A 144,179-nucleotide genomic window follows, 5' to 3' on the forward strand; every position below is an offset into this window, starting at 1 on the left:
ATAAATAAATAAAACAACTCAATGAGCAATGGCTTATCCAAAAAAATTGGTTGAAAAGAAAATACAAATAGCTATTCAACAGATAAAAAAATTCTCAAATTCAAAAACATGTAAAAACAAAGCTGCACTGAGATAGCATTTCATTTATTTCATGTATTTTCTCAGACCATTAGGGTATGGCAACCCAGGGTCTCAGCCTCAAGTAGTTGAGAGAGTGAAAACCTATAAAATTTTCATAAAAGACAATTCTTAAAACTGCTTCTACTCAATACTTAAAATGACAATACTCAAGGTTACAAATGATATTTTATCCAGCATTTTACTTGATGACATTATATTGCATATATCCATTGAAATAATATGTATGAAAGCAAAAATTAGAAGTCATGAATTAGAAACAGAAGGATAAAGCACTAGCTTTGAGAGAGCCCAGGGATAATGCCCAGGCCCTGATTCAAACCCTAGTATGCACACATCATCACCATTTTCATCATCATCAAATAGTAATTTTCTGTGACAAAGCAATGAAATCAACTCATTTACTAATCCAACAAACAATCTCCAAGTAACTATTGTAGGATCTTTTTTTTGTATTGTAAAATATGTCATTATTGCATGTTTCTCTGAAAAGGAGATAATTTTCAAATTATACCATAACATATGATTTATGCCATTTTATCCTCTATCAAATAATAGTCAAATAAAAACCTAGAGAAATAAGATGTTTCCGATCATTTGATGACACTGACTCTTCAGAGTTTTGACTTCTGTTTCCTTTACTCACCTGGCTCCAGGTACATTTCCTCTTACGTGTCTTCTTTTCTTAGGTCCAGTAAGGCATTTGAGTTGGTCATTTGACAAAACACACAATTGAAATTGTACTCTTTCTTTAAATAACATATATTTCCTTCATTAGCACCAATTTTATGCTTGGATTGGAGCAGTGTTATGTTTTATTTCAAAACAAATTGTGCTGTAATGCTTCTGAAAAGAGGTTAAGTAGCAGTTAAACTTCAATGTGCTTGGTAGACCCACATAATTCAATTAGGAGTTGGTAAATCATGGATCACAATGCTTGCTCTCACATCAAGCAATGACCACTGTGTCAAACCTTCTATTATTTTGACTTTTTAAATAATTTCCTAAAGGCCATTTTACCTGACTCCAAACTTGCTTAGTGCTAAAACTACTATTTAAGAAAGTACTTGTCCAAATTATTAACAGATACAAGCTCTTGCTGCCTTGCAGCCACTGATAACAAGAGAACAAAAGAGAGCTTATTTAAAAAATCAATCACAAGAAACCTGGGGACTGAAATGATCACAAGACCATTGTGTGATCTCTAGAGAGCTACCTGGGAAGGCTCCAAGCTCACATTCTTAACTGTTAAGGCTCCAGAGAAGTAGGGAAAAAAGGCTAAGGTAGAGTTGTAACTTGCTATGATTTGGTATAGAAGCCATACTTCTTAGTAAATCAAAAGATTTTGTAGCTCCAGGTAGTTAGGGAAATCTTTAGCCAATTATTACCTGATCACGAAGGTAATAAGCCAGATATGGGTTGACCAAGCCTGTATACAACTTCAAATTTTTTTGCAAATAGAAGATGCTCCAAAATATGAAAAAGTTTTTTGAGTATCAGCTCTCAAAAGTATTTCGGATTTTGGATAATATAAGATATGATATAGTAGAATGCTCAATTATTCTATGAAAATATTCTCAAATCTGGAAAACTCCAAAATTTGTGATATTATTAGTCTCGTGCAGATTAGATAAGAAATATTCAACCTCTACTTCATTTGTTATATGTAATATAACATATCTGGGCCAAGAAATGTTGAAAAATTTAAAATAACTATAAGAGCCAAAAAAAAAAAAAAAAAAAAAAGAAAACCAAAAACAAAACTCTGGGTGGAAAGGAACTCATTTTTAGTAAAATACTCCAAGTGTCCAATTTTCAACAAGAATAAGTTACAAAGAATGCCAAAAAAAGAGAGTCTAATCTAGGAACTCAAGATATTGTGTTTTCTAGACAAAAGTAAGTCCATTATTTTAGCTATATTCAAAGAGCAATGAAAACAATGTAAAAAAGATAAAGGAGATAAATGACTTGCACAATAGAGACTATAACAACAAACACAAGTTATTAAAAAGAACTAATTAGGAACATTTTATTAAAACTAAAGTGAAAACATTCAGAGGAGCTAAATGCAGATTTGAGAAAGCAAAGGACCAAATCAGAAAACTTGGTGATTGAAATTATTGAGTCTGAAAAACAGGTCAGCATAATGTATACCAACCTTAGGATGCAGAAGAACAGAGAGAGATGGCCAGAAAGATTATATGTAAAGAAACAATATCCCCAGACATGCTACGTTTGGTTTTAAAATATTGGTCTATACATCTGTAGAGCGGAATGAATTCTAAGAACAATAAATTCATAGAAAACTATCCCTACGCAGCTCATAATCTCACTCCCTATTACCAAGAAGCAGAAAGACACTCAGGACCCAGAGGGAAGTGTCTATCACCTAGCTTCACCTCTGAGAGATCAACAGGTATTTCTCATTAGAACCCATAGAAGAAGTAGATGGGTATATTCAAAACGCTGTAAGCAAAAACAAACAATGTTCAGTTCTCTACCTGACAAAACTATCCTTCAAAAAGAAGTGTTAGGGAAAGGGGAAATATTAAATCCCAAATTTAGGTTATTATTTATGCTTTTGTATGTGAGGTTTGTTTATATAGATGCAAATTGAAGCACCCAACAGAAGGAGGAGGAAAATGGAAGTCCTCCTTGTGTAATCTTCAGTGCTAAGAATTAAATTGCAAGTGTTGCAAGTGGCTCTTTCTGTTGCTATGGGCAAGTTACTTGAATGACTTCAACAGATTCTTGAAGTGAACAGAAATTGCTTCCCACTCAGTTATAATTTTACCATGCAGAAGCTAGAAATTGGGAATAAACAATGAGAAAAGGTCATTCAAGTTCACATTTAATGCTCCGTGTGGGATGGAAGTGATGACTAGGGAGGAAAATATGACCTAGAGCTAGATCTTGTTTTATAATCTGACAAAAAAATTCCCACAGCTCTAACTTCAATTTCAGAGAAGTAAATGGGGGAAAATGTATCTCATGACAGAACAAACATGGTGGCTAAACTTGTGCTAAAGTTTCAGCCTACAGAAAAATGTAAATCATCTCCACTAAATGAAAAGCATAGAATATGAATTTCTCACTATTGGATTACTACCATGGCATCATGAGTCATGAAATTACTATATCATGGAGATAGATGTTGAAGAAATGAAAGACATAGAAAATAGTTTCCCCAAAAGAAATTTTGTGAAATGCATAGCTTTATTTATTGACAAAAATAAATTGAGGTGAAAATGTTAAGCCATCAAGCCTGTGCTATAATCTTGAGTCTTTCTAATTCATTTCAACCCATCCAAGACTATATATAATATATATAGGATATATATATATATATATATATATATCCTGCTTCCAATTTCCTGTTGTCAGTTTGACAACAAAAAAGGAAAGCTAAAAAAGAAAAGACTGTTTTTGAGAAGTTTGTAATTTCAGTGAAGTTCAGTTTTATGTTGTAATTTTTGAATACCTCTCCATATTCAGCTTAGATTCCATGGTTGATCTTTTAGTGTATATATATCTATATATAGATATGTATATCTATATATATTACATTATATGCATTATTTAATCCATCATTTGCTGGTTTCTCTTTTCCTATATATTTCTTCTAGGAAAAATGTGCTTCTATAGTATGTACTGGTTAAGTTTATGTGCCATCTTCATATGTACAGTGGAGCATTATTTCTAAAGAAATCTTCCAGAAGTAGGTAGCATTTGCACTGGTGAACTAAGAAAATGCACAGCCTTCCTCAATCCATGGAAGGCCCAGATGGAGGAGAAAAGGGTGAATTCTGTCTCTTTTTCTTTCTTCATTGAGACTTTCATCTTCTACCTTCAAATATTGGAGCTCCTGGTTAAAAAGGCTTTGGTCTCTTAGAAATTATACCAACATGCCCAATCTCCATGCCAGTTCTCAGGGCACTGCATTCTGAATTCCCTTATCTGTCCTGCTCTTCAGCTTGGAAATAACATGACAGATCATGAGACTTCTATGCACCTATAATCACATGAGAAATTGCCTATGAAAAATCTATACATCATCTAAGCATCTATTTATCTATCTGCCTATCATATGCCTATCGGTCATCTACCTATCATCTATCTATTCTACTGTTTCCCTTTCTTGGAAGAATCTTGAATAATATGCATAGTGAACACAATCATACTGTGTCATTAACTCCATTGGATATTTTTATGTCTTATCCATTTGTCCTTATATCTTTTGTTCTCAAGTGGTGCTACTTAATATATTATCATTTTTATTCTGTTGCTAGATATTTGGGTTATTTCCATTTGCCATGAATAAAAGCACTGTGAACATTTTTTGTGCACAAATCTTTGTGTGAACATGTGATCATTTCTCTTAGGTGAGTAAATATGAAAGACTGTGGATGTAAGTGGCTGAATCTTAGGAAAGTAAGCTGTGGGTTTAACTTTATAATCAACTACTGGTTTTCCAGGGTGATTTTCCATCACCAGGGACTAGAGGCTGTAATTGTTTGGTGTCTACTCCAATCTTTGGATGTGTATTGCTTAGTGTTCACTTCACAAGTCATTAAACAATCTAGTGTCATAAACTAACACTGACCTCAGCCAGCTCATTACAGCCAGATGGTCTAACTGTCTAATTTAAATATCTAATCGTTGTTTGTTGTTCACTGGGGTATTAAGTTGAGCAGGACTTGGCTCTCTGAATTTCAGAATCTAAAAGGATTTATCCTTTTAGCTACATTGCAAAATCAGCAAGAAAAGGCAAAGGCCAAGTCACTTTTCCTTTTCACATCTTTCCTTGGGTCCTGCTTGCTAATGTCTCAGTAGACAAAGAGAATCATCTGGCCAAGGACATACTTAGTGATGTTGAGAAGCGACATTTTGATAGGGATAGAAAGTATTAGAGGCCTTTGTAAAATATTGTTGTTAAAGAAAAATTGTTTATGTTATTCTCATATGAAACACATAATTGCTCTCAGTCCAGAATGACACCTTCCAAATGTTCATGTCAATAATAGCATCAAACACAAGTTTGAGGACCTAGCTAGAACAGATATAGTAGCCAGTAACAACAACAGTCAAGGATTAGGAAGCAGAGCCTCCAGGAATGTCATTAGAATAATTAGATCTTAAAGAAAAATGGAAGTAGATTTATTATGTGGAAACATTGTTGGAAGATAGAAAAAGACTCACTAATAACCAACTGCAAAGGAATGAGGCAAATGGACCAGTTAAAACTTCCAGGGAATTCAGAGAATGCAAGCTCTTGCAGACACTGCCATGAGGCCTAAGGAGGAAGTTCATGGAGAGGTCTGTGGAAGTCTTTGCTTCTATGCAGCTTCCCTAGCACCTATTGGTCAGCAGGGCTGCCATCTCAAGAGAACATATGGCAGCACGGGAATAGGCTGCAGCCCAGATGTCTCACTGGCACTTAACCTTACACCACATAAGACAATGGTCCATTCCAACATAACCGCCACTGCTTCATTTACAAGCTTTTGATCTTGCACAAGTTCCTCTTCTGGCCAAATCTACACAAGAAGGGTAAATTCCAGTAAATGTCGGTTTCAGTTGTAACCAGGGTCTCATAAAAAAAGAACAACAGCCCAGCACTGGCATAGCAGTGCTAGTCTGTTTCCAGTTTCAGCATTGCAGCGGTTCTGTATCTCACTGACTTCTATACCGGCCCACAGGCTGTTTACTGGCCATTTGTCTTTGTCATTTTGTGGGTACCCACGTTTTGTACCACATTTCATTACACAGATACCTTCCTATTATCAAATACTGGGAAGCCCTCATATATTCTTTGTTTTTTTTCTGTGTACATGGTCCTGAGGAATCGAATCCAGGCCTTAGTGCATGCTAGGCAAGCACTCTACCACTAAGCCACATTCCCAGCCCCCTCATATATTCTTTATACAGATATTTTATTGTAAAAGTATAGAAAAGATTCCAGGTGATGTTTGTTTTGTCCTTTTTATAAAAGATTGTTTCCAAAGAAAGAAAGTTAAAAAAGACTGTTTTTGAGAAGTTTGTAGTTTCAGCGAAGTTCAGTTTTCATGGGGTAATCTGTGAACATCTCTGTTCTATTTTCTCCCAGGAGATTTTTAGATAGAACTTTTAGGTCTACAATACATCTTGACTTAATAGTTTTTGTGTATTAAATGAGATACAAATCATTACCCATTTCATAAGTATTTGGTTATTCTGGTACATATATTGAACAACATACTTAATCTTCTCATATACATTAATTTCATTTGTGATTTTAAAATAAATTTGCCACAGTTTATTGTCTGGACTTAATGTTTTGATTAATTAACCTATTTTCTTATTCTATATTAATATTTATTATAGTTTCATAGTCACTTTAAAGACATTAAATTACCTTTTCAAATGACACAATGATTTGCTCATTAAAATGTTTAAAACAAAATCCAATTTGTCGGTATTGCTATACAAATCTTACTATCTAAGAGTCGATTTCTACCCGAACAAGTTTTAATTTTTTTTGAAATTCGCTGAATTCAATAAATTTGGTGATAATTGACATCTTCATAATTTTAAATCTTCTCTACGAACAAAATATAATCTTCTGGCTGAAGTATTCCTTAATTTTTGCATTCAAAGAGCTTTTGTATTAAATTTATAACAAAGGTTTATATTTTTTGCTTTGTTGCATTAGTATTATAAACACTGCTGTTTTGGGTTACCAATTTCCATCATAATCTCTTCTCTCTGCTGTGTGTTCTCCACACAGAGGCACCGAGGTCCACCTGCACCCTCTCACCTCAGAAACTCCATTTGCAGGTGGGACGCTCACTGTCTTATACTTTTCGGATGTCTCTCTGGATCTCACCATCATCAGAAAACTCACTTCTGTGACCTGGGTATAAAAGAGTACATCATCCCTGGTTTCCACATTTCCTTTCTTTCCCTTTTCCCCATTCTGACGTGTAACTACGTATTTTATTTACTGTGTGTTTATTATCTGTCTCACTGGACTAGAATGTTAAGTTCATGAATTCTGGGCCTCTCTCTGCTGTATACTCTTCCTATAGATCTCATTCCCTCCACTTGGACCTTGAACAATGCAGCTGACCAACACAGACCTGTGCTAAGGGAAGGAAGAATGGGTCTCTTCATTTAAGATCTTTACTACTGCACACTGGTGGCTCATGCCTGTAATCCTAGCTACTCAGGAAGCTGGGATCTGAGGATTTCAGTTCAACACCAGCCTAACCAGGAAAGTAGGTGAAACTCTTATGTCCAGTTAATTACCAAATAGCTGGGAATAGAGCTGTGGTTCAAGTGGTAGAGGACTAGCCTTGAGCAAAAAAAGCTCAGGGACAGTACCTAGACCCTGAGTTCAAGCCCCAGTACCAGCATGAAAAGTAAAAATAATAAATAAATAAATAAAATAAGACCTTTACCATCCAATATTCTTCTTCCTCTGACTGTTTTTTGAATTTATTCTTTAATGAGGCATTTTTATTTTAAATGAATTATTTCTAAATTTATGTGCACTTTTACATTATGTTTTCCTTAAAAGACAAACTCGGTCAGATTGCTGAAAATGTATACTGATACAACTATGTAAAATGTCCAAATGGATTTATTATGACTAAATTTCTAATAGCATTGGTCTCTAAGTGACCATCATGACATTGGAGTTCAGAGGATAAGAAGGTCTCAGTCCACCTTCTTAGCTCTTAGATGGGAATGGGTGAGAGGAATCAAAGATCCCTTGCTACCTTTGCACTGATATTCCCAGGCTTCTGTCCTTTCTCACATTTGCCATTTTAGTTCTGCAGTCTTTTGTGCAATACTTTTTCTTGCAATACCTTTTTGCTGAGTCCTACCTAAGACCTTCCTCTATACTGCACTGGCACCCTGGAAGTGCTGGTATCTGTGAATGCTAACAAAACTTATTTAGTCTACATGGTGTCTTTATATTTGTTTTGTTTGCCAGTCCTGGGGCTTGGACTCAGGGCCTGAGCACTGTCCCTGGCTTCTTTTTGCTCAAGGCTAGCACTCTGCCACTTGAGCCACAGAGCCACTTCTGGCCATTTTCTATATATGTGGTGCTGAGGAATCGAACCCAGGGCTTCATGTACACAAGCCAAGCTCTCTTGCCAGTAGGCCATATTCCCAGCCCCTACATGGTGTCTTTGTAAGTGAGCAAACTAGAACTGAGTGAGAAGAAACTACTTGGTCAAGGCCACAGTCCAAGACTCCAGTTCCCTGTTTCTGTTCATCTCCACTATGGTATATTAACATACATCATGTAGAAGACTATGAAATGACATACTTAAGAGCTACCTAGTTAAGTAGAGAAGTCAAACACTTATCATCGACATATGAAATAATTGCATATGTTTGAGATGGATTTATGCATTAAAATGTTGTCAGTGTCTGTACTTGGAATTTGAATTAAAAATTGTTTACTTGTCTTTACATTTTTGTATTTCTAGAATGAACATTTTCATAATTAAATAATATTCTAAACTTTTCTCCTGCATCACAGTTCGTATTAACATTGCATATTTAAACACAGGAATGAATATTTGTGAATATCAAATTTTCTTGTGTAAGTAGTATGTGTACGATATGATATATATACATATATGTGTGTGTGTGTATAGGAAACTGAATAAGCTTCATAAATGTAAAGGATTGCAGCAATTAAGTGAAAAGAGTCTAATTTCTGACTAAATTAACAAGGTAAATAAAGTAAAGTTTCTTTAGGGGAAATAGTATACTTTATGACAATCATGAAGCTTGATTTTTCTTTTGAATTGCCATGTTTTAAAATTAAGCTTCAAATTAAACTTTATCTTCCCCAAGGCTATTAGAATTCTTTGAAATCTTCATAGATCATCATAACACAGTCACTTCGATTTTTAGTGTTCCCCAATTTCTTTTAGAAATTTCATATAGATCACGTAATGTTGCATCACAGGAGAATAATTATACCCCTTTGGTTTTCGCTTTGTTTTTCTCAGCATATGTATCTCAATGAATCATCAGATGAGAAAGTTAAAGCCATGTATTTAGATGAGGACAATGAGGTTTGATGACAATAGAGCTTACTTAACATCCCACTCATCAAGGAGGTTAGGAGCTGGGTGGAAGCCTGAATCGGAAGGCTGAGCTACTCACTTTATTGCTGCCTCTATCAAATATCTTAAATTAATTTTGTGGCACTTCACGCACGGATGAGAAGATGGGGAGGTGTGTCCTAGTGCTCTTTCTGCTGCTCTCACCCCACTGCCCAGACCTCTTACAGTGTCATCTTCCAGCATTACAACTTCCTTCTGCAGCGAGCTGCCCGGGGCAGCCTCCTGGTCCAGATTTGGGTCCTGTGCTGGAAAACATCTCCCATCCACATATAAAAGTGTTCAGCATCCTCTTGGGTGTTTTTCCTCTGGCTACCCAGAAGCATTCATTCACCATGTTGTAAATCCCAGCTCTGAATGGTCCTGTGTGTTCCAGGAGATTCCGAGCTCTTCAGAGATCGGAACCAAACCTTGCTCGTGCAAGAAACGTGCAGTGCAAAAATTAAATCTCTACATAAACACAATTAAGTAAATGTCAGAAAAGGGAAAAAATCATTAGTATTCATAGTCAATGATGCCATCACAAAACATAGTAAACTTCTATGTTATAGCTAATGAAACATGTAGCAAATAAGCTGGAAAATAAATACCATTAGAAGGGAAATAAATAAACTTGAAATTGATCCCCGAAAAAACAAAGATGAAAAACTTAATAGATAAGAACAAGGAAACAATATTATAAACATGTGTGTGTGTGTGAGTGTGTGTGTGTGTGTGTGTGTGTGTGTGTGTGCAACAGCTCTGGAGTTGTTATTTTTCCTTTATAATTACTTTTGCCTGGAGCTTTTTATATGACTGAGAATTTATACTTTTTGGTGAATTCTCTTCTACTAATATCCTGCCCTAATTTAGGTGAAAGTATATGATCAATTTTAAGATTTTTAAAAAATTTGGTCTAAATTCATGTGATAATGATGTCTGCGGGGACAGTGTTTTTAATGTTTCTTGGTTTTAGGAATTATTGAATTTCTTGGATCTATGAATTAAAACTTGTACAAAATTTGGGGAAAAATCAGTTATCTTGCTGTGCAATTTTTTTCTAGATTTAACACCTACCCTCTACCTCTACCCTCCACCCTGTCCCTGACTATTTAGGGTCACTAACTGTTCATTCATTTGGCAATCTGAAGTTATGCCACTCTGTTCATTTTTCAATGATGCTTTTTTCCTGCTCTATATTAATCTCAAATTTATTAATTTGTTTTCTTACAATATCTAACCTTCCATCAATTCTACTGATATTTTCCAAAATACACCTTGTGTTTTTCATTTTTAAGTGCTCCTAAAATAAACTTGGCATATTTAGACTTTCTTCTAGGTCCTCAAACATCCAGAATTTAAGTTATGATAGGTATTTTAATGTCCAGTCTGCTAATTCTACCATCTGTAGTTTTTTCAGAATCATTTGAATTGGTTCTTTATTTTATGTTTTCTTTTTTTTTTTTTTGGAGGGGTTATTTTCCATTTTCTTTTCCTAGGTACTTGTGTGTAGATAACAGTTATTGCAATTTTTACTATGTTGAATGCTGGATGTTCTTGTATGCCTATACATACTTTTAATTTTTTTTTCAATGATGCTGTTGTTGGAAAATAATCATGTCAGTTTCTCCTTCTAAGGTCTGTTTGATGTGACTATACATTTTTTTGTTTATTCCTCAATTCCTCCATTTTTAAAGAATTTCCATTTAGAACCTCATTTCAAAGACAGTTAAACATAGTTACAGTTTACCCAAGAATGCAGGGTAGTGCTTTTGTATCTATGGATCCAAACAGTCCCCTGTAAATGTAGAGAATGAGCATTATAGAAAACATTTCAATCTAAACTGTGGTTATGAAACTATTTTTCAGTGATGCACTCATACTTTGATCTCTCTCCCTGCTTAAAGGAATGAGGATAGCAATGGGGTAGAGGAGCTTGCTCCATGATTCTAGGTTATATTCTAACTCTAGTATGCTTTGGTCTTTGAAAACATTTCTTTGCCTTGTCTTTGTAAAATGGACTGATTTAAACACTTGGGGTATTTGAAAGGATGAAGAGGCTAACACAGGAAAGGAGCTTGGAAGTGTAGAAGACATATAGCAAACCAGTGCAGAGCAATTGTGAGTTCCAACCATTAGGGATGTAGGGGCTTCTAAAATTTGAGCTGAATTCAGTGAGAGAGTAGAACACTTCCTACTTTGAGTGGCACTTTGAAGTATAGTCAAAAAGATCAAGGGAATAAGTAATGATGAAAAAACAAAACAGAATTTGGTAGAATTTTGAAGACCAAATGAAACTCTGTGCTAAATAGAGAGAAGGACAATAATTTTTAAGGAAATAAGATGCATTAAAGATGATAGTTCAAAATAACCATCTCAGCCTCATGCAGAACATTTAGAATTCACTTTCTCACTTGACTGGTTAAATCCCCAGATGCCCAGTCGTGCAACTGATCTGTGAAGAAGTTGCCGAGCAGTGCCATCCATGTAATTTCCTCTGGAGATAGAAGTGAGCGCCTGAAACTGCGTGGAATTAAAGCTTTAAGACAGAAAGGCTGCCTCCTGCCAGGGTTCCAGCCATTTAGGACGGGCAAAGTTAGGGGGGGAGGAGGTTACCAGAGCCCATTTCTCCATTTTGGTGGATCACTAGCAGAGAGACTCCTGTTTGTTTCGTTTCTGTTAACATGGAGAAGTGAGGGTTCTAACCACTTCCCCATTAATGGAAACTATGGCTATTCTAAGTCAAATAGCTCCTCTCCAAATATGAGTGTAGACTGGGGAGAGGCTCAGGAGCTCTAATTAACAAGAGGACCCTGTTTCTCAGTCTTTGTAAGCTGTTATAAAGTAAGAAAGTTCGGGATTCCCTAACAGAGGCCCAAGACAGTCATCTGGAAGGTGAGTACAAGAACAGTTAGCCTGCGGTATTGGGAAATAGGGGCTGTGGGGGGGCGATCTTTCTCAGCCACCTACCACCTGCTCCATGCTTTCTTGGCATCGCAGCTTCCAAAGCCCTAATTGTCACTCAGAGTGCTTATAATGTGTCAAGTACCTTTGCTATATTCTTCTTTTTTTCCACAAGTTAAGAAAATGGAAGTTTGATAACTCCTTCATAATTCCAAGGAACAAGAACGGGTATTGAAATGTAGTCTGTCTCTAAAGAGCGAAACCTCCCTTTCCAAGCCTGGCATGTATTTGGCAGTCAATAAATCATAGCGGTTATTATTATGCTAAAGGGACATTGACCACGATAAGAAGTATATGAGTTTTAGACAGAAGGCAGTTTGCATTAAGGGTATTTAATTGTCATCCTAAGATTTTGTAGCTAGAATTAATGGAGAAACATACTTGCTTCTTATGACTACAACTTCATCAGTGCTTTAACTCCAGAAAGCAGAGAAATTCCATGTGTGCATGCTGCATTCTTAACCAAATAGAGAGGACTCTGTTAGCAGTTAGTGAGCAAGCTACTTGTCAAAACCTTTCTATAGTTAACTGAACTTGATTCTGATTTTGATCTTCTTACATCCACCTAGTGTAATAGATATTTAGGAGTCAGGTTCTGAGTGGAATGGTGGCTTGTGTGACTTAAGTCAGTACTCCTGACTTTAATGCCTAAAGTCCAGATTCAATCAGTATGAAGTCCTGAAACTTTTGACAACACACTTTGCGTCTCTTAGCACCAGGGTCATTTGCTCATAAAATATGATTGGTATGTGGTTACTTTGACTTGGAAGGCTTTTCTTCTCTTAGTCTTGACATTTTGTAGGCAATAACAATTGCTTTAGAAATAACTCCTGCCCAGGATGAAATTCCTTCACCTATCACTTAAAAACCATGCTATTTCTATATCAAGAAACTGTATATACACTTATGGCTATATATTTTGATCTCTGAGGACATTTGCTGTCTTTTCATTTAGTCACCTATTTTCATTCAAAAAAGTTCTCCTTGATTCCCAGTCTTTGAATTGAAGTAGAGTGGGGGTTCGCTACAATGAAACAGGGTCCCCCCCCCACCAAGGGAGAGGATTCCTGGTTCCCCCAACAGTCCACCACACAGTCTCCAGCTACAAGATGACAAAAAGACAGATTTATTGGGGAAGTAAAAAGTGAATAAAAAGTGAACCGACCGGCCTTGGTCGCAGCCCAGATTCGGGAGCCGAAACTGCCGACCACGTGTGCAGGGTCAGGGCCCAGACTCGGGAGCTGGAACCGCGTGTCCGAGTGGCCTTCCAGCCTGGTTATAAGGCAAACATCACAGTCAAACTTGCCACACGCAGGTGGCCAATAGAGTTACAGTCTGTCTCATAGTATCTATTTGAACCAACCTATCATTCTAGTTAGAATTGGTGCATAGATTTGGCGGGGCTCACATGATGCAGGTGGATACGCCTACTCATAGGAGGGCACGGGTTTAACCTTGAACGTTCCTTGAACTTTCCATGCTTCAGGTGGTCAAGCAATTTACACAATCTTATCACAGCGAAGGGGAACTTCCCTGGAGAGGGTGGGGAAGATCTTAGGGAAGATGGAGTTGGCTTCTGCTCTAATCTGAGCTGGAGTCAACCTGAAGTTCCTCCACAGCTAATGATGGCACTGGCCAGATCTGACCTCCCTATTACAGAATAAGCAAAGCAGAGCCCTCTAGATGTCTTCATGGTTTTCAGCTACACTGTACAGATACTTATGAGGCACTTCCTCAATCACTGAATCAACACTATTGACTGAATGTATTTGTTTTGCAGATAAAATTCAGTGGAGTTGCTTTCTGCTGGTCATCCACATCACCCCCAATAGAAACCAGACTTGATAGGCTAACAAAGGATAGGCTATGCTGAGTGGAGACGGCTGGGATTTCATGAGTTGGAGAAGTTGAAAGTTTCGTTTTGTAGAAAACTACTCCTCAACTACTCAGGAGAACTCAGAGTATAAACTCAGTCCCAATGGCAGAGAGGATTAATTTAATTCTAGCTCTGTGGGAGAGAACGCCTACAGGTGCTAAACCACAAGGCTTTGTCAGGCCATAAAAGAAATGCAAATCAAAACAGCATTGAGATTCCACCTCACCCTATTAAGAATTTCCATTATCAAGAACACTAATAACAACAGATGCTGGCAGGGTAGTGGCCAAAAGGGAGCCCTATTGTTGATGGGAGTGTTAGCTTGTTCAAGCACTCTGGAAAGCAGTGTGGAGGTCCTGAAAAGGCTAAACACAGAGCTCCCCTATGACCCAGCAACCCGGCTTTTGGGCATTTATCCAAAGGATTACAAGCAGGATAACACTAAAGCTACCAGCACAACTATGTTCATCATTGCACCATTTACTATCAGTAAAACGTGGAACCAACCCAGATGCCCCTCAGTAGATGAATAGATTGAGGAAATGTGGTACATAGACACAATGGAATTCTATGCCTCTATCAAAAAAAAAAAAAAAAAAAAAAAGACACTGCCCCATTCATAGGAAATGGAAAGACTTGTAAAAAAATCATACTAAATGAAGTGAGCCAGACCCAAAGAAACCTAGGCCCTATGGTTTCCCTCATTGGTAATTATTAGTACATGTCAAGGATAGTCTTAGCAGAAGATCACAATAGCTCAATAGCTATGGACATATGATCACATAAGATGATGCTAAGCGAAATGAACTCTAAGTTATGGCAATAAGTGGTTTATTGTTGCTATTATTTTTAATGTACCATGTGAAGTTATGCCTTTTTCTTTTGTCTTTCTTCCCCATGGTTTTATGGTACCCTGGCTATTATATATAGGTTTATCAGAACTAGGGAAGGGAAGGGGAACATCACAGTGGAGAGACAAAGGGTAAAAGGAGAACCAATGCAACAGCAATACCTACAAGACAATACACTGTAAACCAACTGTACAACTGGGGAGGGGGTAAGGGGGGAGAAAAATGAGGGGGGGAGCTAACAAGTTTGATAAGAAATGTACTCGCTGCCCTACATATGAAACTGTACATCATTTTGATGATAAATAAATTAACACAAAAAAAGGGAAACAAATATGGTTAAGGTTCAAAAAGGGCAAAACCAGGCAGAACTGCCCGTGGATCCTCCTGCCCTTCCCGCCCTGGGTTCGGGTCCTGCGCGCGTCCCCTTGGTTGGGGGCCGGGGGTAGGGGGTCTGGTACCCAGCGGGGGATCCGCGGGACGCAGGCCCGTTGCCATGGGAACGCCCCCGACGTTCCGGAAGCGGGCGCCATCTCCTGGCAACCACAGACGCGGTGTCTGCGGAGCCGCTCGGCGCTCGGAGCTCAGTCCCTCCTGGGCAGGCCGAGGCCATGGCTTCCAAACAGGCCAAAAAGAAGGAGGTGCATCGGATCAACTCGGCGCACGGGTCCGACAAATCCAAAGAGTAAGGCGGGTTCCTCCCCTGGCCTCCGCCAGCCACGCCCCGGGGAGCTGACGCCCTTCCGCGCGGGTCCCGCCGGCCTTCCCCAGCCCTGCCAGGCCCGGGCCTCCCGGAGCCCCTCCTCCCGGCCCTCCTCCCTCCTCTCCGGCCCCGCCGGCCTCCTTCTTCCCTTCTTCCCCTGAGAGGGGCAGGGCCTCCTACTCCACCATCCCGCTCCCCCTAGACTCCCTGCCACTCAGACTCAGGCAGAGCACTGTGTGTGTGTGTGTGTGTGTGTGTGTGTGTGTGTGTGTAAAAGAGGGAGAGGAGAGAGAAAGCAGGAGAGAGAGAAGGAGGAAGAGGGGGAGCTGAGAGAAAGAGAGAGGAGAGAGAGGCAAGGGGGAGAGAGAGGACAGAGGGAGAGACAGAGGGAAAGGGAGAGGAGAGAAAGAAGGAGAGAGCAGAGAAACCCCATGAGAGACCCGGAGTGTAAGGCATCTTCAAGCTGGTATGCCTTGGAAGGTTATGAATTGTGAACTGTGATAGCTTCCATCAAAGGAGTGGCTATCTGGAGCTGGGCTTCTTATCCCCTACTCTCTCCCTAGTCAACAGCTTTCAGTGATATTCCCTATGCAGTGTTTGTACATAGACGGGATCAATTTGTAAAATTTTTCATTGTCAAGGTGACATAGGAAGGGGTTACAGTTACATAGTAAGATTCTTTCAAACTTGTTACCTCGGATCCCTCATTTTTCTCCCACCTTCTCCTCTTCCCAAGCCCCCCACCCCCAGTTGTTCATACAGTGAGTTTACAACATATTGCGGTCTGCCTTTTTACCCTTTGCCTCACCATTTTGATGTTCCCCTTCCCTTCCCTAATTCAGACAAACATATATACCAAAATCAAATACGGTGACAATAGGGGCTAAACCATAGGAAAGATAAACGAAAGAAAAAAGAAATAATTTCGCATATTATGTTAAAAATAACAACAATGATAAACCACTTGTTTCCATGTCTTGGAGTTCATATCACTTAGCATCATCTTATGTGTTCTTGTGTGCAAAGCTATTGAGCTATTGTGATCATCGGTTAGGACTCTCCTAGACATATACTAATAATGAACAAAGAGGGAAACCATGGAACCTATGTTTCTTTGTGTCTGGCTCACCGTACTTAGTATGATTTTTGTCCCCAAGTCTTTTCATTTCCTTATGAATAGGGCAGTGTACACATAGAGCTCCTCTATGACCCAGCAACCCCACTTTTGGCCATTTACTCAAAGGATCACAAGCAAGGCCACACTAAAGCTACCCGTACAACTATGTTCATTGCAGCATTATTTACCATAGCTAAAATATGGAACCAACCCAGATGCCCCTCAGTAGATGAAAGGATAGATTTTAATACTATACACACAGCCATTTTCTTTCCTACTTCCCCTCTCCCTCATTCCTCCCCAAATAGTCTCAAATTTATATCCATGTTTTCTCTTTCTCACTCTCCCCCCACATATGTGTTTATCTTGTTATCTTTAGGTCTTGATTCTATGTATGAGAGAAAAGATGACCCTTGTCCACCCATTTTTCAACCCTACACATTTTCCTGCAGACTCTGTATATACATATATGTGGGTGTAACACACATATGTGTGTATGTGTCTGCGTATATCCACACGCATATTTTCTTGGTCCATCTAGACTGCAGGCATCTGTACTGCTTCTATAGCTTAACTGCAGTGACTATGAAGAAATTTCCAACATCCCTGGCAAGAAAGGCAATGCAAAGCAAAATGAAATAGAGATTGTCCAGTTAACATGGCCATCGTCAAGAGCACAAACAACTGATGCTTTCATGGATGTGACGAAAAGGAACCCATATTCTGTTAATGGGCTGTAAATGAGTACAAACACTATGGAAAGCAGTATGGAGATTTCTCAAAAGAACTAAAATTACACCTGGGATCCAGCAACACCACTTGAGGGCATGTATCCAAGGGAATATAATTCAGGATACTATTTCCTATGTTTCTGTGACTTCCACACTGTCCTCAGCTACATCCAGATCTAGTCTTCCTTTCCAGGAAGCTTACACTTTCTTGATTGGAAGCAATGCCCACCAGTCCCCAAACCACCTGTAAGCTTCTTTACTTTCACCTTTGCACTGTAGTTGTTATGCTATTTGTTCTTACTAATTTCAAATTATTTCAGACTAGAAATAGTCTTATTAAATTGCTCCATTCGTTCCAGTACAAATGTACTGGAAGAAAAGAAGAAGTTTTACAACCCATTGCCATTTAAATAATTATTCTAAAAATGACTTCAGGTCAACATAACTACTTGGTTTTAATGAGTTTCAATTTAGAAAACATCTTTTAGTTTGCACATTTTCCTACATATTTCATCATCTGAAAAGTATAACTTAAGATACTCCTGACCCAAATTAAGCCCATTGTGTCATTCTATTCAGAATCAGAGTCTAGGAGTGTTTTAGCCCACACTCCTGATTGCACAAGGCAGAAATAAACTGCCTCCCCCAGGAATAAAATCATGTCCTTTGACTGCACGGCAGGCTTTAAGGAAACAAAATTCTAAGCCCTCTTTTTATTGAACCTTTCCTGTTCTACAGTTTGCTTCTCTCATAAAATAATCTAATGAAAGCAGGCATATAAATATGTTGCATTCTGTGTAAGCCATATTCAGCTGCTTTAGTTTTTATTGCTTATAAGATTTCAGTGGCTTTTGATACCAGCTGAAGTTTTGCCTGATTTTTTTAATCTCATGATATTTTTAATCATTTTTGCAAAGTATGTGGTTTTTGTGTTCCAAAAAGTTATTTTATTGATAAAAAAGATTATAAAACAAATGTTTGCTAACATGGGCTGATTTTTTTAAATGCATATAAAGAGAATTTTGACCTTTAATTTTGCAGGGTATTTAGCAACATAGGTCAGACAAGTTCTATCATACAGAATGAGCTGTGGCAATCAAATATGTAATAGAATGAAGGTTTGAATGATTTATGAATCTAAAACAGATAATACTCCTGTCACAAAGCAGTGTTTGGAATTTCATCTTATTCTTTTAAAATTCTCATATTTCTTTCCCTTTCCTTCTCTTCCCCTCAGTAATCTCTGGCTCTTCCCTTCCTGTTTCCTCTTCTTCCTCCTCTTTCTTTCTTAAATTGGCTTGTTGATATGAAGTTAACATATAATAACTTGCATGATTTGAAGCATGCACTTGACTAAATTTTTAAATATTACCTTTAAGTAGTTGTACAAAGGATTTGACATTCAACAAACCAGTTTATGAATACAGTGCATCTTGATCAGTGTCATCCCTTTCAACATTCTCACCCACCCTCCCAGCCCTCTCCTTCCCTCACTTTTCTTAATTTGTAGGGTATGTATTGAATTTTGTTTTGCCATTTAGGAAAGCACTTTCTGTATACCATGCATCTTGATCTGTGTCACCTCCTTCAACATTTTCACCCACCTTCAACACACCTCCAACCCAAGGGGAGAGCAGGGAGGAAATGAAGAGGGGAAGGGGAGAGAATGCAGTCAAGAATTCATTGCATATGTCACAAACTTAAAGTTTTAATGTGCCACTATACACAGGAGAGCAAAATCATATCAGAATAATGGACTATTGGAACCGTTTCCTTCTGCCCTTGGCAATTCCTTCTTCTTATCCTTCTCTCACCCCGGTGCCCAATCTTCTGTCTTCTGATCCTTTTTAGCCTGAGTTTTATGCTGATGGATATAAAATTTCTTTCACTCACAATCATTTGATGTTCAGACTCCACTGTATAGATATGACACAACATGTGTAGCTATGTAACTTCTGATGGGCACTAAGGATGTTCAAAGATTTGGCTCTTGTAAGAAAATATGCTGTGTATCTTCTGTACAAGTTTTGTATACATTTATATGTTCACTTTTCTTGGATTAAAAAATTAGGACTAGAATGACTGAATCTTACACCTGAGATATGCTTAGAGTTTTTTTGTTTGTTTGTTTGTTTTTTTGTTTTTCTTTTGCCAATCCTGGGGCTTGAGCTCAGGGCCTGAGCACTGTCCATGACTTTTTTTTTGCTCAAGGCCAGTGCTCTACCACTTCAGCCACAGTGCCACTTCTGGCTCTTCCTATATACGTGGTGCTGAGGAAGCGAACCCAGGGCTTCATATATGCGAAGCAAGCAATCTACCACTAGGCCATATTCCCCGCCCCGGAGATATGCTTTATTTTTAAAGAAACTGGTGGACTATTTTCCAGAATTTTGTATTTTATCTTCCCATATGCAGTGTATGTATGAAAGTTCCAGCTGTTCTACCTTCTTGCCAATTTAATATAGTTTTTTTTCTAGCTATTGTAGTAATGTCTCACTGATTTATTTTGCATTTTTCTAGTGGATGATGAAGTTGAGCATCTATGTGGTTTTGTTTAAAATTTTTATTTACATTGTGATTAATATTAGTTTTCTATTACTGCACTACAAATTTCGGTGACTTAAGGCATCATTCACGTATAATTTTACTACTTCATGGCCCAGAATATCTAGTGGTTTCATCTAGGTTCTCCCTTAAGGCTTCAGAAACCATGCCAAGTCCAGAATGTTCTGTTTTGCTGTAGATCAAAGTTTACAGTTCTTCTTCTGTTGTCAGAGGTCCTTGGCAGATGCAGACCTCAAACAAGCAGATTGCAATGTTTCTCTCATGTCCTCCTCCATCTTCAAGCAAGCACTGGAATGTTGAGTCCTCATGCTTAAGATCTCTTTCTCTCCTCTCCCTGCCTCTTCTGTCAGCCTATGAAAGCTTTCATCTTTTAGGTGTTGATGAGATTCAATCAGCGCTACCACATTTCTGTATTCTAAGCTTAACAATCCCATATGCCAACAAAATTAATGGATGAAAAGTCACATTCATGACTGTCAAGATGAGGGTGGGCCATCTCCAAAGGGTCTTTATAACCTCTGCACATAACACAATCCATGGTTTATTTTATTAAGCATCTGGTCAAATTCCTTGCCAACCACATCTCCAGATGACATTTTTTAAATAATAAATTTCCACATTTCTATTGTATTCATCTTTGAACTCTTTTGTAACACTTGTGATTTGAATGTATTTGCATATATTTATAGATGACAGAACTGTGAATAAATGATTTTCATTGTGGCAGGTATGAATTTCCTAAAACTTAACATTTATTTCCCAGTATTACCAGTTCCTAAACCTTCTTTTATGACTTCTATGCCTCAACAATAATAATCACTTCTTTGTCCTTCTAGAAGATCAAACTTGGGGCTGAGAATATGGCTCAGTGGTAGAGTGCTCGCTTTTACATGCATGGAGCCCTGGCTTCGATTCCTCAGCACCACATAAACAGAAAAAGGTGGAAGTGGCGCTGTGGCTCAAGTGGTAGAGCTCTAGCTCTGAGCAAAAAGGAAGCCAGGGACAGTGCTCAGACCCTGAGTCCGAGCCCCCAGAACTGGCCAAAAATTGAAGATCAAACTTATATTTGTAATGTCTAACAGCTTTTAGTACTTTCAAATGCAAGAGTTTTTCGTTAAGTATATCAAATATGATACAGGGTTTTTCATTAAGTGTATCAAACATGATGTAGAATTTTTATCCATTTTCAATTTCTTGCATTAGTAAGTAGAAATCAATATGTGAAATTTGTTCATAGAATTACCTCAGTGGTCATTTCAATCCTCAATATGCTTACACATGGATGACATCATATTGACAAATGTATTTAATCTGCGCTCCTTAAAAAGATAATTCAATTTAGGTCCTGTATTTTATCCAGAGATTTTAATTAAAAGCATCCCACCCTCATACTTTCTACCATCTCCCTTTTTTTGGCAGAAATGCACCATCTGGTTCTGCTGAACAAAAGAAGGGGAAATTCCCAATCTGGCCAGAGTGGAGTGAAGCTGACATCAATGCTGAAAAGTGGGACTCGGGCAAAGTTGGCAAAGAAAAGGACAAAACTGTCAAGAGTCCAGTATTTGTAAGTAGACCTGGATGAGCTTTCATATTGGTCTCTATCCCCTAATGGAAAGAGTGTATTCATTCTTCTCATGGATCTATATATTCTGTTTTTAATTATTGACAAGGAGCATTTCAAAGTAAAAGTACTTGTTTGTTTAATATTTGGCCATATGGTTGTGTGGGCAGTTTCTAGCTTTAGGCTACTATTAATAATAATTTTGCTCACAGCACTCCTGTAGATTGCAGATTTTTAAATGAACATTGAATTTGTTTTTAGCTGGCTCAAATGCCCAGGAACATAATTCATTCATTCTTTTTCTGAACGCCTATATCGGTCAACTAATGAGGCCCACAGAAAGCATGATAGTTGAACATGAATTTTCAAGTCCTAACAATCTAGGCAGTTAGAGATATAGAGAAGGTAAGAATTCTCAGAACTCAGAAGGTACTGGGGAAGGAAAACCCTTAAAGGAAGAGTTACTGGAATTAAGAATAAAATGTTGGTGGGATATCAGTTTGGAAAAACAAAACAACCACATTTCACCTCATGAGCACAGGGACAGTGAGCAACTTCAGGGTTCTCAGGGTCAGCCTGCGTTTTCCCCAAGGCTCAGCAGGTGCCAGAAGCACCCAGGAAAGAGGTTGAAGGGACTCTTGTGGTTGATTTGAGAGTCCCAGACAACATCTTCCATCTCTCCAGACCCAAAATATTGACACAGTGCCTGCCTCCTCCAGTGTCTTATATTTAGCTTCATCTCTGGTCTTCACACCTTAATAAATGTTCTTGAATGATTGGGAGGAGATGACTGTGAAGCTCACCTTGTTTTGATACTTTTTAAGGTCAATAACTGTACTAGAGTTCTACAAGATGTTAGTTACCATTGGAGAAACTGGGTAAAGAGAACACAAGCACTCATTGTATTATTTCATACAACTGCGTATGAACTTATAGCATAATTTCTCAAAAAAAAGCCCAACCCAAAATCACTTCTAAAAATTAATAGCTGGACCCTGTGGTTCAAACCTATAATCCTAGCTACTCAGGAAGTTGAGATCTGAGGATTGTGGTTCAATGCTAGCCCAGGGAAAAAAATCCATGAAACTCTCATCACCAGCTCACCAGCAAAAAAGCCTGAAGTGGAACTGTGGCTCAAGTGGTAGAGCACCAGGGTTGAATGAAGAAGCTCAGTGACAGCTCTCAGGCCCTGAGCTTAAGCCCCAGGACTGGCACACATTAAAAAGAAAAAAAAGTAAATGAAAGATTAAAGGTCCAAGTAGTAAACATTCCTGTTTATAATTGCAGTAATTGAAGATTAGGTCAACGTTTTTCATTCTTCTCCACTCACATAAAAATAAAATGTTATCTGTGGAAAATATGACCATAACTTGTCCATCTAAAAGCATTTTCCCACTGTACCTTATTTGTGTTCTAAAACAGCTTGTGTCTGGAACGCTACCCCTACAATCAACATCTGGCTCAGTTAGCTAGGTCAAGTGATCACAGCATGGTTCAACCGGTGTTCTGTCCAGACACTCCCTGGGAGTCTAGGGACATCTGCACATCTGCACACATTGCCCTATAGATGCTTACTGATTATTCAAGTCTGTGCACTGTCTTTTTATTACGATTCTATCGCTTTTACTTTCACAAAACTATATGAGTAACAAAAAGCCCTCAATTTATTTTTCTGTAGCATTTTTTTGAAGACCCTGAAGGAAAGATTGAATTGCCACCATCACTGAAACCGTATACTTGGAAACGCCCGCAGGATTTTATAATTAGTCGGGTAAGACATATTTTTACTTTTAAATAAAATATTAGCTATAAAAATAGATCTTTGTGATAAAAATATTACCATTTTGAAACTTTTAAAAACATTGTTATGTGGATTGAGTTTCTTATCTTGGCCTGGGCTCAGGCTGCAATTTTCCTACCTATGTCTCCCATCTAGCTGAGATTACAGACAAGTCCTACCATGCTTAATATATTTGGTAATATATTGTCTCCTCAGACTGGTCTCAAACTATGAGCCTCTGTATCTCCTCCTTATGATTAGCTGACCTGGCTATCACACTAGTTATTATAATTTTTCTTGTGATATGCAGCAAGATAAAGCCATATGGATTTTTAAATTCTTTGCATTTATATCAGAAGTCAGTGCTTTTCAGTTAATAACTTCAGTTAATAATTTCACTTTCTAGTTTCAAAGAGGTTATTGAAATTTTGTCTGCCGCTTTGGTGTTTCTAATTCTCTCCAAAATACTAAGTTACAACCTCAAACACTGGGCACTGGTTTCTTTCATTCTCACTGACAGCTTTTTCCCTTTCTGCTTCTTAGCGTGAACTAACCTGGAAAGGAGATCTATTTTTTTTTTCTGTAGTTCTTATTAGAATAAAGTTTGCAATCTGAGAGTTTCACAATTAGAATCCTCTAAGAAATCCATTGAAGCCTTTTCTAAGGATGCTATTTCTCTACTCCCTTGTCAACCAGCCTGAGCCACACCAAACAGCATGCTCCAGGAAACCCTCATTCACATGTTGCACAACTCCACATCCTAGTCTGTGTGTTACGTTCACTCATCTCTTTGTTCCTGTTACAGTAATCACCAACACCATTTTCCCTCATTGATGCTCCTGTTTTCATTTACTAACTAGAAAACCAGTAGGCTAAACTATTTATTACTAGTCCACTAGTTGTAAGAGAGCTGGCTGTTATGTCCAGTCATAGATTCTATTAAATTTGTTTCCACACAAAATTTTAGTTTTCCTCATAATTGATATTCATGTAGAAAAATACAATTTGTACGTGATAGTAGGTAAAATTGAAGGTACCCAATTCAAATGGATTTACTAAAATGGAAAAAAAGAAAGATTCCTCTCAATCCATGAGAATATTTTAAGTGCCTTTTTATAAGACATTTTAAATAAAATAAATATACATGAACTAGACTTGTAAATAAATTTTAGGATTAGATCACATTAAAATGAAGAAACTAAGTTCTGCATTATAAATATAATTACTTAATGCTAATCTGCTATTAGTAGCGTGCTTATTGTACGTGATAATGATTTATGTTTCATATAAGTAAAAAGATGAATTTCACAAAGTGGGAGTGGTAAGATTTAAGTAGAAAAGTTTTGTGAACCACTTTCCATTTTAATAGAATTTAGTTCGAAGAAATATATTTGTACTAGAGATAACTCTGTTCATTGTTATTAATGAATCTTCCCCTTAGCTGACCACAGTGCTGCCTTTGCTACTATGTCTCTACCTGCTCTGAATGGCTTCCTTCATGAGCCAACCCAGAACAGGAACCAGGTCAGAACTGGCAGTCTGACTAAGTAAGAAAGTTCTAGATCCACAAGGAAATGCTCATTAAATTATGTCCAAAAAGCAAACTCCCTATAAAACAATAATGACCACCTTAGATGAGATTTGCTCTATTATAGCTTTTATTTGTCGCTGTCTGCAATCTTGAACTGCTAAATCTATTTCACCAGTCACTAAATAATCACAATCTACATGTCAATAAAGAATACAGTCTGACCCAAAACAAACCAGAGAATGCATTATACAAAAGACAAAATAAAATAGCATGATTTAAGTCAGAATGAAGCTGAGTTTTCAGAATCTTAAAGCCCTGGCTTTAAGATATCAGGGTCAACAAGAGCTGTGATCAGAGTGAATGAACAGGCCGCTTATCCTTAAACTCAGGCAATTAGTGCCCCAGGCCCTTCAGCATGGATTATATTACACACTGTGCCATATCCACCAGCTGTAAGGTTTAAGGAATAGGGATGCTAAAAGGCGATTGTAGAGACTTCTGCCTTAATATTTATTTTCAATATATTGTAAAGCCATTTCTCTGCTGGTGACTGCTAAGTCTAATACTTGGAGTTTTAGCTTTGTAGTTCTGGGTACTGGTTAATTTTACTAAGCATTGGTACTTGCTGGAAAGAATAGATAGGCAGATTATGAGCATTGCATCATAGTGAGTCAACCTGAATTAGCTCTGTTTATAATTGATGACCGGAAGAGTCAACCCATGCCTTCAAAAGAGTTTAGGTAAATCTTTCTCAAATATATAAATGATGGTTTTATTGACATTTTTTGTCTTGTATCAGGTCTTGAACTTTTAGCCCTAGGTTCTTGATTGGCTTTCTTGTTCATGATTGCCACTCTACCACTTGTGCCATGTCTGCAGTCTGATTTAGTTGGTTGCTTGGAGATGGAATCTCAAAAGACTTTTCTTCTCCAACTGACTTTAAACTGACATGGTTCAGATTTTAGATACCTGGTGTGTAGATAGGACCGCAAGCCCTAGCCACCAGCAACCTGGCTTCTTTTAGTAACCTAATTTTAGGGTATTAGTTGTACAAGTGGTTGAGGGTATTTGGTCAAATTATCTTCCATAAAAGTGAATTCTGTAATAAAACTGCGTGCATGCTAATTTGATATGTTAATCATATAAGTTTTGATATGAATTAGAGCTCACTTTTTCAATTTTACAAATCACATTTCTCTATTGTTTTAAAGTTATTATTTTATTATTGTACTGATTAAATAATGACCATGACATTTATATTAAAATGGGTCAGGATTTAAAGTTGGACAAGCTTTTAAAATCTGCCATGATTAATATGTTTCATCCATGATAGAGGTATTTTTTCATCTATCAAATGTTAGCAAGGCTGCAGGTTTAACTGAATGATTAAGTTGTAAATCTCTCTCTCTCTCTCTCTCTCTCTCTCATACTAGTCTTGGGGCTTAAACTCAGGGTGTGGGCACTGTTCTTCAGCTTTTTTGCTCAAGGCTAGTGCTCAACTACTTGAGCCACAGCTCCACTTCTGGCTTTTTGGTGGTGGTTAATCAGAGGTAAGAGTCTCATGAACTTTCTTGCCTAGGCTGGTTTTAAACTGTGATCCTCAGATCTCAATCTGCTGAGTATTTAGGATTACAGGCATGAGTCACTAACACTCAACCAAATTGTAAATCTCTTTATACTCTATTCTCTGTGTTTGTGTGCCTGCGGAACTTATGTAATATAGGCTTATAATTTTATGTTACAATACTCTTTTATTCAGAATTCTATAATGAAGATCTAAGATGAGAGAACAGCATGCTTGTTTTTCTTTAATTGATTGCTTTTGATTATAAGAAATGATGTCAAATTTGGCTTACATTATGTTGTTTCCTTCATTGTTTCATATAAAGTGAACCTATATCCGTATCATTTATTTCAGACTCCAGTAGTTGTGAAAAATGAAATCACATTTGACATGTTTTCAGTCAATGAGCATTTAATCTGCAGTGAGGTAGGTAGAGATGTAGGGAATGTGTTCCTATTACACAGTCTACCCACCTCCAAACATCCGATTTCACTTCTCCCTTGCTCCTGTCTATGTTTTGGTATATGCTCCAACTTTGTAGGAGCATAGTTGAAAACTAAAAATTATACATATTTAAAGTATATGATTTAAGGATTTGCTGTTCGAATACAATGAGGTATATTTACCAAAATCAAGACAATTAACATCTCACATTTTGTTTGGTTTGTGGAATGAGAACACTCAGGAAACTGTATGAATTTATTTATAGAAGCCTTCAGTATTGGACTGAGAATATAGTTCAATGATAGAATAAGTGCCTAACATGTGTTAGGCCATGGGTTTGAATCCCCAGCAATGCCCCCCAAATCAAGAGTACTTTCAGAAGCATCTAATCTCAGTCTCTCTCCTCTTCTCTCCCTCACTCTTTCTTCCTCTTCCTCTTCCTCTTCTTCCTCTTCCTCCCCCTCTTCCTCCTCCTTTTACTTCCTCTCTCTGTCTCTTTGTGTCTCTCTGTCTCTCTCTCAGTTCTAACCCCCATACCTACCCATACCAAGATAAAGAGCTTAGTAAATGTCAGATGGAGGCCAATGTTACCAGGCACTTAAGTTTGTGTTATTACTGTATTTATTTTTAAAAATCATAGGATTTTGTTCTCTAGGTTAGAAATAGGGACTATAAGAGCTGGGATGTTGGTTAAGAGATTGAGTGCTTGTCTAGCAAGTGATAGGTCATAAGTTCCAACCCCAGTACTGATGAGAAGGGAGGTCAGGAGGAAGGGAAGGGAGGGAAGAAAGAAAGGGAGGAATGCGGAAGGAAAGAAAGAAGAAAAGGAGGGAGGTTGGGAAGAAGGAAGGAGGGAAAGGTACATATTTAATTTACTACTGGAGTTATTTTTTATGGTATTTCCCTCTAACTTGCACAATTTAATTTAAAAGGAACAAATTAATGATTGCATAAATTATTTCTTCAGCTGATGCGGTGGATAATCAGTGAAATCTATGCAGTGTGGAAGATATTCAATGGTGGGATTCTGAGCAGTTATTTCAAAGGAAACACGGGAGAGCCTCCTTTTCTCCCCTGGAAGCCCTGGGAACACATCTACTCACTGTGCAAGGCTGTCAAGGGCCATATGCCCTTGTTCAACAGCTATGGCAAGTATGTTGTGAAACTTTACTGGATGGTAAGTACAATTCATTGCATATTGAAATTCGAGACTTCCATGTTGAGGTATATGTGATGAACAAGAATACATTGTATAGGTCTCTAGGACCTATACAGAGTGAGACCAAAGGAGAACAGGTGCCATAGCTATGTGCATCTGACCCTATAAAATAATATTTCTTGAATTGAACTCCAGGAAATGGAAACTAGAGGTCTTTTTTTTTTCTCTTTGTTTCTGTTTTCATTTCCTTTTGTCTTGTTTGTTCATTTATCTGTTTGGGGGAGGACAAGGGTGGCACAGAAATGGTGGGACAAAGAGTAAACAAATGGAGCAGTGATACTAGAAACTGTGTTGAAAATGAACTATACAACTTGTGGGTGGGGACTGGGGGGACACCTGGGAGAGAGCGAGGGAAGGGATGATGTTCTTCAGAAGAAATGTCCTCTTTACCTGACTTAAGTAACTGAAACCCATCTGTAGTCACCTTTACAATGACAATAAATAAATAAAAGAATACAAGGCCAGAAAAATGTATTGCATTTGCTTTGGAAATCTCAGTCTGTCCAATTGTTCTGCCCACCTCTAGGTGACTTGGCCCTCTTCATGTGGCATGTGGCAGTCCGAGACTCATCTCAAGTTCAGCAGCTCCCTCTTGGTCCTCATTGGCCTCTGGGGGATGCTATTTATCTGGGGAACATGGAGATACAGCCAGTTCCTTATGCAATAGACAGATGATTGCCTGTTTTCCAACCTGACAGAAATTTAATCCATTTTATCTAGGGAGAGAAACTTAATTCCCCTCTAATTCCCCTGTCAAGCCTCAGTCAAACCCTGTGTGCACATTATCCTTAGTAAAGAATTAGAATAAATTTGTTCTGACAAGATAAACTATGTTTATCTTTTCTTTTCTTGTCCTTTTGTACACACAGACAATTTAAGGTTTGATTTTTTTCTAGCTCTAGATCAATACTGTGCATGTCTATCGGTGCCATACATGTCTACCATTTGCTCATTCTGCAAGTACTTCAGAAACACACTTATAAAAAATAAGCTTTGCACCTCCTGCTGTTGGATTGTGTCACCCAATGCATGCACACTTTATTCATTTCTTCATGTCTGCCATACCTCAAGTCTTCTCTGCACTAATTATGTCCTTCAGTTTCTCCTTGCTTCTAATCTTCTCCTTTTGGAGATTAATTTTCTCCCAGACTTTCCTGCAAAGTATTTCTTTTTAATCACTCCTTTGAGACAAACTAGTGTCTTAGAGTCTCTCTGCTTGACACTTAAAAATCATACCAGCATCTCATTTTGCATACAGATATTCCTGTTAGTGCTAGTTTAGGTTCTAAGCAGGTTGGACAAGTTTTTTTGACATCAGCTAAATAAATGGTTGAGTAGTATTAGGTAGAGGGTCATGAAATTAACATAGGTTTTCGTTTTTCTTTCACCTGACAAGAGTGTGGTTCAGAGATGTGTAGCATCTTGTCAAATACTGGACTTGCCAATATCAGTTCTCCTTTAGCTCCTATTGAGCTGTGGCTCTGGACATGAAATACGGGTTCTTGTCACCTGCCTTTCACAACTGTTGTGTTTTCTGTCCACACTAGGACCAGTAATTTCACTCTACTGCTGTATATATTTATATGAAAAAGGTATTAGCTTTCAGTCTTCATTGACTCATGCACTTTTTTTTCTCCTTTTTGCTGGGATGAAGGTTTGGATATTAGGCATCCAGTCTACTAGGCTTTCTTCATCACAGCTGGTACATTACCCTGTGAGCTACACCTCCAGTCGAGCTTTTTATTGGTTAAAATTGGAAATGAAGTTGAGGACTTTTCTACCAGAGCTGGCTTTAAACTTGAAATCCTCCAGATCTCAGCCTCTCGAGTAGCTAGGATTACAAATGTGAGTCACCGGTGTCTCACACAGTTTAATAACAATATTTCTCTAGAATTCAAAGGTTCTTACACTGTGGGGTACAGAGAACCCCCCAGTACCAAGAGCATCTGTGATGAGTTGTGAAACTTCTACCTCCTATGCATAGCCCAGGCCTCTGGAGTCATCTCTGTGGGCAGAGAGTTGTGAAATAAACTCTCAGTGACATTTTTGCTCGTTGAATTTGAGGGAAAGTGTTTTCAAGATATAGACTGTGACAGATTGCTTTCCTATCATTCAGTTACTTCTTCCAAAGGGAAACACTATAGTTTTTTGTAATTATTTATTTATTTTTTGCTATATATGCATTCAGTAAAGCAACTTTAAAGGGCCATTTTTTTTTCGTTAGGATTCCACAGATGAAATTCCAATGCATAATTGTATACAAATTGTTAGTTTTGACACATGCATATTCAAATTACTTTGACATTTGTGTGTATACATCATTTATATTTGATGTAATTTGATGTAAATCTGCCTTTTTTTTGCTTTTGGGCCCTTTCTAATTATTACATTTATATTATTTATTCATGTTCCTATCTTCTGGCCAGATTCTGGAATGTTCTTCAGTATTCCACTTGACTAAGTTCAGTGTTGTTTTGAGCATACCTCTTCATGTATTTTTTTTTCTTAGTGGTTATCCTGGAAATTGAAAATATACATTCACAGTTGTAACAGTATTCCACCAATAACATTTTAGTACTTTGGTTCCAAAGCTTTACCACTAATTAGGAGCCTTTACATATCCTTTTTTGGTAATTTTATTAAATACGCTATCTCTCTAAGCTGCCTGTCGTTTATCTTCTATATATCATCTATATATTCAGACCCTCATCATAAATTTTACTTTTTGATTCAAATATAATTTTTCAATTTCAAGGGGTAAACAATGTTATATTTAATCATGTTTACTCTTTCTTTGGCTTTTTAATGGTGTCTGATGTTTTGATTCCTTTATTCTATTTTCTTCTTCTTGAAGAATTCCTCTTCACTCTTTTGGAATCAACCCTCTTCTAATATATGGCTTTACATTTCCTTTATCTGGTTATATTTTCACTTCATCCTTATTCCTAAAGGATGCTTTCCTAGTTGCAGAAACATAGATTGACAGGACTTTCCTTTCAGCCTGAGAAAAATGGTATGACACTTCTGCCTTTCACGGTTTCTGAAGCCTACACCTATTTTTCTGCAGATAATGTCTTTTCTTGCTTCTCCCTTTCAACATTTTATCTTTGTCTTGACTTTTGTGAAGTTCAAATTTGACATGTCTGGCTGTGCCTTTGTTTAGGCTTATCCTATTTAGAATAACAGAATGGGAAAACTGCATTCTCTGGAGCCCTTGTAAAGATTCAAATTCCTGTTCTAAGGACTCTTACCTCCCATATTATTACCTCTGAGTCCCTTCCCCAATGTTAGCATATTGATTGTGCAAAAGTTTCAACATAGACATTTTTGAGGGCAAACTAATGGTCTGTAGAATTTACGTGTGAATATGTAGATATATCAACTATTAAATTTCTTTATAATCTTTAAGGAAGCAATCAACTAATATATAATATCAATGAGTCAAAAAATTCCCAAGAAAATGTTTCTAAGTCTGATAAAAATTGTCTTAGAAATATCCATAACACTAATGGGACATTCCCCAAAATTCTCTCATTTAAAATGTACAGTTCAGTAGTTGAAGCATTCTTAATTGAGTGACCTTATCTTTGATCATCTGAAAATAGGTGATGCTTACTGAACTGATTTAGCTTAACTTCTTATGGTTATTAAAAGCCATCTTCATGGTAATCATGCTGGCCCCTTCAGAAAATTGTTTTGAAAATCAAATTATAGGAAAGTAACTCCTATTGCTATTTTTTACTGTGGTAAAATATACAAAATGTGGTGCTTAGCATTTTAATAATTGAAGAGTGCAATTTAGTGCGGTTAATTATTTTTTACATTGTGCATCCAACTCCACTACCCATTTCTAGAATTCTTCATCATCCTGTAACTAAATAATAACTCTACTCAGTAAATAATAACTTCTCTGGGCCCCAGCTAATCTCTTTTTATCTCTCAAGTCTGTCTTCTCGCAGTGCTTTAAATAAGTGAACACAATGTTTGTCTCCTTGTACCTAGTTCATTTCATGGTGGATTATTTTGGATGTTTTCTTTGAAATTTGAAAGAGGTGGTAGGTCTGTGCCTTTATCCCTGCCTCACCCTATGCCCTGTATTAAAGAAGAGAGGAATAGACATAGAACCACCAAATGAGGCAACATGGAGTTCAGGATCACTGGGGTCACGGAAGGGAAATCTCCCTTTTTACACTTCTGCTCCTATCGTCCTGGGTAAAATATGATGCTTCTTGTAGCTTCAGTTCAGATGTCATTTTCTTGAGATGACTCCTCCTTAGCAAGACTGTCAGACTTTCCTTTCATCCCAAGAGTACCTTAGCCATATTTTATGTGACTTGCATGCTACCTTCCCCCAGCAAATTGTGCATAATTAGTGGCAATAGGCCATCCTTACACATGCCTTGATATCATTGCTGAAGATACTTTTTTAGCAAAGAAATTCATTTGTAGTAGAACTTGTAGGTAAAACTAAAGTAAAAAATACATATTTACTTGAATTCACAATCAATGTTATCATTTCTTTCATCTTGTATTTTTAAAATAATAGGCTAAATTTTACAAATTCTTGTTACTTCTTTTTTTTAATGAACCTTTAATTAGGAACAAGCATATAAGATGGAAATTAGATATGAAGGTCAGTGAGCATGTATCAGGATAAGCAATAATTATTCAGATTATACTTGAAGAATTTATATTGTGGAAACATGAAATAAATGAATAATAGTCAAGCTTATTTGTGGCTTTTTGATGTTTTAGTTCTCCTGTTTCAAATATTTATGAGCTCTTAAGACCTGGAGAAATAAGAAAGGAATTGATACAGATGTAGCTGTACTATAAAGAGAACACAAACTAATAGTAAATAAACTAAAATACACTAGGACATTAATTCTGAAAAACAGTATCTCAGACTTCAAAGATGCTACCATAAATGTATAAAAACAGTAAACAGTGACATCCATGGTGCACAAGTTTGATGTTTAATAAGAAAACTCTCAATTATTGATATTACATTCTTTATTTTTCCTATTTTTTAGGGTTGCTGGAGAAAGATAACAATTGATGACTTCTTCCCTTTTGATGAAGATAATAATCTATTGCTTCCAGCTACAACCTGTGAATTTGAACTTTGGCCAATGTTGTTGTCTAAGGCAATCATTAAGCTGGCAAATGTGGAGTATGTCCAAACTTTATTTGCATAAAAAAGACAGAAATCAGCAAGTGTATGCCCATTTTGAGTAGCTTAATGTTTTGCTAGATGAAAGTTTTAGCAAGGGTCAATTTTAAAACAATAAAGAGAGACCGAATGAGAGATAGAAACAGAGACAGTGAGAGAGCAAGACTGAGAACAAGACATAGGCAGAGAGAGAAAGAGAAACATTTCCAGCTCCCCATGCAGGAAATGGGAATTAAAGACTCGTTTTAAAAATGAATGAAAAATAAACTTTGTAGTATTGTAAATTACAACTAATATGTCAAAGCACCCAATTTTAAGTAACTAGTAGACAAAAATTCCTGAGGAAATAATATTCAACATCACTCTATACCTACTCTTAGACTGTAAATAGAAAGTAGATTGTGGAAAATATGTTTCTGTTTAGAAGCAAAATAAATAGTTTGGTATAGGAAAATATTCATTTGCCTAAATCCTGCACGGTATACTAGAATTGAATTGAAGTTTTAGATTTGGCATTTACAGCAATAACTTGCAAAACTTAACAACTTGAACTTTTTACATGAATGTCAGTGAGCTCTCCACACTTTTCGTAACATAGGTCACTTTGACAGGTTAATAATTAATACTAGACATTTGCTTCAATATGCTTGCAAAATATGCTCTGTGTCCTACATTCCTGTGTGTGGAAAAGCCATGATTTATTCCATTCTGGCCCTAGCAATGCAATTTACAGTGCAGAGAAAAGTTAGATGCTTGGATTGGAAATACACAACTTTATATTATCAGTCAGTGGAAGAATCCTTTGCAGGTCTGGACTGTATACCCTCAGCAGTGTGTCATAGCAATGCCATACTCTGTATTGAACAGAACACACCACATACTTTAACAAACCCATCCTGTCAGCCATGTGCTCCTGCTGAGAAAATACAACAATGCCAGTTAGAAGCTGGGCAGGGTCACTTTGTGTTGGTCTTCTTTTGGCTCTGCTTCCTTTTTGTCTCCCAAAGCTACAAGATAAAAACAATGACGTCCAGTCCCATTCTTTACATCTGTCTCATCTCCCTCAGTGTCTATTGAGCATTCCGTTAACCCAGCTGTCAGTCTTTAATGATTTTTGTAAGAATTGAGGCCAGATCATTTTCAGTTGCTGAATACTATCAAGATTCACACTGATGGCACTTATCTTAGTTTTGTTAAAAAAAAATACATGATAAGAATTTTTAAGGGCTGGGGATATAGCCTAGTGGCAAGAGTGCCTGCCTCAGATACACGAGGCCCTAGGTTCGATTCCCCAGCACCACATATACAGAAAACGGCCAGAAGCGGTGCTGTGGCTCAAGTGGCAGAGTGCTAGCCTTGAGCGGGAAGAAGCCAGGGACAGTGCTCAGGCCCTGAGTCCAAGGCCCAGTACTGGCCAAAAAAAAAAAAAAAAAGAATTTTTAAAAATGTAATTACTGTTTCTATTTTTCAGGCCTAACCTGAAGTTCTGAAGATCAGTGCTGTATTAAATACATGCAGTATTTAAATATATGGCTTGCATAGAGCAGCACTGTATCTTTCTTTCTATCTCAGTAGACATTAATAGGAACATGAGTAATGGAGCTATTTGTTTTTTTAAAGATAAACAAATTAGGCTTGGAAATAAAATACCAAGCAACATGCAATATATTTTGTAAGACTGCCAGTGAAAACCTCCTTATATGATTGAATTTAAATTTTTCCCTGTCATCTCAGATTTTATAATCTAGAATGACTCTCTTCATGAGGTTCAGCATTCTGCATTTAAAAAGTCAAACACATTGTTGTTCGTTAAATATCAGTGTGAAATAATGCCACGAAAGAAACAGTAATTTCCATAGGATTTTCAATGTCACTACACAAATGAGGTCACTCAAAGGAGTGTGGACCAGACTGAAGTATATCAACAAATATATGTTACCTTTGACACACGTAGTCATGTGGAATTTCACAGCCCATAACAAAACAATACAAACTGATAAATAAGGAATGTGTGATGGAGATGGTATGAGTTCTAAACCAGTACCATCAGCACTCCCACCAATGAAGAACATTGTTCTTATTCCTGGAGGACAGCTGGCACTCCCAGGTAGAAGGGCATTTCTACATATAAATGTAATCAGACGAAGCATCTCAAGAAAAACAGAAACAAAATAACTGAGTGCTGTGGTATTTGGTCCATCACAACCCGTGGCTTTCTGTCATGCAGGCAAGTCTGCGTTTGTACAGGATGTGTCAGGTGTTTCTGCTTTCTCTGCAATTATCTAAGACTTTCACTAAGAATTTCTGATGCTCTTGTTGACCAATCATGTATAAGACTGGTTAAACATACAGGCTCATGAGCATCTCAAGATAACTACTGAAATTGAAATGAATGAATTGAAATTGAATGGCTCTACCTGTACACAGAACATGATTATACATACATAAATAACATGACCATATATTGAATATATAAAATGAGTTGCATGTTGCATATTTTATATGAGTATGATTACGTATATGGAATTTTAAACCTTGGAAAAGTAACGTTTCTATGCATGTTTTGTAAATACATTTGAAATTTTATCATTGGACCAACTGAGATGTTTTCACAAAACAAATCATCTGGCTGTTGAGAAAATATTTTCTTGCATCACAATGTATAACCAGTATGGGACCCAATATTGATTGTTATGCTGCTATTGAGTTGTGATTCCTAATGCTGTGTATTGCTCTGCATTTCCAAGTTTTGGTGGTTTTAGCATCATATGTTTTTCTTTTTAGCATCCACATAGCACAGAGGAGAGAACTGGGAGAGTTCACAGTTATTCATGCACTCACAGGCTGGCTACCGGAAGTCATTACTCTCCAGTAGGTTTGAAGATGAAGTTGTTTATAAATACTTTTTCTTTCTTTTGAAGATTTTCTTAAGATATTCTTAGTCTTGGAAAATTGCAAGAAAGGTCATGTTTTGCAAAATGTTGGAGAATAGTATTTTATAGTATTGTATTGCAGGGCTTGTGAGTGCTCAAGACATTATATGATGTAATTGTGTGGTGGTACTGAATGTGTGTTCTTTCTAGTATAGCACTTGGTATATTATAGAGAAAAAAGGTAACAATAATATAGATTTCAGATTCACAAACATGGTTGAATCCTGACACCATTATCTATTAGTTATACGATCACATAAACTTATAATCCTTTAAAACTCAGTTCATACTTGCAGGAGTTGTGGCTCAGAAGTAGAGCACTTGCCTTGGTTTGATCCCAAGGCAGGAAGAAAAATCTTTTTATGAAAAGGTTATAATACCTCTGTTGCAGAGCTGCTATGGGATTAAATGCAGCCATACAGCAAATAGTAAATGCACTTTCGCCAAGTCCGAGGGATCTGGTGGTCAGTGGAGAGCAGTTTAAGCACTCAAGCAAGTCTCAGGTCTACAAGGCAATGATTGTTCACAAACCATGAGTTCAGCTCACTTTCCTCAAAGCAAATCTGAATGGATGAATGAATGAACTGATGGTCTTCATACACTATCATCAGCACCACATCTCCCAATTTCCTCTCACACTCCCGTCCTTCCTTCTCCCCCACACCAGTGAAGCAGCTTTCTGCAAAGTCAGCAAAGCCCTTCGCATTGTTAGCATGCATGTCTTTTTTCTCACTTATTCATTCTTCATTCTAGTATTTGATCTTAATAAACTCATCTCACAAAATGTGATTCACTTGGAACAACAGCAATGCTCTTTTGGTTTTAAGCCTTCTTACACCCTGCCCTTTTCCAGGCTTCCTTCTAGTCACTAGATGTATGTAACAGGACTTCTGGCCCATGACTTCAAATAACAAGCTCTTTGCCAGTGACTTTCAAGTTACATCTACAAACCTGATATCATACCTAATCGACGCATGTGTTCATGACATGACCCCTATTTATCAAACTCTGGGTTATATCAACACACAACTGCCTAAGTTACATATGTATTCAGATACCCCCCCCCCAAAAAAAATCACTAAGCACCAATGGCTCACATCTATAATCTTAGCTACTCAGGGGGCTGAGATCTGAGAATCAAGGTTTGAAGCCATCCTGGGTAGAAGAGTCTTTGAAACTCTTATGTCCAATTAACTACCAAAGGGCTGAAAATGGAGCTGTGGCTCAAATGGTAGAATGCTAGTCTTGAGAAAAAAAGCTCAGGGACAGCATCCAGGGCCTGTGTTCAAGTCCTCAAACCAACACACACACACACATACACACACACACGTGCGTGCACACACATGTATTCTGAGCTCACAATATCCAAGAAGGAAGGAACTGTTGATATTGTTTCCCAGTCTTGTACCCTAAGCATGCCACATCTCCATTGAGCTACCAACCAGCATTTTGTAACTACTCGTTTATGTAACAATTGAAATGAGTCTTATAAATAGCAAGCTGATTTTTCTGTCAACAACTTCTTGATGTGAAGTGAAAACATGTCTTGTGGAAATTAATGCTGGTGTCTTTTCTCTTAAGCCCAGGATATGTGGACAAAGTCTGGGAGCTCTTAAAAGAAGTGTTGCCTGAATTTAGGCTGTCAGATGACAGCAGCTCTGAAAGCAAAACAGTAGTGATAGACACCAAATTAAAAGAACCTGTGAAAGAGGTAAAGAATGGCAAAGAGTTGAAGGAAATAAAGGAAGCAAAGGACTTGAAGGAATTTAGAACTGAATCTTCCTTAACAGTACTGAAACTTCCTGAGAAAGGTGAAAGAACTCCTAAAGGTAAGATGTGTTCCAGCAAAATGTCAGATACATACAGATTGCATATTAATAGCTTCACAGTCCTAGTAGAAGCTAATGGTGTGTGTGTGTGTGTGTGTGTGTGTGTGTGTGTGTGTGTGTGTGGTGTTGGCACTTCAACCTGGGCTTTGCAGATGCTGGGCAAGTGCTCTATCACTGAGCCACAGCCCTAACCTTAAAGGTAATGTCTTTCTATAGTCACTATCATTTCTTTAGTGTTGTGAAAACTGCCAGGCCATTTATATCTTTCCTAACAAGGTCATTAGAATGTAGAATTTTTTTTTACTATATGTAACTATTGTTCTATATCACACTGTTCTTTCTTACCTTGATGCTAAATAAATCCAATGTTAATATAGGAAAAGACATGGTAATCTACATTTCTGTCAAAGACTTTTTTTTCTCATATTTATATGTGAACTGGGATGGACCAAAACAATGAAGGCAAAATTTTACTGTTTTTTTTTTGTATATGTGAAATGAGTACAGGTCTGATTATGATTTTTTGATACTTGATCCTAAGCTAGAAGGTCAAAACTGAAAAAAAAATAATTGCAACTTAGTTTACAAAGTACAAACTTATTTCTCTTCCCCAAATTACAAGTAATTTTTGTACCTGCTGAAATATTTCATATAGTTATGTGAATTATAATTAAATCTGTCTTCTACATACCTAGGTGTTATCTAAAATGATCTTTCACATATTTCTGTTTTGTAAAATATTTATGTTGTGTCAGAATTATTCTTCATTATGATTATGTCTAACTTTTGAGGCAGAAGTAGGAAAGTCTCAAACCTGGGCTACAGTAGTGAAACCAGAAATCCAAGAATGAGGCTAGGTGTAGTGGCACATGCCTTTAATATCAGCATTGTTGGATGGTGAGGCAAAAGGCTGGAGTCTGATATCGTTCTGGGCTATGGAGCGAAAGTATTGTGTTGAAGCAAGGAGCAGGGATTGGAGGAACTAGGGATGTAGCTTTACGTACCTGGAGTGAGCAAACCACTACAAAACAACAAAGAAAATGTTAACTGAAAATTGACAGGAATTTTTACTTTAGATTTTCCTCAACTGTATATCATGATCAAATATGTGAATAATATCTGCCTACAACATCCCCCTCTTGAAATGATCTAGGATGCATTAGTTTACCAAAATAATAAAAAAGGAAAAGCAAATAAGTCAGATTAGATAAACTCTGTCCAGGATAGTCCAACTTAATTTGCTTCTAGAAGCTTTTGCTCATGTCTCACAAATTAATATCCAGCCATTCAGCCATCTATTAATTCATTCAAATATTCTACTTCCTAATCAGAATACCATCCATTTTCAAGGAATTGGAATTAGTTGTGTAAATAGAAGTAGATGTGGAATTCAACTCCTGAAGGTTACAGTCTAGTCCCTAAACTCTAGTGACAGACTAACATTAGTGATGATGAAAGTAACTAACATACATCCACCTCAAAGCAAACAGGAGCTTTGCAGGAAAATACAGGACCTTAATAGTTCATACCAGGGACGGTTTCTCCTGAGTTTTCAAGGGAAAATTCCCTAGGGAACCTTAGCGGTGATGGAAGGTGAGATTATATTGCTCGTAAGAGGAGGGGGACCGTGAAGGGAAGAGCATGGCAGGCAAAGGAAACAACATGGCAAGAACAAGCGACTTGTAAAAGGGGGCAAAAGGGAGCCAAGAAGAAAGTGATTGATCTGTTTTCTAAGAAAGATTGGCACGATATGAAAGCACCAGCTAGGTTCCATATGAGAAATACTGGGAAAATACTACTTGTAAAGCCTCAAGGAATCAGAATTGCCTCTGATGGCCTGAAAGTTTGGATGTTTGAAGTGAGCCTCTGGGATCTGCAAAGTGATGGAGCTGCATTTAGAAAATTCAAGCTCATTACTGAGGATGTCTAGGGCAAGAACTGCCTGACCCACCTCCATGATAGGGATCTCACCTGACAAAAAATGTGATCTGTGGTCAAAAAGTGGCAGACCATGATGGGAACTCATGTTGATGCCAACACTATAGGTGTTCATTTGCTTCATCTGTTCTGCATTGGTTTTACTGAAAAACAACACAAACAGATATGCAGTACCTCCTATACAGTGTCAACAGGCCTGCCAAATATGGAAGAAGATGATGGAAATTATGACTGAAGAAGTGCCAACAAATGACATGACAGAACTAGTTAATAAATTGATGCCAGACAGCACTGGGAAAGACAGAGAAAGGGCTTGCAGGTAGATTTATCCACTTTATGATGTCTTCACTAGAAAAGTAAACATGCTGAAGACACCCAAGTTTGAATTGGGAAAACTCATAGTGCTACATGGTGAAGCTGGTAGTTCTGGAAAAGCTACTGGGGATGAGAAAGGTGCTTAAGTCAAATGAGCTGAGAGATATAAACCACCAGTTCAAAATTTATTTAATATTGAGATTGATAGTGACAAACAAAAGGACTATTTGTGAAAAACAAAACAACAGAATCATGATTTGACTTGCTTTATCAAAAGCGGACACTGTCATCATCATGAGAGATTTGGGGGTGGATGAGGGGATGGGAGATTTTGAGTGGATTTAAAAACTGAGTTTAGTGGCTGCCATGTAGACTCACATGAGAAGATAAAAGCTTGGGAGTGGAAACAAGATAGTACAAGAGATAGATAGATAGATAGATAGATAGATAGATAGATAGATAGATAGATAGATAGATCAAGGTAGTGGAAACAAGAGGTACAGGTGTAGATGATTGATTGAAAAGATACTGCAAAAACAAAAAGGTAGACCGTGTTGAACATAATTAGTAGCTATATGAGTTACAAAGCTAGGTATATGATAGTACTAAGAGATCATAAAATGATTTCACACATACGGAACTTGAAGTCCTCTTAAGACAGTCAAGAGAATATTTTTGTATCACGAATCTGAGCTGGTGCTATCCATTTGTGAAGCATTGAGTTGTCTCTGCTATAGAAACCATGAGTGGTGCTTCCCGAGGAGACAGCATGAATGAGAGCAGTGGAGAGGCTGAGACAGCCTAAGAGCAGTGGAACATCTGAGCTTGGTCCAAATGATCAGCAAGCCCAAACATCGTCAAAGAAGGAAAGCACAAATGAGATGATAGCCTTGAAATCAAAGGAAACGTGTTTCAAGTATCAGAGAGATTGTGTCTAGTATTGTATAGAGATGAACTATGATGAGAAATTGAATTACTCCATCAGAGTTTTTGCCATTGGACTCTGGGGACAGATAGGACTAGAAGACATTCAAGAGAGTTCATTTACTGGCAAACTTCTAAGGAGTTTGGCCTTCAAGTACTGAAGAACCACAATGTGGATGCACCGAGACTAATATCTGTTTTATGTGGAGGAACTTAAGAGTTGTAACTGGTGATTGCGAAGATCCACCTTAGATAAAAGCAGTAATGTATATTTTTTGAAAAGGCAAGAAGAGTGGGGCTCACATCTCCAGTGGAGGTATAGGTCCAACCTAGAGGAAGCAGCAGTTCCTCCGTGCTTGGGTAGGTACAGGTCATGGGAGGATGGGAAGGAAGAGTACAGATGTAGATGGGTCAACCAACAGCTTTGATGCCGAAGCTGAGGATTTCTGATAAAAGTCTTCTATTGTCTGTGGGTAGGCGGGCTAAGTGTAAGGCAAAGGTGGAAGATGAAGCCTCATGGAAACAAAATCCATATAGTTAGGCCTATAGATTGTCCTCCTCTGGGAAGCTGGTGCTCCTGGAGATGATCCAGGTGACTCAGCCACTGAGTTGACTTAGAGTGGGGTTTTGCCAAGTGGATAGAAATAGATGACAGAGGAATACCATTGCCCTGAGCTCAGAAACCTGTATTTGGTACTTCGTAAGAAATTTTTAAATTTCTGAATTAAACAGACTTTTAAAAAATTTATAATTTTGTGAGGTATTTATAAATGCTAATTTTCAATGGGAGTTTGAAAACTGGTGAAGTCCAATTTAAAAATTATATATAAAAATCACATGCCACTACCTAAAATTAGTTACTTTGAATTCAATATTTATACAAACAACCCTCAAAGACAATTTTGTTATGTAATTTGTATACATAGGTTTCCCAGTTAAATGTTTCTATATTTGAAGTTATAGTTATTTTTATATCTGGGGTGTTCAATTTACTGTATACATAAGACATAAAACTTAGTTACTTTGTATAAAAAGTTACACTATAAATAGCATCATTGTTTTTATGTATACAATTTTTAAAAATGAAAAATATGAACAATGATAATTGTATATTTATAAGATAATGCAGACAATTTAAATTTTTGTTTAAAATTGGGACAGATTACAAATTAAATGGCTGGGGGCATTTTTTAATATTAGAGGAGGACATGTTTTATAAAATATATGCGTGCTCGGCCATTCAAATAGTGGAAAGAGTCCTAGATTTCATACATGGCCATATTGGCCAGTGAAGATTGATTTTTAGATGTTGGTCAGATGTTTTGGATCCAAAAAACTGTTTCTTCAGATATGAAAACTCCCCAAACAAATGATCTCCATGGACTCTACAATTAGGACTCAGCTTTTAGTATCTACTTTGCTATTCTTTGGGTTCAATTTTAAAATGAAAAAATTAGCCTGACACTATAATTTTGTATCAATAAGATATACTCAAGGAAATAAACATAAATATATATAATGATTTAGATTGTAATAATATAATATACAATGAGTAATGCCTCATATCTTTCAGAGTTCATGTCACTTTTCAATTTTTTCAAATTTCAAATCTTTTCTGTAAACTTATTGTGATTTATCTAATTAGAAGAGATTGTATTTTAGTAAAATAGTGGATACAGTTGTACATTTAAATAATAATATTGTTTTGGCCTCGTTCCCCCAAACCCCCAAACACAATGACTAAATAGGAATCATCGTTTGAGGTTTACTAGTTGAAAGATTCACCATGTTTTTTTAATATGTTAGAAAAATCAGATGCAAAAGACCTTGGGAAGAAGAAGAGTAAAGATGGAGAAAAGGAGAAGGAGAAGTTCAAATTCTCACTTCATGGTTCAAGACCCTCATCAGAAGTGCAATACTCTGTGCAGTCTCTATCAGATTGTAAGCTCTCCGTCTCTCAGAATCATCATTATCTTAGTTCTTCCCTAGAATATCGGAACGTGTTGGAATGTAGAAATATATTTTCCCTTCTGAAGTATCTAAGTAAGCTGTCATGGTTTCCCATGAATGTTGGACCCTCACATATCTAATGGGGGAGGGGGGAGCAGGTCCTATGTAGGAAACAGAATCAAGCTGTGAATCCTATGGCACAACAGTCAAAGGTAAAATATGGACACATGGAAGAGGCTTCCGATGTTCAGTTTCAGGCACTTCCTTCTTGAATGTATCAACTAAGTAGGAGAACACATAGTTAATTATGTAAATATTCTCAGTTAAACATAAAGTATACATTAAGCTCCTTCATCATAGTGGCTTTATACCTTTTGTTGAAAAGTAATGAAACTAGAGCTGTAGAAGCAGTTGCTTGTTTATATCATGCTGTTGACAACTACCCTTTTCAAGTGTGATAGAGAATATACACACTGGTTAGTGTATATTTAATTCTACATTAGAATTTGTTGTATTGTACTGATGCCCTAAGCAGCATTTTCTGATAGTGGCAACATCACATTACTAACATTACTGATGACCTCTCAACTTTGTGAAAATGGCTGAACCTTCCTCTGAATTACTTCCTCTGAAGTAGATCTTGGATGGTATTGTTAAAATTAATTTCTTTCAGTCATCTACTTTGATTTCACTTGTACCTAAAGGTCATAAATTCAAACTCTTACAGAAAAGAAAAAAGCCTGGTAGCATTACCCACCTGTAATTCCAGTTACTTGACAATCAGAAACACAAGTATCTTGAGCTTGTGGTCAGCCAGAGAATGTGTAGCAAGACCTTGTCTCAAAAACAAAATACAAGCAAAAAGGACTGGGATTCAAGGGGGAGACTGGTTAGCTTATCAAATGGAATTCTCAATCACAGTATTATATATTTATAGACATGATTTATATTTGATTTGAATATATATTATTTGTTATAATTTACACGGAGAAATCATGGAATATTTAATAAAATGCCTCCATTACATTAATTTTCTGAACATAAGATATTTTTCCAGGTGTCATTAAATACAGTAATATGCTTAGTTTTAAAATGCTATAAAGAAAGTTTAAAAGTAGCAGAAATCCTGTAGCTATCTGAGCATTTTTATACATATATGCATTTAGTTGTCTATAATATAGCTTAATATCCAGCTTATTAAGATTAATAGCTTAATAGATATTTAAGGGATTTTTAAAAATGTTATTATTTTCAACTAAATGTGTTCATGGGGTAACTTACAAATGGCTCAAACAGCATGTATATTTCTTTTTCTCTTTTGGTTGGTCATGGGGCTTGAACTCTGGGCCTGGGCACTGTCCCTGAGCTCTTCAGCTCAAGGCTAGCACTTTACCACTTTGAGCCACAGTGACACTTCCAGTTTTCTGGTGGTTAACTGGAGATAAGAGCCTCATGGACTTTTCTGCCTGGACTGGCTTTTTGAACTGTGATCCTCAGATTTCAGCCTCCTGAGTAGTTAGGATTGTAAGCGTGAGACACCAGCACCTATCTGGATATTTCTTTATCAGTAACATAAAAGTTAAAGCTAGTATTTTTGACCACCAGGAACTGTGTTCTAATTAGTGTTTGAGTCTCCATCTCATGTTCTTTCCATCTGACACACTCTTAGCAAGGTGAATTCTAAATCTCTGAGCCAGCAGAAGGGGAAAAAGAAGGACTGCAAGTATAAGATTTCTTAAAAGGCAAAAAGAAGCTGTGTTTTGTCTGACTTCTGCTCACATTGCATTGATTATAATTGGCATCCATGCTTCACTTCATTGTAACCAAAGTGGAGAAATATGATCTGGCTGAATGTTTAAGAGGCAAAGGAAACCATTTCCTAGACAATGGTCAGCCTCTGCTACATATCACTTTCCTGAACACTGGATTTCTATATTGCTTGTTTCCACACAGGTAAGGTATTTACCACTCACTAACAATCCCAATCCAATTATTACCTAATAATTCCATCTAGTCCCAAACTCAGAATCCCAAGTCACATGCATGTGCACACACTCACCCACGTGTATCCTCCTCATGGAATGTGGAAGTGGAACAGAGTAACTACAGTATAAGCTCCCATTCCTCAGGAAAAAGACCAGCACATGCGTTGTACACCCCGAGGCCTGTAGGTAGAGATGCACAGTACACATCCACGCCCATATGAACCGCATTCCAGATAAGGGTCTGTAAGAGACCGCTGAAGAGAGACACAATACTTGCAATGTAAACTCCTGTTCATTAAAGGAAAACTAGACAATGCACTATACATGACCACATCCATAGGTGAGATGCCTGTACACATCCACACACATTGAAATGCATTCCAGATGATAAACTGTTGAAGAGCAGCATAATAACTGCAATAGATGCTCCCATTTCTCAAAGGGAAGAATAGGAACTGTACTCACAGATCTTTGGCAATTACAAGTCTCTGCTGGGAGGCGGCTCTGCAAACCTTTGTCTGGCGCAGTGGGAAGCTCTTCAGTACTGGATGTGATTTTGCACAAATCCCCAAAGAAATGTGAATTAGACTATGAAAGCCAGAGTTCCTGCTCTCAGGGCTCAAGCTGTTCCCTGCTATGTTTTATCTCCCCTCAGTATCAACATTTAATCTTGTTGAAAACTATTCTCTAAACAAATTTGAAATACAGCTTTAAAAGAAATTTGGGCACAAATTGTGAGTTACAAACCTACTTACTACAAGTAAATATGACTCAGACCCTTCTGGTGTTTGAGAAAAACAGGTTATCTGAAATAGTCCAGATTTGAGTTCTGTTGTAAACATATTGACAACAAGATAACAGAATTTGTTTAAGAAAGTCATATCATTCAGTAATGTGGTAGGTAACATTTTAAATTTTTGTTTCAGAGAAGTGAAAAATCAGTGAGACTATATATATGACTTGGTGGCCTGAACAAGTTGGATCTTTTCTTACTCTGAGAGAGCCTATTATCTAGTCATAATTTCTTCTTCCCTAAGAACATAGTCCTGCGTTTTCCCAGTCTATACTTGTCTAGCTTCTGGAACATGGCCTGCAGTAATGCACACCGCCTCTTGGTGGTCCATGAAATGTTCCTTTGATCAATTTCCTTACTAGCTCTGTGCTGTTGGAGATAAGGCATCCAAGATGGCAGAGCCACAGGTGGGAAGAGAAGGAAGGGTGATTGGTACTTAAAGAAATCAACCTATGGCTCACTGCTGTCCCCTTCATACTTTATATGAGCAAAAATAACCATTATCGTGTATAAAATGATCATATGAATTTTAGATTATTGTAGCAGCTAGAATTAAGGATATGTGAACCAAATGTTGAGTCAAATACAATACTAGTTATATACTGGAGATAGTGTGGTATTTATTCTGTAGAGGGCAATGAAGAAATAGATATTTCAAGCCCAAGGAAACATAGATCTACCTTATACCTGAGCAAGCCTTAGTAACCTAAACCGCCTTGGAAGGCAGCCTGAATGTTCGCCATAAGTGTTAGAATAGCTACTAGTGATACAGTTTATATTATCTACTCTTAACAAAGCATTTTAAATAAAAGATGAACTAAGGCAATCATTGCTTGTTTTTCTAAAATTCATGAAAAATGAGAGAAATTTTGGACATAAGAAACAGAATTGAAAATACTACTTTCTGAAAAAAATAAATTGTAATAAGAATTGAAAAGGCCTTTAATCAAACGTTAAGTTCTTAAAGGACTTGACCTGGTCTTATGACAGACATTGTTGAGAACTTGTCCTCTTTGCTGTGGATAGTATCGCCAGAGGCAAAGAGGGAAATTACTCTTCGGACTTAACTAGGCTAGACTAGCATGTGGACTGGTTATAGACCAATAGTTTAGACTCAGGAAATAGTGATCCTGGACAACTTACCAGCACATTCCGGTAGGAAGTTAACTGACAAGCAGTTTGGATGTTGCTACAGAGAACAAGAGATGACCAAACAGAATTTAGAGAAAGATCAGGCATCATTTTGTTCTTTTTATACTTCACACCTTAGCACTTGTTACCCATACACCTTGAACCCATTTCTTAACTTATCTGTAACTCAGTTTGCTGAAAAATGCTGCCACTGCTAATTTATTTCATAGCTTATAAGTGAGAAACAATTCATTCAAAATACTTGATTACTGTTGAACAGAGAATAAACATTCTATAAAAGTTAGCCATTGTAAGAAATTGACTTAATATCACAATCTACTCCCTGTGAGTCAGTGTTTCAAGCTGGAATTGCTACTCCTTATGACAGCATTTTTAAAAAAAGGAGCCAATGATAAAAAGTAATGTTTAAATAATCTTACATATCTTATAGCAGAGTTTCTGAAATATTCTTATAGGAAAAAAATCTCTATCACATTTCATTAATTATTAGACTTGAGTATATACATTAGGTCAATGAAGGGCTACTTTAACATATGGAATGATAAAGAGATTCCATGGTTTGTTTCATGTTCCTAAGTGACATAGAGCTGATGGATTCAAATATTTCCCCTTAAGACATTTTGAAATCATTTTACTTCACTTCTATTAAAAGCCAGAAAGCAATATAGCGTTACATTTTACAGAATCAGATAGGATATTTACAGAGAGACAATGGAGCAAATAAGAATTACCAAAGACTCTACAAATATCTTTCTTTTTTTTTTTTTTTTTTTGCCAGTCCTGGGCCTTGGACTCAGGGCCTGAGCACTGAGTCCCTGGCTTCTTCCCGCTCAAGGCTAGCACTCTGCCACTTGAGCCACAATGCCGCTTCTGGCCGTTTTTTGTATATGTGGTGCTGGGGAATCGAACCTAGGGCCTCGTGTATCCGAGGCAGGCACTCTTGCCACTAGGCCATATCCCCAGCCCCTACAAATATCTTTTGTGGGTCACAGAATCTTTTGAGAACTTTATGAAGATTATGAACTTTCTTTTTCCAAATAATTATTATTATGCTGTAAATATAAAATATTTTAAACTTTATCCTTGAACATTGGTCTTTTGGGGTTTGTTTGCCTGTTGGTTTTACTGGTACCAGGGTTTGAACTTGGGTTCTTGCATTTGCTCAGCATGCTTGCTTGCCTGATGTTCTACTACGTAAATCTTCTACCTTACTTTTTTTTCTGGTTCTTTTGGAGTCTAGCAAACTTCTCTTTTCTGCCTGTTCAGTCTGGGACCCTGAAAATCTCAGCCTTCTGAGTAGCTAGGATTACAGGTGTGAGACACCATGCTGGATAACGATGAGGTTTATTTTTTAATATGTTAAAATAAATATTGCAATTGCATTGTTTTCTTGGAAGACAAAGCAAAATCTTTACTTCCAGCAACATAATTTATGTCACAGTTGTAAACCAAGCATTATATTTGTTGTTGTTTATTTCTTGAGACAGCCTCAGTATGTATCCAAATGCATGAAAATGTATAGCATTTAGCTTTTTGAGCTTGACTTATATCACTTAACATAGTGTTCTCTAATTCAATCCAATTTCCGGGAAGTTACATGATTTCATTTTTCTTTGTGTCTGTAATATTCTGTGGTATATATGTACCATATCTTCTGTATCCATTCATGATATGTTAAGCATCTCAGTGGATTCCACTGTTGGGCTACTGTGAATGGTACTGTAATAAACATGTGTACAGGTATTTTTCATATATATTGATGTGTGCCCCTTTGGATATATCCCCAATAAGGGTGTGGGATTAAGCGAAATCAGCTTCTCCTTAGCATGTACAGTAAAGGATTAGAGGAAAGAGAATCAAAGAATTCACAATAACAAAAAAGGAGCAAGAACCGGAAGATTTGAAAAATTCTGAGTCTAACCTTACGGTGAAAAATGAGAACACTTGTACAAGTGTGTGTTTGAAAGTCACTCTGTAAGCAGATTACCCAGGGTACCAGTTAGCCATGTCAGCAAAGAATAGGAACAGAAAGCCCATTATACCCTCAGAAGCATGGCCAGTTTGGAGTAAGGGGACAGAGAAACCAGGATGAAATGAAGGAATGCTGCTGGACTTCTGAAATTCTTCTGGACAAAACCATAGGACTATAGCTTTGAACATGAACATGCATCCAACAAAAGGGTTACTAAATTCCCACCAAAAGCCCAAGGAACAGCTGTTTCCATTTTTTTTTTTTTTTTTTTTTGGCCAGTCCTGGGGCTTGGACTCAGGGCCTGAGCACTGTCCCTGGCTTCTTTTTGCTCAAGGCTAGCACTCTGCCACTTGAGCCACAGTGCCACCTCTGGCCATTTTCTGTATATGTGGTGCTGGGGAATTGAACCCAGGGCCACATGTATATGAGGCAAACACTCTTGCCACTAGGCCATATCCCCAGCCCTGTTTCCACTTTTGTTTTAGAGGGTGGGGCAACATACATTCTTGGTTCAAGTAGATCTCAGAGTAATGGTTTCTGTGGGTTTCTGTGTTGTGAAAAGTTACTAGGCAAGAATTATACCCTTAGTCAAAGAGGTAAGGCCATGCACAGTACTATAGGGGAACAGCGGAGCCAGAAGGCAGAGAATCTAGCCAGAGAGAATGATTCCCAAGCCTTAAGATTTAATGGAACTGTGAGGCAAGGACTCTTGATATTCTTGGGACCCATCCCCTTTCCTCCCAATGTCCATCCTATGTTTGTCCCACCACTGTATTTTGGTCACAGGTCTTAGCTGTAGAAGAATAGCCAGAGAAAAATTTGCCTCGGGAGGAGTCATACCTTAAATCCCTCCCATGTGTCTTAAATGATACTCAGGGGAATTGGCACTGAGTCCTGATACTGTTGGGACAGGATGAGTGCTTGTGAAATGTACATGAATTTAGGGAAAGGGATAAAATGTGGAAGCCCTAACCTCCACTATGGCTGGATTTGAATGTGATTCCTTTGGGGAGGTCGTTAAGGTTAAATGAAGTCATTAGGGTGGGATCCTAATTCTTCTAAAAACATATACTAGATTCTCTCCTGTCTCTCCCCTTCTCTCCTGGTCTTCTCCCTCTCCCCCCTCCCCTTTCTTCTCCTGCTCTCTACTCCCTCCCTCCTCCTGCTTCTTCTTCCTGTTTGATCTCTCCCACCCCCACCCCCTTTTTCTCCCCACACAGTGGAAAAACACATAAGGTGTCTGTGTAGACTTGCTTTGACTGGAGCTTTCATGTGCTTGTTTTCCAGGTTCTTCTGTAGCCCAGACCCCTTACATGGTCGTGTACGCCACCTTCACGCCCCTCTATTTGTTTGAAAACAAGATCTTTTCATTAGAGAAGATGGCAAGTATTCAAGACCAAGAAATAAAATATCATTTAAGTTGTGTGTATCTATGTGGAGGAGTGGGGGTAGAATTACTTGACCTACCCCACATCTAAATTAGCTTAGATAATCGCAGCACTTCCGGATTATAAAATGGAAGAGCACAAGACTACGTATTTTCAGTTTTTCCATTCTGAAGGTTTTTTTAAAATTATATACAAAAAGATAGGTATAGACTTTTTCCATTTCAGTGAAACTCATATAAGTCATATCATTCCTGAAAAATAATGACTTTCCCATAAACAGATAACACGTATTTGGGTTTTGTTTTTTTTTTTTTTTTTTTTTTTTGTGTGTGTGTGTGTGTGTACCAGTACTGGGTCATGAATCCAAATCTTAGCTTTTTTTCTTAAAACTAGCACTCTACCACTTGAGCCACAGCTTCACTTCTGGCTTTTTGCTGGTTAGTTGAAGATAGAGTCTCATGATCTTTCCTGCTCAGGTTGGCTTTTAACCAAAAGCCTCAGATCTCAGCCTCCTTAGTATCTAGGATTATAGATTCGAGCCACCAGATCCAGCCACATAAATTTGCTTAACAAAACATAGAGTAATTTGTTCTTAAGTTGGATAACCACTGTTATGATTTATCTTGTATCGTAAAATCCCAAAATGAACACTACTTCCTATTTTTCTCTAAATTGAACAACTTAAGGGAAATTTAGCAAATGTAGTAAAAGTCAAAAGAGAATAAATAAGCATAGCATAAGTACCTAGGCATATAAGTCACTGTTGACATTTGGCAATGGATCCCTTACTCTTTTATTTACATATTCAGTGTTATATGTGTATATACTTTTTAAAGGGTAGCATATTTTAGGTTCCACAGTAGTGTTAATAGAATTTCTCTCTTGACAAAAGTGTTGTTTCCAATGCCAGAGGTAATGGCAGAGATTGTGTTAAGCCTTCTTTCCACATTTTAGGCAACTTCTGCTGAGAAACTTCGAGAATATGGACTTTCCCACATCTGTAGTCATCCAGTGCTGGTGACTAGAAGTCGGTCCTGTCCCCTTGTGACTCCGCCTAAGCCACCACCCATCCCCCCCTGGAAACTCATCCGACAACAGAAGGAAAGTGTGATTACAGATGAAGCTCAAGGTAAGTGTTGAATTATGCTGTTTAAGGATTCATTCTGTACACCTCAGAAGTCAAATAGTTGGATCCCTGACTAAATGCACTAGTCAGATCATTCCTTAGGGGAAGGCATTGCTCTTATGAGTGTGATGGAAGAATACCTTGTAGCAAATGATACGGAAACTTCAATTGCATTTGTTAATGTTCGGAATGAATTCCAAACATGAACCTTCCACCACATGAACATCACCACAAAGTACCATGGAGAACATAGTGTGAAAAGCATGTTTGTAATTAGAACTTCTAAAAGGAGAGAAGTTTGAGCCTAAATGGCTTCTGTTAATGCGTGACAATTGTCCTTGAAAATAAGTAGTTTCCTTGGGCTAAGGGCAAGGGCTGGATGTATTTTCATTAAATAGAGCTGATATTTCAGATCTACATTCTAGCATAAGGGAATAGCTCAATGAAAGGAAGACTGTGAAACATACATACATATTTGAAACATACATACATATTTGAAACATACATACATATTTGAAACATACATATTTTCTGATTTTTTTATACCAATTGTATAATTCTATGTAATACTTCTTTGTAAATGAGGGGAGAATCTCATTTTTGATGAGACTTCATAATGACAGGGTCCTAACCTAGGGTTTGTGATACTGCTGTCTTTCTTTTCTCTGTGGGAATGTGCCTGTGTCTTTCTCCCACTGACAATTTCCTACTTCTATCCCAGTTTCAGACTAGAATTGTCCACAGATTTTACCAGGAGCAGCCGCTTTTGTTTCTGCTTCTGACCTTTATTTCATTATACCTTCTGACCTTCCCTGACAACCCACACATTTGAGTTCACAGTTCCTTGTCATGTCCTTGGCATTTGTGTTGTAGAGGTTAACTAAGGGAATATATTTGTTAAGTAAAAGGATGTTATGGAAAGTCATTTCTGCACTTGAAAACAGCAGCAAATGCCAATACCAAATGATAATCCAACAAGACATTATTAACATTCCCCCTTGAAATTTGTTTCAGTCACAATTTGGGAGCAGAGAGGGTGCAGGCAAAAGCATCTAGCATTGGCAAGAGCTATATACTCTCTCAGTAAAGATTTAGTTATCCTTGTGCATTCTACTAACATTTGCTGGGTAAATTGTCAATCTAATTAGCATTACATTAAATGCTAAATTTTGCATACAAATCTGAAAGGCTAAAAAAAACCCTGTACATCACACTTCCTAATTGCTATTTTCTCAGAAACAGCAATAAAGAAGCCTGAACAGTTTCTTGAGATTTCAAGTCCATTTTTGAATTATAGAATGCCTCCATTTACAATTCCAACAGAAATGTAAGTATACAGCATCCTTTCTTACAAATGCACCTCTCTAACAGATATTTTATGATGCATATGATTAAAAATAATTCTAAGTAGAACTAAGAACTGAGGAAAATCTTAGAAAACACCGTGTGTGTGTGTACATACATAAACAACTTATCATTGTACATGTAAGTGCTGTAGAGTATATGCTTGACTTCTGTCCAGATTCATACATTGAAGTTCGAATCCTGTGTGTCTGGATATGGAAATGGTCCCTCTAGGAAAATGATTGAGGTTCAGTGGGGTCACAAGGGTTCTGATTTAGGAGACCTGTTCTTGTCTGTACTCAGAGAGACTGTAGACAGGTCTCATTATATAGTGTCTGCAGGCCTTAAAACTTGGGATTCTCCTGTCTCAGCCTCTCCAGGGCTAGGGTTATAGTTGTGAATCACCATGCCTAGCCTTTTAGGTCTTTTTCTGTGCTCCTGTTTCATCCTGAATCAGAGAACAGGCCAGCTTATGTTTTGTGTTGCTGCCCCCATACTGACTACATTCTCAAAACCTTTTCTCTTACTTTCTCCCTTCTTGGTGTAGGGTCTTTCAGAGCCACACGTCCAGAGGAGGGGATGGCATAGAGGCCAGCAGTAAAGTGTGTTGGGCAAAGGCTATGAAACACAGCAGTACTGGTCAGTGGGGCCCCTACTCTGAAGTAGCTCCACTTCACTTACCAAGCCTTCACACTCTGGGTGTGGGTCAAGAAGGAGGACAATTATCCCAAATGCCTTTGGATCATTCTTCCGTATCCCAAATGCCTTTGGATCATTCTTCCGTTAACAGAAAGTCTTGGCTTGAGTTTGGGTAGTTTACTAATCTCTCCATGGTCTTGATGAGCAGATCCTAGCTTCTGTAGAAGAAAGAACTGACTTCAACATATATCCTTGTCAAACTTGTTCACACTTCCTATGTGGAAGACAGGTTTCTTAGTTTTTTTCCCAACATCAATGAATATTTTCTAAATTTTTAGTTCTTTTTTTTGAGTAATAATTCTGTGGTACAGTCATTTTCTCTCCTAGAATTTCACTGAAATAAGTCAAGAGAAGCTAATCCACAACTTTAACACTTTGCTTAGAAAGTTCTTCAGCCAAATATATCCCTTCCTCTCTCTTAAGTTGTGCCTCCCACAAAACCTTAGAAAACAAACATTCTTCGCAGCTTTATCAGCAGGATAGCTTTGCCCTCATAGTCCAGTAGCCTGTTCCTCTTGTCCGCAGGCGCCTAACTGTTCCCTGAGGAAACTGGAGCTTTCTCTACACCCTTCTCTTTTCTTGCTGGGCTGGCTCCAGCATCATCTTGAAATGTGTGTGCCTGGGAATGGAGGCATTTTTAGCATGAACTCCCAAACTCTTCCAGCCTCAACACACTACAGAATTCTGAAACTGAATATTTAGGTAGTTGCAGCAACCCGACTTCTGAGCCTCCTTAATCCATTTAAACAACTATTACAAAATACCATATGGCAGGTCATTTGTTGATAATAAATACTTGCCTTATACTTCTGGAGTCTGGGAAGTTCAATATCAAGATCTGGTAAGGACCCATTTCCTCATTTAAGGTACCATTTTGCTACCTCTGAACTCAGATTTTGGAAGGGACCAAATAGGATCTTTTTTGATGGGGTTCTTATTCACTGGAGTTTTAACTAGTCTTGTGCTTGCTAAGTGGCTGCTATACCATGTGAGCCACACTTTTAATTACTTCAGTTATTTTTCTGATAAGCTCTAGCTTTTTGTCCAGGCTTTCCTTAAACCATAGTCTCCCTACCTAAGCCTCCTATATATCTGGAGTTCCAAAAAGTCCGTCCATCCGTCTGTCTATCTCTTTCTCTCTTTCTCTCTGTGTGTGATGCTTTCTCTCATGACTTCTCAAAGACTGCCCTTCCAATTACCAACCCATAGGAGGTTAGGTTTTAACATATGAATTTGACAGGGACACAGTCAGTCTATGGTACACAGAAAATACTTTCAAAAATAAAAATATTAGCATTTAACAATTATTCTAATCAATACAATGTTTAAAGTTACAACACTATGTTATCTAGTATTTTCCAGCAAAACAGAACCAACATATGGATTAATGGATGGATAGAAGATAGACAGATAGATAGATAGATAGATGGTAGGTAGATAGATATACATTGATACATAGGTAGATAAAAATGGATAGGTGGATGGATGGAAGGATGGATGATTGGATGAAAGAAGGGTAGAGGGATAAGTAGATGGATGGTTGTAGATGGATGAGAGGAATTGGCTGTCATGATTGTGGAAACTGGGAAGTTCCATGATAGACTATCTGCAAGGTAGAGAACTCAACTCAGAAGGCCTCAGCACCACAGAAGCTCATGGTGTAGCTCTTCCTCTGAAGTGGAAAGTCTGAGAACCTGAGCATCTGCCTTGCAAGTTCTTCAGGTTCCAAAGACCAGAGATGTTGGACTTCTCATGTCCACTGACAAGGAAAGAAGGATATCCCTGTTCCAGGAGGCACAGAGTGAAGCACTTTTCCTACTCTGTTCTGTCTGTCTGACCCACCACTGCTAGGATAGTCTGCCTATGCCGAGGACAGATTTTTCCCACTCACTTTCCCCCCCCCCCCACCACACACATGCACACACACACAACACACACACACAACACACACACAAACATACACACACACACTTACATGCCAACCTTTCCAGAAGCCCCTGCTCAGACATGCCCAGAAATAACGCCTTGTCGGTTAACTATGTATACCTTAATTCAGCCAAGTTGGCACCTAAAATTAAGCATCATATCTACTAAGATGGTGACTTTTCCATTCAAATATTCTTTAATTACCTGATCGACTTTGCATGTTAAACAGGAATTACATGGACTGTAAAAAAAAAAAACCACCAAAAAACAATTATAGCTTCAGACTACCAGGACAAATTTCCCACACTTTATACTATCATACACAGACTTGAAGATGACGTGTCTATTGAGAGCACAAATGGGTCTATTTCAGAGCCTTGATTCCTCAGAGTGAGCCCTTACCTAATTGTCTAGTAGCTCCTTTCAGCTTTATTACTTGATTAAAGTGCATGAATTCCTAATCCCCCCCAAACAAGTGACTTGCTCACTTGATGGGATCCAACTAATCGCTTTCCTCCTGGAATCTGTTGTGAACTCATCTGAATATTCATGCTGCTTTACAGAGGCACATGAAAAGCTCTGTGAAAGACATTTCACCTTGTGAAAGTCATGTCTCTTGTCCTGCCTTACTGTGCAGTCAGAGTTCTCCCATCAACATGAAAGCAAGCTCTTTCATAGGCAGCCTTTGCAAATGATTGCTGTACGTTCTTTTCATTGGAATGCTGAAGTAACAAGCCAAGCCTGCCCATTATCTGACAGCACTGGTTCATCAATATGTATGTGCTACCCTCTAGTGGTAGTTTAATGTAAATAATTGACATTGAGTCATGAACTATATAGGCTTAGAATTTGTCTTTGGAATGCACTTATGTACAATATAAAATACACGAATTCAAATATTTTTATTGTACTCATAGCCATAGCTATGGCAATGAAGATCTGCGACGATATCAGCAAGGACTTGGAAGGAAGTGGATGGCAGTATGAATATCACAGTCATAAACTTAAGTGCTAAGACTGAGAAGTAACTTTCTGATGCTAAGCCCTATTTCTCCAATAGACTCTGATAATTAAACAATTGCTAAATAGCAAATTCCTATGTTTTGATCAGCATTCTTGATGAGTCCCATGGCATTAAGCTGTGTTCCCAGAAAGTCTTTACTCCAATACATTGACTGATACCAAATATTCCTTCAGTAATATGTGTGTGTATCACAATTCAGTGTCCTTACATTAAGTTTAAAAGATTTCTCTTTGCACAAGTATGAGAATGACAAAATGAATAAAATAGAACTTTCACTGACAAAACTACAGGTGTTGGTAACATGAAAGAAAAGATTGCAATAACCAAAGTCTTGTGGGTTTTTTTTTCTCTGTTAGTCATTATGTACGATCTGTTATTAAGAAAGGTGTGCCTCTAGGATCCGGATTACCTTCTGTCTCAGAAAATGAGGAAAATGCAAGCTTTACTCCAGCAGAATCCAATCAAATCATAGTAGCCCCGTCTCAGGTATTGACTCAACCTTTAATTCTAGGAGGGATTTTTTTTTGTGCACAAAAGAACCTATCATATGCACATAGCAGGATAAATAATGTTATTAAATAGTGTACATAGGAAAGGCAAGTTCAAAGATGAAATATTCAACTGCTATGAAAGTGTGCTGTGTTGCTTATGGGTCATTGTCTTATCGGCCACTTATCTAACATTGGTACTAATCAAACTCCATATTTTTCTAATTTTGCAAAATGCATATATACTTAAGATATTCATAAAACATACTTAACTCGGTTCAGTTACTGTATGGTGTTAATGGTCTCTTTTTGTATACTGGTTTGATTTCTGTCAATTACTGTAATAGTTGTGGAATTTGTGTATAAGTTGTTTCTCACAGTTCATTCATTTACCTGGCTTGTGATTTTTATTTTGTAACAATTTTATTATTCTAAAAATTGATTACAATATTAATGCTTATATTTACTAACTCCTATTTATCCTATTGTAAGTGATGGTAGCATATTATTTTAGTATTTATTTATTTGCTGTACCAGTGATTGAACCCAGAGCCTCACACATGCTAGGCAAGCATTCTACCGCTGAGTTACATCCCTAGTCCCCAGATCTTAAATGTCTCCTCCACACATATGCACAGGATTCATAATCTTGTCTGTGCAATGACTCTATTTAATATTTGTATGAACCCTGGCTCTTCTTGAATGAAATCCACTCATCTCTGTCTGTATTCATTAGCTGTGAACCAGTCATGGGCACAGTGGGAAAGTCAGATAGATGTGTGCATTGCCAACCCAAGAACACACAACTTGCCTGTCTGGCAAGTGAATGACAGCAAAGCCTAGGTGCAGATGTTGACTGGTGGAATATGCAGAAACAGGACCTTGCGACCACATGAAAAATAACTCAGAATAGCCATACTTTCAAAGTAGTAAGCAGTATACAGGATCTTTTGATACTTGCAACAACTTCAGAATAACACCAAACATTGCCATTTTGTTTGTGGATAGAGTGTTAGTAACACTATAGGACTCGAGCCCAGTGGCTCAAGCCTGTAACCCCAATTCCTTGACATGCAGAAATCGGAGGACATGAGTCTGTATCCCAGCAACTGGCTGGCCAGGGTGATGTTCACCTGTCATCTCAGCTACAAGGCCTGGGTGCAGTGGGCTGTTCCTGTCATCCCAATGACTCGGGGAGGCACAGCTCAACCCAGCCCAGGCCTAAAACAAGACCATGCCTCTAAAATAACCATTGCAAAGAAGGAGGCCAAGCGGTAGAGACCTGCCCAGCAAGCTTCAAGCCCAGCACTACCAATGTCTATATTTGTCTACAATGATAAACTAATAACTGAAGAAAATACTGAATTCTAGTTAGAGATGCATTTGTTTTAACCATCGATGGTAATATATACTTTTGAAATCCAACTGTGGACCCTACTAGACACTAGGTTAGGACAAGAGCCTGGGACAGGCTTGCTCCAAACTACCACTTAGTGTTCTTAACCCTCCTCTATAGAGCCACCATACCTCATCCCAAATATTGCTGACATTACCCAAAATGAATCCAGATGAGCTTGTACCATTTAATCTTGTACATCTATTTTAATTGTGCTCCAGAGAAAAGAGAGCTTACACATCAATTCAACATAAATTTCCCATTAAAATTTTTCACAAACCTTTCATGTTTCTGTACCTTAATTAACAATCTTAATCCCAATTTCTCTGTATTTCCTGGAATTTTTCTCTACTTAGGAATATTACTGTTTTAATCATGGGATTTCATCATTTAATCAATTCATGTATTCTGTATATTAATATCATAGATATAAACCCTCAGCTAATTACTGAAAGTCAGAACTTTGAAATTTCAAGATTGAAAATAATTTCTCTCTGTTACTGGCTTCTTAAGTAAGATTTTTTTTTCAAGAAATCTGCTCAATGTTTATAAATCTCTTAAAAACTGGTTGTTGAGTTAGCTGGACTGGGTTGTTGAATTTCAAATGTTTTGTTCTCAATGTATTCCTTTCATTTCACTTTACAGGGTACTATCACACAACAAGGTGCGCCTGTAAAAGGTAAATTTAGGATCTTCTCCTATCCTTCTCCAAACTCTGTGGACATTATGGTACACTGGTATCTCTACTTCTAGACAACTTTCAGAAGTTCTTCTCTGATCACTCAACAGTCTCTCTTAAGTTCATCAAGTTTCTGGGTTAGAAAATGAGAAAATTTCACACATAAAATTTAAACTAAAAGTAAAAATAACACTCTTTATTTTTAAGTTGGGAATAAGGCTGGCCTCAAACCGTGGATCTTCTTGCCTCAGCCTCATGAGTTCTGGGTTTGCAGTGGCACGCCCTCACATCTGTCAAGTTCATGCATCTCAATGTGATCAAAACACCAAAACCATTGCAGATTCCTCAGTTGGCAAATAAAAACCTAACCAAGGCTCAAACCCAACAAAATGTTATGTATTCAAAATTTGGGTTCAAGAACACTATAAGACTTTTACAACAGTGCTTGATAAATATCAAATAAGACTACAGAAGCACCCACTAAAAGCAATCAGTACATGTCTTACTAAAGCAATTGGACTAGATGTGTCCAGAGTTTTCACTTCCCCTTCTGTTGTCCAGCCATCTGGACCGCCATCTGTCTGTCTGGAGCAGATTATAAGTACCTAAGTTAATTGATATCTGATGCAACTTCACAGTTTCTAAGCAATGTGCTTAAAATTTTGTTGAAAGGGATTTGAAAATTCCTGAGCACTCTAATATGTATAAAAGCTGTGATTAAAGTCTCCTTAGTACAGAGATTGCTTTGCTCCAAACTTGAAGACTGTATATAAGTGACTGTCTCAGTAAATGTTTTTCTGTAAATTGCCCTGGCTTTGTGTGTGTGTGTACACACACATGCACACATGGCTCGTATGTGTGAACACCCACACTAGTTCCTGAACTCAGGCTCTTGAGCTCTTCGTAGCTTTTTTGCTCACCACTAGCACTATACCACCATAGCCACACTTCCACTTCCTATGTTTTTCTGGGTAATTGGAGTCTTGTGGATTTGTCTGCCCATGTTGGCTCTTAACCACAACTCAGAGCTCAGCCTTCTGAATAGCTAGGGAGGCCTTGGTATTTGAACTCCTCTCATTAATTTCCCCTGTTTTAAGAAGTTATTACTTAACAGCTATGTTTGTCCTCCACATGTACAGATGAGCAAGCGGATCCCCTGCTCATTGATTCCCATCCAGCTGATGGTTCACACCATCTTTTAGAAAAAGACTTGGTCAGCCAGACAACGCCAACACAGGAAAAATCACAGGAAGAAATGATAGCAATAAACAATGGTATTTCTAAGGAAATATGGTTAGATTTTGAAGACTTCTGTGTCTGCTTTCAGTAAGTATTTCAGTGGGATTCATTTGATTATATTGTGCTGAAAAAATTCTGAGCTCCTTAACGAAATGAATACTAAGCTATCCTTTGCATAATTAGCTGACTGTCTTAGATGAGATTTGAAACTGTAAAGCGTCTCTCAGTTGAATGTTAACACAATAACAAATAAGTTTCTGAAAAAAGAAAAAGATGGCTCTAGCCAAATTTCAGCCTCACTTCAAAGACTTTAAGACAAAGATAATACTTTCACTATGATCATTTTGTTCCTTTAAAACAACTAACAACACACTTTCAAATAACTATTTGATTCTAAGAAACTCAAGTTGTAGTATTAGTTTTTGCATAGGATAGCAATAACCTACTTTAAATATTTTTCAGGAATATATACATTTTCCACAAGCCAAGTTCTTATAGCCTAAACTATCAAAAGTCAGAATTTAAGGTAAGTAGATTATGACCTTTCTCTTATAATTAAGTTTTCAGTGCACTCACTTTAGTGCAAAATACCATCATATTTCTCAGACATTTCTAAATCTATGCCATAACTATATTTAAAACATTAAGTGTTAGCCTCTCAATAAGCCTATACCCAGACAACTTGGAAAGGTCCGCTTGGAGTGTGGTCCATCTGCCTATCTGGTAATATTTAAATCCTGAGCTGCATTTTTATGCAAATTTATGCAGGAAAACATTGACTACTACACAAATTAAATCACTCTATCTGGTTTTGATTCGTTTTTATTGATGATGCAGTTCCCTAAGCTTAAGTATATTCTCATGACTGTGCCCAGTCTTTTTAAGTGTTTTCCCCCACTTTGCCTTTCTGTCTAGAATTTCTCTTCCTCCCTCTACATTGCCTCCATCCAGATAATGCCTGGAAGTGAGTGCTTCAGGGTAGTCCAGCGTCCTTGACTCTGTGAGGCCTTCTTCTGTGATCATTGTGCCTGAGATCCACAGCGGCACCTTACCCACCATCTGCTCTATTCACAATTGGCCTCCTCTCCTACACTCTCCCTCCCCGCACTGCATCTTCCTGACCATGTGTCTCCCTTTGCTATTATAGGGGCATTTGTGGCCTAAGGTAGGAGCTCAATAAAACAAACCTTAAGCCCATAATCCTAGCTGCTTGGAAGGCAGAGATCAAATCAGGAGTTGAAGTCAATCAATCTGAGCATAAAATTTTGCAAGACTACACCTCAACTAAAGGCTGGGTGCATTAGTGTGTGCCTGTCTTCCCAGTTTTTTTTTTAAAAAATCACAATTCAGAGGATCACATCAGGCCATTCTGGGTATAAAAAAATCTTTTTTATACTTAACTGAATAACAAGGTTTCTCTTTTCACAGCACTGAGATTTATCTTTTCTATATTAACTGGTTATTTAAATACTGCGGTAAAGTAATGGTCTATGGAAATCTTTTGTAGTATAGTGACAGATTCATTGAATATGATTACAATATACCCTCAGTCAAAATTATGTGGAAGCACTGTGAATCTGAGAGGCAATCATAAAGCAACAGTCAAAAATACCAACCTTAGTGATAGGCAGATAGATATAACTCCTTTTTAATTTGTTTGTTTCTGTGCCAGTACTAAAGCTTGAACTCAGAGCCTGGGCATTGTCTTTTAGCTTTTCTGCTCAAGGCTGGTACTCTGCCATTTGAGCCACAACTTTCCTTCTGGATTTTTGCTGGTATATTATAGCTAAGAGTCTCACAAACTTTCCTGCCTGGGCTGGCTTTGAACTGTGATCTCCTATCATAGCCTCATGAGTAGCTAGAATTACAGGTGTGAGATACTGGCAACCCAGCAGACATAACTACTTTTGAATCTCAGGTTTGCTACTTACATTCTCAGCATCCTTTGGCACATCACCGACCACCTCTGTGCATAGGATAATTAGGATGCATAGGATAATTAGGATGTATGGGAATCATATGGGATGGGGTAAATTGAAATCAAAATCATATAAATCTTCCGTGACTGTGTTTCCAAGAAAGGCCAGCTACTGCTCGGTACTTTACCACATCTCTAAAACAAAAATCTATTCGGCTGCACCAAGAAGCCAGGAGTATATTTCTGAAGATCTTGTGAAAAGGAAAAAGAGCTTTACTATTTTTTACTCTCACTCTACCTGTAAAAATGTCTAAACAGGGCCCTGGCAGGCATTCTCATTGTCTGCCTTCCTCACTTTGTGCCACCTTGCTGGTCAGAAGCCCATCCTTAGCCCTGGCCCAGCCTGGGTCTCGTCATCTTCTCCTCACTTCCTCATTTTCTGGACAATGTTCAGAGAACATTGCCTCCAAGCTGATGGCCCTCTTCACAGAGGCTTCCAGCTCCCCTCCTGTAGATGATTGTCACCTGTTTACCAGGATGATTTCCTAATTTTCAAACCTGTAAAGTACATGCCATGGCGTCCAGAATGTGTGTCTTAACACGGCTACTATCATTAATAGTAGAAACTAACAGTGTTCATGAGGTAGTAATATGTACAATGATTGACCTGATTTCTTGCAGTTCTCAGAAGAGCGTGTGCCCTACTATCTATTTGTGGACAGTCTGAAACCTATTGAACTACTGGTTTGCTTTTCTGCATTGGTACGCTGGGGAGAACCTGGAGGTGAGAACCACTCCCCACCAAAGACTATGGCTGTCAAAACACCCGCCTTGCACCCAGGCTAGGAAACGTGCAGTACTGAGGGTTTTAGGCCACGGATGAGGAAACATCCTCCCTTTCCATAGAGCGACAAGCCTACCCAGGATTCTTCCAAAATCTCTTGAAAAAGATGGACACTTGAAAAACGTGCTTTGATCTGAACATTCCAGTAATACATTCTTCCTTCTCTTTTTGACCTCTGCTAAGGCTTGGAGGTGTTTCCTTTCATCCCCAGAAAGGTTCATCTGCTGGGGGGTTGGTCCCAGGGTGGTGATGCTGAGGTAGAAGGACATTGAACAGTTTGGGCCTAGTGGACAGTGACTTGGTCATAGGGCATGCTGCTCTTGGAAACAGTAAAGCTTGGTCTGATGTGGTGAGAATGAGTTGTTATAAAAAGACACCACTCCCTTCTATACACAGCCAGTTCCCATTCCACTTCCCCATAAACAAGGGGATGGTTTTATGTTCTGTGATACTATCTCAGAGAAATTTATATAATTCTGGGTATTATATATTCTCTTCCAGAAAAAAGTTGTATCTAGAAACATATTGTAACTAATTGCAATTACTACTAATGAGAAGAAAAGTGAAGGCAAGCTATAATAAACTATACCTATCTATGCTGTTTTTCCATTTCCTCCTTCTCAAGTGCTTTAGCAGAGAGAATGTCTATGGGCAGGTGACTATAGCAGAGAGGCAGATTAGCGTTCCAAGCGAATCTCAAATAATTATCTCAAATAATTATTTCCTTAATGGTTTCTCATGTTTTATGAACATTTTTGACTATCTCTAACACTTGATTATTGTTACAATTATTATAGTTCTATTGCTATTCATGTTACAGAATAGACAGTGATACAAAGTGAAGGCCAGCTCTTCTTTCAGAACTAAATGTCAATCTATTTTCATTTTTCCTGAAGCGTTAACAAAAGACAGCCCTCCTGTGGAGCCCGGACTCCTCATAGGTGAAGCAATTTCCTGGAAGTCTCTGAAACCTCGCAATCTTGTACTGAAGATCCACACGTATGCTACCAAGGCTACGATGGTGCGCCTACCTGTTGGGTATGATGCCCTTGTTTTCTCTCATGCTCAGATCTTTTTTATTCCTTTTAAACCGTGCCCTAAGAAAGAGGCAGGACAGAGGCGTAGACTATGGGATATTGTTTCCTGAGGCCCTTCACAAGGTGCATACCTACCATTCAGATTCTTGAGAGAAATAACTTATGAATGAATAAATTGCTAAACACAATGGATGGCCTTCTGGGAGATTTATTATTGTTAGTGATTCTAGGAATGTATTTGCCAAAGAACACTGCTTAAACGCATTTGGCCCAGCACTTTCTGAAATCAGTTAATGAAGGTATCCTTTTGTTTACTTATAAATTGTATTATAATCTTAGCAAGAACCTTGATTTCACTTAAACATAGGTTAGGGAACCGCAACATTTCTCTTGTGGCCTGTTGTTGTTGTTCTTGTTGTTAGGATCTTTTAGTAAGATAAAACTAGTGAGTCAGGAAGAGTGGCACACACCCACAATCCTATAAGGCAGAGGCAGGAGGATCCCGAGTTCAAGGCAAGCCTGGGAAAAGGCAGTGAGGTCCTATCTCCATAACAAAATAAAATCAAAGGGTCTGGTGGGATAGCCCAAGTGATAGAGATCTTATCTATCAGATGCCAGACCTGTTCCATCAGGAGAAATAAAATAGATAAAGCCAGCCGAAATCAATTGCATATAATAGAAATTTAATTTTTATTTTGGTCAGTAAAATTCCAAAGAATCCCTCATATTTTAGATAAAATAAATATTTGCGCTGGATTTTGTTTCCTCTAAGGTCAATCATATTCATTCTGTGTGATCATTAAACAACTAAGATTCTTAGACAAAGAGCAAATCCTAAGCAATGAAATAGTGGTGCAGGCTTGCCACTCAGCATTTCTTCACCACCTTCCCATCTGTCCTAAGCACTCCGGCATGGAGCCACTCTTCTGAACTCATTTTCTTGCCTGAGTACTCAGCCATTGGGGGCCAGGGTCAGTGAATAAAGAAAGAGTTTTCTTAGGCTCACATTCCACCTTAGAGGTCCTCATCCATCAGCCTGCATTTTGAAAATGTTGTAAAGGCACAATCATGGAGCGGAAGTGAGTGCCCCTGTTCTTCATGATACATCTACCTGGCAGGAGAGAAACAACTAGTGTGCAAGAAATCACACATTTGCTAATTTAAGGAAAAAAGACTATGAAATGTATTAAACCCTATCCTATCATTTGTCGGGGCTGTTAGGGAAAAAAGAAATCAGGGCTAGTCCTTCCCCATGCCAATGTAGTGTGTGGGAGGCATCTCCTGTGCGTGGGTTTGTCATGTGATCTAACTTAATTTTATCCTATGCAATCAGTGAATATACATTCCATATTCCTGGGTGGCTCTTCTGGAGCAAAGCTCCAAAGGCCTTTCTCCCATCTGTGTGAACAGCTATCCAGATCTTTACTAACATTTTGTTGGTCATGGGGAGCTCAGGGATAGTGCTCCGCCACTTGAGTCATAGTGCCACTTCTGGTTTTCTGGTGGTTAATTGGAGCTAAGAGTCTCATGGACTTTCCTGCCTGGATTGGCTTTGAACCACCATCCTCAGATCTCAGCTTCCTGAGTAGTTTGGGTTACAGGCGTGAGCCACAGGCACCCGTCTCCCTCACGGTCCTCAGAAGGTGTCCTTCTTCCTCAGGAGACACATGCTCCTCTTCACCGCCTACTCCCCGGTGGGACACTCCATCCAGGTCTGCAGCATGGTGACGTTCGTCATTGGGGATGAAGATGTTGTGCTCCCCAACTTTGAGCCGGTAAATAGACTTCGAGTATATGTGTGTTGGGTGGGGCATTCCTTTCAAAAGTTTTACATTTATCTGACATATTTTGTTAACCTTGATTACTTTTTTTTTTTTGGCCAGTCCTGGGCCTTGAACTCAGGGCCTGAGCACCGTCCCCGGCTTCTTTTTGCTCAAGGCTAGCACTCTGCCACTTGAGTCATAGCCCACTTCTGGCTTTTTCTGTATATGTGGTGCTGAGGAATCGAACCCAGGGCTGTGTGCATGCTAGGCAAGCACTCTACCGCTAAGCCACATTCCCAGCCTTTGCTTACTTTTTGTTTTAACCTTAAAAATTGGCATAGTTTTTTTTTTTAAGATCTACCTATGTACAGTTTGTATAATAAACAGTTTAAATTATGTAGGAGTACCAATAATATTTTCTTCAACATCTGTCTTCACCTCTACTCTGTTGAGTACTCTTTAGTATCTGTTCATGTCTCAGGTAAATCCCATAGGCTCCATTGGTTCTTGGGGGCTAAAGAATCCTCCCAGTTCTTTTATTTATTTATTTTTCACAAGTCAGGAAAAGTTTGGTTTTAAAATTCATAATTATTTATTGTCAAAGTGATGTACAGAGGGGTTACAGTTTCATATGTAAGGCAGTGGGTACATTTCTTGTACAATTTGTTACCTCCTCCCTCATTTCCCCCCTCCCCATCCACCTTCCCTCTTCCCCCCATGAGTTGTTTGGTTGGTTTACTCCAAATGGTTTTGTAAGTATTGCTTTTGGAGTCATTTGTCTTTTTATCCTTTGTCTCTCGATTTTGGTATTCCCAGTTCTTTTAAAGGCACTTTAAAGTTTTGGTCTCTCCCTCCCTCTGCTTCCCTTCCTACCTTTACCCTGAGAAATTGGGAGTTGACATGTGTGGATTCATAGACTATTTAATCGCTCCCTTTATCCTCTTATCCTTTCTCTCTCTCCTTTATTTCTCCTTTTCCTCTGTTCTGTCAAGATACATGGGGACAGCATCTCTGTGAAGTCTTGTGTTGACTTTACATAGCTTCTTTCTGCCTTTGTTTATTTGACAAGAGATTAGAATATGGCCTTTCCTGTACAAAATTCCTGATATTCTTCAGCAAAAGCCAAGACAAATCAAGCACACAAACAAATAGCATTGATGGAATTCTCTCAGCCAGCCGGCAAATCTCTTAGCAACAAGATGCCCCAAGACCAGCTTCCTTCCCCGTAGCTCTCCTGTCTTCTCACAGTACGGCAGACATGCCTCACTCTTGCTGTCTTGCCTCTCTCCCGCCATCTTGTCTCTCTCCACAGTTGCTTCACAAGATTCCCTAGGGTTCTCTCCTCTGCTTGTCCTGCCATCACCTCTCAGTGTGCCCTTTTCATTCTACTCCATAGGCACAGGAGGGAGAGCAGCAAATTCAAGTCCAAGCAAGTGTCTCTTGGTTCCTTCACCAAATTTATCCCACTTATCTTAAATTCTTATCCTTCAAAAATGCTGCACACCCGTTATCCAGCCTGTTGTCCTGTCAGAAACTTAACAACCTAATGATCACCTACTTAACATGTACTCCAAAGTCCCAAGAGATACCCTTTCTCAATCTTGTGAAGGCCATTAGGACTCAAACCCAATCTCTATTGCTCTTTGAATAGCAAACTGAAAAAGCAAAAGAGGAAGCACAGTTATAAAAACAGAGATCTGACTTCCCAGAGCCATAACTGGTTTTTCCCAGTGCTGCCACCTGGCCACACATCTTTGCTGGCCAGAGTTCCATTTAAACAATAAACACTGCTGAGGTGGGGCCTTCTGGATCGTGGGGATTGAGAACAGGTAATGGAGAGGTATGTGCCCTAAGGTGACAAGTCACCTGCGTGGGCCCCATCTTTTATCTCACTCAACAGGGCGTCTCCTGCATTGGGCGCACTTGCCATACCTCACGATTTCTGCCAGCAACCAAAGCATCATGCCTGCCCTTCCATGATGACCCTAGAGGAGCAGGAAAGGACAAGGCTTCACAAACACTTGAAAGTCTGCAGTCTCTAGCACCTGCTGGCCCACAGACTCCACACACCAACCAAACCCTTCAGACCCATCAGGCTCTTCTCAGGTTTCTAAGAATTGGTTACCTCCTGACATCTCTGCATTCTTGTGGCTCTCACTATTTCCAAGAGGGTCAGCAGGCAGGAGCCGACATCCCAAGCTAACCCACCCTCTCATCATTTTGATAGTTATGACTCTGTCTCCATGCAAATGACCTGGTTCTTGGATCTCAAATCCCACACAGAGTTTCTGAGACTTAACACCTAGACACCCTTCAAAACTATATCTGGGTATTAATTAATACTGTGCAGGTTTCCTGATCCCTCCCCACCTAAGGTAGGTGGTCTTCTTACATATTCCCAATCATACATTCCCCTGTTGAGCATTTCATTCTTCATTTTATGTCTTTGAGATTGTGGCATAGTGTCTAAGTGCCTTGATCATCTAAGTTGTCCATAAATAACTCTTGAGTCTTTCATGTAGCAGATTTGTTTTTTTTTTTGCTTCTCCCAGAAATTTTATGTTTGTCAGTCTAATTACACTTAAATAAGCATGAGGATGGACATTAAGTGTGTCTTGTCTTCACAGGAGAGCTACCGATTTACAGAGCAATCTATCACAATTCTAAAAGCTGTAGGAAATGTGATTGTTAATTTCAAAGACAAGAACAGGTTTTCTGCTGCAATGAAGGATTTGCACACAGCTCTCTACCCAGTCCCTCTCCACAACAAAGAACTCACTGTCCAACACTTCCGGGTGAGATACTGGGTACAAACTGGAATCTTCCTGTTTGGAATAATAGATCTTATTTTAAATGATCTTTAAAATCTTCCTGATGCTGGGTGCCAATGGCTCACGCATGAAATCCTAGCTATGCAGAAGGCTGAGATCTGAAGACCATGGTTCAAAGCCAGCATGGGCAGGAAAGTGTGATATTTCTGTCTCCAATTAACCACCAAAAAGATGGAATTAGAGCTATGGTTCAAGTGGCAGAATGCTAGCCTTGAGCACAAAAGCTCAGGGACAGTGCTTAGGCCTGGTCTTCAAGTAACCAGGACTGGAAGAAAAAAAAAATCTGGGCCTGACAAATTAGAAACAATTTGAGGAGTGATTTCAGGAAGTAAAATGAGGGAGTGAAAAGAACGAAATGAGGAAGAGGAAGAAGGTAGTTCAAGAGTGTGATAATTCTCACATTGGGCTACATAATCTAGAGGATTTGATAAACAGTATAGGATGTTTCCACAGAGGATGAGCAGAATCTACATGTATCCACCAGCCTTTTTCCTATGAATAGATAACTGACCTGTGGTGCATAATCTTCCTCACACTTACACTGCAAGCCTCTCTGCCAGGCTGAGTAGTATCTGGCTTCACAGACAGCCCGTGTGGAGTGGAGCAAGGATATTTCCTTGTTGTCCCCCGAAGAGGGAGACTCATAGCATGCATGGGCCTGTCCACTCCAGTTGCCCAGCAACCAGGTGCACATACATTCAGTTTCTTAGCCTTCAAATTATTAGTTGTGTGTGGCCAGATCATTTTTGTTACAGGGCTGGCCTGGACACTGCAGAATATTTCATAGGTCTGTATTCTCTGTTTTCCACCCACCAGTAGCATGCAGTTGTACAACTGAAAATGCCTTGGAACTTTGCTGTTGAGTGAAGGACAGCGTAATATAATAAATAAAAGTACATGAATTAGGGATGGGCATGTGGCTTCGTGGTAGAGTGCTTGCCTAGCATGCAGGAAGCCTTAGTCATATAAACAGAAAAGGCCAGAAGTGGCGCTGTGGCTCAAGTGGTAGAGCGCTAACCTGAGCAAAAGAAGCTCAGGGACAGTGCCCAGGCTCTGAATTCAAGCCCCAGAACTGGAAAAAAAAAGTACATGAATTAAATTGTAGTGCCATGTAAATTGCCCATGTGTATGGTATTTAGCATGTGCTTATAGTAAAAATGTCTTTGCACTACAAATTCATCCATTATTCACATTTAAGTTGGTAATGCCTGGTACCATAGAGAGAATTGTAAATAAAACTTTTTAAGCTAGAAGATCTCTTTGCAAAGGGAAAAGAGAAAAATCGTTTTTCTATTTGTATAAGCACTTGCCATCAGCTAATGAATTGTAATATCAGAAAAAATCTCACCTATTCATATATTAACAGTGATACAATCAACTACATACATATTCTCCAAATAAATAATAAGTAGCCCACAAGTAAGAAAACCCCACAGCACTCTTTACCACATGCAGCTCATCCTCAGTTGGGGTGGCTATCTATGCTAATTAACCTTTGATGACAGCATTCAAAAAGATGGTCACCAGGTCTTTAACTGTGATGTTCCTGGATTGTAAAGCTGACGAGAAGCATATTTATCTTTTAAAAGAAATTACATGTATTTCCGAGCCAGAGAAAGAAAAGAACTTAAATTTCTAAGTTTCTTCTAGCAAAAAAAAAAAAAAAAAAAGGTCTACAAAGAGGATGGGGACTTCTTATTTTGAATTAATTTTTGTTTGTCCTCAATGTGTCAGTTATTTTATCTGGCAAATGGGGCTTGGGACTAAATTAAAGAACTATTTTCCCAAGGCCCAACTAACATGCAAAGAACACTGTCTGTCATCTGCCTCTACAACTAGGTTGACAATGCCCTCACCATTAATAAAATTGTCATCCATTTCCAAGGTTTTATTAGCTGGTCACAGTCTTCAAACGTTATGCATATCTTACTATATGACAAGGTAGCTACAGTCCTCAGAAGTTACTGGTGGTCATAATTGGTATTCAGTCTCTAAGACGTACTTCTGGGTGCTTGCCTAATGGTTGCCTTACTTTTGTCAGGCCATATTCTCTACTATTACTTACCTTACTAAGCAAGTACCAAGGAATGCTCCAGCTAATTCCAGAAGAAAAAAACCAAAACTCCCTGCCTCCATTTTGTAACCTGAACTCTAGTCACTCAAAATTATGATGTAGACTTTCCTGTCCCCTGTTGGATTAATTCCTTAGTTTTCCACTTGCCAGAGGAAACCAAAGTAACCAGACATAATTCATTCCCTTGTGGAAGCATCCTTTGCTTCTATCCCCAGGAACAAATTCCTCCAATCCATAGACTATAACTCCAATGTGACAAGAAAATCACAGAACCACTCTAACAAATACATTTTCCTATTTTTGTAGTAATTAAATAATGTGTCATCAATGGGTGCTGTCTCCTAATCGATATAATATAACACTTAACTAGGTTTAGTCCAAGGTTTGTATGTTTTGTATTTTCAAGTATCCTTTTAATTAGCTTGGGGCTACATTTTTGATTGAGAATATAACCATTATTATAGTTATTAAAATGTATTCAATAGAAATGATCAAGTAATAATGTTACCCCTTTAGTAAATGAGTTGTTCTTTAAAGAGTTTACTATTAGATTGTGACTAAATCTGAAAAATGACTTTCATATCTTTATTTTTAAGATATCTGAGGTTTCTTACAGATTCTCTGGCTGGGGTAAATTTTCTCGGTTCAAAAGATAAAGTGGGGAGTGCTTGTAATCCCAGCACCTGGTAACAATGATATATATGTATCTTGGCTTGTTCAGGTGTTTCACATTTCTTTATGGCGTTTAATGAAGAAAGTTCACATATCAAAGCCTGCTGTAAACTTCAAATTTGCATTCCGTGCTTTGGTTTTGGAGATGGAGTTACTGGATTCTTCCTTAGATGAAGCGTCTTTAGGTACGGATGAATTTCAACTACTTGACTTAGTATTAAATAACATAAGGAATTTGAGTTCAAGGAGCAGTTGGCAGAACGCATCTGCATGGATAGGAACAGAAGTCCACCCTGCCCAAGGAGCCTCGGGAGTTCTCAGGGTCAGCTTTACAATGCCCCTCATTCCCAACACACACACACACACACACACACACACATTGGATTCTAAAGAGAACCCAGGAAGCCCCTATTCTATTCAGTTTTCAACCTGAAGATATATACAAATCACTGATTTCCATGGTATAATTTGAGATATTCTGAGAAGAACCTTTGACCCACTTGACCCATTTTTCTTCCTCCTCTCACAGACTATTCCTCTTTCTGCCATTGCCATTGGCAATTTGCTAAGATCCATGACCAGTTCACTGAACTGTCCCTATTTCACGTTTCACTTCTCCAGAACATCTACGTCCTGATGGACACAGTGGGCATGAATATAATGATATATGCCACGTGTGGCATTTTACATGCTGAAGGGCTTCTGTAGCCCAGGCATGGAAACTTGGGGGAAAGGGCAAACTCTAGCTTTTAGCCCAGGGATTGGTTTACTTTTATGTTCCTCTCTTTCCAGCCGAATGGGTGGACCTTAAATATTCTGCTCCAATACTAGAGAAAGAATATTCTCCTGAAGAAATAGCAGCAGCTGTTAAAATTCAATCTATGTGGAGAGGAACCTACGTGAGGCTACTAATGAAAGCCAGAGTGCCAGGTATAATTTTTCAAATATTTTTCAAATAAACGTGTATGTCTGCAAATGAATTTGCTCACATATGGTAACCCCTCCACCAAAATAAAATGTGTTTTGGACTCAATTTACTTTAGACTTAAACTAAGTCATTTTATTCCGTAAAGACTAAAATTCCTTGAGTTAAGACACTCACATTTTTGTTCAGAGAACTTAGTCCAGAACTGGTACATAAATATACCATAAATATTTCCTGAAAGGATTTCTGAATAAATGAATGGACCAGGGAAAGATCAGCTTCATTTTCCCAATCTGTTGGGAGTTTGTTTCAAACAAGGAAATAATTGTTTTCTCTGTACATCCTCAGCACCTAGCAATAACTACATCTGTCAACTTCAACTAAGTCAGGGAGGATATTTGGTTTGTGACTGTTTTAAAGAAGCACTGAGTGAATGAATGAATGAATGAATGAATGAATGCGTGAATAATAAAGAAACCTCCATGGATAACCTTGGTGATATATTTAGAAAGTACAAATTCACTTTAAGTTGTTCTTAACATTTTATTAAATCAAATACATTTGGGCATACGAAATGAATTTTTGTGGAAATGTCAACTTCATTATCTTAAAATGAAGCATCAGGTAGAGAAGTAATATTTAGTTGTTTTGTTCTGTGATTTTCCTCGACATTTTGATAGGAAACATCTTACCTTCAATAGAATCCTTTTGGTATACTGTAATGTTTTCTCATAAAAAAAATTTTCTGCTTGAAACACTTAATGACAATGATCAAAACATGAATCTAAGGAATAATACTGTTCATATACAAATGTAAGAAAACCTAGTTACGTATGTTTGTGATAGGAAAATACTATAAAATCTGGCATGGTGACAAATACCTGTAATTTCAACAATCAGGAGGGTAAGGATTGTCTCAGGAGGATTTCAGTTTCAGAATCAGATTGAACCACACAGTGTGAGAGCTGATATCACAAAAAGCAATACCCCCAAAATTATGATAGCATGTTTGCTTTTTATTTTGTTTATTTTCATATTACGTTTATTTTATATTTTTATATTTACATTATGTTTATTGTATATTTATGTGTTTATATTAGAAAAAATGAGCATTTTTAAACTAACAGTAATGTATGTATGATAAAAATTACATTCATACAATGAAATTACTTCCCCTTTTCAGAAATGGAAGACTTTGAGCAATTTAATAATGTGCAATTCATAACTTAAGTAATTATTTAATCATTAAATTGCATAGATTTCTAAATTCAGTCATTAAGTAATAATTGAAAAGTAGTTTTTCCTTAACATATATTTACTGAGTAGATCTCATGTATGAAGAACTGTTACAGTTTCTAAACATAGAGTCAGAGCCCTGGCGAGTCTTTATGTTCCGGTTGTGTGAAGTATAGAGTAGATGAGTAAATATGTTAAGATGCTCATTTCAGAGCAGCATGGTAAGTGCTATGAAGAGACTTAGGTAAGGAGATAAGCTTCTGTATGGTAACTTTCAGGTGATCACTATGGGCTGCATTTTTTTCCCTTCCAGATCGCCTAATTTTAAACTATTTGTGGATAATGAAATAGAGGGAGCCGTAGTAGAATCTCATTAGCTAGTGTTCTTTAGAAAAAATGGCTGGATTGCTCTTTCTGAGATAAAATTTACCCGTAAGGAATTTCTGGTATGACAGATCTCCTTAGGATAAACTGTGTGATAATTATCTTAAATTACATCAAAGAGCATCTTACGATTTTTTTAATTAAAAATGAAAGGAAGCAGCACAAATATTTTGAGCAGCACTCTTCACTAAAGGATTAAAGTTCTATATTTTAAACGTGATTTTTCTTCTACTAAGCTGAAGTATTTGGAGCCACCTTATGAGTTTCAAATTCTTCATCTGTAAAATGAAAAGTGTGGGCATTATTATCTCTGAGAAATCTTACAATTCAATGTTATTACTTTTAGACACAAAGGAAAATACCAGTGTTGCAGAAACTCTTCAGAGAGTTTGGACTGTATTAGAACTGAATTTGGAACAATATGCAATTTCTCTACTAAGGTAAAGAATTCTTCTAGTTCCTTCTACACCATTGGTGGGGAACCATCTTCCATGCTACAATGGCCCATTTCTCGGATAACAAATGAGATTGTGTAGAAAGCACCAGGGACCTCTGATATTTCTAACATTCTATCTAGGTTTTGGCAGGATAAGAAGGATAAGGCCCAGAAGGTCTCTCCCATTCTCCTTCCCATTAAGTTCAGGGTATGCTACGTCATTCTAGGGGAGGAGAAACTTTGGCCTATTATTTTTTAATCAGAAGCATGCACTAGTGTCTCATACATCAGAAATTATGCAGAAGGAAAACTCTAGAATTCTCTTTGGTTCATGCCCTTTTATTTAAACATATCCATTTAAAAAACTATTCATCACATTAGACTCCGTTCCAGTCTCTTTCTCAGTTCTGGATCTTTCGGTGACTCCTACTTTGTACTACCGCCAAGATGCGTGCTTCTAGTTCCTTTCAACGTATCACCAACATGGCAGCTGTCAACAAATCTAAAATGCTTACTTTAAAACTGTGCTTAATCACATTCACATTTGCCTTGGTATTTAGGTACCATTTGCTTTCTGGGTGGCAGATTTCTGCAAAATTGAAAATAGGGAATCACTTGGTAGCTCACAGATGATTTAACTGCAACTGACTTTGGCATACTTTGGGATTTACTGGGAAGTTCTCCGCATCGACTGATGTGGGTGATTCGTGTACAGAGATTTAATCTTCTGATCTTGATTTTTTCTAAACTAGTTTTCTGTTTAAGTATTTTTAAATCATATTTGGTCAAAACCTAGTACAATAAATCTATGAATAAGGAGGACTTTTGCTGTAGCTTGAAATTTTGGTTCTGCTTCCTGACCTAAGAACTTCAATTATTTCCATGTTCATGAATCACATTCATGGTTAATTTAGAATTTCAGATCACTTCGGGCCCTCTGGGGAGACATCTTTCACAGTTGACCTGGAATGGGCTCCCTTTTCTCAGTACCATGTAGCACAGATTCCCCTGGTCAACTTTGAGTGAGAACTCAACCCAGTCGACCGTGGCCTTAACTACTCATGTGATTGAGAGTCTCCCTTATATTTGTAATAAGATTGCTAATTTATGTTTACATTTCTAGACTAATGTTTAAAAGCAAATGCAAGTCTATGGAATCTTACCCATGCTTTCAAGATGAAGAAACAAAACTTACTTTTGCTGACTATACAGTAACCTATCCAGACCAACCACCAAATTATTGGTTCATAGTATTCAGGTGAGCTTAGTGTACCAGCAAGTTGATGCTATCCTCAACTGATATGCAACATTTATCTGCAGTTTTATTCATGGTAGCAAAGGTGTAACAGTAGTCAAAGTATCAGCTCTTAGCTGGAGTGTCTATCTTATAATTCTTATATACTTGGTAGGAATGGATGAAATGTTATAGAAATTTTTAATCCATGTGCAGTAAGCCAGGATATAGTGGTTTATGCCTGCACTCCCAGCTACTTCAGAGGTAGAGATTTAAGGATCAGGGTTTGAAGCTAGCCTAGGCAGGAAATCCTGTTAGATTCTTACTTCTAATTACCTACAAAAATAAGAACCAGAAAGGGGCTCAAGTGGTAGAGTGCTAGTCTTCAGCAAAAAAGCTCATGGACAATGCCTAGGCTCTGACTTGAACCCCAGAACACACACACATACACACACACACACACACACACACACATTCTTTCTCAGTATGTCTCTCTCTCACACACACACACATACACACACATAATGTGTAGTAATTATAAACCCTTTAATAAATATGTTGTCAACAGTTGATATGCTTTCAGTATAGAAAAATCCTTTACTATCTAAGTAATTCTGTGTTCATTAAAAGTCAAATTACTTATAAGATGGAATTTTCATTTATATATATCAAAGTAGTAAATTAATAATTTTGTGTGTGTGTGTGTGTGTGTGTGTGTGTGTGTGTGTGTGTGAGCATGTGTGCCCCAATACCTGGGTTTGAATTCAGCCTAGCTCAGCTTGCTTGATTATGGTTAGCATTTTACCACTTTAGCCATGCCGCTAGCCCAGTATTTTTCTGGTTAATTTTCTTTCTGGACTGACTTCTAAATATGAGCCTCTCATCTCAGCTTCCTGAGCAGCTAGGATTACAGGTGTTTAAATGAAAGCAATATGCAGACTGTCCATATTTTGAACTTTAAACTTTGAAAATAATTCCATGGCATTTAAGTTCAAATGGTATGATTCATGATGAAAGAAGGTTTATGCTTTTTATAATTGCAGAGAAACATTCTTGGTACCTCAAGATATGATTTTGCTTCCCAAAGTGTACTCTACACTGCCAGTCTGTATGCTTCACGTTGTTAATAATGACACAATGGAACAAGTGCCAAAGGTGTTCCAGAAAGTGGTGCCTTACCTCTATACCAAGAATAAGGTAGGTGTAAAATCTGTTCTCACTTGTTTTTAGAAGAGAACTGAAAAGCCCTCAGCCTGTTCAGAATCCTGGAGAAAGCAGAGGCTTCAGTCTAAACTAGAGGAATAGGGCCTGGTCATCCTTTATACAAGTTTTGTTGTTTTGTAGGAGATTGTGTGACTAATAGAGCACTTTTTAAATTACAAAAAGAAAGCATGAGTGGAGTGGTAGTGACTCATGTCTGTAATAATCCAAGAGGATGAGACTTGAAGATCCAAGTTGGAAGCCACCCCAGGCAGAAAAATTCTCAAAATTCTCACCTCCAAATAACTAGTAAGAAAGTCAGAAGTGGAGATGTGATTCAAGTGGTAGAGTGCTAGCCTTGAATGAAAAAGTCAAATAAGAGCACAAGGCCCTAAATTCAAGTCCTAGTATACCAGCATAAAATATAGCAATAAAAATAAATTAACACACAAAAGGAAAACATTAGAAATGTTAATTACTTTTAATTAATGTATTTTTATTGTCAAGATGAAGTACAGAGGGGATACAGCTACATACAATAGGTAGTGAGTACATTTCTTGTCCAACTTGATACCCCCCTCATTTTTCTCTCACCTTCCCTCTTCCTCCATTCCCCCCATTGTACAGTTAGTTTACATCTTATTGTCTTGTAAGTATTATTGTTGTATTGCTTTGCCTTTTACACTTTGTCCAACATTTTAGTTTCCCCTTCCCGTCCTTTTCTTTCCCTTCCCTTCCCTTCCCTTATTCAGACAGACATATATAAAATACACAGGGTGCCCGAATCAAATACAGTGACCATAGGGGCTAAATCATAGGGAAGATGAACAGAGGAAAAAAGAAATAATTTTACATAGTACGTTGAAAATAATAACCTCAATGATAAATCAATTTGCTTTGATATTTGGGAGGTCATTCCTCTTAGCGTCATCTTGTGTGATCATATGTATATAGCTATTGAGCTACTGTGATCATCTGCTAGGACTATCCTAGACATATACTAATTATTACCAATAAGGGAGACAATAGAGTTTATGTTTCTTTGGGTCTGGATCACTACCTCACCCCAGTTAGAATAATCATTACCAAGAAAACTAATAACAACAGTTGCTGGCGGGAATGTGGCCAAAAGGGAACACTACTACACTGATGGTGGGAATGTAAACTTGGTCAACTACTCCTCAAAAACCTAAACGTAAAGATCCCCTATGACCCAGAAAAACCATCATTTACCCAAAGCATCACAAACAAGGCCAAACTAAAGCTACCAGCACAACCATGTTCATAGCAGCATTATTTACCATTGCTAAAATATGGAACCAACCCAGATACCCATCATTAGAAGAATAGATCAAGAAATTATGGTACATATACACAGTTGAATTCTATGCTCCTATCAGAAAGAATGACATTGCCCCATTCATAAGAAAATGGAAAGACTTAGAAAAAAAATCATACTAAGTGAAGTGAGCCAGACCCAAAGAAATGTTAATTACTGACATTGTAAAGCCACGCCATTCTTTAAAACAGAAGTAGATCTAAGGAACTCATTTAATCATGTGCCTATACTGAATCTGAGGATTGTTTTTGTTCCACACTCATCTTTTCTTCTACTATTAAAGTATTTTGAAGTATTAAGATTACAGACCCTCCTTTTACTCCCCTAGTCTTTTCTAAGACAAAATAAATTTTTTTCAAGTCAAGACATACATGGTGGCACATGTCTATAATCCCAGTAGTCAGGACACTTCAATAGGAGGATCCCAAACTGGAGGCCAGCATGGATTGCAGAATGAGACCCTAATCTTTGACCTTGAAGCATCAAATCTGCTTCCTCTCTGCATATTTAAATCTAATCTTTGCAATTTCAATCATATTCATTTAGAATACCCAATTCCTATCTTGTTACCCTATCACAGGTTGAGTTTTATATTTCTCCTTATCAATACCTGTCATGATTTCACAACTTTCGTCTGCTAGAATTATGCTGAGCCTGTACAAACACAAGTGTCATGGATTTTATTTTGCTTAATGTATCTATACACGTGGCTCAACTATTAGAATAGCAATATCTGTACATTATACTTTCCCAACTAAATATGCTTTTGTTTGTTTGTTTTGTTTTTGTTGCCAGTACTGGAGCTTGTACTCAGGGCCTGAGCACTGTCCCTGGCTTCTTTCTGCTTAAGGCAAGCACTCTACCACTTGAGCCACAGCGCCACTTCCGGCATTTTCTATATGTGTGGTGCTGAGGAATCGAACCCAGGGCTTCATGTATACGAGGCGAGCACTTTACCACTAGGCCATATTCCCAGCCCAAATATGCTTTAACATATGTAATTCACATTCCTTTTACAAGCTCTAAATGTAATATCAAAAGTTCCTCATTAGTGTTACAGTATTGCAGTTCTAGCTAATATTTCTGGAGGTCTACTGAGAGTAATGTATTTTTATGGCTTGTGTAGATTTGACTTTGGATTCTAAAAATCTAAATACATCAGAGAGCTTCCTGATGAGCTCCTAGGCAATAACTGGAAGACAAATGCACCTTCTTATTCCTTATTAGAAGCAACTGCAATTATAAATGTGGAATTACTTAAAATATTTGTGTCTTATTATGATAGCAAACTTGTGATTCACTGACCTTTTGATTACATATTCAAATTAGGTTGAACTCAGTCCTTACCTGCAATCTCAAGAAAGCTAGAAAATCTTGCTTTCTTCAGCTCAGTATTTTAGATGAATTCGAGAGACTGGGAAAGTCAAATAAAATGCTATTGAACTTCTAGGATGAAGCTATGATTTAAAAATGGCTTTAAGAAGCATTAGAAGAAAGTATAGCAATTATCTACTATTAAAACACTATTTTATAAGTCAGGAAACACACAAAGGAACAGGTAAGAGTTCATTATTTCCCTGAAAACATGTAAGGTGATGCTTTTTCCCTTTTTTCTTCCCTTCCTTTGTCCCTCCTTCTATGTTCCTTTCTTCCTCCCTTCCATTTCCTTTCTTATTTCTATGGTGCTGGGGATGAAACCCTAGGATGCACACATAGTAGGCAAGCATGCTACCACAGGCCTTGTCTCCAGCCCTCAGAAGGTACTAAGAGGGAGTTCAAACCATATGCTTACTAAAAGATCTCAGAATCTCTATGTATATCAAGACAATAAAGCCTTTAAATGCGATGATTCCAGAGGCAGTGTAACTTGTATGCACAATTTCCCTGTCTTGTAGAAAGGATATACCTTTGTGGCCGAAGCGTTCACGGGTGACACGTTTGTGTCCGGATCACGATGGAAACTGCGCCTCATTGGCTCGTACACACCACTCCCCTGTCTCACCCGAGAATCCCCTAGCAACACCTTCTCCATCAAGGAAGTCAGAGATTACTACATACCCAATGATAAGAAAATCTTATTCAGGTATATGACAGAAAGGACTAAAGCATACACTCTATCTTAGGTTTAAAATAAAGTTTGCTACTAAATCTTAAGTCTGTTGAGTTTTCAGTCAATACTCATTTTGGAAACGATTGTGATCATATTGCCTGTGACCAAGCCTATATGGTCGCTTATAATGGTAGTGAGATTTTCTTAGACTTCTATCTTACCTGACTTTCATTAAATTGACACTTGTCCTTTTGCTCTCCTCTCGGACTAGCCTGTGGTGGGAGTTCTTCTCTGTCCTCCCAACTTGCTTTGCACGCTCAGGTTAACATACTCTCTTTAAACAGCTTCTTAGTGCATTCTACTCTGCAAATACATTCCCCTCCTTTCTTTTCCTTATTTCTTTTTGTGGAAGTGTTAGAACTTGAACTCTAGGGCTGGACTTTCTCCCTGAGCTCTTTGACTCAAGGCTGGTTTTCTACCACTTGAGCTACAGTGCTATTTCTGACTTTTTGATGGTTAGAGATAAAAGTTTCACAGACTTTCCTGCCCAGCAGGCTGGCTTTGATCTGTGATCCACAGACCTTAGCCTTCTGAGTAGTTAGGATTATACGCATACACTTCATGTGCCCTTGCCAAGCTTGTCCTCTTTATGTACTGCTCTCTCTTTCAAAATCCCTTCACTACTTCAGGCTCTCATTATGTTTGCCCTATAAAATTGTGAGTCCGCATCCATGTCATTTGTCATTGCAGATATAATAAGTAGGATGGTGGCTGTTATGTTTATGGATCTCTGTTCAGCATTCCTAAACAGAAAAATGCATTTCCTACTTGGGAACTAATAATAATGAAAACCACATGCTTGTTCTGACCATATTAGGATCCTTTGGCAAAGTCTGTGACTCTAGTATTTCCATAAAGTTAGAGAGCTTTACAAAGTAGTTTTATTTGAGATGTTCATTTCAGAACCATATTATTTCTTCTGCTGATTTGAGGGAAAGACCTATGGATTCGTTTCTGAGTTTAATTTGCTTGTCTCCATAGGTATTCTGTTAAAGTGGCCTTAGCACACCCTGTTACAATACAGGTACGGACATCCAAACCAGATGTCTTCATCAAGCTTCAGGTTTTAGAAAATGAAGAAATCGTGGTGAGCACCATTGGAAAAGGCCAAGCTATAATCCCAGCATTTAGCTTCTTGGGAGGTGAAAAGGCTCTGAGCTCTCAATGTAAGTATGCCTGCTTAAGTTCGGTTTTTCAATTCATAGGCCGAGCCTGTCTTTAAGACATTGCATAGTCTGTTTATATTGGAATAAGAAGCGATACTCATCACAAACTATGGTGAAGTTTTTTTTAACCACTGTATTTGTCATCACTACTACCAATGTATTGGACACCAATTAGACTCTGAAAAAATGATTGGGTAAACAGTAATTGTACTTTGAAGGCTTTTCTCTTTACAGAAAAAAATGTTCAATTTTTAATGCATAAGTAATTTTGCTGGTAAGCAGTAGAATTCTTATTATTTTAAAAATTCTGATTTTTTCTGTATTCCCGACTTATTTTTAGAAAACATTGTACTTATTAAAATTAATTTAAGCTTTCAAGTTATGACTTTCAACATAATATTCTCAATAATAAATAATTAGTATTTAAAATACAGCAGTGATATTGTGAGGCAGATTATTTATTCAGTTGTTTTGGTAACTTGATTCTGACTAAAAATGACACATTACCAATATGTAAACTTTGGAAAAATATAAAAGCATAAACAAGGGAATAGGAATTCCTTATAGTTATGATATACAGTTAATACTGTTAATATTGTAGCTTTTATGCTTTCCTTCTCCATTTTTTCATTTACATTTAACTATCCTGATGATTGCTATTTCTTAAACTCCCAAGGCTTTTCTTCTTTGTAGCCTTAATTGGGACACCTAAACCAAAGTAAATAAACATGGCTTTGTTTGCTAGATTTGAATTTCTGTCATTGAGATTTTTCATGTATTTCATTTTTTTCTACTGATACTATTGGTTTATTCAGTATGGCCAACTTTTTCCTTATAAATTATATTTATGTATGGCTGTAATAGCAATTTTGAGCCAAGTCTAAAATATGTGTCAGCTATGTGTGTTTCTAATGACCTTTCAAATGACGATCACATTTCCCGATGCATGTTTCGGAGCTTCTTTACTGTTCATCTATTCCTCTCTGCTACCCTGCTTTAAAAGACAGTAGTTGTTTCAGGGGGGTTGTTTCTGACCGGGAAGATTGTCACAATCTGGAGTGAGCTTCTCTTCCTGCACCTGGGTAGATGCTCAAAGGTGGGGAAAGTGACAGATCTGCATGCTCCTTTCCCTGCTTTCAACAATCACAGACAGGCCTGCCTTCACTCAACTGTCTATTGTCTGATGACTGAAAATGACTGCTTTATATCTTTTGTCCAAGTTTATCACTTTTGTGGTAAGAGAAAGTAATCAGTGCCCATCTTTCTCTCTTGGCTAGATCGTTCCTTAAGTTATCTCTACATATGCTTGGCAAATTTGTTTGCATTCAACATACTTCTATTTTGTTTCCTCAATTGTACCCATATTATCTGTTATGAAAAAAACAGTGGAGATAGGAATGGTAAATTCAAATGAAGTCTTTTCTTAGTGTGATAACATGCATACATGAAAGTAGACATTGAAAAGCTCAGGTGAGAAATGTGTTCTATCAGTCTAGTGGCATAATGGTGAACAGAAATTGTCACTGTTCTCTTAGCAATTGCAGTTGTTCAGAGCAGGCATTGTTCTGTGACACACATCCTATTAGAATTACTTCTGTAAGACCAGATTATTCCAAAAAATCCACTGATGATGGGGTTACTTTTTGGTGTCTCGTGCATATATACTTTTCCTGTACGTATATTATAATTTCTAACAATGATGTATACCCCATGTATTACCTTAATTTTACTTTTTTCAGCTAGCAAGCAAGTTCTTTCATTTCATGCTGCCCTGAAGAAGGACCAAGACATTCCGAGTAAGAAGAAATCTGCCCAGGGAAGTCAAAAATCCTTTAAGGGTAGACCTGGAAGTGCCATGGTAGAGCCAGGTCTGTCTCTGTTGGAGGAGGAAGTTATCAGTGTACCCACTGTAGAAGAAAATTCTAGCACGCCACAGCAGGTATATGAACATTAAAAGAAGAATTCTTCCAGAAAACTTCTCCTAACAGTTAACATAAAATAACCCTTTCTAAACACTGTCAATATAAAATATATACTATGGGTAATGCCACCAATATCTAACCAGAACTGAAGATTCATGATTGAATCATATCTCTATGTCTTGATCTTTACATGACAGATTGAATCTTCACACTAGCTCTATAATGTAGATGTGATTATCTCCTTTATTAAATAAGTTTAACACATAAGATGGAAAATTCTAAAAGAAATCACATATTACTGAGGACTGTTCAACATGTGGCCCAAGTTTAACGAGAAAAAAGTGTATATTTTAAAGTACTAGATTCAAACATGGCCAAGCCATTGGAAATCAAAAATAAAAGTAGTAAAAAGAACTGAAAACAAAATAAAGAGTAACTGGGCACAGGTGGCTCATGCCTGTAATCCTACCTACTCAAGAGGCTGAGATCTGAGAATCACAATTCAAAGCCAGTCCAGGCAGCAAAGTCCATGAGATTCTTATTTCCAATGAACTACCAAAAAACTGGAAGTGGCGCTGTGGCTCAAAGTGGTTGAGCTCTAGCCTTGAGCAAAAAAAGTTCTGGGTCAGCACCGAGACCCTGAGTTCAAGCTCCACGATTGACAGAAAAAGAAAAGGAAAAACAAGAGCCATAAATAAGTTTATCATATGATAATAATTATAATAAATATTTAAATTAATCAGTTAAAAGACTAAAATTTTTATATTACATAAAAGTAAGATCCAATGAAAGTAGACATGTAAACAAGTGCTCTAGAAAGTAGCATTATTTTAATGATTAATAGAAAATGATTACAATTTCAGAGATAAAAAGAGAGAAGCCAACAGTTCATAACTAAAATTTGTTAATTAATTTATCTCAGAAACTAATGGATCAAGCTAAAAACAAAGTTAGATAATTTTAATGTTTTAACTGTGTGCTTAATAATTTAGATGCTTTTACAGAAAACTTCACCTAATAAGCAGAGAATATGCTTTTTCTTATGATAACTCAGATATTTTGAGATATAACTTCAGTCAATAAATTGGAATACTGGATAAAACTATCAAATAGTAGAGATGTTATATATTTGTAATACAATAAAATAGGATTAACAACAGTTTAAAAGCCCATAAATAACTAAAAGTAGGTAAAATGTATTTAAAAATTTAGTTAATTTGAACATTAAATATGAAATTTTGAAATATATAAAACTGAATACTTTTTAAAAATTTGACAAATTAAAATTTGTAAGCAACAGTAAAGTAGTAGTGAAACTTTTTCCATGAATAAATTAGGAGTTATAAATGTTTAAACTGTATAACTTAAACCAGGCTCTGGTGGCTTATGCCTGTAATACTATCTACTCAACAGGCTGAGATCTGAGGATCCTGGTTCAAAGCCAGCCCACACATGAAAGCCCATGAGGCTCTTATCTCCAGTTAAAAAGCAAAAAGCAGGAAGAAGAGCTGTGGCCCAAAAGGTAGAGTGCTAGCCTTGAACTAACGAGCTATAGGACATTTCCTAGGCCCTGAGTTCAAGTTTCAATACTGGCAAGAAACAAACTTTATAACATAAGCTAATTTTAACAAAAAGATAATAGCTAAAGAGTAACTCAAAGTATAAAGAAGAAATGATTTTCATGATTTCATGGAAGAAAACTTTAGAATGAAGAACAGCATCCCAAGATAGATTAATGAAAGCCTGAGCTAATTTTTAAGATTAATAACGTAGAAATGTATCTAGTAAGACCAACAAAAAAGATTTAAATTAATCTAATACAGGAAAAGTATAATTGATATAACTATACTTAACAGGCTATTTTAATAACATTATAAGAACACACTATGCTGACAACTCCAGGGAAGGAGAGATATAAATTCCAGGGGGTTTAGGAGTGGTAAAGATGGAAAAAGAGAGATTTCAGAGCTGATTCACAAGAAAGCAGAAAATCAGAACCAAACAGTAGAGAATAGTGTAAACTGTTCTCTTGCAAAACCACGAGACTCCACTGTGGGGATTCCATAAATCTATTGCCTTTTGGAACAAGTGAAGCATAAAAAAGCTATAGGATAACACCCTTCTCCACAGTAATGGGAGGATATTCCTCCACACTAATGTCTAGTTTACCTGCAGCCCTCACAACTACTGAATGGATCAGAATACACACCCAGAGAGAAATTTCATTCATCCATCCTTCACAGGGAAAAATAGTATTATGTCATTTGCAAGGAAGTAAATAAACCAGGAAAAAATTGTACTGAGTGGAATGAGCTAGGCTCAGAAAGACAAAGGGTGAGTGGTTTCTCTTGTACATGGAAGAAGTTAGATCTCAACTCTAATCATATTTAAAGACACATTCGGGCCATACACAGATGTACAGGATGGAATGGGAGAGTGGCATATGTAGGAGTGAGATCCTATGGTGTAACCCCGTGAACAGTTGACAGGGAGTTCAAAACTGAATATCAGAAAGTTGAAAGATGTTTTGACTTAGGGGCCTGGAGACCAACAGGAAGTCGCAAATGAATGAAAAGATGAAACGAGGTAGATACAGTCATGGATATGAAAACTGAAGTAGAGACTTTGAGGAGATGGGTAGGGATGGGTAGATCGTGGGGGAGAGAATGATAAGAAGGGGTGATTCTGATCAATATACATTGTGTACATAGATTGACATGTTATACTATAACCTCTTTGTGTAACTATTGGAAGGAAACAAAAAATAGTTAAATTTGTTTAAAGAAGATATGAATACATACTAAATAAAAGAAGGAAATAAGAGGACTGAATTATTTCTTCAAAATAAAAATGATTCTCAATATCTCTAATCAATAAATCATAGTTTGGTGCTTTTGAACCACCCTGAACACTGAGAAGTTCCTAAAGGCTCTGAAAAAAATATTCAAGATTTATAATAATGTGAGAAACTTCTTAAATTTCTCTTTAGAACACATCACACTTGCAAAACAAAACTTACTTGATGACAGTCACTGCCTAGGTTGTGAGACTACTTAACATTGATAGTGGCATTACAGAATTTTAAGGCTGTTTACCTCACTTAATTAAATTAATTTACCTCATGATCCAGAAATTATACATTAAAATTATACATTGAGTTATATTGAATGTATTCTATCTACTTTCTTCTCAATTGTTCTTAAACACTTCATTTTATTTCACAGGGCTATAAATATATCATACAGTGTTTGGTGCTGTATAACAGCTGGACTCTCACTGAAGGTCAGCTGACATTTGTTCAAGCACTAAAAGACTTAGAGAAAAGTGACACCAAAGGTAAGTCACTCCAAATGCTTATATATGCACTTTACATTTCATATAAATATTTACCTCTAAATGAGTCCCAGAATTATTAAACTATTGATTATAATTCAGATTCATTTCCTGTCCTGTTTATTGAATCTACATTAGAATGTATTGCCTGTATTGTATATGAGAAACAAAGATATCCGATTGCTTAGGAAATCTCCAGTGAAAGAAAACTGGTTTGTTTCTTGAAAATATAAATGATTCTTAAGTCTCACATCATAAGTCATAGGTAGCTCTATGTCTTTGAAAAATAGAATCACAGCAAGATGATAGCAAGATAGATGATAATTAGATATATAGAGAGATAGATTAGACAGACAGATAGATTAGATAGACAGACATGAAATGTGGAATTTGTAAAGGATATTATGTATATTTTCTGTTTACATTCTTTTTAAAAATTTAAGTAAGAATCATAAATGCAAACTATTTTAAAATATAACAAAACTACATGAAAGGGAAAGTGGTAAATATTAAGATCCATTATTTGCCACTATCAAAGGCTGCTTTATCTTCCAGAATTTTTAATGCATTTTATCATACACAGGATAAGACATAAATTTGTCTCTTCCCATCAGAATACACAATAGTCCCACCTTTCCCTTTCCCTCGGTTTCTCTTTCTGTGGTTTCAATTATCTGTGGTCAATTGTGGCCTAAAAATATTAGAATAGTGCAATAAAGAATTAAGATGTTCTGAGCCAGTGAGACAACATTCACACAACTTTCATTATAGTCATTTGTTATAATCAATCTATTGGCTTAGATAATGTCTAAAATACAGAACAGGCAAGACTGTTGTAAAGACTCAGAATATTTTTTTTCAATTTTTTATTATCAAACTGATGTACAGAGAGGTTACAGTTTCATACGTTAGGCATTGGATACATTTCTTGTACTGTTTGTTACCTCATCCCTCATTCCCCCCTCTCTCCTCCCCCTTTCCCTTTCCCCCCTGAGGTGTTCAGTTCACTTACACCAAACAGTTTTGCAAGTATTGCTTTTGTAGTTGTTTGTCTTTTTTTTTTTTTTTACCCTGTGTCTCTCAATTTTGGTATTCCCTTTCAATTTCCTAGTTCCAATACCAGTATACATGGTTTCCAATATACAAAATATGGAACGCTTCACGAATTTGCGTGTCATCCTTGTGCAGGGGCCATGCTAATCTTCTCTGTATCGTTCCAATTTTAGTATATGTCCTGATGAAGCGAGCACAAGACTCAGAATATTATGTGGAAAGTTCCTAGATAATATTGACATTCCAAAAATACATTTATAATTATTATGCATTCCAACTAGAAAATAAGTATATAAGCAGTATATAATTTTCTGATATTGCTTTTGATCATTTTACATATGAATGAGCAGCTGCCAGAGTTAAATTATACCTTGCATTGAATAATGTATTTGTTGCTGTAAAGAAGCAAGCAAAGAAACTCATAATAGAATTATATTTAAAATTAAGTAGAGAAATTTTCTATTTCAAAGATTATGCCAAGCAGTTTTATGAGAGTCAAGCGGCTTTTGAATTCAGAATAATAGGTCCTTAATACCATGTTTCTTAATGTGGATTTCTAGACAACTTGATTAAATTTAAGCCTATCAATATATCAACTGCTGCGCTTTGATTATAAATTTACAACTTGAAACTTACGTGCTCTAACTTGAAGGCTATCTTTTAGAAAACTGTAAGCTACTGTACACAAAGAAGCTTTTACTATCATATTGATGACCTGACTTGAAATTTTGTATTCATTCTGAAGTTAATGGGAATGTTTTACTCATTTTAAACGGAATGGCTAATTGCTATGGGCAAATTTGATTTTTCAAACAATTCCTTTGTGTATAGCTGAAAATAGAATGGCAAGACCCCAATTACACCAAAATTTGCAACCCAGGTTACTTCTGCCCTCTTGTCTCAGGACATTGGCTCTGATTCACACGAGGCAACAGTGCCACCTTTAGTATGTTTCAGAACTGAAATTTTAGAAGTTGCTGTCTGAAAGGGCTAATTAGACTTGGGGAGAGTGGAGACCAAAGGATGTTAGCCAGGAGCCCATAGTCCCCTCCTCTGTCTCCATATTTATCTAAGGATGCAGTGATTTGGGTTCCTTTTGCCACTACATTCTGTTTTACGTGGCTACCTTGTACACCTGAATTTCTAGTCACTTGGCTAAAATACATATAAACTTTATCATTATCAAAAACTTGAAGTCTTGTTCAATTTTATAAGCAGGATGATAACACCATTTCCTTAACTCGACTTAATGTACTGGTTGTTTTGAGTTTTGATGGAAAGAAAGGTGGTACAATGAATATATTGTGCATCCAATTCAAGGTTGTTGTAGAAAGCAATTGTTTCATACATTATATATTGTAGTCATATAATAAGTTTGTGAATAATTACATATTAGATGTGTTTATATGTACATGTATATGAGATTTTCTCCTTCATAAGTATGACTATATTTAATAAGCATGTACATTATCCAAAACAAGTATTCTAGTTTAAACATTATATGAATGATCAAATCCCAATCAGTTTATTTAGTTCCTGACTATATAAGCCAAGCACTGAATTTTAACTGTAAGGGCAAGAATGCATTTCTTTTTTAAAAATTTATTTATTAATTAAACAAAATTTTTTTGACAAGGTGTTGTGCAAAAAGGGTACAGTTACATAGTAGGTCAGTGTGTACATTTCTTGTGATATCTTACACCCTGTTTTTCTTTCCCTTCCCTAGGTCAGACAGACATATATACAATAACCAGTGTACCAAGAACATATACAGTAGCCACGTGGCCTACGCCAAAGAAAATTCGCCTAGGGCTTTAAATGTAATGTCGACATTAGACAATATGTCGACAGTAGTCTTATATGAACGTACATACATACATAGCTTTTGAGCTATTGTACAAGAATGCATTTCTATAATGTTTACAAGTATTACCATCTACTGAACATTTCCATCTAATGTGTTTTGGTTGCTTGTAAGATAATATAAAAGTCATAGTTATTACATGAACAAATATTCCCAAGCATTTTGTGCAAGGAGCTTATAAGTTTATCCCAGTGATTATTCCCTCTGAGGTCTTAAAAACCACATGTTTATACATGTGGGGTCACCGTGTTCATATTTTGAGTTGCTGGGATGCTTTCTTTCATGTCTTGTTCCTATATATGCTGCCACCATGAGATGGCTTTCTCACAAGCTTTGCATATGAAACAATCTGATAGTGAGAATATACTACAAGTTAAGCACTGTAGTGGGTTGTACTTAGGGATTTAAATGAGGCAGATTACAATGTTCTAGCCTTCGAGGAACTTGTAATTCATGGAGACAAGGTTACAACAAGTTATGCCAGTTGGGAGTTTGCCAGTTACATTGAATATTTCAATGTTGATGAGATCTCTGTGAGTTATATTTGGCCGGGTCAAGAAGCAGTGGATTCAAGACCCGGTACTGAAAAAGCACTGACATTATTGTCTGTCTCCTGATAAAAATCCTAGTCTTCATTTTTGTATCTTCTCTTGATCTTCTTTTCATGGTGCTTCATCTCTAATCTTATGGCCTCATTTTTCATAGAACTAATCTGATTCTCCTCCTGTGGGTCCATTCTGCTCACTTTTCTGCTCACAGTTAAATCAGTCTGCTTATCTTGTCCTTTATGCTGTGCTCTCCCAACAAGAGCTCTAAGCTACCTGAATTACATAAAATACTCATTCTTTGTGCACTGTGTCTCAGATGAACAGAATAGATAGCTTCTTGGGAGGTTCAGGGATTTTTAAATTCAAATCCAAGAGGATTTTCAATAATAATAACAATTTAAAACTATAGAATAGATGAAGACAGAGATTTTTAAGAACAAATGCCTTTACAAACTTTAAAATTAAGCTGGAATTAAGCCAAGTTACATATGGCTATAAATTAAGTTTTTAGTTATAAAAATTCCTAGGAAATTATTAAAAGCTAAAATATATAGAAAACATACAAAATTAAGGCATTAAAATTGTACAATAGTAAATAACTTTAATGCCAACATTCACACTGCAATACTGATTTCATGGTATATGAATTATATCTCAATTGTATTTCAAAAGGTCAAACTAACCTTGATATAGGATCTGTTTGTTATTTGTTTATAAAAAAAAAAGAGAAAAGAAACCCACAGCCTTCATTTCCTTGATTTTATGATCATTTAAATACTTGCTGTTTCCCTATTTATACCTCTCTAGGTCACATGGAGAAACATGAAGAATTAGTTACTATGGGAAGCCCAGATGCCCATGCTATTAGTGAGGGGCAGAAATCAGCATCAACTTCCAAAACAACCCGGAAAGGCAAAGAAAAGTCTGCTGACAAAGAAAAGGCATCTAAAGAAAAGCAGGGCCCTCGTTTTGAGCCTCAGGTATGGTGTGGTATTTTACCTGTTGGAGTCACTTAATGAGCTAGGAATCATTGACTCACTGTGGTCCTTTTCTTCTAAGGACAAAATTGTGAAAATTTGATCTTCTTGATTCTGTCAGTCATCTCCATACCATGAAGATGTTTTGGGGACACTTATCCCAACTTCCCTTTCCCAGATCAATATTGTTTTTTATACATTAATTGGCCTGCTAGTATACACAGCACTAGTCCTACTATACCTGCAACTTGAACTGTGTGTGTGTGTGTGTGAGAGAGAGAGAGAGAGAGAGAGAGAGAGAGAGAGAGAGAAAGAGACAGAGAGAGAGACACACAGAGAGAGAGCGAGAGCGAGAGAGAGAGAGAGAGAGAGAGAGAGAGAGAGAGAGAGAGCACGAGCATGTGCAATTTTTGGAGCTTGAACTCGGGACCTGAGGGCTGTTCTTGAGTATTTTTGCTCAAGGCTAGTGCTCTCCCACTTGGGCCACAGCTCCACTTCTGGCTCTTTTAGTAGTTACAGATAAGAATCGAACATACTTTTGTGGCAGGGCTGACCTTGAACCTCCATCCTCACATCTCAGCCTCTTGAGTAACTAGGATTATAGACAGAAGACACTGGCTCCCAGCTTGGAACTTGAACTTTTAAGGTCAATATGACACGATATCTACCCTTAAGGAACTCATTGTAGTAGAGCGGATTAATGATATAAACAGAGGAGTTTCCTTAGTTTCTTTGTGGATCTGGCTTTTTACCTGCTGAGTAAGGTGAGCCTTACCAACAGAATTTTAACATTGGAAGTTGTCCACACAGTGCTAGAAAGCACAGCCTCTTCCAGGAGCGTCTGAACCCAGAACTGAATCCATGAGCAAAGACCTGCTGAGACAAAAAGCAAATCTAGGCTGGTTTGGCAAAACATAAAGTTAGGAGAAATAAGGCTAAAATATAAAGTGAGGCCTAGATCAAATCTCACGGGACCACTGGATCTCTGTCTCTAGTGTTATGGGGTTTGAAGTGTTATGGGGTTCAAGGGAAGGGATTCCCCATCCCTCCAAGAATCCACCACTCAGAGACAGCCTCAAGCAAAAAAAATGGATTTATTGGGGAAGCATAAAGCCAAATGACCAGCCAAGGACACAGCGCAGACTCGGGAGCTGAACTGGGACAGTGAAAAATGGTCTGACCAGCCAGGGACACAGCACAGACTCAGGAGCTGCCACTGTGACCCCTAGCAATCCTCAAATTGGGGTTTATCAAGGTAAAAGCATAGCACAGATGTAGGGGCTTGACGCAGGGGGTAGAGCACACAATAAGTTCACAGATATAGGAGGTTGACTCAGGTGGTAAATCACGCAACAAAGCAAGCATGGCACAGATGTAGGAAGTTGACACAGGGGGTAGAGAAAGCAACAAACAAGTTAAGCAAGCCATTTACAGAAGCAGAATTTTGGGGTCAGGTTGACCTAATCTACTCTCCCCAACATTTCCTACCATGTTTCCCGAATCAAGATGGAGTCAGCTCTACAAGACTAGCACAAAGGCCATGATACCAGGCTCCCTCAGGGCAAGTCACATTTCAGTGATGGAGGCTAAGAAAGAGCATCCACGAGTGGCCAAGGTGAAGAGTGCAAAACAGGTCAATTGATGTGCAGATTCCGGTTATGTTTTAAAATACTACATTCCAACAAAATATCGATGAGGACAAAAGTCTTTTCACAGTTATAACCATTGCTTTGCTTATGCCAAACTGGAAGTACTGTAATGGAGGTGGGAATGAAGAAGTATGTTGACATGAACTGGTACATTTCAGGTACTTGGCAGCTTTTAAAGGTCTGGATTCAAAAGAGAGAAGACTAGCCAACGGATGAAAATGCTCCCCTGGTATAAGCAAAAAGGGTGCAAGGTATTTCCCAGGATCAGATCAAAAGAAAGGAAGAGGGGGACAAGTGAAGGAACAAGCAAGGGTAGACTTATCCAAAGTGGATGGGGTAGGGGAGGGTTAAGAAAGAAGCAAGAAGGAAGTGTATGCCAGATGTCAGTATCACTAGTAAAATTGAAAGTTAAGGAAAATCAACAGAGAAAACATTATATGGATGTCCCAGATGCAAGGAATGGAAACCTCTGTCCTTGTGTGTGAAAAATATAAATCTCTACCTGGAATTGGCCTTGGGAAACACAGTGAAAACAGCAAACACAACCTATCTATAGATAGGGTCTCCCTAGAATCCTGACAGCGCTCCTGTCTCCACATCAAAACAGGGTCCCAGAAAACTTGGAAGGAAATTCACTTAGCAAGCCACCAAATAAGAAAGAGAAGAATTTCCATGGGGTGAGGTCTCATTCTCATTGGCACACTAGGGGAGTACTGTGAAAATCATTGTTTTGGTACCCAGAAACTAGTTATATATGAAAAGTGGCAGCAACATTTCCCCGGGTACATTGTTTGTCATGGACACTTGACATAATCTCAACTTCATATAAAGTGCTAAGTAGCCATATCATTGTTATTATCTGACTTACTTCAAAAGAACTAAGATACGATGAAGACTGATTCAAAGCTAGTTCATTTGAAAAGGGAGAGAGTCTGATTAAGATGATTCAGTCTGAGGATGAAGAATGAAGTGAAAGCCATCAACCTTCAACCTTCGGAGACTTTTGTGACACCGTCGCCCATAGTAATACACATAATGAGAACTCCAGGAGGAGAAGAGAAAATGGTAGCAAAGCAATGTGAAGACATAAAGCCCTTCCCTTCACTTGATCACTATTAGTGAACCTCTCCTAAATAGAAACTGTCAAGCCCTAGTTTTCCTCCTAGCTTGGCAGGGATTGGCTATCTAGCTCTCAGTATTATGAAGAGTTTTCCTGAGTGGATATAAATGTAACATAGACATTATTGTGTACAATTTTAAAGATGAGGTGCACAAATCTTTACTGTGTAAATGATGTGTGCTTTGTTGGACAAGGTCATTTCTACAAATTCACTATAGCCAAGCATGCCCCTTCTTCTCCTCACCTATACTGATCTCTTTCTAGATATCCTAGATTTGATTTGTGTGTCTTGAAACTTCATACAAAAGAAACATACAGGATGGACTCTTCTGTTCAACTTGTAATTGGCCCAAAAAAATGTTTGCTGTGAGATTCTTTCACACAGTAGTACATAAGAGTAGTTTAGTATTGTTTAATGTTAGTAGTGCCCAGTTCATGAATTTGTCCATTCATCAGTTGATAGTCATTTAGGCTGTGGTTATGATTAAGACTGCAGTGAGGCGGGGCACTGCTGGCTCACATCTGTGATCCTAGCTACTCAGGAGGCTGAGATCCGAGGACAGTGGTTTGAAGCCAGCCCAGGCAAGAAAGCCCTTGAGACTTTTGTCTCCAACTAGCTACCAAAAAGCTGCAGTAGATCTGTGGCTCATACAGTAGAACACAAGCCTTGAACGAAAAAAGGTCAGGAACAGCACCCAGACTCTGAGTTCAAACCCCAGGATTGGCATCCCTCCCCCCCCCCCCCCCCCGGCCCCAGTAAAAATGACCACAGTGAATATACCTGCACAAATCTTTTGTGAGTGAAATTTTCATTTCTCTTGCGTGAATATCTGATAGTGAAACTATGAATTAGAAGATAAAACCTAAGCCCTTTTCAAAGGGGAATAGCATTCATCTGAAAAGCTTTTATATTTTTGCAGGCAGCCACTGTTCACTCTCAACAAGAAGATCCAAACAAACCCTACTGGATTTTGAGGCTTGTCTCTGAACACAGCGAATCGGAATACTTTGATGTGAGAAAAGATACAGAGAGAGCAGATGAAATCAGGGCCATGAAACAAGCCTGGGAGACTACGGAGCCAGGAAGAGCAATCAAGGTCACTTGACAGGTTTTGTTTTTAATTAGGTATGGTGTAAGGAAAGGTCTGGTTGGCAAAACCATTGTTTCTCCCCCTCCCCCATCCCCCTTCTACCAATGGTACCTAGAATTTTTTCTCTGACATTGATCTCCTAAATGTTAAGGTCCCATTTGGACACATTGCAAAACACCAGGGGTCTCACCAAAGCAAAGCCTAGCAGAGCCAATGACAGGTCCCAGCTAGGAATTCCCGCCTTCTTTCACATCATCCCTGGAAAACTTGAGTTAAGATCACTTGCAAATGGACTCAGTACCGCACAGGGATGGAGAAGAAGCATGTGCTGCCCGGCGGCTGTGGGCCACACCCTGCCTCTGGGTTTCCTTGTATTTTCTGGAAGAATCTTTGCCATGATGAAACTTCCTTGGGTTAGCATTTCCCGCCCCTACTCAGGAACACAGGACAGGGTTGAGGAGCCCCTGGCTGGCAGGTAGTGTGCTGTAAGGTCGTTGTGGCTTCATCCGTTTCTAACGATAAGCCGTCGGAACTGCCAAGGGCTTAGAATCAGAGCGGATTTCCAGGGGTCAACTGCCCAGGCCGCCCGTGCCCCCTCCCGCCGTTTGCGCGCTGCACCCCTGCGGTGGCGGGGCTGGCCCGTGGTGTGCGCCCCAGCTCACGGGGTGCGAATGTGTGTCCCCCAGGCTTCGCAGGCCCGCTTGCGTTACCTCAACAAATTCATCAAGAAATCCTCCGACGCCCCCGAGGATGCCTCTGCGACCGAGGGCCCCACAAAGCACTCGGAAGAAGGTCAGTGCCTCCCACCCAGCCCCGGCCTCCCCGGCGGGGATCCCCGTGCACCTGTCCAGAGATGAGGAAACACGTTAATTCCCAGATGGCAGTAAAAGACTCTATCCTATATTATATACTATATTATATTTTATATATGCATATGTAACATATTATATAACTAGTATATGATATATCTCTTAAATATACTATATATGATACATATTACATGGAAAGTGTATTACACATAATATGTATTCTATAGTGTTTATTATATTATAATGTAATATGTTGCATATTAGTATATAATATAATATTACATATATAATGTACATACACATAGTATACATGTATGTATATCTTATGTATACATGTAATATGTAGAGGTACAATATACTCACATATACATATATAATATATGCCAGATCATATATATATATACTTCATATATTATATAATATAATATATATTATATGTAAGGTATGTTATAATTATTTTCAAATCCCAGAACGCATCATGGGAATATTTTTCTGTGTTATTTGTGTAAGTGCCTGGTATGATATTCTCTTTGTACATGTACACAATGTTTCTACTCCCATCACCCTCCATGGTCCCCTTTCCTAGTCTCATGGGTCTCTTTCACAAAGTTACCCATTTACCTTCATGTCTTTCCATTTTGTTGTTTTCTGTTGAGATTCTAAATATGAGAAAAGACAGGATATTTGTCCTTCTGAGTGTGGTTTAATTCGCTTAGCTTGATCTTCTCCAGTTCTATCCATTTTCCTCCAGATGACAAAATTATATTCTTTTTTATGACTAAATAATATCCCCTTTTGTATATATACCAAATTTCTCTCTTTGTTAGACATCAAATAGAACTCAATTTATGCCTGATCATATAATTTCTTTGTCCATTCATCTGTGGTTGGGGACCTAAGATAATTTACTAGTTTGGGTATTAGCACTAGGGTTGCACTTATTTCTGTTGTATGCTGACTTTGATTCCTTTGGATATATGCCCAGGTACAGTTTAAAGGCTCATAAGACAATTCTATTTTAATTAGTTGAGGAACTTCCATACTGATTTCCATGTGGAAATGCATGGATGGAGTCATTTACAACACCACCATATATATAGGGTGCTTTTTCTGGCCTCCCTCATCCTCCAAATCCTTTCCAGCAGTTGTTTGTTTCCTTGATAGTTTGTCTGGAGTGAGGTAGAATCTCTAGGTAGTCTTTTATTTTGATTTTGATCTTTAAGTAGTTATGCAAAGGAGTTGCTATTTAACAAAGTGGTTTATGAGTACAGTGCGTCTTGATCACCATCCCTTTCAGCATTCTCAACCACCCCTCCCTAACCGCGCTTTCCCTTATGTTTCTTAGTTTTGTGGTTTATGCATTGGATTCTTGACTGCATTCTCCCCTCTTTCTCCTTTTCATTAGTCTACCTTTCTCCCCTAGCCCCCACCCTTCCTTTTGCAAGTACCCATTTCTGGTGCGTATTTTGTTGGGCTTTGGCTTTGCCTTGTTAAGGAATTACACTACTTGAGTTCTCTCTTGAATTCACCGTGTTTCAGTTAATACATTTGTAACTACTTCCATACCACTCAGTATGTTCACTTATAGTTTTAGCAAAGTAGCAGAATATAAAATCAACATACAAAAAAATCAGTACTTTTTCTCTATACCAACAAAGAACAAGCTTAGAACAACCAATTCTCTATTCTCAATAGTTTAAAAAAATAAGCCTATCCAAAGTATAAGACTTTTGTTGTAAAAACTATAAAACACTGAAGAAAGAAACAGAAGACACTGGAAACTGGAAACAACACCCAAATTTATGGCACTAATAATATGAAAGTTACTACATTACCAGAACGAATTGACGAATTTTGTAATCCTCATCAAAAGTTTAATGGAATTCGTTATAGAAATTGGAAAAAATTTCAAATTCACATGAAATCAACAAAACACCTAAATAAACAACTTCCAATTACCCTACAGAGCATATACAAAACACTGAAACTTGATCCTTAGCTCTCACTCTATACCAAAAATCAATGGATTTTTAGGAGACGAGGGGGAAAATGCAGACAGGAGTCCTACAAAGTTAAGAATAGTAAGGGGAGGAGTGAGTGGGGGGATGGGTGAGAATGTTGAAAGAGGTGACTCCCATCAAGATGCATTGTATTCATAAACTGTTTTGTTAAATGGTAACTCCTTTGTGCAACTACACAAAGATAATTTTTTAATTAAAAAATTTTAAAAATTGATATTTCATTGGTAACGATCTTAATGTAAGGTCTGAAATTTTGAATCTACTGAAAGAAAACAGGATATAAGCATGGGCAATAGCTTTCTGACCAGAACTGTAATTGTTCAGGAAATAGCAAAACAAGAAAAAAAAGAAAAGATAAACAGATTGCATCCAATTAAGAAGCTTTTGCACAGCAAAGGAAACAAGTACCAGAGTGAAGCAAATATTTGCCAGATATTCAGCACATTAAAGATTAATATGCTGACTTTGTAAAGAGCTCCAAAAGTCAAATACCACAATATCCCCATTAATAAATGAATGAATTGAATCAGACAGTTCTCAGAAGTACAAATAGCTAATACATATATATGAAAAAAATGCTCAAAATATTTAGCCACCAAGTAATCCTTCTAAGTTCACAACAAGCCAAGAGATGAAGACAGCACGCTGACTGGGCCTTTACGAATCATTCCCACAATCACGTGACTACCTCCAACTTCTACTACCTGAGATTCCATGGAGGAGAGAGGAAGTAACATCCCAAATCATCCCTCTCATGTGTCCATCTTGAGGGATGTAATTCAATGATTACTCTGAACATGTTAGAGTCTCCTACTTTCCATAGAATATTACAAATAGTATATATCACCCTCAGTCTCTTATCCCAGGCTAGGCACTCTCTAATATTTGTTGTTTGTTTTAGGGCTTGAACTCAGGGTTTGGATGCTGTCCCTGAGCTCTTTTGCTCAAGGCTGGTGCTCTACCACTTTGAGCCACAGCCCCACTTCTGGCTTTTGAGTGGTTAATCGGAGATTCGAGACTCATGGGGAACCTCATGAGGACCACAATCCTCAGATCTCAGCTTCCTGAGTAGCTAAGATTACAAGCATGAGCCACTGGTTCCAGGCTTTCTCTAATATTTTATGACCTTACTTGGCACCTGCCATAGCTATGAGGCAGATATGAATATTTCCATTTTACTTTACTTTTCCTATGTCATACATTTAGAAAAGGACAATGCCAGGATTTGAAATACTATTATTTGAAATACTGCTGCTATTCCTGTAATCATTAGAATCTATGTTATGTTAAAGTGAAGGTGAATAAAAATCAGTACTTGATCTTTGAGATATATCCTTGCTGTTTTAAATACCCTTTGTTGAAAGCTTGGACAAATGGGACTGCATCAAACTGCAGAGCTTCTGCACGGCAAAGGATGTAGCTCGCAAGATAAACAGAAAGCCCACAGACTGGGAGAAGATCTTTACCGGCCATTCAGCAGACAAAGGCCTTATCTCTAAAATATATGCGGAACTAAAAAAATTACCTTCTTCCAAAACAAAACTGCAAAGAACCAATAGCCCCCTCATCAGGTGGGCTAAAGACTTACAAAGAGACTTCTCTGATGAGGAAATGAGAATGGCCAAGAGACATATGAAAAAGTGCTCTACATCACTGGCCATAAAAGAAATGCAAATCAAAACAACATTGAGATTCCATCTCACCCCAGGAAGAATGTCATATATCAAGAAAACTAACAATAACAATTGTTGGAGGGGATGTAACCAAAAGGGGACCCTACTTCATTGTTGGTGGGAATGTAAACTGGTTCAGCCACTCTGGCAAGCAGTATGGAGATTCCTCAGAAGGCTAAATATAGAACTCCCCTATGACCCAGCAGCCCCACTTTTGGGTATCTATCCAAAAGACCACAAAATCACAGTAATGCCACCAGCACAACAATGTTCATTGCAGCACAATTTGTCATAGCTAGAATCTGGAACCAACCCAGATGCCCCTCAGTAGACGAATGGATCAGGAAAATGTGGTACATATACACAATGGAATTTTATGCCTCTATCAGAAAGAATGACATTGCCCCATTTGTAAGGAAATGGAAGGACTTGGAAAAAATTATACTAAGTGAAGTGAGCTAGACCCAAAGAAACATGGACTCTATGGTCTCCCTTATTGGGAATAATTAGTACAGGTTTAGGCAAGTCATAGCAGAGCATCACAAGAGCCCAATAGCTATACCCTTATGAACACATAAGATGATGCTAAGTGAAATGAACTCCATGTTATGGAAACAATTAATATATCACAGTTTTAACTACTTTCAACGTCCCATGTGTATCTGTAGCTTCTATTATTGATGTTGTTCTTGTATCACCATCCTGTGGTTGTACCTTCACTCTCTCTGTAATCTTATCTGAGTATATTGGAAACTGTGTATACTGGTATTAGAACTAGGAAATTGAAAGGGAATACCAAAATCGAGAGACACAGGGTAAAAAAAGACAAACAACTACAAAAGCAATACTTGCAAAACTGTTTGGTGTAAGTGAACTGAACACCTCATGGGGGGAAAGGGAAAGGGGGAGGAGGGAGAGGGGTATGAGGGACAAGGTAACAAATAGTACAAGAACTGTATCCACTGCCTAACGTATGAAACTGTAACCTCTCTGTACATCAGTTTGATAATAAAAATTTGAAAAAAAATACCCTTTGTTATGGATGTTAGTTAAAACAAGGAAGATCATCTAGTACTACTGAAATAAGGGATATAGAATTCATCTTGCATGCAGGAAACTAGTGATTTTACCCAAAGACAGGTGAAGAGTTAACTGGGAAATTACTCCTAGGAATTTGCTTAGGTATCAAGGAATTTGGCTACCAGAGGTGAGAGAGGAGGAACTCCTGGGTATCGTGTAGGGAGAGATTTTAGCTTAGTGAGAATCTTTGTTAAAACTGGAATCGGCAGATTAATGAGAAGTCCTAACTGAGAACAGGACTCAGAGAAGGCTTGCCCTGTTAAAACACACATATGCAGCCAAGGCACAAACTTCAATTGTACAGCCTGACTGATTTTTGCATATACATATATGTATACAGGAGCCCATCAGAAAGAGACATAGAACAGTTACTGCTAAAGCTTTCCTCCTTCCCCTTCCTGCCATTTCCTCCATAAAGGAATATGCTCTCCAAATATCTGACTGTGTAGGAGTGAATTTCTTCTTGGGTCAGGTGTAGTAAACTGTGTCTTATAAATGATTCGTAAACTGTTGGAATAAACTGTGTTCCTTCTCTTTTCTCTTGATCAGTCCTGCTCATAAGCATGTATCAATTTCAGGAATATTTTTAAAGGACAAAATTTTGACTACTAGGTATTCCCCTATTATTTCAATGGTTTCCTATGTTCTTTTTATGTCTGCCTTTTATCTAAAATAGAATATAATGAATATTATTATCTGCAATTAATAAATAGGGAACTGACATTTGCCTAATGTGGAAGTTGTAATAGATTTACAGGTTTTCCTTCATGGTTGATGGATCTAAAACAGTGAAAATAATTCTTGTTAAGAAAAGTATCCCAGCCTTAAGATTTCATAAATAGCCCTATATAGCAATATAATATGTATGACATTTTACATGATATACATATTATATATTATCTTTTCCCTGGACAAACCAAGCTACCTTAGTAAAAATCAAGTCGCAGTCATGCTAGTAAATCTTGCCAGTTCTACACATCTGAAGCAAGCAACATTCCATGTATTGATGCAGTGGAAAACATTTCTCACATCCATGAAGGTTAAACAAGTTTTTGTGAAGAAAAAAAAAAAAAGAAAAAAAGGCCACAACACACTTTAGGCATTTCCGCTGCTTTTTCAGCTAACAGACTATTACTCTATTTTTATAAAATCATACTATCCAAAACAGGAAATATATAGCAATAATCTAGTCAAATCGTGTCACCTGAAATTACATTTTCATTTAACCAGTTCCCTCCTCCCAGAGAGGGGCGTTTCATAGCAAGCAAATGTCCACCTCCCTCTCTTTTCTGCTGGGTGAATCTTCTTCACAGAATTCTCCATCATGATTTCAACCTTCCTCACCATTCTGACATCCCAAAGACCAGAAACATCATATGGAGTTCAAAAGCAACACTGAGCCAGGAGCGGTGACTCAGTGCTGTCATCCTAGCTACCCAGAGAGTAGAAACCAGGAGAATCATGGCCAATGCCAGCCTGTGCAGAAGTTCCAGAGACTCTCAGCTCAACAAACGAAAAGCTGGAAACAGAAGCTCACACACCAGTTACCCCAACTGTGTGGGAAGAAAAAATAGGAATATCAGGGTCCAAACTGGCCCTTACAAAGTAACTATTTGAAAAATAATAAAAATTTAAAAGTCTGGGCATGTGTAGTAGAGACCAGTACTTTATTACATTTAAAACACAGGCATGTCACAAGCTTTTGGCTCATGGAGGGGAAGCAAAATTGAAAGGGAATACAATGAAAGGCGTGCTGGACAGATCACATGTAGATTTACCAAAGGAAAAGGAGAACGCCCTTCCATCCCAGGAGTGGGGACACACAGGAAGAGAATGGAAATTAGCAAGCCCAAGAAGAAAAGAAAACAAAGCCTGGAAATGGAAGATGAATCTATTTTGCATCTTTAAGAATAAATGAATTTAACAAATTCTTCTGAGAAATACAAGGAGCCAGAGATCTTGAAGGCCATAATGTTCCTAGTTTAATCAGATATATTTTAAGCCAATTTTGATTAAGTGCCTACATGCAGGACTCCCTTCCCAAAGAAAAGTACCCCACCTAGCCTTAAAAAATGCCCTGCACTTCAGAGCTGGTAGTACTTGCTCCAGGGCTCACCTCATTTGCATTTATATTTTCTCTGCCCTTGAAAGCCTCTGATTGTATGTGGCCTTTTAAGATCCTGAGAAAGCTTCCATTCTGCCTGTTCGTGCTGCCCACGTCATCATCGGAGACACCGATGGTTGTTTTGCTAGTACTCAGATTCAAAGTTGCAAAACTTTTCAGTCATCTCCTCCAAACCAGTGCTCCAGCAAGCAAGCCCCATGCCATTCTTTTACATGTGGGATTTAGCCAAGTGCAAGCATTTTCAGTAAGCATTTTCAGCAAGCATTTTCATGACATGTGTCATGTTGTAGGAGAAACGCCATCAATTATCACTAAAGACGTAAAGAGTGCGCAGAGTATAGACTTCAAAGACTACAAAGATATAACACCAACACAATCAGGGAATTTGCTGATGAAGAAGTGGCAGACATCCAAAGGCATGAAGGATTTGACAAAATCCCTGAGCAGTGATGATGGGGCAAACATAACAGGCAAAGAAGAGCATGAGCAGAGTCCAAAGTGTTGACCTCATCAATGAGATTCGTTTATATATCATAGCAAGGATATGCTATGCTAGTGTTCATAAAGTAGAACGACCTATAGTGGAGGTGCATAGGATTTTATTTTACTTTGCAGAGTTGATACTCAAGAGATACTAAGTACTGAACTAAGATCCTTAGTACTGAACCTAAAGATAAAAGGACCACCCCCCCAAAAAAAGAAAATGAACACAAAGAGAAAATTAACAGGCATGTTCTTCTCTTGGTATAACGTCTTTGTATCTACAAATACTTAAAATAATAAATCATCAGTAACATACTCCACACATCTAATTGATAAGAAAATATTTTCTTCTAAATCAAATCCAACAGAATTAATTTGTAAAAGAAATGATCCAAGTTTGAAATACTAAGAGTAGAATTAGTAGATGTATTCTTAAGGAAGTTTAGAGTGGAAGAGAGATAGCAGGAGAAAATGAGAGAGGGATAACAATTTTTGACAAGAATTATACTCATTTCTCTACTTATGTAACTGAAAGCCCTCTGTACATCATCTTTACAATAAAAATATAAAAAAGAAATTTTAGAAATATGATCTCTTAGTAATCATGATTTAAAAGAAAAGTATTTATTCACTGCTTTCTTGAATATCTTTGTTATCAAAATGCCAATATTTTAGGATTGCTTTGTTTCATGCTATAAAATGAAAAACATGATTGAATTTATATTTTATTCATGGACTAGAGCCAGGAATTATATGACTACTTGGTTTGTTCACAAGTATATAATACTATTTTTTTAAACCATTGGATGTCTTCTTTTTCCCCCCTTTATTGTCAAAGTGAAGTACAGAGAGGATACAGTTTCATATGTAAGGTAGTGAGTACATTTCTTGTTCAACTTGTTACCTCCTTCCTCATTTCCCCTCCCCCCATTCTCTTTTCCCCCATGAGTTGTTCAGTTGTTTACACCAAATGGTTTTGTAAGTATTGCTTTTGGAGTCATTTGTCTTTTTATCCTTTGTCTCTCGATTTTGATACTCTCTTTCCCTTCCCTGGTTCTAATGTAAGTGTATACAGTATACAGGGTACTCAGATGAGATACAGTGATAGCGGGGTACAAACACAGGAAGGTAATACAAGAGAAACAAAAATTAAAGCTACGGTTTCACATGGCCTGTTGAAAACAATTACAACAATGATATAACACTTGTTCCCATAACATGGAGTTCATTTCACTTAGCATCATCTTATGTGTTCATTAGGGCATAGCTATTGGGCTGTTGTGATCTTCTGCTATGACTAGCCTAAGCCCATACTAATTGTTCCCTAGGAGGGAAATCATAGAGTCCATGTTTTTTCGGTCTGGCTCACTTAGAGTAATTTTTTCCAAGTCCTTCCATTTCCTTTCGAATTGGCTGTGCGTCATTCTTTCTGATAGAGACATAGAAATCCATTGTGTATATGTACCACATTTTCATGATCCACTCATCTACTGAGGGGCATCTGGGTTGGTTCCATATTTTAGCAATGACAAATTGTGCTGCGATGAACATTGCTGTGCTGTTGGCTTTAGTGTGTTCTTGCTTGTAATCTTTTGGGTAGATGCCCGAAAACGGGGCTCCTGGGTTGTAGGGGGGCTCTATGTCATATAATAATAGTCTTATGCACATATTTCTAAGAGCGTTTAGAACTTAAAAAGGCATCATGACTTTATAAATTTTCAAAATGGATAGAGTCTACTACACCATACCAGTAGATACAAGATTAAATAGTTGGTAGAGTTACCTCCAAATGACTGAGTAAAAACTCATCATTTCCCCCCCGCCTTACCCCCAAATGAAAAACTGAAAAACATTCATTTAAAACATCCTAAAATATTCAAGTGAACTGAAGGTATACAACTCAATGAAAATATTAAAACAAGAATAAGCCTAATTGTATTAGCTTTCTCTTGTGGTTAATATAACCATAAGCTTAATAAACTGAGTTGACACAAATTTGTATACTGTAGCTATAGTTGGTTTGTTGAGACAATCTCTCTTGGTGTAGCAGAGGCTGGTTGGATTCACAATCCTGTCTCAGGTTTTTGAGTGCTTCTATTGCAGGTGTAAGCCACTGTGTCTGTGTTTGTGTCTTAGCTTTAGAGGGAAGACTCTCTCCTTTTTTCAATTTCTAGTGTATCCTACCTCCTTTGAAAGCCAGAACCCTCCCTGCCTGCCTATCTGTCTCTCTTTTTGTATGTTGGTCTCTGTCTTGCTCACCGTTCTTTTTTTTCTCTCCCCTGACTTCCCCCCATACCCATCTTTTTCTCTAAGTGCTCCTGTGGGTACAGTGGGCTCACACAAGCAGTACAGGATACATTTATCAAGTCCGTTTGTCATGTAGACCACTTTGGAGACAATTCATCACTCAATCCCTCCTCGTAGGAAAGGCAGGGATTCCCAGCATAGCAATGCTGAGTTCCTTCATTACTCTCAATGTCTGTAGCTAGCCTAGAGGGACATCAGCCCTCCACCAGTGCTCCAATGCTCCATGAGGAAGTTTCACCCATCAGCAGTGTTGAAAGCAACTGGACTTTGTGGTACACCATAGGCAGTGGCCAGTATCACAACTTTCTGAGATTACCAAAACGTTGATTAGGGCTGTCTGAATAACAAAATAACCACAGTGGGTTTTGATTAGCTCCAAATCTTCTTGTGTATTTGGAAGTCCACACCCATATACAAGGTTGTGGGTGCCCTCCAGCAAACCTAGAGAGTCAATCTATTTGTCCTTGGCTCAGTATATGACCCAAAGCACTGACAGTTGCAACAGCTTTGTACCCTGCCGGAATGTTGAATTTATGCCCTAAACTACGTAGAGATACCACAATAAAAAGTGGAAGCTTTACCATCTCAAGGCATTTAAAGAAACCTCTGACAGCATACTGGCTAACCACTCATCTATTCTGCCCCAAAGGTTGTCTTAAAATTCTAAGTTAAAATTGGCACATCTGCCTCAGGTGAGGAGAGAGTTGTTCTCTGGACAGTACCTAGTGAAATGGCATGGTAAGGCAAGGTGAAATTTTGAAAATCTAGGTCTTTGTTTTTCAGCTGGGTCTCGCTCAAGATCCCCCACAATTTTGGAAACGTCTCCACAAGTAATTCGAAAAGCTCTAGAACGTGTGGACTTAAATCAATACATACGGTGAGTTTTCAAAAACATGACTGATGCAAGCAACTGTGTTCACAGAACATATATTGCCAAGGGGAAGTTGCAAGCAACTCCGAATTTCAAGTGAAATGCTTATACAATCATCAGTGTGACTGAAGTTTTAGAAACATGATTGTTACATTTTGAATTAGGCAAATGGGCTTATTAAATCAATCATAAAAGCACTTACATGGTTTTTGTCAACCTTTAATTTGAAGTTTGATTAAGAGAAAGTGAGATACAGTTTCCATCATATCCGCTGTCTTTTCTTTTACTTAGATTGAATTTTATTAAGAACTAGGTAAAATGATTCATACAGATAAAACATGCATACTTATATGTTTGAAAACACTGCCAAAACGATTTAAATAAATAAACTCAGAAACAAAACAGGCAAAATATTCCGTAATGACTTCGTCAATTTACTTCCAAATTTACTGATACTTTCTTTTTAAAAACATTATTATTAAGTAGCTATATGAACAGGTTACAATTCCATGTCAGTTATAAGTACAATGCATTTTGATCAATGTCACCCTTCTATTGTTAACCCCAAATTTTCCCCCTCCCATTCCTACCCCCAGTCACATAGTTCAATTTTTACATATGTACATCAAATATAATGACTGTGTTCATTTTTGCTGCATTTATGTTTTCCAAAATACTCTCCTAATATATCAGCGATCGAGCACAGCCCATTTAGTAATCACATATTTTTCTTCCTTTATTTTTTGTTGGTCATGGGGCTTCAACTCAGGGCCTGGGTGCTGTCTCTGAGCTCTTTTGCTAAAAGTTATCCCTCTACCACTTTGAGCCACAGAACCACTGCTGGTTTTCTGGTGGTAAATTGGAGATAAGGGTCTCATGGACTTTCCTGCCTGAGCTAACTATGATCCATGATCCCAGATTTCAGCCTTTTGAGTAGCTAGAATTACAGGTGTGAGCATTCAGCACCTGGCTTAATACTATATTTTTCTATCCCTGTTTTTTTTTATTTGATTCAGACCACAACACTGTTGACATAATTTAAAATTATTTTTGAATCCTAAAGTAACATATATCCCAAAGTTCTCAAATGGTTCATGTATTGCTTTTGATGATTTTATACCCAGGAGAACAAGAGATGATATTATGATGCAAACAGATGAACTGAGCCATCAGCAAGCGATGCAGAAAGCTGAAGAAGTTCATCAGTTTCGGCAATACAGGACCAGAATGCTTAGTGTGAGAGATATTGATCAAGAAGAACGGTGTAAGCTGAAAAATGAAGTTGTGGACATGTATGGTGAAATGCGGGTGAGTTTACAAGTACATACACGGGCTACCGTAGACATGTCTGTCAGCTCATAACAAATGAACAAACTGTCTCCATAACAAGTACATACATGGGCTGCCGGAGACATGTCAGTCAGCTCATAACAAATAAACACACTGGCTCCTGTTGGATAAGAATATGTTGCTATCATGTTTGTAGTCAAATACAAACATCCTAGTCAACACTAGGAGTTTGGGGACGAACACAAAGTGGGTGTTATAATTGCAGTGGAAATGGAATGCCGAATCACTATGCTCCTCCTCACTAGAACATTTCCCTAGAATATTCTTCCCCCAGGCAACCAAAGATTTTACATCCTCAGCTCATAAACCATCTCACCGGTGGAGAAAGCTTCCCTCGGTCCCTTCCCATAACCAGCTTCTCAGCACCACATGACCATGCCTGACTGAATTTCTCTGTGGAAACATCCTATATGTGTCCTCTTTTATTACTCTTTTATTTGTTCCACATGAAGGTAAGATGCATGTGTTGTGTATTCATACATAATGAATTCATTTTTAGTTCGGGTCCACTAGAATCTAGACCATGTGAACAGGCCCTTTATTTGGGCTTCGCAGTTGTGTCTCCAAATCCTGTTAAATGTGTCTCCTTCTCTAAAGTGTGTTTACTAAGTGAGTCAGTGAATGAATGAATGAATAAATGAGCATGGAAATGGTCACATAAGAAACAACTTCAATGTCAAGACAAAAGGAAATTTCATGGCTGCTATTCTTTTGTGTGTTTGATAGGCAGGCTAATAAAATAGATGACAGTGAGAAGGAGAAAAAAAATATTAACTATCACAGCTTTGAGTTGAGAAAATAGTGTGATGTGCCCTAGTTTGAACTGAAGCCACCTTTCTCTCCCCTCCTTCCCTCCCTCCTTCCCTCCCTCCTTTCTTCCTTCTTTCTCTCCATCTCCTTCTTCTCCTTCCTCCATCTCCTTCTCTCCTTCTCTTGGCCTTCTCCCACATGTAATTTCTCTCATCTTCTATTTGTACAATTGATGTAGAGAATCCAGTTTTGTGAGGATAGATGCAGTATTTTTCTATCACCAAAAGCTATGGGAAGTCTGATTCCAATGCCCGGTTGCTTCAACATCTCGTGCCAATTGCCAACAATATGGAAAATGACTGAACAATTCAAGATGAAGGAACAGCCAGCATTTCTAGAATGTTCTCTTTAGGAGAGCATCACTTCACTAATCCTCATTCTCTGGTTATATCCGTTTCCAAACTGTAAATAACAATGTGACCAGTTCCATATTGAGAGATGGAAGAGTAAAGGAAAATTAGCAGAGGTGATGGAAAAGACACAGCTAGTGAACAGTGGGCAATGATGTCCAAAAAGTGAAATGAATTCAGCTGACCTAGATGAAGAGAGTATGACTGAGGAATAGGACCAAGAAATGATCTTGGATTAGCTGTGTATTGGTGTCCTTGATAAATACAGTTTTGGAAGTGATAAGAGTGAAAGTTAAGTTGACAATGGTGAAGAAAGCGAGTGAATTAGGAACTACTATTTGGAAGTTCTCTGAAGACATCTCCAGTATATGTCAGGGGTAGAAGAGAATAAGAGAGCTCAGAAATACATTGAGCACAGTTAGTCTGTGAGAGACAGATTATGTCTGAACTCACTGAAAGCAGGTAGCTCTACCAGTTCAGTACTTTATCTTTCTTTTATTGTTCCCCTACACTGCCTTTACTTACCATTCATTCTTTACTTAAGCCTCACACTGCCTATTGTTTTGTATACTTATATATATCACCTCATTTTATCTTGAATAATCTAATGAAGATTCTTAAGAATATCTTGTGTAAGGATAAAGGAATAGTATTACTATTTTTTTTTCTGGAACAATATACTGCTATTAGCAGAACTGATCTACCTGATGTTTTGTTTTGAGAATAGGACACCTTAGATGAAGCAAGGGAGAAAATTTTGGACATCCGGGAAGAGTACAGAAACAAGCTGATGGAGGCTGAGCGCCTACGGCTAGAAGTGCTGGCTGCTCAGGAGGCCGCGGTTCGAGTGGAATCAGAAAGGAAGGCTACAGAGAGGAAGGCCCCAGGTCCCGACGCGCAGAAAAAAAAGAAAGGGAAGAAAAAGTAACCAGGAGATGACCAATAATGCTTCTTCTACAGAGGCAAAAAAATATTAAATGATGGAAAGTTTTATCTGTTGGTAAAATATTAGGCCAATTAAAAAAGAAAAGTTGTCTTAAAACATTCTTTATTTTTTGTTAAGGTGTTAGTTTTTCCTCAGGAAGTTAGTGTTTGAAGTCCTCAGAGTTTAAAGCGTTTAAAAAAATTGCTAGCAGATCTTGAAAGTACAAGAAAATAGGTATGTAGCCTGGATTTTTAGCTAGTAGTAAAACTCCATAAGGAGGAAAAAAAAATAGCTCTTGTCCTTAGAAGAAATTTAGTCTCATACCTTAAAGTCTTTAAAATACTAACAAACTGGATGCAGGTGACTCACTCTTGTAATCTTAGCTGAAAGGAGATCAAGATCTGTGAATCTTGGTTTGAACCCAGCCTGGGTAGCAAAAGCCTTGAGACTTTTATCTTCAACTACCCCCCCCCCCCCAACACACACACAAGCCAGAAGTGGAGCTTTGGCTCAAGTGGTAGAGCACTAAGCAAAAATGCTAGAGAACAGCACCTAGGCCTAAGTTCAAGCCCTAGGACCAGCACACAAAACAATTTCATAAGTATACTTCATATTCATTCTCCCTCCCTTCCTTCCTTCCTTCCTTCCTTTCCTTCCTTCCTTCCTTCCTTCCTTCCTTCCTTCCTTCCTTCCTTCCCTTCCTCCTCCCTCCTCCCTCCCTCCCTCCCTCCCTCCCTCCCTCCCTCCCTTCCTCCCTCCCTCCCTTCCTTCCTTCCTCCTTTCTGTTTTTTACCAGTCCAATGCTAGCAATATTCCTATTTTTTTTTTTTTTTGCCAGTTCCTGGGCTTGAACACATGGCCTGGGCACTGTCCCTGAGCATCTTTGTGCTCAAGGCTAGCACACTGCCACTTAAGCCCCAGTGCCACTTCCGGCTTTTTCTGAGTAGTTTATTCATGGTAAGAGTCTCAGGGACTTTCCTGCCTGGGCTGGTTTCGAACCTCAACCCTCAGATCTCAGCCCCCTGAGATGTTAGGGTTATGGGGGGGGAGGGGTGGAGCCATGGGCTCCAGCTAGCATTCAATTTTCTAAAGCTGAATGTAAGTACACCTTGCTGGGAAAAAAAAAAAAAAAACTTGCTGTTCTGGTGCATTGCACCCAAAATGTTACAACTCGGGAACCTGAGCATGTGACCCCGAACTCATCCCTCCTCCAAATCCCAGCCCCACGTTTCCTCCTGGACCAATGCCTTCTGGTGAGCCAGTGTTAGACAACTGGAGTGTGTGAATCAACAGAAGCATCAAGGACCATCTCAGATGACAACCACCATCGGTGATTACAGCTTGATTTTTTTTTATATAAATATTTTTAACTCACGCACACATGATGTATGACCTATTGTTTGTTGCTGTGGCGAAATATTTGAGGGGACAGCTTAAAAGGAAGAATTATTTCTTCTGCTTGCAGTTTCAGGGGTTCCCGTTGGTGCGCGCATGCTCAGACATCACGGCGGTGAGAGAGAGTGAAGGGGAGGCTGCTTGCTTCCAGACACAGGAGAAGGGGAGTGTGGAGAAGTCAGGCATAGGTATTTGGAGATGTGTCCAGACCTGCTTTCTCCAACTGGCCCCGCTTAGTTTCCCCCATCTCCAAAGACAGCACCACCCAGGGGCTAAGGTGGTAGCTAGAGGCTTGCCCAGCATGTACCAGGCCCTGGGAATACAGCCTCAGCACCTCCGAAAACAGTAGTGCCACCAGCTGAGAAGCATCTGCTCAACGCAGAGTCCACAGGGGAACTTTCATGTTTAAAGCACAGCACATGGACAACTGAGTTCAACCCAGGGGCTGGGAAAATGGCGAAGGCAGGGGAAACTGAAACCACATGCAAAATAATAAAACAAGATTTATTGTCAGATACAAGACACAAAATTTATGGCCTACAGCCCTGATTACATAAAAGTAATACATTTAGGGCTGGGAATATGGCCTAGTGGTAGAGTGCTTGCCTCATACATGAAGCCCTGGGTTCGATTCCTCATCACCACCATATATAGAAAACGCCAGAAGTGGCACTATGGCTCAAGTGGTAGAGTGCTAGCCTTGAGCAAAAAGAAGCCAGGGACAGTGCTCAGGCCCTGAGTTCAAGCCCCAGGACTGGCAAAAATAAGTAATACATTTAATACACCAACCATAAAACTTTGAGGAGAAAACAAAAGGGAAAACACTTGTCTTAGCAAAACAGCTTTGGATATGATGCTAGAAGTACAGGTAGCAAATGGGACAACATCAAAGAAGTTTCTGTACAGAAAAGTTGCTAAACGTAAAGGTAATCTACACAATGGGAGAAAATATTTGGAATCCCTTTCTGCCGATGAGTTATTGGAAACATATAAGCAAGTGTACAGCAGCCAAGCAACAAATAACCTGGTTAAAAAATGAACAAAGAACCTGTATAGAAATAGAAACTTTCCCCAAAATTAAAATGGCCAACAGGTTTATGAAATGGTACTCAATACCATGAATCATGGGACAAAAATCAAAACATCTGGAAAGACATAAAAATAAGACAAATATTAAGAGCTTATGGAGAAAAGACATTTCGGTTGACACTGTGGGACAATGTAAAGTGGTACAGCCATCATGGAACATGGTATGGGGACCTGGAAAAGGATTATGTGATGATCACATGGACTAGGCCTGGCGTTCCTGCAGTGCTAATAAGCATCAGATCCCGAGTTCAAACCCCAGTTCTGCCCAAATAATAAACTTCTGTCCTCCACCAAAGGAGATTAGGAGATTCAATCCAACTGAAGGATGGGAGAAAATATTTACAAACTATAATACAACATTCATATTTAGAATGTACAAGTAACTCAAAACACTAATTGGCAAAAGTGGGGGAAAAATCCTACTGGGTACCAGTGGCTCATGCCTGTCATCCTAGCTACTCATGAAGCTGAGATCGGACGATCAGGGTTTGAATCTGGATAGAACAGACTCTTATCTCTAACTGTTATGTACAGGATACCCAGGTGGGCCTTGAACCCATAAAAATCGTTACCAGCACTCAGTCAATTGGGCTAGGAGTCTTTACTTAGCTGTGCACAGCGTCTGCTTGCACGACCAGGATGGTGACAAACAGTGCCGAGGCCAAAGAGGGCTGGGCTTTTAAGGGCAATTATCACATGTACCACTGGCAGGTGGTCATGGGGTAAGAACCACATTCACCACACGCAAGTGGTCTGGCCAGGTTAAGCCAAGCGAGCAAGCAGACGTACAGAAGCAGAATTGCTGTAAACCCCAGCAAGCAAAGCAATCCAAGCAATACAATTCCTGGTTCTAGGTGTGACTGGTCTTAGCCTTAAATCTTTCTCTTCCTAGATCTTCCCCAAAATGGAGTGAGTGGTCTTCCTCATTCCTTTCTTTTGCCTAGGTTAATCTGCTTTGGGCTCCTGTTATTCAGCTTAGGTTTGCCTCTCCCCAGGCCCACTACTTTGTCTAAGCCTGCTGTTTGTAGGGACTCAAAACAGGGGGTTCCCCTACACCTTTCACTTGGTTTCCACACTAACCGTGTATAAAAGTCTGAAGTTGAACACGTAGAGCTGCGGCTCAATCAGTAGAGCAACTAGCCCTAGGCACAGAAGCTCAGAGACAGTACTCAGACCCCGAGTTCCATCTCCAGGGCCAGCACATAACACACAAAACGATTCCCAAACCAATTTTAAAGATGGACCAGTGATCTGAATCGACAGTTCTCTAAACAAGATATAAAATAGACAATAGGACATGGAAAATATTCAAATATCACTTGAAAGTCAGGGAGTCAAGTCAAAATTATATTAAGTCATGCTCTCACTCTAGGTAGAATGGCTAAACTAAAAAGAAAGGAAAACACCTTTAAAATAACCAATGTGGCTGGAAGCTAGTGGCTCAACCCTGTAATCCTATATACTCAGGAGGCTGAGATCTGGAGATTTGCGGCTCAAAGCCAGCCTGAGCAGAGAAGTCCAAGTGATTTCATCTCCCAATTAAACTGCAGAATTTCCACATGTCACATCCAGCTTTTGATTCTGCTTTCGGTTATTTCATGAGCTCAAGCCAGTAGTTGATACTTTTTAGCAAGTGCAGCTTTTGAATACCTTTAGAAATGCACTAGAACGAAGGGCATGCTTGTATGTATATTTGTAATCACTGTCACTCATAATGAAATAGGCACATGAATTCTGATCTACATACAGGTGGTTTGGCATCAGACTCAGAAGGAGCTTGACACTGATGACTCGTTCTCCAATATGGAAAACCACTTGGGCTAAATTTCTACAGATGACAGCATAGCATTGACCATTTTTGTACATGATGATTCAATGCCAAAATATTCAGTGATCATTAAAACAATGAAATTTACTTTTTTCCTAACCTATCTATTGAAAATAGGTTCTACTTTTCAAAGGCCAAAGTTAAATAGTTTTTTAATGTGACTTTCTCATATTTACAAGATGTCTAATGCTCTGGGCTTTCAACTGCGAAATTACTAGTTGTTCACCTACATTATTGAGACAGCCAGAAAAATCCACACATAAGTTCTAAAAGAATATTCCCTGAAAGATGCCCACATGGAACCATGTGTAAGAAGACAGTGAAGGCTTACCACTTGAGCCACAGCTCCACTTCTGTTTTTCTAATGGCTAATTGAAGATAAGAGTCTCCCAGACTTTCCTGCCTGGGCTGGCTTTGAACTGAGATCCTCAGATCTCAGCCTTCTGAGTAGCTAGGATTACAGGTCTGAGCCACCAGTGCCCATCTTTGAATTGACTTTTAACTGATTTCTGTTTACTAAGCTTTTGAGGCAAAGCAAAATCCTGAACTCTAATCTTAGAATGCCACCACATTATCTATTATGTGGCATACTACTCTGCTATGTGAACATATATAATTCTTATATCTGCTTCATCCACACAAGCCACAGCACCTATAGCCTTTTGGAAAAGAAGAAAATAAAAGGATAAATGTAAGAAGGGCCAAATCATAATGGAACTTTTCTCAGAGAAGAAATCCTGCTACCTTTGGCCCCAGATGGATGATTCTATATTAGATTCATGGACATTTGCATGACCTACAGAGTTTACTTTGGAAATGAACTTTATGAAGTCATTCTGTTGCAAGCTGTTATGAAGTGTTTTTTTTAAATCAATTATATAACAGATTGATTCATTTGAAGTTAAGTCAAATACTTTCTAAACACAGGTGTGGTTTTGTAGAATAGCTGTGCTACATACTGAAAGTGTTCCTTTAACTATGTTCACCAGCGTTGCTTTCTGTGTGCTGGTTGGGACCAGATGGTGACATTACCTCAAGGGTAATTGATTTTTAAAGCCAACCTGAATGCATTGGATGCATATCTCTATATGTTTTAAACACTTCTAGCTTTATCCAAGCAAATTGAGTACTATCTCACTGTTTCATCATAAAAATCTGTAAGTCTCATTTCCTATCCGATATATCATGTCACCTTCCATTTTCACTGTCAACAGATTGCTCAACATCACCAAGCCAGGTAGGACCCAGAGGTCTTGTCTACCCTACACATTTATTCAAATGAGTAGCATCACCCTGTGAGGGAGGATACAGCCAGGTGGGTATATTCATATGGATATGGAAAAATCCCATAAAAATATGTGTGACTTTGTGAAAAATGAAACACTCAATATAAATGTGTGTTCTAGTTAAAAAAAAAAAGGATAGTAGTTAGATGACATACCACATAAATCACGATTATAAGTCATTGGTGAAGATGGGCTTTCCATTTAAAGAGTAAGAACAGAGTTATGCAGTACTATTGTTGAAACTATTTTTAGTATCTTCGAGTAGTTGTACAAAGAGGCTGCCATTCAACCATGCAGTTTATGAATATAGGTTGTCTTGATTAATGTCACCCCTTTTAACATTCCTACCCACCTCTCGCAACCCACGCTTTCCCTCACTTTTCTTAATTTGTAGAATATGCATTGAGTTTTTACTCCCTTTATCAAAGCAGTTTTTGTGTACAGTGCATCTTGATCATTCCTTCAACATCTTCACCACCCCCCCTTTGATCCACTCCTTCCCTTATTTTTCTCAATTTTGTGGTATGTACAAGGAATTCTTGCCTGCATTCTTCCCTCTTTCCCCCTTTATTCTTCTACTTCATTCTTCCCCTTGGCCCCACTCCTATTCTTACACCAACAAAATAAGTACCAGGAAATAGTGCTGCTTTTACTGGGAAGGTTAAACTTCGGCCGATGTCCAAAATCATATGAGACACCATCAGTCAATGGCCATTCCACAGAAAAGGAATAAAGTAGAACATTTTTGTTAAGCATCTTTTCTCAAGAAATTTCAAACTATTTGATGTAACATCTTCATAAATTTATTCAACTTCCTATTCTTAACTACTTTTGGAGTAACATTTACCCCAAGCCTGCCTTTTGTAGCATATTATATGTGAGAAACAATGTTTAGGAAAAAAAATCTAAAACTGTTAAACTCTTAAAAATATTAAAAATAGACTCCATGAAAATAAACTTTAGACTCTTCAGAGAGATTCAAAGATCAATTTTCAATGAATGATTAATAGGCTTTTTATATGTATCCTTACTGTTTCATTTCATTAACACTTAAGTGACCTATGTATTCACTTCTAATTCCACAAGACAAATGATCGAGAAAGCAGGGGAAATCCAGAGTTTAATTTGTATCTTGAGGTTTGTACTTCTTTCTTTTGCTCATCTTGCTTTCCTGTGGATAATCTACGCTTTAATGTGGGAACTTGGTGTTCATCATTTCCAGTGGCCACCATGAGGGCTTCCAATCAGTAGGGGTGGGCCAACAAGGTCACACGAGATGCTACTGGACAGTCTTATCAGAGGAAAGGTACACGTGCCTTGTGAAGTCAGCTAGAATGCTGAGGCACAGCAAGCCAGCCCCAAGCCAAGCTTAGATCACTACCTAGGATAGTGCTTCTTGGTAGAGAGTGGTATATAGGAGATGGGCCACAGAACACATAACACACCAGCTTTAAAAATAGATTTCTCTTTTTAAGACTTCATAGTGATATGTTAAGTATATCCTTTTGGATAACTGTTGTCATAGTTGCTTGAAGGACCATAATGTACAGTGTGTGTGTGTGTGTGTGTGTGTGTGTGTGTGTGTGTGTGTCCCCACAGTTCATCAATTCCAGGCAGTAGGGGCTCTGTCAGGAGAGTTCCTTTACCTTCTCCCATCTTCAAACTACTGAAATGACCAAATTTTAACATTCTGGGCTGATGAGTAGCTGCTAGGATTTCGTTCAGTTGTCAAAGTACAGCACAAGGTGCCCTTGGAGAAACAGTCTCATTCCTTGACCGTGAAAAGTGCAAGCACAACTATAGACATTTACATAGAATTGATGGAGAATACACATGTTAGTATCATGGCTAGGACAGACCTAGCAGACTGCTAGGTACCTTTATCCTTGAGGTTTGGGGTGCTGAATGGAGATGCCATAGTCCTAGGATGAAGGGCACTGGAGCGAGCACCAGGCTAACAACTGTCAGCTGTCCTCACAAACACTAAGCAGTATAATAATGCACAGCCAGAGCTTGGTGAGGAGGAGGATAAACGTGACAATGAGGAAGAAATGCCTAGACTTGTGAGTTTTTCCTTAAAGAGTCCTAGCATGCCTTGATATCTGCTTGGATTCTCTGTCCAACTACAAATGATACGGAACTTCAGTTATCTGTAACCTGTCTCTTCATCCGGCCCCTCAAAGAGAAAGTCAAACTACTTCATTAGTGTTCCCTTCCCTTTAACACTTCTCATCTGTTCTGTTTCAGTTTGATTGGAATTGTGTGTGATACAACAGAAGGGAGCACAAGTCAATTATGAGAAAAGTTCTTGGGTATGAAACGATTCTTAGCCTGTGATGCAAGGTCAAGACAGAGAACCCCTGGAATAATCCTAACCTGAGAGGATGTAAGGAAGTCCAGAGGCAAAAATATTATATACTTATTTTAAGCTGCTTGAGAGCATATTTAGGTTAATAAATAGTTCTTATTCCTTGATATTTGTGTATCAGACCTATTTGTGCTCCTTTAGCAGGACTTAAACATCAGGTTTAGAAATCTTCTATGGTAGCAAATGCACCTGTTAAATGCATGAGCATAGCTCTTGAGTAACTTAAGAACAACTGTGAATATGCATTAAAGACCAGAATTTGGCCCTCTGCAGGTAGGCTTATGAGAAAACAACTCCAATTAAATAGGAAGCAAACCTAGTAGATAGGATTTCAAATAACATCAAAATGGGCTCTGCACTGGTCTTGCCGAAATTACTGTGGTCCTTGTTCTCTCCATGAATTTGCTTTTGATGGTGATGGAGAAGGCCAGACCACCAAGAAAGGACCACTTCTCACCTCCCCCTCTCTTCATAAGGGAAGGGGGGAGCCAAAAGAAGACCTTTGAAACACAGCTAACATCTTTTTTTTTTTTTTTCAAATTTTTATTATCAAACTGATGTACAGAGAGGTTACAGTTTCATACGTTAGGCATTGGATGCATTTCTTGTACTGTTTGTTACCTTGTCCCTAATTACTCCCTCTCTCCTCCCCCTTTCCCTTACACCAAACAGTTTTGCAAGTATTGCTTTTGTAGTTGTCTTTTTTTACCCTGTGTCTCTCGATTTTGGTATTCCCTTTCAATTTCCTAGTTCTAATACCAGTATAGACGGCTTCCAATGTACTCAGTGAAGTGCCAGACTTTGAAGTCAGGCCCCATTTTACCATGTGAACCCCATTTCACCACGTGAACACCATTTTAGAATTGAACCCTGAGCCAATCAGATTTGTACCTGTGTCCTAATCTTGCTTGCTTGAACACCTGATTGTTGTAACTTTGTTTTTGCCTTTATAAGCCCTGTGTAATCACAGCTCGGGACTCCCTCCTAACCTCCGCTGTGTCGGTGGGTAGGACGAGGCCCGAGTTGCAGCTCGCTTGAATAAAGCCTTGCCTTGCTTTTGCATTTCGGAATGTCTGAGTCTCGGTGGTCTTCTTGGTGGTGGTCTTGCGACTTGGCACAACATTTGGGGGCTCGTCCGGGATGGCCCCAGAGACCCCCGAGACCCCAGACTCCGAAGGTAAGAAAATAGGGCAGTTCATTCTGTGTGTCTGTGTCTGTGTGATTTGTAGTTTTGTTTTCTGTTTAGGCCAGCCGCTTGAATCTGAACCTGTAGGTAGTGAAGGACCAGCCGGAGTGGACACGCTCGTATGGGCAGTCCTGGGGGACACCTCAAGCCCTCCACAGGGGGCTCAGGCTTCCCACTACCACCCTGGACCTGAAGGACTGGATCGGGAGGCCCTTCTAATGGCGCCTGTCTAGTCCACTCTATATTCAGGGTTGTCTGGTCTGCTCCTACACAGGAACGGGAGAGACAGAGCCTCAAGACTGTGTGGTCTGCCCCCTCACAAGGGCAGGAGAGACACAGTGAGACTGTGTGGTCTGCCTCCTCACAGGGGCAGGAGAGACACAATCGAACCTGTAAGCCGCGGCTCCCTAAGTCTGTCTGTAAGTGTTGTCTGGTCTTTGTGCCTGTGATTATTTTTGTGTGTTTCTTTCTTGTGCTGTGCCTGACTGACAAACGGATGATGGGGAACGTTCCTTCCACTCCCCTGGACTTGACTTTAGCTCACTGGAAAGATGTACAGGCGACAGCCCACAATCAGTCAATCAGTGAGTGTGTCCGCAAAAAAGAACTCTAGGGGGACCCCCACCCAGCCTACTTAAGCAGAAAATTATTTGGTGCACTAAAATGTTTTACTAAGACTAAACATGTTTTACTAAAACTATCAAGCCCTGGAAAATGAGGCTGGAGAATGCTAAAATCATTTGTTAAAGGTTTTTGTCTTAAAATGTATGGCCGATGCTTATTCTGCACGCTTTAAGATCTTTTGAAAATGTATGTGTGTGTGCATGTGTGAATGTGAACATGTTCAAGACTGCAGTATGATGCAAAACTAAGTTTAAGTTTAAAGTCAAAGGGTCATCAAGTTTGGGCATTGCCAAATGCTTTAAAGGATTTCTCAGGGTTCTTTAATTAAAATAAAAAAAATCAGAGCTAAGTTTCAGAAATTTGGATTTAAAAGGATATATATATATATATATATATATTAAACTAATGGGGATAGAAGTAAACTCTCATTAACTCTATGTATGTAGGAAGAAATGGCAAAATGGGCCAATGTTTCTTACTAATATATTGGAAAGCTGAATGGATAAGTATTTCTAATTGTAATTCTTGCATTAAGGAAAAATTCAAAGGTCTTCATGCCATGCAGTAACTGGGACTGAAGAAAAAAAAGAGTCTCTTTTGAAACAAGCAGCCCGTAGGCAAAGGGTGGCACCTGGTTTCAGAACGCCTGTGAGCTTCAGTTTTTCCGATGCAGATAAAAGCTAAAATGTTGTGTTAGTGTTAAAAAGGCTTTGGAAATCAAGAATACATTTCTAGATAAGAAATTTGGAAGTAAAATTGTCCTAAATAATTATTGCAAAGTGAGAAAAGGAGAATTATGGCTACCAAAATGTTTAATTGCCATTCCAGCTTCTTTGTAGGTTTTTTGTAACAGTTTCCAGCAGGCCCACAGAGAAGCACAGGTGATTCCTACAAGTTTGTCGAGATGTAATACTGACCCTTAGTAAGTTTCAGGTAAGAGAGCATGCTTAAAAACTACTTCTGTGTGGACCACCTTGTTGCTTATAATTGGAGTAAAGTGGCCCCTTATAAGACTCACTGATCTGAATCTGCGGTTCAAAGCCAGCCCGGGCAAAGAAAGGTCCCTGTGAGAGACTTGTCTCTAATCAGCCAGCAGAGTGCTGGGAACGGAGTTGTGTGGAGCTCAAAGTGGTAGGGTGCTAGCCTTGAGCTGGAGAGCTGGGGGACAGCACTCAGGCCCTGAGTCCAAGTCCAGTGGAAAGTTACTCCTCCTGGGACAAAAGTGATGGAGCATCCAGAGGCAGTAAGCCACTGCTTGGATGGCAGAGATGGTGTCAGATCCTAGAGTCACTCCTGTTTGGCCTTTCAAAAGTTAATCAAAGCCGGGAAGTCCTAGAAGAATAGTTCATAAGCATGCCTTTCCAATGCCCATGTCTGTCTACTGGGCAGGAACTTGCCAGTCATCTGTGATAGTGGTTAGTAAGGGTAAGTTTGTCAAATGAGAGGATAGATTAAAATCACACACACACACACACACACACACACACACACACACACACACACACGCATTTACTCAAAGCTCTGACTGGCAGTGAGAATTTTAAGCTGATACATCTGTTTAAAGCTTGTAGACCTGAGATTGTGTCCTTATTGAGATGTGTTAAAGGCCTGCAAAGGTAACTTTTTAGGTCATCAGAGATCAGTTCCCCAGCCAATCAGGAAAATGCTTTTACAAACTAGAATGTTAAAAGGCACAAATTTGTAAACCTGAAGTCACCAATCTGGGCTTCATATTAAAAGAGAGCAAGCGTTGGCTGTCAGATGCACGTAGACTGTGCTGAAAATCCCTGTGCCTAAATCAGCCAGACAAGTCAGAGTTCCTGGGAACAGACTTTAGTAGACCCAGGGCCATGAGCTTTGCCTCCTGTACCCCAGTATTTCCAAGAAGGCTTGGAGTGGATAAAGAAAATTCCCATGGCCCACAAAACCCCTGGACAGAGAAGGAAACAATGACTGGTGGAAAACTTGTGAAGGGAAACTTATCCTGCCACAAGGGCTGGGTGAGGGGATCCTTAAGAGAATCCACTGAGCTTCTCACATGGGAACCCGAAAAATGCAGGACTTGCTCCGACAAACCAAAGTGAAAATTAGACAAGGAGATCAACTTATTGAAGATATTGTTAAAAATTGCAAGGCCTGTCAGCTTGCCAATGCCCCCAATCAACAGATTACTAAAGGAGCTCGCCTCTGTGGGAATAGGCCAGGTGTGTATTGGGAAGTAGATTTCACAGAAATTACAAATATTTGCTAGTTTTTGTAGATACCTTTTCAGGATGGGTTGAAGCCTATCCAACAAAGCATGAGACTGCGAATGTAGTGGCTAAGAAGATCCTGCAAGAAATCCTACCCAGGTATGGCTTCCCATCCACCATTGGGTCAGACAATGGACAGGCTTTCATCTCAAAAGTAAGTCAGGGAATAGCCGCCGCACTGGGGACGGATTGGAAATTGCATTGTGCTTATAGACCCCAGAATTCAGGACAGGTAGAGAAAATGAATCGGACTCTAAAAGAGACCTTAACTAAACTGGCCTTAGAGACTGGCGCAGACTGGGTGTCACTCCTTCCTTTTGCTCTGCTTAGAGTAAGAAATTCTCCCTATTAGCTTGGCTTTACTCCTTTTGAAATAATGTATGGGTACCCCCTGCCCATTATCCCTAGCCTTCAGACTGAATTGCTTGCTGATTTGGATGATGCTGAATATTTGTGTAAACTCGGTTATTTGCAGCTCGTGCACAAGAATATGACCCCAACTTAAGGCATTATATGATTCTGCTTCTGTCCCTACCCCCCATTTATTCAGTCCAGGGGACTGAAATCCTTAGAACCACGGTGGAAGGAACCCTAGTTGGCATCGCCATTTGGGTTCATTGCTTCCACGCCAGGCCAGCTGACCCCTTTGCCCTGGATGACAACTACTGTGGTGGAACATGGGAGGTCTCCAAGCACCCAACTCAGCCGCTTCGCCTTCACCTCAAGAAAAGAAAGTTAGACTGAATATTGTTATAATTTTCTTTTTGCCTTCTTTCCTTACTACCCTGGCTAGTGTTGATGTTATTTTGGCAGCTCACTCCAAAGTGAGGTGACCCCCTTATTTTAGGTAGTTTTGGGCTTGCTCAGGAATAGGGGTATAGCCACCCGACCCTGAAGAAGTTACAGAAGATGGATGATTTTCACCCATCTGCCCCTCTTTAAAACCAAGGGACCAGAGTTGTTTTTGGGAAGATGAGGCAGGATAAATTAGAGGCATGCAAAACAGAGGTACAGAGACTATTCTTGTAAGAAATGGTGACAGACCCTTTGGTTACTACATTGGGCCTTACTGGCCCATGCCTTACCTCTATATCATCCCCTAGACATGCAAGCCATTGAAATGGACAGAATGGAGCCATGATTGGCTCCCAAGGTACCAAAAAGAAAAAGGGGGAAATGAAGTGCCAGACTTTGAAGTCAGGCCCCATTTTACCACGTGAGCCCCATTTTACCACGTGAACCCCATTTTAGAATTGAACCCTGAGCCAATCAGATTTGTACCTGTGTCCTAATCTTGCTTGCTTGAACACCTGATTGTTGTAACCTTGTTCTTTGCCTTTTTTAAACCCTGTGTAATCACAGCTCGGGACTCCCTCCTAACCTCCGCTGTGTCGGTGGGTAGGACGAGGCCCAAGTTGCAGCTCGCTTGAATAAAGCCTTGCCTTGCTTTTGCATTTCGGAATGTCTGAGTCTCGGTGGTCTTCTTGGTGGTGGTCTTGCGACTTGGCATAACACTCAGATAAGATTACAGAGATAGTGTAGATACAACCACAGGAAGGTGAAACAAGAACATCATCAATAGTAGAAGCTACAGATACACATGGGACATTGAAAGTCGTTACAACTGTGATATAACAATCGTTTCCATAACATGGAGTTCATTTCACTTAGCATCATCTTATGTGATAATAAGGGTATAGCTATTGGGCTCTTGTGATCCTCTGCTGTGACTTGCCTAAACCTGTGCTAATTATTCCCAATAAGGGAGACCATAGAGTCCATGTTTCTTTGGGTCTGGCTCACTTCACTTAGTATACTTTTTTCCAAGTCCTTCCATTTCCTTACAAACACAGCTAACATCTTTATCAACATGGATTATACTGGCCTAACACATGTCTACTAAACACTCCAATAGGTGATAGAAATTAAAGTACATGAAGGAGGGCAGGTGAATTATTAATGATGCTACAAGTGGATTGAGTTTGAGCCTCAGCATCACTAAAGTTTATTGTATATTTTTATAGGGGAAAGACATGGAACAGAAGTTACATCCTCATAACCACCCGCCCCCCCCCCCCCCCACGACTGAATGTTCTTCCTTCACTTCTGTGTTTCCCCCTTTTCATTTCTATCTCCTGTCCATTCCTTTCTTCGGCGTTCCTTGGAGCCACATATTTTTTTCCCAGTTCAAGGGAAAGAAAATCTGCTTAAGCATTTGAGTCCTTTGCTAAGATTCATTTCTTCCCTTCTGTCAAAAACTCCATCAAACGTTAGGCAAAGCGCCATTCTCCATTTCTCCAGCAGGGGGCGGCGCTGACCCGCGTGAGTGCACCGAGGGCGATTACGCAATGATGAGGACGCAGGTACCAGAGGATGCTGAGGCTCTGAGGACCAGGGGATGCTGACGCAGCCCGCAGCTCCACCAGGGAAAGGAGGGACACATCTGGGACCCCAGGGGAGACCGCAGGCTCACAGGAGTCTTCCTCCTTTCCTTGCAACCCTAGGAACAGCGCAGTCGTTTGCCTGGTTCGTTTGCAGCTGCATGGGGTTGTCACGGGGCTGAGAGCCAGGCGCCCAAGGCTCTTGGCTCCTTTGCTAAAAGGGGCGTCCCTGGTTTTCTTTCTTTGTTTTCAAACTACACAATAATACTTGTTATGGGCAGCCTCCCCTGAGCGGCCAGGGGCTGGACCGGTGGCGTGCACTTTTCCTGCCTGCTTTTTTTTCTTCTTCTTCTTCTAAAATCCTCCACCTCCAACAAGGGTCCTGGCCAGCAGTGGTTTCCATTTGTCTCCCGCTGCTTTAGATGCAGCTTATTTTAAAAGGCGCCCAAGGGAGGGGAAAGGGGAAGGGAAGGAGGGTCCCTGCGTCTCTTCCCAAAGACACTCCACCCATCCAGGAAAGAGATCTGGGCTTGGAGAATGGAGGACTTCCATCAATCAGGGTCCTTTGGCGATTCTATTATTCTTTAATGGGCTACAGTTTGTTTCACTTCGTTTTCAATTTCCTTCCAACAGAGAGGTGACTCTTCTGCATACTGCATCCTAGAGGAAGATTCTGGTAAAGAGGGAGATAGGAGGTATTGCGGAATTCTTTCTGGTTAGCAATTAGGGATGCTGTTTCGCTCCTTTCTTTTCTTCATTACATTATAAGGGAAAGCATCACGTGACCTTCCAATCTAGAGATAACTTTTCTTTCACTCAATCCAGTGTAACTTAGGATTCGTTTTCTGTATGTGGAAGTGGTTAAAATTCTATTGTACATATATGGAAATATTTTAACATTTGCATATTATTCTTTCCTATGTATCATATGAATATATTCATTTAAGCCAATAAGGGAAAATATTAAAGCTAATTCTGTTGTTTTTCTTTAAAAAATGTGGACATCACAAGCCTACTGAATTTCACATGTGCATAATTCCTTAGTGAAAAATGCCTATATTGAAGATTAATGAATATTTTAACACACTCCAGTGTTTTTGCAATATTCTTCCGAAAGCGCTGTGTCAATATCTACTTCGACCTACAGGATTCAGCCAATACCAGTAGACTTCCTTTTCTTGTGTTTTGCCAATCTTGTTGAGTACAATTAGAATTGCATTGTTTTCATATATTGTCGTATTTTCCTCTTGAATTTCTCAGATTATGTTCAAAGATCTTTCCAAAAGGCTTCGATTTCTAACAAGATCAAAGTGAACAGCAGCCAGAAGAACACAGGAAATGTAGTGGCACCGATGACTGGATGACACAGTGGTCCTTTCATGGACTGTTCTACATGTACTGAGGACCTAAAGTGGACCGTCTGTTGTGGTTCCTCTAAACGCATATGCTAAACCCGAATCCCTAATGTGATGGTAGTGGCAAGTGGCACCTTTGCGGGTGACTAGGTAGTGAAAGTGGGGTTCCCCCCCCCCCCGTGAATGAGATGAAGGCCTTGTGGAAGAGACCCCAGCGAGCTCCCTTACCTTCCATAGCCCAAGGCACACAGTCAGATTCAGCCAGCTCTGATCCAGGAAGTAGGCTCACTAGACTGAATTTGAATGTGTCTTGACCTTGGACTTCCAGCCTCCAGATCCTAGAGGAATTTCTGGGTTTTATAAGCCATCCAATCTGTAAGGCTTTTCTATAGCGGCACAGATGAATTTATAGCCATAATGACTCAGGTTAGAATTCTTTCAATTAGATTACTTCAGGATGCTAAAAGCTTTACAATACTCAGGAAGTCTAATTGCGAAAATTCAAGGTATGTTGACTTTGGAGGTAGCCTAACATAAGGCAGGGTTGTGAATTTGAAGGAGGTGAATTTGAAGAAGTCTTATTTACCTTATGGCTCAACGCCAGGCAGTGGGTTGTACATACAGGTGTGCACATATCTATCTTCTTGAGTTGTACAAACGTGCATATCCTCCCAGATGGCAGCCCTTCTTATTTTAACTGAGTGTGAAAGCAACAGGAACCTGAGCTAGGAAAGAGACAATTAGGAGAGAGCTGTGCTTTTGGGGAGGCAAGTCAATTTACCAAACCACCAATTGACTGAAAAACAATTTGCCAACTACCCAAGTCAATTTACTAAGACACCAATTTACTGGAAAACAATTTTCCAAATGTCCAACTTATACAATTTCAAGGATGTTTAGAAAGATTTTGTTTCATCCTTGCCCTGTGCTTTCCTTGGCCTATCTCCCAAGTTGTTTTGTTAGAGAGGCAGGGGCAAATTCAGAGGCAACAAAGGAAGAGCTAAGGGCTAGGAAGAAAACTAACGTTCGTAAACCAAAACCTCCAGTGAGTCAGAATCTGGTCATTGTAATTTTAGTAAATTGGATTTCCACAAATTGGTTCAGAGCTCTGACCTGATATTTTGTGCCAGAAACAACTCGGTTTGCTTTTCCTATGCTTCCCCTTGTGATGTTTTAGTTCACCCAGTCCTTGAGATTGATTATGCCATTAATAAGAATAACCCAAACACTCTCCACTTGATGTGGGGTGTAAAGATTTAACTGGTGGCTGAATAAACATTTATGTGAACTTTTTAGAAAAACTGGGCCAAGCTACATGAATATTTAAAGATGGTGAAGTAAAAGGATGGTTTTAAAGATAAAATGGGGAGGAATCCATGGGATGTTTTGCAATAGGAATCGTTGATAACAAGGGCATCAGTCCAAGATTAAACAGACTATCATTGGGTAGATGCTGTTGTAGAATATTTCTATGCAAAGTTGTGGCTCTGGCAGTCTTTTGTGAATAGTTCTTCTTACCAGATACACAAGCATGAACTACCTGCCTTCATAGCCTTCTGGTTTAATCCATTGTGACTTTGTTATTTTTGTTCTTAGGGCTTAACAAAAGTAACACCATTTTGACTGACACCTTGGACACTCATAATAATATGTCATAAAATGTGCAAAATCTACAAGGTGATAGCGATTGGAAAGGAGTTAGTTCACATACTGTTCCAAATTCTAGAAAGCCCTATTGTTGCATGAATATTCTCCAATCCTCACCATGCTTTTCCTTTCCTTCAGCCCATTTCTACTCTACAGATAACCACCACTGATCAAAAACAAGCAAGCATCCATTACTGTTCTACTTGCAGTGGCCTCTGAATTAAATGGCCAAGCATTTGATCCATTGGTCAACAAGCAAGGACTTTGAAACCTCAGAGTTTGACAAGATGAATGGATTCTCACTGAGATCTGGTTTCTGGAGCAGAGACAAAGGAATGACTAGACATTTGGCACTGAGATGAGCTTCCTTCAATTCTGTCATGATTTTTCTACAATAAAAGTAGATATTCTTCTCAACCTGCTTGCATATGACAAGTCAGTTCTTTCCTACTGTGGTAGCCTTGTTAGGTAAGATCTAGGGAAGATTGAATGTGGTAGAGAATAGTGGAAAAATAAACCAAAGCTCAACATCTTGCTTTCCAGAGCTGTAGATTTAGTTCCGTGTTGAGTGATTGCCTAGTATTCATAGAGCCACGGATGAGAGAGATCCAGACTGGGGGAAAAATGTCAGCCTTCAACATGAGGAGTCATAGCTAATATACACATTACCCACAGTGTACCATTATGGTTTCTGCATGAGAACTGCTGACTTCAATATGCTTACAATGTTCCCAGGAAGAAAAACATATTTACAAAAATGTCAACACAAGGCAGTGATAGGTAATGTACCAGAATGGTCATAAACTTGACCGGGTACCAAGGATGCTGACAGAATAGATGCTGAAACAACTAAAGAAGATGGAGGGATGAGGTCAAGAGGGTCTGAAGGATGCACTAGTATGTAATCAAAAATGTAGATGAGGAGACAGACTTGAGTGATGGGTGCTAAATGTTTTTTGTATATTATGTTGACTCCAGCAAAATCAAAGAGGGAGAACCTACAGTGAATGTCACGGAAGTCCAGGGTCAAAAACAATTTATCTGTAAGAGCAAAACACATTTTCTCTAGGTCAATCCTGAAGGCATATTACATGTATTCTTTTAAAGAATCCTATTGCTATATTAATATTTGAGGCAGGCAGTAACATAATTAATAAGTGCCAAAGTGTTCACAATGCTTCTTATTTTGTTTCATCCTCATTCTATCCAACAGAAGGAACAATTCACACTTTACAAAAGACAGCTTCACCTCTGATCTCTATGAACCATTTTATTTCAAACACATCTTACTGTTACAATTTTGCCTGCTGCTTGGCGAGGAAAAGCCTTTTCCATATCTCACCCTCTGCAGAGCAATCCAATTTTCTTGTAATATCCATCTGGTGTTTATATCCATCTCTTGAAATGTGGGGCCATTAGAATAAGACCCGAAGTAGTCTGTATAGAATGGAGCAGAGATTTACTTCACTTACAATGAGAGAAAGGAAAGAGAATAGCATCACACAGCTAGAAGAATGAGTTCTCCTAGAGAGTTTTGGAAGGCCAAATCTTCCTAACTCATTACTTAAAAGTCTAACTCTAAGTTCTCATGTAATTGCTGCCTTTGGCCAGATACAGTAGGACCTGTGGCCTGCTCTGATCTAGATCACATGTTTAGTTTCTGACTGGAATAATCAGAATGGCTGGATTGGTTAGATTGTCATTTCAGAATGTTTACCTCCACATTCACCCTATTGTATTACTGACACTAGTAATTGAATTTTTAATAGCAACTAATCTTTGTATTCTAGTTAAAAATAAAGCAAAGAAAAGATCATTGAGAATGATGGCATGTTACTTTAAGTTTTAAACAAATGGCTCTATAAAGTAGGTTTCACAACCTTGTCCAGGAGTTGGTTTCTTTCAGGAAAAGAGGATTCTGGGTACAAAGTTACAGATCACTAAGCTAAGGTACAAAACCCACTCAGGCACTCAGGCCAACAACCAAACTTAACCTCCTCTCCTATTCAGGAAATACTTTCTAGAAATAAAGTAGAGTCAGCTTTTAGTTGGTGGAGGCCTCTATATATCTGTATTTAGAAAGTCAGCACTATCCACTCAGATAGTAGCAGCACCTGTGATCCAGGCTAATTCCACAGCAAGTGTTATAAACAGGGAGTCTCATATCTCAACGCAGATGATGCAGCATTTACCAGGAAAGGCAGTTCAAGGTCACTCAGCTCAGCCTCCAAACTGAGGACTGAATTCTTACAAAATCCCTACCAGGAAGAGAAACAGCAGGACAAAGGAGGGAGCTGACACAAGAGAAAGCAATGGGGTAGTGAATGTGAAAACAAACATAGACCTCTATGAACACTTCATAAAGAAATACATTATTTTTAATAATTAATATATGCAAATAACAAGAAACCAAAAACAAAAAGATCCCAGTCATGGCATGAGGCCTCTACTTGTTTCCATCCAGCATGGAGTGTACTAAAACCTGAAGAAAAGCCCAGGAGGTTGTTGATAGTCCAAGTTGTTATTTTCAGGAAAGTTATGGTCTTCTGTAACTTTGGTTTTGTTTTTCCTCTGTTGATCCCGAAAGAACTAAGTTCCCCTAGACACCATTGCCCTTTGACTACGAGTTGCTCAGGACATAGCAATAGCAAGGCAGGCAGTGTCTGGACTCCCAGACCTGCTCCTTCCTGCCACTGGAAATGAAGGGTGCGACCTCTGCTTAAATTCAGTTAGCCTTTTGCTATGGGTTTCATTTTTTTCCTATTCTGTTTCTTTTCTTTTAAAGATCTGCATCTGCCAATTGCAAATGGAATTCATGGTGTGGTTTTTGTATTTTATTACTGAAACTTTCAAACACATATAAGAGTAGGTATGTTCACCTACCACTGTCACTCTGTATCTTCTACTCAACTGTAAATATATCAAACTTTAGTCAGTCATATTTTATCTCTATCCCCATTTAGTTCCTTCCTTCCTATGCTGTTTTGAAGCAAATCCAAGGTGAATACAGTGCAATCCATAAAGATTTACTGTTCCTCTAAAATGTAAGGACTCTGACTTCACAGCCACAATACCAATATCTTTGCCATCATTTAAAAAAATAATTCCTAAATACCACCAAAGATGCATTGTTACATTTTTGTTCTTTTGCTTTCTTGAATCAGGATTCATGGAAATTCATATTTTTGCAATTTATCACTTATGACTATTTTGATCTACCAGTGTCCTCCATTTTGTTCAAGTTTATCCATACTGTTTTGTTTCTTAATGAAACTGGAGCTAGGTGCAGTGACTCAAGCCCATAATTCTAGCAACTCAGGAGGCTGAGGTCAGGAGGATTATACTTTGAGGCCAACCAGGGGAAAAAATGTTCATTAGACCCCATTTCATCTAATAAAATCTGTGTGTAGTAGGGCCATCTGTAGTCCCTGTTAAATGAGAAATATCAATAGGAAGATAATGATCCAGGACAGTCTGTGGAAATGCCAAGGCCCTGTCTGAAAAATAGCAAAATCAAAAAGGGGCTAGGGATGTGGCACAAGTAGTAAAGCATCTTCCTAGAAAGTAGGAGGTGGTTCATTTAAACCTGGTACTGTGGAAGGAAGAAAGGAAGGAAGGCAAGGAGGGAGGGAGGGAGGGAGGGAAGAAGGAAGGCTGGTTACTTGGATTTTGACTCTGAATTTTGTGTGTGTGTCTCCTTTATGTTGTTTAACATTTCCTTTGCCACTCAATAGAAGACAAATTGGTAGCAGTATCTCCAGGGGTGAAGGTATTCTGGTTCCGGATTGACTCAGGACCACTCCTAGGAGGTTCTGAATGCTTCATTCATGAGGTTCATAATAAATCTAGGAGTTTCCATTTCTGCAATGTCTTCAGCTCCTGATGACTTCAAGTCCATTAATTCAAATCGTCTGCAGACTGTAAGTGCCACATACCTCCTTCTTTGTGATGCTTAGAAGGGATATATCTTTCAACAGTCAAAATCCCTCATCAATTGTTTGATTATCCTGAATACAGTTTATAGAGGCAAAACAGAGAAATATTTATTTATCTTTATGTCCAATAACCAGTTAGTTCCTATTAGGTCTACCCAGGAACATGGCTCCCCTTTTCCCTCCATGCAAAACCCAATTTAGACCCCTTTGCATGTAGTCCTCCCTAGAAATCTCTAGCCAGAACCTGTAACCCAGGTCTTTGAGCACCTGCGGGTCAGTGGGCCATCCCCCCAGCCTCTGAAGTCACTTCCTCATCTGCTATGGTCACACCTCCTTCTTGCCCTTCCCACTTAAACTCTTTCTGCCATTAGTTTGAGATATACCCTGCTTTAGAGCACAGTCTGGCAACTTGGTTTCCCCAATAAATTCTGTTTTTCCTGAACCACATCGCAGATTCCCTTCAGCAAATCTTACACCTGGTACCGAAACCCAGGTGGGGATAGTGTCAGAAGGTGCTGGATCCCCCCCCCCCCCCCCCCCGTCTCTATCTAAGGTTCAACTTGCTTCCTGCCTACCCTCTTTGGACCTAACTTGCAGTAGGAATCCCACATCAGATCTCCCACCTGTACCACTGCTGGCCGTGCATCCACTACATCTTCTCCCCTCGACTTCTGGGAGTGACTCCCATCCATCCACCGGCTCTCTGTCAGTCTCTCTGGACCAGAGGATAAATGCAGACATATGTTTTTCAAAACTTGGCAAATACTGTGGTATGGCAAAGCACCGTCTTCACAGATCTTCGGCCACGTTGCCTTTCCTAACCAAGGAAGGGAATGAAATGATAATGTCAGGGGCTGTTAATGCTTGAAAATCGTAAAATAAGGATTTATTGAGATTTCATAGTGAAGGTCATATTTCTAGGTGTGTTTTTTAGGCTGAACTAACTCGATTTCTGCCACACCAATAAATACTCTACACTCATAGCCATTACAAAAATGTTTGACAGAAACCAGTGAGTAAGAAACTTTGCAAGTGACAGAAGGATTCCTTTAGGTTAAGAGAGGTTGAGCATCTAGAATTTCTACAAGCATTTATAGGATTTCCTCCAGTCCATTGTATCTAATGATCCTATCTATCCTAGGACATGAGATAGTGTATATTAGAAACAATTGCTTTGAGCTAATAGGTTTTTTATCATAGTTACTCCCTTACTCAGTAAGTGCTGCCCTGGGTTGAATCTGTTGTTTAAATGCCTGGACTTCTGCTGCACCATTTGAAGTACAGGAATTTTGATAGCACCTGACTATAAAATATAAAACATATGAAATATTTAAAACAGCATCTAGGAGTTATTAAATCCCCCGAAACCTTTAGTTATTAAATGAGAGGTTATAATCAGATAACAAGGTTGCCCAAAATGAAGTACTTATGAAAGAGTCATGCTTATTAAATATGCCTCATCACACAAATGTTCATGTATATCCCTAAGTACCTTCAATCCATTTTATAAGTTAGAAGTAGGTTCAGCTGCATATAATAACCTCAAAATTAGTCACCTTCATCAAAATGGAAGTGGGTTTTTTCTATCTCAAGTAAAAAAAAAAGTATTTCCTTTTGTCACTGTTTTTGATTTCTGTACTCTTTGTCTTTTATACAAGTTTATGTGATTTGGGGAGGGGAAGGGGAAGCACAGAAATGGTGTGACAGAGGGTTAGCCAATTCAGCAGTGATACTCAGCAGACCCTATGCTGGAAATGAACTATACAACTGGGAGGGGGGAGGGAAGCAAAGAGGGGGAAAACTGGAAGAAAATTAGAAAAGTGTGACACTGTTCATAAAGAAATGTACTCACTACCTGACCATGTAACTGCAACCCCCTCTGTATATCACCTTCACAATAAAATTTAAGTTAAAATAATTCCAGAGGGAGAAAATTCTAATTCTGAGTTAGAACCATGAAAGTATCAAGAAGAATCCGAATTTCTGTCTTTCTCTTTAACATCCTCAAGATAGAACTCCTTCCTGATAGATGACAGCACTGTCTAAGATGGCACTAGACCAGCCATTCTGATGGCTTCACAAAAGACAGCAATCAGAACAGAAAAGGACCATGGTACCAGCTATGTGATTGTATACCATCTGGAATTCAAACTAATACTAGTGGTTACAAGCCATTGTCCAGAATATAGGAACAGGGTCATACTTCTCTTTAAAGGGGGCTGGGAACGTAGGGTTTTCATTAGGTGCATTGTCCATCTTGCCAAATGAAGTCAGGGTGCTGTTACTGACTTCAGAAAACCTACTGATGAAGTAGACAACTAGGTGTTTCCACCATGTGCCTTGATATTTTGCACCTTTGGACACTTCCCTAGCTCTGTATTTTATCACACATTAGCAAAATCACAGCAGTGATTCTTTCTAGCAACCATGTAAAAAATTACTCAAACTATAGAATCAATGAAATGAATGTGAGGATTCTCGTATTATTATAGGTGCTAAAGTTATAAAGCATGTATATATATATATATATATACACACACATATATATATATATCATACTTGGTCTGATGGGAACCACTAACCCTTGTGAATATATAAAAATTCTTTATGCACTACCCAATCTCCGTTTTAGCCAAAATCCTTCTAACCATATGAATCAGCCCTTCCTGTTATATCAGTTTCTTAAAGTGTCTTTTTTATCAAGAGATTCCAAGATTGTAACAAGTAGGAAGTTTTGAGAATCTCCTTCCTTTTGAGTAGTTTTACCACTTTGAGGTTTCCAGTAAAGGACTAGACCTATATTTTCAACAATGACAAATGTGTATGCTAGGTTTTTGTAGGTATTTTCCTCCTCATTTACTGTGAACTCTAAGATGAACTCTAAGATGACTTTCTCACAGATTTCGTTACCTTTTCCCTACACTTGTGCAGACTTAAGTCAATGAAGGTAAATTTTGTTCCTTACTTTTTTTCACTTTCTGAAAGGTGAGCCTAACAGCCAAGTTACCCAATATTTTTTGAGTAGACTTGTATTCACCAGAAAAAGTCTCCCTTCCAGTCACCAGATGACCAAAATTTAAAATCCAGCAGGGAACACAGGTTATTTATACTGTCTGCACACCCCAAATGGGAAAAGCACCACAGTGTTCATGGAGGAAAGAAATCAGACCGGCTATCATTATGCAATAATGTATTCATAATAGATGTCATAATGGTCCAAATAAGAGTTTGGCAAATCTCCCAGGAACTTTGCATAAAATAATTTCCATGACCTGCTTTGCCAGCAAAGAATGGAACACATTATCCCACATCTGCTGGAGTGTGAAGCTGGAGCCAGTCCAAAGACGGGTGCAGTGATTTTGTTCGTGGCTCAATAGCACCCTAAGTCCTTGGCCTATCCCAAGCTATAGTATACATAACTCCTCTGAAAGAAGTCCCATGGCCCTGAGCCCTGAGACAGCAATCGTGCATGACATCCTTGGAGAAGGTTCCATTCAGCTCCCAGGCAGAAGGGATCAGTTCATTTTCAGTCTGAATGGTGCAGTGTAAGCACACAGAGGTAAATGGGTGAGAAACGTGTTGTCCTTCCTGGCTATATAATGCAGTGATATAATCTAGTGGCTGAGTGGGACATGGAAGAACTTTCAGGGTCTAACACTTGGCAGGCATAGTCAGCTGGGTACCAGTGGCTCATGCCAGTACTCCTAGCTACTCAGGAGGCTGAGATCTAAGGATCAAGGTTCAAAGATAGCCCAGGCAGGAAAATCTGTGAGATTCTTATCTCCAATTGAATACCAAGAAGTTGGAATTCTGGCTCAAGTAGTAGAGCGTCAGTCTTGAGCACAAAAGCTTGGTGACAACATCCAGGCCCTGAGTTCAAGCCCCAGGCCTGACACACACATACCAAAATCAGTGGTCTCAGCTCTTGTGATTACAGTCATTTTCACAATTGATGTACTCTGGTTGTTTTTGCATGTAATTTCTTTTACTACACTATGTCCTGGGGACCATCAGAGTCTCTCTGACATTTTTGTCAGATTTCAAAGTAGCTAGAACATAACAATTCACATATAGAACTCAATAAATACCCAATACATAATTGATAAAGACTTTATGAAAACAGACTCAAAGGCCCAGAAATTATTCCTTAACTCTGTAGCTTGTTTCATTTTTGGCTTACTATTTGGTTAAGACAGTGCAGAGTTTATCTTCAGACTTGCCTAAAATGGGTGTCATTACTTACCCAAAGCCATTAAGAGCATAGTGTCATATGCCCCAGGGTCTACTCTGTTTGAGCATGTTGGAATGAAGGCAAAATCAAAAGTCTTTATCATCAGAATAGACATTTGAATAACCCCCAAGGAAATAAAAATATTCTTCCAGGCTTCTTTTTTCTAAACAAAAGCACATGATTCTAAAATCTCTGCACATAACAGCTAGAGAATGTGTAGTAAGTAGAAAAAAGGTACTATTTCCTTGAAATCATAATACAAAATATGTGACATTTATTGAGTTTTTATCACATGCCACATACGCTGATACATTATCTCATTTTAAGCTTTGCCACCACGACTATGTTGTAGGAAATACTACTCTTCTCATTTTACAGGCAAAGGCCATGAGAGTGAGAAACAGCAGGAGAGTTTTTCAAAGCTATATGACAGGCAAGTAATAGAAGAATCTGATCATGACCAGGGCTTTTTCAGTGTTCAGGAAAGACAAGTCTTTATTACTTGCACAAGAGATTTTCTCCATATGACTCAATACACACACACACACACACACACACACACACAAATTTTTGTCCTTCAGTAATTGTACAGAAGAGTTCCAGTTCAACGTACAGATGAGTCAATGTTTATGAACAGCGAAAACTCTAACCATGAGGAGATCTGTCACCAGGTTGCACTGCCCCAGGGAGGGCAGGAGCTCCTGCTTCTTTTACACACTGGTCAAGCTCAAGGTCATTCACGACACTGTTCCCTAGGACAGGCACCAAACAGTTCCCTGTTGCAGCATTCATTCCCCAGGCTCAACAAGGAAACCCAGGGAGCCATAGTTTGTCAAAACAGTTGTGGGAGGTAATGAGGAAGACGGGCTAGAGTGGAGGAGATTGAGGTTGCAGGAAAATGGCCCATTCTTTCTGATCCTAGTGGAATTGTGACGAAATAGAAAGACAGAGAGGAGATTCTTACCAAGGAAAAGTCCAGGCATACAACATAGAAAACACACCTAGCTGAATGCTCCACTAAATACTATCCACGTAACTAAGTGGACCTTAAACCATGGCAGCGTAAAAAGCTGCCCCCAGCCCACTTTATACTATCCACTAGCCTAGTGCTGGAGGCAGTGTCTCCAAGGAGTGGTGAGGAAAAATCACTTCCATTATGATTTATTTTTATTTTAGCATTACCTGACAGTTCCATCTGTTATGAATGCATGAGAGATGAAGAGTTTTATGCATTTTATGCCTTTTGGGGGTCATAGGAAGCACCAGGCATTTTCCTGTGGATGCCACTCTCCAGGAGTTGTTTGTTTGCGTCCTCATTCTAGTTCCTAGGAAGATTTCTTTTGTTTCTGATAACACAGACAGGGCACCCAATATTGATCGGATTGCAGCATAGAACCCTCATGAAATACTGAAACCAATTACCTCATACTGCAATGTACAGTGAATTTTAGGATAGCCTTAGCAAAAGGAGTCAGTGGAGTGTTTTATAAGAAAAGAAGCCAATTTAAAAAAAAAGAAGAGTGTTCTCCAGCTTGTTCTTTTGCTATAACCCAGTTAGGTCATATTTTATTGGTGCTCATTATCAAGGCAGAAAGGGATAAGTGTGGAAACCATGGAAACACATTATGGCCAAATTGATGTTGCTTCAAAACAGCAGTGTCTCATGCTGTGGAACACTACCCAGGGTCCATTAAGATGTGTCTTGGACTTTTGTCAGGAGCGTCTTCTATGTGCACAGCCTAGAAGCAAGATGAGCCGCACAGGAAAGCTAGCCGACGTGAAAGCTTGTGCATGGCTGGCTCTTTTTCAGAATGAATTGAATGATATCATAAAATGCACATAATTCTTGAATCATTTTTATTCAAATGAATTCCCTGAGTTATAATTAAGTATTTTAAGTCTTTAGAACACTGTACTTGCTCATGCATGTATTATCCATCCATGTATCTATGCATTTATGTTTGTATGTATGTGTGTATGTATGTATGTATGTATGTATGTATGTATGTATGTATGTATCTATCTATCTATCTATCTATCTATCTATCTGTCTACCTGCCTATCTATCAGGGTATCATTCTTTCTTTCTCTTGACTCTATTATTTGCCTCCAGTTTTTAAAAGCTCAAGAAAGACATGACTTGCATGATGGACAAATAAAGGTGCCTAATACCCCCTTCTCCCCCCCCCCCCGCAAAAAAAAAGCCAAAACAAAACACGACAACTATATTCAGCAAATAAGACTACAGGAGGCTCCAGAGTACAGCATGGGCGTCATAGAGACACTGGAGCTCAAACTCCAGATGGCGGTGGAGAGAAGGGAATATTATCCCAGGGACACCCTTGGAACCAAGATGGCCTTCTCCACACAGAGGAAAAGGAAACGAGCTCCTCGGACAGCCTCAATTACTATTGTGGACATGTGTGATCTTTCCTGTGGAGAACCCTGCAGTGTGGATAAAAATAAAAATAGAAATGAACCAAATACAACACAGGAAAACATCAACAAAACCATGAGTTAGTTCTTTGGAAGAATTAAGAAAATCAACAAATCTTTGGCAAGTTAAGAAAAAAGAAAGCTTAAGTAAGTAAAGTGAGGAGTGAAAATGGAGACACTATAACAGCTGTCTTAGATATTAAAAAGGGTCATAAACTATTAGGAATATCTGCATACCAACAAATTGGATAGTCTAGAGAAAACTTTCTTCAAACATACAGTTGACCAAGATTGAATCAATAAAGAGAGCTTGAATAGATAACTAAGGAATAAATTAAAGAAGTCATTCAAAACCTTCTGACAAAGAAAAATCTCAGAACCTTTAAAGAAATTCTTCATGGCTCGATTCTACAAAACATATGAAGAGGCACTACTAATATTTCTTATAGTCTTTCAAAAAGTAGAGATAGAATAAATATTCCCAAACACATTTCACGAAGGCAGCATCAACTTGATCCTAAGTTAAACAGAAATATCACAAGAAAAAACTGTAATCCTTAATCTTTGATGAATATTGATGCAATAATCCTCAATTTAATACTAGCAATCCAAATTCAGCATGCCAATGACAGTACGCATCATGATTAAGTGGGCTTTATCCTTGGCACACAAGGTTGATTGAACATACAATAATCAGTCTGTGTGATATGATGAGGGAATGGAAGAAAACATCTGATCTTAATTGGTGCAGAAAACCATTTGACAATGTCTGCTTCCTTTCTTGGGAAAAACTCTTAGAACTTTGAGTATAGAAAAAAAAGTCCTTTCATATAATAAAGACCATTATCAAAGTCTACTGCTAATATGGTAATTATTTGGAAACAGCTAAACGCTTTACCAATGAGGTGAGAATAAGACAGGGATGTCCACAATCATCATTAGTATGCACTGTAGTACTGGAAGCGCTGGCCAGGCCAATCAGACTTCAAAGGTTAAAGGCATCCAAGAGTTTATTTTTTCTCCAGTCCTGGGCTTGAACTCAGGGCCTCAGCACTGTCCCTGGCTTCTTTTTGCTCAAGGCTAGCACTCTAGCACTTGAGCCACAGCACCACGTCTGGGTTTTTCTATATGTGGTGCTGAGGAATCAAACCCAGGGCTTCATGTATACTAGGCAAGCACTCTACCACTAGGCCATATTTCCAGCCCCAAGATTTTACTGCAATATTTCAAAACATAAAACCAAATGAGTGAATGTTCTCTAAGTCTATAGACAGGAGAAAGAAAAAGAGAGAGAGAGAGAGAGAGAGAGAGAGAGAGAGAGAGAGATCAACAGATCTCTGACTTTTCTAGGACCAAACAGATTTTAAATCAGCTATACTCAACTACTTCTGGTGCAAGAAAATTGCTCTAGGACTTGATTGAATTGCTGGTTAATACACAGGAACTAAATTAGGTCTATAATTTCAGATGCCCTTTTTTTAAATGACTCAGTTTTCTGTCAGTAAAATTGACAGCAGAGATGAGAGCCGTGCCTTTGCCCAGCTGCCATCTGCCCCAAGGAGTCACGTGACATGGTGGAATGCTGGCAGACACTGGCTGTCACTCTCCACTGGAGATTTCATGGAAATAAGATTAGAGAGTTGGCCCCTGAGCAGTGGGGGAGGTCCCAGCAGATCCTGAGCGGAGCATCAGCCATCGCTGGCAGCAGAGATCTCACAGAGGGCGTTGTCATTGTCCTGCACTGCAGAACTTGTGGATTAAAAGAGAAACAGTCACCTCTGAGGGCTAACATCTCTTTTACTATGGTGCTTCCTTTACCAACCTCAGAATCTCCTAGAAGATTCTGGTAGTTTATCTCTCTTCCTTCCAGAAAACTGAAAAAAATGTAAAAGATGCATAAAGGAAGTTAGTTTCAATGGTGAACTAAAGTCATAAAAAGAATTTGCAAAAGTGCTACTGACCCATGGGAGATTGAAGGGAGAGGTGCAGTTAAAAAAGGAACAGATTAATCCAGGAGTGGGTACGAGCTGGAGGAGTTTGGGCTCACAAAGAGGTTGGAAGAGGTTGAACAAGGTCAAAATAGAGTATTTGCAACTCTAAAACCAGAATGATACAACCTGATGAAATTATTTTGGGAAATAAGTAAGGAGAGCAGGGAGATTGGAACTTACTGGAAATATGCATAGAAATGTAACAGTGAAATTCCTCCTGGCATAACTAATATAAGCTCATAAAAATTGCAAAAGGTACTCATCACAAGGGGAAACATATCCTTTTTGCAATATTCTTCAAAGGAAAAGAAAACAACCCTCATCTTTGCCTGGCATGTCTCGATGCCAGTCTAGTTATCCATTTTTGGTTCATGTAACTAAATATAGTACTCAAGAACATTTTGACATTTAAAGACAGATGCAATGGGATAGGTAGGTAAGCTTTCTAAAGCAACCTTGAATACACACATGTATGCATGTACCCACAGATGCACACATGTGTACACAAGTCACAAATACACACGTGTGCACACACGTACAACCCTCCATCCCAATGAAAAAGAGTAGAGGTTCACAGAAAACTGTAAGACATCAAGTATGAAGGCAGGAGCTGTCACTACACTATAAATCATGAATGAATTTTACAGCATAAACTTTTCCAAGTTTTAATTCATTTCATTAGAAATTGAAGACTAAGTTAATCATGTTATTAAAACTGAAGTGTTCACTGTTTAAGAAAAGAAATAAAAGTGTATTTAAATACATCCAGTATGAGAAAATTTTAAAGTAAAATGGCATCAGACATTTTAAATGAGCAACATCTGCATAGCAGTAGTCCAGATACTTACATGGCACTGTACAAGGCTTGGTAAAACTAAAGTTCTCACCCACTGAGGATGGTAACAGAAGTTCACAGGATTTCTATGGATAGTAAGTTGGACATGTATATAAAAAATTACAGATGCACCTTGTTTGACTTGAAAAGTGCCTCCTATCAATGCACTCACATCTGGGCAAAATGTATTTGAACAAAGAATATCAAAGGGCTGGCTGCTCGCAACACCAAAATAAACATTGAAATCAACCTAAAAGCGCATCAGAATGTGTGAAAGTCTTTTAAATATTTATCTTCAATGTATAATTAAGCACAGTGAAAGGCACAGACATTTTTAAATGATAGGGCAGGAAAATACATAAAAATTCATAGGATGCAAATTTAATTAAAAAGCCAAAAATGCATAAACATGTGCAAAATGTAATTTTATTTGCACATATTCAGTACATAGACTAACTCTTCATAAGAAACCAACAAAACTGTGAGTCTGTAATTAATAGGAACAGAACTGGAGAAATCGTTTAATCTGTATCAAACTCAACAGAACAAGTCGGGTGGGATGGTTCCCTGAGGAACCCCCAGTATTCATGGGTCTTAGGTGGGAGGATCACAGCCCAGACGGGCCTCAGACCAAAGCACAAGATCATATCTAAAAATGAGTTTTAAAATGGAGGGTAGGGCTTGAGTGGTAGAGTTCTTCACTACCACGCACAAGGCCCTGAGTTCAAATGTTAGTACTGTTAAAAAGTGGTGGGGGGGGGGGAGGATGAGAGAGAGAAAGAGGGCGGGGAACAGAAAGGAAAGGAAAAGAAGAGAAAGGAAATTAATAAAATAATTCTAGAGAGAAAGAAAAAGGAAGAGAGGTAAGAAACTATAAAAAGAAGAACAAAAGTCATTCTCTTTTTATAGTGAATTGAACACGATGAATAAAGTATTTACATGGTGGAAAGCACTCAGCCTTTATTGGCAAGAACTCTCCATTTTTACAGGCTTTAAAGTTCAAACACATTTTCCCAGAGTTAGAGCTAAGGGATCTATATTTCAAAACTTGAGGCCAGGCTGACTCATCATCTAACGATGAGAAATCCATTTTTCTTTGTGTACTGTTACATCATATTCAGCACAGTGATGGTAAGACTTGCATTCCCTTTTCAAGTCTAATATATTCCTGAACTCCAGGTGTGTGGTTTGTGTTTAGTTTGGTTTGTTTGTTGTTTCTTCCAACATGCTTTTTCACCTAAAGATTCTTTAAATGGGATCTTTTTTTTTAAGTAGAACAATTAAATCTTCTTCATTCAAAGAATTCATGTCTTAAACGATTTCCCTTTATTGTAATTTCTCGGATTTGTTCATGTATTTTAGCTACTCTTTATTTGAGTTTTTGTAGACTTTTTGTAGCTCAGCTATCAAAAGAGTGGGCTTTTTGCCTTTGACCACTGGTGATCTAAACCATGTTACCCCAGTGGGACCCCCGAGGCTTCCTAGGCTTCCTCCTCCAGTGGTTCCATACGTTTTCCTTTCTGGTTCCCACTGAGCCAGGTTCCCATGCTCACTTTCTTCTGCAGAGGCCAGGAGCTGCTGTCAGCTCTGATCATATTGTTTTCTCACTACGAGCATGGCGCGGAAATGAGCTTCCATCATCAAACTGAGTATAAAATAGACAATGGGCTAAAGGTCACACTGTCAACAGCCTTTGGCTTCTCCCTGGATTCTAACACTGATCCACAGATTCATAAATCCTTTCCTTCCCATGTAGATACAGCATGAAAAGGACTTTCAGTAACCCATTTTCTCCGTCTCTTGTACCTCCCGTGGCTTTATTTGGATTGGCTTGGATTCTGGGTGGCTAAACCTTGCTGCTCTGAAATTAGGTAGTCAAATTGGTTGTCTCTCTTTGTATGATTCACCTCTTGTACATCTCTCCTTTATTATATATGTTGCCTGCTTTCCACTAGGTTGATTTATGGGGTTTTGTGCAGGCATTGATGCCTACTACAATACAATTATTCTCCTATTGGGGTTGGGGGGAGTGGAATGGCTCTTCAGAGCATTGACTTATAGACAGCAACCAAGACCCCTGAGAATTCCCCAAACTTACCTAAGTCACTCCAACTAACAAGTCTTTATCAAGTACTTATTAGATAGCTTCAAATAGCCTGCAATGTTCTTAGAGAGATGAGACACAGGCATGCAAACAGGTGAAGGACAGCAGGAAATGATGATGCAACATAAATGGTGCTCAAGTCAACACATCATGAGAAAACACAATCACAGAGCCATTACTTCACACTGCCATGAGCATGGAAAACTTGGACAGTTGCAACTGTATATTAAGTGTAGGTAAAATTTATACAACTGAAGTGAGAGGAAGAGATACAACCAGGGGCCAAAAAGGCAGAAATAAAAGGAATAGCAAAGCACACACACATTGGCTGGGATAGGAATGGACTATATCTGCAAGTCATAGGACTTGCCATACCCAGAGACCTGGCCTTGTGGAAAATGCAGAGCCGCCTACCTATTGCTAAAGAAGAGAGCCCCACCTAGCCTTTTCTCAAGGCTAGAAAAGGATGAGAAGGGATATTCCAACACTAACCCAACTGATTGTGACTCTGATTGCCTGGCACCCTGTCAGTGTCTACCCAGAAGAGGTGAGAGTATCAAGGTAAACTATTTATACCAATTATCTTTGCATTATAAAGCCTGTTCATGTAATAGCAAAGGGAAGCAAGAGATAATATGAGAGAGAGAGAGAGAAAGAGAGAGAGAGAAAGAAAGAGAGAGAGAGAGAGAGCCCTTGCCACTCTCTTTCTGTCTTGAGTCTTCTTGGTGTCCTTCAGGGGCCAGAGATTCCAGAGCTGGACATCTGAGCTGGAGAAGGTAAGAGTCATGGGACATTTTGTACTACCCCAAATTCCATATTAGTATACTTATGTGGCAGATTTAAATTTCCTCCCACCCAGGTCTATAAACACTTCTAGAAAGAAAAAAAAAAAAACCTTGAGTCATTTTCCTGATGAATGAATGATATGGTGGCCCAAAGAGTCCTGTCTGAGTACCCTGTATCACGGAGAGGGGAGGGTTGTGCAAAGAGGAGGAGCCATGGAGCAATGAACTTTCCGGGAACATACGACAGCCTAGTCAGCCTTTCCATATAAATAAATATATATATGGTTGTGCCACAATTTTGGATCAAGAGAGGATATGGGAAGGGACCTAATTTTTTTTCACTTTTTTAAAAATTAAATTTTATTGATAAGGTGATGTGCAGAGATGGTATAGTTACATATAGTTAATTGGAGGTAAGAGTCTCACAGACTTTTCTGATGGTTTGCTTTGGACCACAATTCTCAGATCACAGCCTCCTAAATAAGTAGGATTACAGGTGTGCC

The 144,179-nt window shown here is 38.6% G+C and overlaps 1 protein-coding gene and 1 non-coding gene across 2 annotated transcripts; one reads left to right on the top strand and one right to left on the bottom strand.

Moving 5' to 3' along the window:
* The first annotated feature begins 15,532 nt into the window (after positions 1-15,532).
* Adgb (androglobin) lies at positions 15,533-110,046 on the top strand. Its single transcript, XM_048354251.1, has 36 exons — positions 15,533-15,615; positions 21,466-21,610; positions 23,286-23,378; positions 26,837-26,908; positions 27,894-28,103; positions 33,179-33,318; positions 36,103-36,189; positions 37,833-38,080; positions 43,064-43,198; positions 50,397-50,491; positions 51,452-51,626; positions 52,860-52,950; positions 56,973-57,102; positions 59,146-59,179; positions 60,319-60,505; positions 60,881-60,944; positions 63,018-63,120; positions 64,077-64,218; positions 65,878-65,992; positions 68,608-68,775; positions 71,607-71,742; positions 72,350-72,487; positions 74,449-74,542; positions 75,662-75,796; positions 76,816-76,969; positions 80,207-80,394; positions 81,403-81,587; positions 83,327-83,526; positions 86,734-86,845; positions 91,115-91,287; positions 94,974-95,150; positions 95,831-95,936; positions 103,233-103,352; positions 106,426-106,519; positions 107,638-107,821; positions 109,751-110,046. The coding sequence occupies exons 1-36, from the start codon at positions 15,542-15,544 to the stop codon at positions 109,949-109,951; spliced, it is 4,905 nt and encodes a 1,634-aa protein (XP_048210208.1). The 5' UTR covers positions 15,533-15,541; the 3' UTR covers positions 109,952-110,046.
* LOC125357824 lies at positions 87,986-88,092 on the bottom strand. The gene has a single exon (XR_007212217.1). It is a non-coding gene; the product is annotated as a U6 spliceosomal RNA (small nuclear RNA).
* Positions 110,047-144,179: the final 34,133 nt, after the last annotated feature.

The sequence above is a fragment of the Perognathus longimembris genome, chromosome 9 (genome assembly GCF_023159225.1).
Source record: "Perognathus longimembris pacificus isolate PPM17 chromosome 9, ASM2315922v1, whole genome shotgun sequence".
NCBI classification, from domain to species: domain Eukaryota; kingdom Metazoa; phylum Chordata; class Mammalia; order Rodentia; family Heteromyidae; genus Perognathus; species Perognathus longimembris.

What these genes read in the sequence shown, in the direction of transcription:
- Adgb (XM_048354251.1), top strand. Translation starts at nt 15,542, where the DNA reads ATGGCTTCCAAACAGGCCAAAAAGAAGGAGGTGCATCGGATCAACTCG. An exon ending in TATTGGTTCATAGTATTCAG is followed by an intron (nt 75,797 to 76,815) that starts GTGAGCTTAGTG and finishes TTATAATTGCAG; the next exon opens with AGAAACATTCTTGGTACCTC. An exon ending in GCCCTCGTTTTGAGCCTCAG is followed by an intron (nt 91,288 to 94,973) that starts GTATGGTGTGGT and finishes ATATTTTTGCAG; the next exon opens with GCAGCCACTGTTCACTCTCA.